Consider the following 144,179-nt stretch of genomic DNA (forward strand, 5'->3'; position numbering starts at 1 on the left):
ACAGGTGCTTTTATTATCACTACGGGAACTTAATGACACTTATTTACTGTGTCACACATTTTACGCAGCACTGCATAGCTATAGTAAGGTTTTAAGAATAGTAGTCCACAATTATTTTGTATGTGGCTGCTAAGATAATAGAATGGGTATTCTTGCAATGGCAATTTTATAGGAGAAAAAATATATATTCAAAACTGGATAATGTTAATTTTATGAGACCATATGCAATATGGACAAATGTATTGGGACACCAGCTCATTCCCTGTTTCTTCTAAGGTCAAGGGTATTTAAGTCAAGGGTATGCTTTTATGTTGCATGGAAGCTTTAGGGAAAGTTCTACTAAGAGACTCTAATGCTACATCACCTTTACCTCGACCAATCACCAGCCACCTGTCTTTAAAAGACCTCTACTTACACACCTCTTTGCTGATTTCAGTTGCTTGGTCCCACCTGGTTGTCCAGGGGATTGGCTCTGCCCCTGCTTTCCCTGTACTGCTGGATAATCACTGCCCCACCTTATCCCTAACTCCCCAACTAATCGGAAAAGTATTGGATTGAAGCACCCATCATTCCAGAGAACATGGTTCCACTGCATCACAGCTCAGTGCTGGGGGGCTTAATACCCCCTTAACCCCAGTTGCATACTACACACTTATATTAAACATTATTTACATTAATCGTAATAGTACAGGTTTGGTAGGCCAGTACACAAAATATTAATTAACTAAACAGGAAGTTATAAATCATTGATATGCCCACATGTGAGTGTTTTACAGTTCTCTAGATGTTTATTTTATTATTATGATTTAATTTTATGTTCTTGACATGAGTAGCCCCTTTCTTTCCATTTGGCATTGCGTTGTGGGATAATAGTGCCCTGAGCATGCATCTTGAATATTTAAGAAAACTCACCCTTTACTCACACTAATTAGTAGTCCACTGGGACATGCCTATTATCTATAGGTGCTTGGTTACATTGCTAGCTACATTGTTTCTTGCGATGGTTTCATATTAATCTCAAAAATCATGTTGGACAGTAAAATGTAGTTATAAAGCTAAACATGTGTGAGACAGCTCATATGTCAAAATTAATAAAGCTAATTTCCTTAGCTGCTCAAGGCAGGCCGTTTTATCAGTCTCCAGTTTCTAGCAAAAAATAAATAAATGAACTAAGTGAAAAGCTTTCGATATGAAAGCAGTTATATATTTGGAAGTGCTGTAATACCATTTCAATTCTCTTTAAGGCAACAAGTCAGGAGATTTAAAAATAGTTGAACGTTCATGTACATGATGGAAAAAATATCTTTCCCTTTTATCTATACCCTCAGTTTTATCTATGATATGTATCTAAATGAGATATATAATAGAGAATAAAGTAAGATAAAGTACTATTGTGCCTACTGTGAATCACACAGCCAGCGGTGGTGGGTAGATGATCTTTGGGAGAGATTGCATGTTGCTGTAAATTGCCTGCATGGTTAGCACCCAACGTTCAGCCATAGTGACTTCATGGAAAATGTAATATAGGCAAGGCTGTAATTTTAGAAAACTGCAATCTTGTTAAAAAACATTAAACACAATTGTTTCTAGAATGGAAGAAAGCAGGTTTTATTGCATCACCCACCATCAACAACGGTAGCTGAAAATGAGAGCCATCAGAGTGAGAGAGAGCAGATTTAATGTCATATAGAAGCACAGGGGGCAGAGAAAAGGACTGGACTTGAAATAATAATCACGACCAAGCAGCCTGTGACCTATGACTCATCATGATTCAGCTGTCCGTCTGATTTGCTCGCTGAGATAGCTTCGTTTGATGGTTTTGCATTACCAAGCAGGCTCCACTGTCTTAAAATAAACACGGCAAAATAGGTCCCTTGAAAAAGGGCCATAGGGCAATCAATTTGGTTCTCTAAAGAACCTTTAGAAGTCTGCTGAAAATGAGCTAAAGGGACTCATTATTACACACATGGACAAAATTGTTGGCACCCCTCGGTTAATAAAAAAAAACACACAATGGTCACAGAAATAACTTGAATCTGACAAAATCTGAGTAATAAATAAAAATGAAAGTCAGACATTGCTTTTCAACCATGCTTCAACAGAATTATTTTAAAAAATGAACTCATGAAACAGTCTTGGACAGAAATGATGGTACCCTTAACTTAATATTTTGTTGACAATCACTGCAATCAAACGATTCCTGTAACTGTCAATGAGACTTCTGCACCTCTCAGCAGGTATTTTGGCTCATCATGAGCAAACTGCTCCAGTTGTCTCAGGTTTGAAGGGTGCCTTTCCCAGACGGCATGTTTCAGCTCCTTCCAAAGATGCTCAATAGGATTTATGTCAGGGTTCATAGAAGGCAACTTTAGAATAGTTCAATGTTTTCCTCCTAGCCATTCTTGGGTGTTTTTAGCTGTGTGTTTTGGGTCATTATCCTGTTGCAAGACCCATGACCTGCGACTGAGACCAAGCTTTCTGGCACTGGGCAGCACATTTCTCTCTAGAATTCCTTGATAGTCTTGAGATTTCATTGTACCCTGCACAGATTCAAGACACCCTGTGTCAGATGCAGCAAAGCAGCCCAAGAACATAACAGAGCCTCCTCCATGTTTCACAGTAGAGACAGTGTTCCTTTCTTGATATGCTTTATTTTTCTATCTGTGAACATAGAGCTGATGTGCCTTAACAAAAAGTTCTATTTTTCTCTCTTCTGTCCATAGGACATTCTCCCAGAAACTTTGGGGCTTGTGAACATGTAGTTTGGCAAATACCAGTCTGGCTTTTTTATTATTTGTTTTTAACAATGGTGTCCTCCTTGGTTGTCTCCCATGAAGTCCACTTTGGCTCAAACAATGACGGATGGTGCGATCTAACACTGATGTTTCTTGAGCTTGAAGTTCACCTTTAATCTCTTTAGAAGTTTTTCTGGGCTCTTTTGTTACCATTCGTATTATGCGTCTCTTTGATTTGTCATCAATTTTCCTCCTGTGGCCACGTCCAGGGAGGTTGGCTACAGTCCTATGGATCTTAAATTTCTGAATAATATGTGCAACTGTAGTCACAGCAACATCAAGCTGCTTGGAGATGGTCTTATAACCTTTACCTTTAACATGCTATAATTTTCTTTCTAATCTCCTGACACAACTCTTTCCTTCACTTCTTCTTGGTCCATGTTGAGTGTGGTACACACCATGTCACCAAACAGCACAGTGACTTCCTGTAGCCCTATATATAGGCCCACTGATTGATTACAAGACACCTGTGATGCTAATTAGTGGACACACCTTGATTTAACATGTCCCTTTGGTCACATTATTTTCAGGGGTACCATAATTTCTGCCCAGGCCTGTTTCATGAGTTTTTTTTTTTTTTATTTGTTGAAGCATGGTTCAAAACCAAGACATTTTTATTTATTATTACTTTTGTCAGATGCAAATTATTTCTGTGACCATTGTGGGTTTTTCTTTTGTTAACCGAGGAGTACCAACAATTTTGTCATTTGTATGTGAGTAATACATTCATGATGCATCCTATATAATACTGAATAAAGCATATAATTAATTAATGATAATTTATTAACAATAATTGATCAGATGGTCAAATAAACCTTCCAGCTATAAAGAAATATATATATAAATAATAATTCATCAATAATGTTCTGTCTTTAAAGTGTTTAAGAACATCTAATAATGGTAAGCATGTAAGATTCTACACCAACTAACATGTTTACATCTTCTACATCAAGAACCATTTAGAGACTTTTATTTTAAAGAGTGTAGATTTTTCACAAAGAATTAAACGTGTTTGGACTGTGTGTGAAAAGATGTAGTTATGCTGAAAAACTATTGAATGAAGGGAGGTCAGCAAAGGGTCTGCCGCTTTCTTTAGTCTTTAGGTGTATTATGTTCTACCCAGGGATTTTCACAAAGCAGAAGCACAGGCCAGCATCAAAATGCAATCTTTTGAAAAACTGATGTACAAGCTTCAGCCAACAGATTTTCCATCCAGGACACAGTATCTATGCTTCCTTTATTCCTTTATTCCAATACAATTCAATTCAGTTCAATCCAAATGATGTGTATAGTGAGTTTTACAATGTGTGTTCTCACGAAGCAAAGCAAGGAATACATAGAATACACTGGGCAAAGCTCATCTTCACAATGCCATGACTAATGCCATAACTCAGTTGTCCTTCTTCAGTCACAGTACCATGTCTAGTGTCAGGGTAGAGCTGCAGTATTCAGATTACAGTTGTTTCTTGGATTTAAGTACCTAGAAAACACAGAAAGATTGAAACTGCTAAAGTCTGAGTAGACTGATAAACCACTATGCTGATCAGTTATTTATCTCAGTGTTACTGAGCTCTACTAAAGCCTGAGTAGACTGATAAACCACTGGGCTGATCAGTTATTTATCTCAGTGTTACTGAGCTCTACTAAAGCCTGAGCAGACTGATAAATCACTGTGCTGATCAGGTATTTATCTCAGTGTTACTGAGCTCTACTAAAGCCTGAGTAGACTGATAAATCACTGTGCTGATCGGTTATTTATCTCAGTGTTACTGAGCTCTGTTAAAGCCTGAGTAGACTGATAAATCACTGTGCTGATCAGTTATTTATCTCAGTGTTACTGAGCTCTGCTAAAGCATGAGTAGACTGATAAATCACATTGCTCTTCAGTTATTTATTCATCCCAGTGTAACAGAGCTTTTTTGAGGAATGATTGATCTCCTCAGTGGTCAACATGTTTATAGGTGAATGGGCTTACGCTTGCATTTGTGAGGCTTAAAACACAAAATACATGTCCATTGGTGCATTTGCTACAAAATGTCCTACTTTTGCTTGGGGGAATGTGGAGTGAATTTGTCACGTAATAATTTAACATTGAGTAACTAAGTAAAAATTACAAACAATATCTTATGAGCCTTATCAAGACATGTACAATTCTTCACTGTAACAAATTGATGTAGTTTTGTAAACTTTGTACTGTGGAACCTGAATACAACATGTTGCCGTATATCTGAACAATAATCCATCTTTGATAATGGTATATTTTCCATTATTTCCACATCGGATAATGCTTTTTATTGTCATGCAGACAGAAGGCTGTCTTTATATCTATGTTAGATGATCTGTAGCTAAAATGTTCACGAAGCTATTAATAGTAAATAAATAAACATACATATTTTTTATCATGTTTTACAGTGTTAAAATGAATGCAGTAGTGTATTTAATATAGTCTAATATTCACTATGATCCAACTGTGATAGAAATTATTATTGCTGTAACAGTACTGTGCTTAATACTGAAATAAAATGATTATTTAATAGGTACTAAGATTAAGTGCACAGTATGTACACTGCAACTTCCTAGCTAGCAAGTTACAATACATTTTACCGTGTTCCTTTTACAGTGTATATATTGACTAATCAAAATGTTTTCTCAATATGTCACTTTTTTTTTTTTGTGACAATTTACACTAATCAGTCATAATATTAACATCACTGACAGGTGTAGTGAAAACATTAATTATCTACAGTGGCATCTATCAAGGGGTGGATATATTATGGAGCCAAGTGAACACTTAGTTCTTGAAGGTGTCAAGAACAGGAAAAATGGGCAAACAGAAGGATCTGAGGCATTTTGACAAGAACCAAGCAGTAAAAACTAGACGACTGGGTCAGAACATCCCCAAAACATCAGGCAGCTTTTATGGTATGCAGTGGTCAGTATCTGCCAAAAGTGGTTAATTGGTGGATAATTGGTGAAAGGGTCATGGGCTCCTGAGGCTCATTGATGGAAGGACGATTTCAGAGGTCTTGTGGAGTTCATGCCACGAAAGCACAGATATGTTGCGGCGGTACAAGGGGGGCCTACTCAACATACAAGGCAGGTAGTGTTAATGTTATGGCTGATCTGTGTATATTACTGAATACATTTAAAACAATGTATGCAATTTCTAGCAATCATTATCTGTCTACTATGTGCAACATTAAACATTTAATTAAAGGGGCACCAAGACATTCCAGTAAAAATAACAGGCCTGATTACTATTTTAGCTACAGATCATCTAACTTAACTCACCTAACTGTAGCATTCTGAGTTTGTAAACAGTTACAGAGGATATAAAGACAGCCTTCTGTCTGCATGACAATAAAAAGCATTATCTGATGTGGAAATAATGAATGTTTTCTGAAATTCTAAAATAAGAGGCAACAAATTCACAGCTAAAGCTCAGAAATCATGAAGAGAGAATGAGAAAAAGATTTCTGTACAAAAGATTTCTGAAAACTTAGCATAAAGACATATGAAAAAAAAATAGGACACCCTGTGAATATATATTATTAATAAATTTATATATTTTTCATATATTTATCCATATGGACATTTGATCTTTAATTAAACAATAATGGGAGATGGAGGTTATATAACTGTGCATAACTAAATATATAACACTATGTAACATAAAACTGAAGAAAAGCAATACAAAAATCATTTGTAAAATGTAATTAATAGAAATGCAATTTTCTTCTAAGGAAAAATTTAGGACACCTCACACCCTAATAGGTGGTATTTCCCCCTGGCTGAAACAACTGACCTGGCCATGTTGGCAGTTATTGCACTGATAAAGTTATTTAGCAGACAGTGAAAAAGGGCTGATTTCTAATTATTCTGAGATCTTTTTAAATCCCTAAAGGCCTCAGAAAGCTCTTCGGATCTCACCATGATGATAACACTTGCTTGACCAATCAATAGCAAACCAAACTAAATGCTCCCCCAAAATCCCCTCTGATGATGTTCTAAGCCCTTCTTTAGTTGTAAAGATGTAGCAATAAATTTGGGAGTGTCCTAAGTCTCCTCACAGAGAAGTAGTATTTAAAAATGTTTTTAAAAAGACATTTCTTCAGTTGAATGTGTTTAGTTATATTACCTTTATCGCTTAGTAGAAGTGAAAATTAAATGGCCATATGTTTAAATATACGAAAAAAGACAAAGGTTTCCACTGGGTGGGTTCATGAAATATTTCACATGACTATATATGTCACGCCTGCCCCTCTCCATGTCCTCTCAGTCCTAGCCCCGCCTGTTCATCAGTGTCCCCACCTGTGCCTCCTCATTACCCACGCCCCCTTGTTAGTCCCAGGTGTTCCTCGCGTGTCCCTGTGTATAAGTACCCCTTTGTTTCAACCTTCCCTTGCCTGGTCTTGTGCATGATCGTTTGTTTACCTGCTCATGTCTGTTTATGGTATGTTAGCTTGGTCTGTTTGGTTGTGTCTTTAGTTAAGTTTCAGTGTTTGTTTTTCTTTGTACCCTGTTTACTTTCTTTGTTAGTTTTAGTACTCTGTGTGTTTGTTGCACAGGTTGTTCTGTTTCCTTAGTTTGTTAGTTTTAGTATTTGTTTATTTTCCCAGCCTGTGTTCCTTTTGTAGTCTGTTAACTTTGTTTTGATTTTCTTTTAATAAAACCCCTGTATGTATGGAGTATGTCAGTCTCTGCCTCCAAGCTCCACTACCATGACAGTATATATGCAAAGCAAACTTGTAGTATAACTATAGGATACTCTCATGTATCCACCCCCCCCATCATTCCAATGTGAAACAGCAACACTTTTGTTTTCTTCCCTGCATAGTTTTTTGTGTTTGTTTTTTTTTTTTTTTTTTTTTTTTACAGACACCGCACAGTGCTCTCTGAAGAACCTTACTTATTTATGCATGCTTGATTCTCACTGCCTTCACCAGTAGGCGATGCTTTAGTAATACCTCAGTAGGTCTCAGCACACATTTTATTATGCTGGCAAAGGCAGTTAAACTTCACTTTGAAACTCGACTCTAGAACTTCAATATGTTGAACAATTCTCTCAGTAGATTCTGAGTTAACCTTGAATCCATGGATTAATGGATCTATAGCTGTTCATCGATCATCATATAAAAACTGCTATTTTGGTGTTAGCATTTTCTAGCATTAGTGTTTGGGTGTTATCATTTTCTAATTCTGCATCCGACTTCATCTTTTGGAATAGCACTTCCAGTGTTTTAAAGAGTGTCTTATACAGACTGATAGGAGGTCAGTGTAAACACAGGCAAGTGAGTTTTTGATGTTGATGCTATTGCTAAAATATATTATTTAGTCTGTTATGTTCTATGTATGTCACAGAATGTTTTAATTAATAAGAACAGAAAGCACAAATTATTTATGCATCCTTAAAACAAGATCTACTAGATAGAAAAAAACCCACAAAGTGTAGCAGACCACAAAATTAACAATGGCATCATTATTGATCTCACTCACAAAACCAATTGTTCTTAAATGCTGTTCTTCCTCTGTCTTCTTTGCAAGGTCAAGGTTTGGTGTTGCTAATGATGAATAAAGTGCATGTCAAATCCACCCTTTCCCACATTGTGCACACTCATATTCTTCTCAGTATAGTCTTCTAGGTCTTTTTCCTGAGAAAGTTCTTGTTGGTATGAAAGGGCATTCGCGTGCATGCTAAATGAATTCATGTTTGAACCACGTATTTTTTAAAACATGAATAGCTGACCAAACTTCTGATGACTGTTGTGTCAAGGCCAAAGAAGGGTCAGGCATGTTCTCAAAGACACATGGCCACTTTCTTACTCTCACGTATCAAAATGATGTCACACATGCTCATACAATTGCATTGCAACCATGGTAACCACTATCAAAGAATATTAGCAATGTGGGCGAATCTGTCAGGCAAAGACAGGCAAAGGCCAGAGCACATCACATCAAGGCCTTCAGTGGTTTTATTATAGACGCCTTATTGTGCTGAGGATACAGCTATGCAGTGAAGACCCTTCAGACACATAGTTCATGTGTATATTGCTTGCTAGCACTTAGCAGTGGACTGACATTTCACATTAAGCCTAAATCTGTTCTTAAGGTTTTTTTGTTTGTTTTGTTAGTTTTTTTTTTTTTTTGTACTGGTTGTAAGGTCTTGACAGCAGTGTTCATAATGGGCTGTGTCAATGCAATCAGCTATGCTCGTCAGTATTTTTCTTGCCACATTCTTTGCGAATGATGAATTCTTAATACTAGATTTTCTGCACTTTAAAATCCGAACAGAGCTTGCACTTTTGTCCGAAGCATGCACTTTTGTCCGAAGACCAGCCTGATCTTCTAGTGAAAACGTGCACATTGGTCGCTGCATTGACTCATTGCTATATTCAGAGCAAACACTACCTCTTTGCACATTAAAAAAGCTACAGACGACTCTCACAACTGAGAATCAACTCACAACTGAGTGTCGACTCTTTAAACCCAACATACAAAATGTACCTAACCTTAACCTACACCTTAATCTACACTTAAACCTAACCTTTACCTGCACCTTAGTCAATACACAAACTTAACCTAAACCTAACCTTAATCCACACCTAACCTTAATCTATACCTAAACCCAATCTTAACCTACACCTTAATTTGTACCTAAATCCAGTCTTAACCTACACCTTAATCTACACCAGGGTTGTTCAATCCTGGTCCTGGAGATCTACCACCCTGCAGAGTTTAGCTCCACCCGGAATCTAACACAGCACTGCCAGTGAACAGGTGGAAAACTAGGTTGTATTTTTGGACAGGGACAATGGACCTATATGAATGTTTGCTGGCTCACTGATCCTGTGCCTGCCTGACCCTGTTTTTAACCCCTTAAAAAGCCTATGGACAGCTGGTGGGCTGAAAATGTTGTCACAAAAATTCTATTACAAGAGAATAGCCACACCAGTTTGTAAGCAGTCCCTGTAGTTACTGAATAATACACCTTAGTGTGTAATAAGCATTTCTGTGCTAAGGGGTAAAAAAGGTGCATGCAAGGAAAGGTTTCATAATATAAAACCCTGCAATGGACTGGTGCCCTATTCAGGGGGGGATTCTTGCCTTGCTCCCAATGATTACAGGTAGGCTCTGGTCCCACTGTAGATAAGAAGACGCTATCTATGCACATTTGTCCCTACATATCAGACTTCTTTTACAACAGCCAAATACACCTCAATAACAACAGTGACATTCCCATACATCACTCCATGGAAACCTCAGTGATGTACTACAGTGATCATTTGAAGCCCTTTAGAATATCGTACTGCAGTTCCAGTAGTGTAATAAAGATTAACAACTGATGTTGCGCATCCTTTCAGAAATAATTACCTTGCGTTTGCCAGTATTCTGAATCATGAAGCTCATCAGGCACCCTGATAATGAAGTCCATCTCTCTGTGCCCACATTCCCACTCCTCGCTAATTGGCGCTTTTTGCAGCTGGCCTTCCATCATGGTCCGAGTTAACTCTCAGAGGAGAAGGTTGGTCTCTCTATAAGCCCCCACCTCCCCCTAACTGTGCAAAATATCACAATCCTGTCTTTCAGCCCGATGTCATCACTTCATAGGATTTTGTTTAATTAGGCAGCAGTCAAAAATAGCTCTGGTACGGCGGGACGAACCGCAAAAAGATGAAATGGGATAAAAGACAGAAAGCTCTTATCCTGCCCCTCCCTACACCCATTTCCCTCTCCATTTGCAGCTCCGACATGGCATTTCATTGCTCTCTAACTAACGTCCCACTAAAGTCACAGATGTGCATTGTTGGGGAGGCCATGAGAATAGGCCCACTTCAGTGCTGAAGTAGACGCCATTTATTCTCACATCTGGACACTGTATGGAAACAACCTAAACGTGAAAGGAGCGAGGTCCTCCCAGACCAAGGTTGGGTACCACTGTACTATCCTACAGTGCTGGTACATGGAACAGTGAGAGGCAATGTAATAATGAGCTGTTGGTAAGTGCCAGGGAGGCATTACGCCCAGCCAGTGACACCTCTGTTATCCTCCAGGCATCTGTGATTCTGTCCAGGACTAGAACAGCCCGTACCAACCTATCCAGCCAGTTATTACAACTCAGGCTTCAGGGTCTATAGCCACTGAAGATGACATGGTATAGCAGAAACAAACAAAGGAAATCGAATGAAAAGAAAAGCAGTCGCATTTGCTCTTCTCATCAACCCACAGCAGAAGACCCAGCCTTGGAAGTGGCCAGAGAAAGTGAGACTATGGAGGGAATATTTCCCCAGGGGGTCTTTTATGTGCACCAAATAGAATGTGGCACTGCTTTCTGTTAAAGCCAGGGTGTCCACACAGGGTGTTACACAGGTTTTGAACTTTGGCCAACTAACACCACTCTGAACGGGAATCAAACGAAATACACACATGGGCATGAAGCCATTACCACCCCCCCCCCCCCTCCCCCCCCCCACACACACACATACACATGTACACATACACAATGGCATCATATTCTATGGCCTAGGTGTATCACAGCAAAACAGTCCCGGTGAGAAATGTGCTTCTTTACTGATACAGATAACAAAACCAGACAAGTTTTTTTGATCTAGGCCACATGTGACGAGCAAAGGTACTGTTACAAAGCCAAAAGGCCAAGAAGGAACATCTCACCACAGACTGGAAACACTGACCTTGTAAAAAAAAAAAAGAAAAAGGAAAAAAGGCAGGCAGACGATTGCATAGTGGCTGACTGAGGCTGGAAGTTAAAAGCTCTCTTTGTTGTGTTAAGGTTGAAATGTATTTGGCTTTGGTCTTTGGGGGGAGAAAGGACAGCAAATTCTCAGTTATTGGTCTCCGACCGAATGCCTTTAACACACACAGTGTTTCACCCATTTCTAAAAACGATTGAAGGACAAGGAACTGTATTGAATTAATGTGCCTTATTGCTGCTGCTGCTCTGTCACCCAGATGTTCAGCAAGTTCCTGCACCTCCAACAATGGCTATTGATCGCAAGCAATATACCAGCAGCATGCTGCAACGTAACTTTGCTGCTCCTTCCACAACATTGCTGCCCATCAATTATTTAATCTCTATTCAGTGTCTCTGAGAAGTAACCCGGTGCTTCCCTGTCCCGTTCTCCAGTCTTTCTTCAGTGTGTCAAGTAAAGAAGATGTCAGCTAGTTCAAATGCTGCTACAGCACCGTGCCTAGCTGCCAAGTTCTATCAATGGGTGTGCAGGGAGCGAGCGTGTATCAATCGAGGCAGAGCATCCAGTTTCATCCCTTTGTCCCCCTGCGCACTTTATGCACCCAGGTTTAATTAGAATCCATTTTAAATATTCATGGCTGTTGTCTCTACTGTAATCCTGGGAGGAAACCAGATAACCGGGTGGAAGGAAACCCGATGACACCAAAACATACCCGCTGACAGCTCCAAGCTGCTTAGCAATTAATTAATTACCCTTTCCCAGCGGGAGATTATAACGTATAAATATTCGGCCGATCATGGCGGCAGTGAACTGTAGAGATGAGAGAGTAAGTGGATAGGGCAGGTGAAAGACCCTGGTGTTAATGCAGCCACATGGTGCGGAGCAGGTTGGGGTGTATGAATATGCATGGGATCAGTGTCAGAGATGTGGAGGTTACAGAGGCTCAGCCTCCGTAACTTTGCACACATCACATAGCCCATTTCATCCCCGTGAATGGAGGCAGCGGCGTGTGGGTCCGCAGGCCCAAGGCAGCACCATGGGGCTGAGCAATGATAACTTTTCTCCGGGTTGAACAAAGGGTGACAGGGCGAAGATGGCCGCAACTCAATCCCACTGGCTCAGTCTTTAGCACACTTGCTGCGATGACTCCAGGGATAACCTGGCTTGCACAAGCCCACTGCCAGATGGAAACCAGTTAAGCTATTCTATATCAAGACATCAAGACCTGTCGCTTAAAGGCTCCAGGAAATGATAACAGAGAGGAGAGGGAGATGGAAATGTATTTATAGGTGCATGTTAAAGTGGTCCACTCCAAGAAGCCCCACTTTGTGACTTTTTTTTTTATCAAGTAGATGTTCAATTGCAAAGCCACTGTAGCAGAATGTCAAAGTGTTTTTCTACAGATTCGAGGTATCATTGCATTATTACAGTGTATTGTGCCTCAGGCCGAGATCTGGTAGGCGGTAAGAAACTTGCTGATTGACACCTTTTCACCTGATACTTTTGCTTCAGAGAACTGCTGCTGAACTTCGCCACTTAAGCCAAAAATGGCTAGCAAAGGGACTCTCTTCATGAGCAGTCACGTATTGTAAGGGGGTTGGGGGGGGGGGGGGGGGGGGGGCTTGGCTTAGACCGGCTTAGACTAAAATTGCAGTGGTTAGTCACAATCAGGGGAAGTATGCCATGTAGCCTGTAGGCAACGTGGCACTGTCTGATATATTAAGGAATTAGAAAAAGGTGAGCCTGTAAATGGTTGAAATAGCTGAAATGTACCAATCACTGGGTCACAATAATAAAATTCTCTTGCAATGGAAAACTTTGCTTTGCTGTTTGATTGATCATGTTGTTAGATTAACACAGACATTAATACATCAACAAATGCAATGATATAAAGCTATGATTAAGGGGACCCTAGAATGCCATGGACCTGTCTTAACTTGTTATATTTACATCCCAATATTTACATAAACCACACCCACTAGCAAATGCTCTAGTCAACGCTGGCTAAAGAGTACAATGTGACAGCAACTTTGGAGAAATATGGTGTTGTTTATACTGGAGAGCAGCGTATCATCACCAGACTCTAGTTGTGCTAGATATGGGAATATGGGTTGCTTCAAGAACTAGGCCTCACATAAGCGGTTTTCCTGCACCAGTGCTTGCAGAAGGGAGCTCGGGCTTGGCACATGAATAAGAAAAAACTAAGGGGTGAAAAAAAGATTCTGCACTTGGCTAAAAGCTAACGCTGACTGATGCTAACCTTTAACTAATTAGACTACTTCAGCTGACTACCGAATTGGAGATCAACACACATAAGAAGGGAAAGCACTGGCTTACTTTTTACTAAGAATCCCAAACCATGGGGTAGCAAATGGGGGCAAGGCTAACAGATAACTGTCTACAATCTCTTCAGCTCACACTGAAATAAAACAATGAGAGAATTGCTGGTATAACTAGGGAATAATAATACCAGAATTGCAAAAAACAGCCAATAAAAGCATAGCTTGTCAAGTTTGTGCTTTTTTCACAAGCTCTCTGTAAAAGGAAAATCAGTATGTGTCTTTCAGAGGCTAAATAACAGGGTTGTAAATATGCTATTTTTTAAATGGTGGGGCAAAATGTAAAAAAAATGTTTTAGAAAATATATGTGTATAAAATATTGGAATGAGGTCACTAGCCAATCTATAATCAAGATGATTGGGCAACTTCAGTCCATAAAAATGAGTCATAAAGCAATTGACTAACAATTCTCTGAGTGGACTGGAGCAGGGTGAGATTGCAGGGCGACCTTGTTCTTTGCTTTATCGTTTGTCTCCATTCAGTCCGACAGAGGCTGTGCAATCTACCTCCTGGACCCCTGACTTATAGGCCCCTGCTTCATTTCTCTTTCCGCTGCGCTAACGTGTGTAGGACGAGATTAATCTTTTAATATCAAGTGCAGAGTTAATCATAGCTGCAGCTGAACTACAGAAACGTATTGGAGTGTCATGACCGGGTGACACAGGAAATGAACCGCGACCGAATAGAGTTGGATGCAGGTCCCCTGTTGGGCTCCGGTGCGTGATAACCATGCAGACACAGCCATTCTTTCAGCAAATTGTGCGGCACGACAGGAGCAGAGGCTGCGCCGAGTCAATCTGAGGAAAGGAACATCGATGCACTTTTCTATTTACCCTGCAGACAATAGGGGAACCAATCGTGCTCGTCATTAGATTATGTCAATGTGGAAAACCTCTGGTTTCCAGCATTAGTGCTGCTTGGATTCAAACAATGTTAGCTTTTCAGCTGGTATACAGGCCTGTCATTACTGTACAGTCTGTTTCTCATTACAGAGGGACTCTAGGGCAATGGATTTAAAGGAAACACTAGCTATAAGATTAATGGAAATAATGTCAGAGAGACAATAAGAAAATTCATGGATAATTGTTCGAGAGATATTATAGTAATAGGCCTTTATATGAATATAAATAATTTATCCAACCCAATCTAACCAATCTTTTTCAGTGTTAAATGTAAGTAAATAAACATATTTATACATTTAAAAATACAGTAAATAAGCAAAAAGGTCCTTTACAATCAGTGATGACCAAAAGTGTATGATCAGCTGACCAATATATATGACCAATGGCTATTTAGTGATGCTCTATTGAGTCCATACTGCAGCCATTGTCAGCTGACATGTTTGGACGTTTTAGCAATACGGTTCAACTAAAATAGTCAAAGGTATCATGGAGTGCATTTATTCAGTATTTAAAGGCTGAGTTATCATGTATTTCTATTTTGGGAGATGGACCACACCCTAACTCCTCCCCCTCAGCTCCATATATGCTGTACCTTTCTCTTACATTACCAACCCATCACCTTCCACCACCCCGTCACCTCCCTTCTTCTTATCTGCTGTCTTTAGCAAGGTGGGCTCCACCCTTCCATCTCTAGCCACCCAAAACTCCAGCCCAAGCTCTACCCCATCCTGCCCCAAGGCCATAGTCCATACTCGCAAAGTGTTCTTTGGTTTATAAATAGAAACAAGTTTTTTTGGGGGGCCGGCAAATGTTCAGGTGCAATTTTACAACCCCTATATTTTGAGTAGGATTCAGTGTTTTTTTATGGTATGCCTAAGGAAGAAAGTCACATAGCATAGTATAGCATAGCCTAGCAAAGGCTAGCACTTTAACAAGACCAAATATTTTTTGTAACTATTCCTGAGTCTCACCAGATAGCAATATTGCCCTCTCAGCAGCTTCTGGGCACGGCGTGTGGTCGGCTAACTTGTAGCCAATTGGCTGAGTTAGATTTTAGCCTAGAATTTGCCTAGAACTTGCTTGCTCTCCTGGCTTTACTGGCCTCCGGCTTTACTGGCCTCCGGTCTTCTCTGGTTGGCCTAGGGTACGCTTTTAGCCTTTTTAGCCCCATTTCTTTTTTTTCTTTAAGTAGCCATTGCTTTTACCCTCAAAATCATTTCACAACATGGCTGGGTGTATGTACATTTTTAGAATTGGCAAGTTTTACTGCTCTGTTTGAGCTTCACGGTATGTCACTTTTCCATTCTAGGGCACCTTGAAGTACTTGGCCCTGAACAGCTCCATTGGGTTTGTTAGTTTTTTAACACTGTCCCGCTACAAAGTGAAATTTCAAAGCCTTTAGTCTAACTGTGTACTCGTCTGACTTTTTCTTGCTCGAACCGCCTCAACAAAACACCAGCATCCATATGTGAGCGTGTCACCGTGTTTCACAGATGAGGTGGTATGCTTTGGATCGTGACCAGTTCCTTTTTCCCCTCCATGCATACATTATGCATGGTGGAAATTGGCGATGGACTCCAGTTGAGGCCCAGAGAGTGCTGACGAGGAGCCCGCCCATTGACGAGAACAATAGCCTCCCGAATGGAAGGGGTGTACTCTTAAGCATGTCATGACTCCTGTCTTTGGATTAAGCTTCAGGTGAAAAGGAGAGCATGTATATTTATCTCACCTCCAAGTGTACCATGCCTAGTGAACATACAATATGTAAGCTAAGCTCAGCCATCCCTTCTTTCACCCCTACAGGTCCGGGACACATGCTACTTAAATAATTCAGCCTTAAACCCCATGTTAAACTTTAATTAGGCATTGGAAGTTTGCTTTTTTTACTGAGGCATTTAGGAGAAAAGGCGGAACCACTAGATGAACAGTGATGACATCAAATAGCAGCATATTTTTTTTGTTTTTTATTTTTTTTGATGGATTCATGATAAGCTTGATGAATTTTCAAAACATTAGCAAACAGAACAAAGGCTGTGCCATCTGCGAGCCCTAAAATCAATTGTGTGTAAAATTTTAATCTGCTTGGCAATGTTTTGTTATGCAAGATTAAAGATGTAAAAGTTGAATATATATTCAGGCCTACTTTTTAAACCAGTTTTGATGAAATGATGGACATAAAGTCACGTAATGTGAAGGCATATTATGCTGTCAGTTCAGGAGTCTCTGTTTTAAAGCAATGATGTCAAGATCTTGCATTTAAGAAAGTGTGTCTAGCATACAATGATAAATATGGCCCTTCATGGAGACTTCTAACTCCAGTCGAGTCTCACCTTCCATCATCACTAAATGCCTCGGAGCTAACTCGCTACCTCCTGCTATCTCCTGTCAGACAACACTGTCTGCATCTTATTCACAAGCTTATGGGCTGCTAGAAATCCACATGGGATATTTTTTTAATGTAATAGTATTAAGAATGAGTGATGCTATGAGACAAGTAGTTCGTGGTCTTCTCATAAAAATGTAGATTGTCTTCTCACTGGCTTTCCTCTGTCTGAGCCACTGGATTCATATGGTCTTATAGATATATGAAAATGTTCATCTCTACGCACAGAAACAAATCTTTTCCTCAACGTTATCGCATCCATCACACCTGCAATCTGCAATCTGTACGTACATATGTGTAAAATATAAGTGCCAAAAAGGGTTCTTTGAAGCTGTGCCATACAAGAACTACTATTAGCTCCTTAAAGAATCTTTCAGTGTTGTTTCAAATCTGTAAATCTGTTTCAATCTGAGGTTCTAATCAGCTCTAATGCTGTTTAAATGTGAAAAGCAACCTTTTAAACACTCCCTATGCAATGGAAAGATAATATACTGTACCAATTCAAGTCTATTTTGACAGACATTTTCTGATATTATTTTTTCTGAGATTTTTACATGTTTTTGATTAAACAATGACCCAAAATGTTTTGATCAATTTGTTCCTGTTTTTTTTTTTACATTACTTACAAAATTACCTTAAAATTACTGGCTTATTTTATTTAAATAATGACTTTCTTTTATTACTGAGATGTATTTTCTTTTTTTGTACATATTTTGATGAAATAATGACTATTTTGCCAATATTATGAGTAAATTCAAAACCAATTAAACTTATTTACTAATTTTTTCTAGATAATGAAATGTTTTTATTTTATATTTTGTCAATTTGCAAACAGCACGGAAAGGCACAAGTGAAATGGATGCTGTATTTAAGAGAGAAAGAGCTTATTACAACCAGCATGTGGCAAATAGATAAAAATAGTTTTTCTTATTATTTATTAGTATTTGTTATTATAATATTCTGGTATCCTTGTTAGTTTACTCCAGGTTTTACTTTCATAGGAGTTTAGTTTTTTTAGCTTGCTGTGCTTAGCACCACATCGTTTCTTTAAAACCATTTATGTATTCATTTTTGTATGTTTTTTTTAACATCTAAATCTTAACATCTAAACTAAATAAATGAGAATATGCTTTATTTTTATTTATATTTTTTATTCCAATGTTTCATACCATATTGTGATGCTTGTACGTTGATCCATATCATGTCATGAAACACTCAGTCCTACATACGTCCAAGCCAAGAACCACTTAGGATCCTTTATTTTTAGAAGTGTTCCATGTCTAGACTAGGCTGAATCAACTGGGGGAAGTGTAGAGTCAAAACGGCCTCAATAATTGAACAATAAGTGGCGGGGAGAGGTGGAAATGATGCAGTCTCGTCTTAAGGGTTCAAGACTTCCTGCTTGTTCGTGGAAACAAGCGGAGGTGCCTGAGGTGCAAGTTAGGTGTAAACAGCCCTGGTATCTCTTTGCTCTCTGAAGGCTCACGCCCCATTACAATTTGTCACATCAATTTGTACGAGGGGAGAGTGAAATCCCAGCGCGGTGCTTTGGGAGTGGACATAAAAAGAGCAGGGTAAACCCTTCCCCTCGGGCGGCCCGAGCATGTTTCTGCGCCGACCATAAATAATGCCCCTGCAGAGAGACCGGAGAGAGCTCCGCGGTGGTGGGTAATTCCTGTGGCCTGGTGGCATCTTACATGACTGGCTGTGGAAGAGGAAGAGAGAGGGATGTTCTGTTGGCGGGGTTTATATTGATGTACTGTGTACTGATTTAGAGGCAGATAACTCTTGTCAGTGTAATAGGACACATGTTAACCCCTTGTCCCATATGTGGGCTCACTCTACAATCCTCCCTACGCATGTTGTGTATTACTTTGGCAGACATTACCCCTACCAGAGTTTTAGAGATTATTCTAGAGTTTATGGGGAGATTATAGGGCTATTTTGGTCTGATCAATCATTTTAGTCATTTCCAATTCCCACCCACTAGCCAGGAATCCCTCTAACACACAATACAAACAGTGCTGGGTGGGTAAAGACTAGAATTGGCTTCCTCTGAGTCATATTAAATGATAAACAATACAGTATTTTCTGAGATCTGAGAATTCTTAAAATATATTTATTCTCAAAATCAGCTTTTCTCTGTATTCAGAACCAAAACTCTCAGTGAATACCATCAGAATTTATATAAAAATAAACAGACTAAAGCCCAAATCAGACAGGATGGTGGGGGTTGGAGTAATAGCATTTTCCTACAAGACGCCTGTAAAATTTCTGACCAATTCGGACAAGATATGAAATGACTGAGATGTGAGTGGCAATATAAGAACAGCCATCACCCTCCAAAAATATGAAGACAATCTTATAACCCACTTAATGAAACTATAGTACCTAATAAAAATTCGCTACATGTTAGGCTACGCTACGACCTACCTAACACCATCAGAAGTGTTGCACCTCTGGGGAGTCTGGGTTGGTCTTCTGGATTTGACTGAGGTTTCCCACAAAGTTGAACAACCCAAGGTATCAGTGCCATGCATGATGAGACTGAATGCCTCATCAAGTGGCTTCATACTGGAGAAAAGCTGTGAAATGTTTGACTTAATATTTACACACATGTTGATTTGCACAGGATTAATTAGCCTGAGGTTCTTTTTATGGTTCTTTAACAGAAGGTAATGCAGGGGTGCACAGTCCATAAAAATGACAGAGATGGCTCATTCGTATGGGACCGAAATCACTAAAGTATCAGAAGGTATCACCTCTCCATGTAAAACGTACCCTGTCTGATTAGAGGTAAGACTGTGAAATCTATTGTTTAAAAAATACCCTACTTACGATCTACACCACATTTGTGTTTATCAGTAGAAGAGAAGACACTTTAATAGAACTTGAATTTCATAAGTTGTTGTTTCGTAAGTATTGTTGTGCAGAAAGGAGAAAAACAGCACATGTACATCACTCAGCATGGGGAATCTGAGCACGTCCTCACCTCCTCAGTGTCGCTGAGTGGCTGATGTGTATTGGCTTTGAACCACCTCCACAAATCTATACAAATTTGGTATCAAACACTGAAAAATCTCTCCAAGTTATCAATATTGAACGGGTTTTCCATTCACCAAACGAAGTTATGAAAATGAACATGGCCCTGCGTTCAGTAAACCAGTTTAAAATAACATGAAAACACTTCACTAAAGGATTCAGTTCACATTCAGGCCTTGCTTCGCTCATTTTAAAGCTAATTTCAGATCATCACTGCTGTCTTAGTGAGCAGAAATCCAGTCAGGATCCTCCGCCTCTGTCTGAATGCGATAAACAGCAGCAGGTCTGAACACTGTTTTGAATGCTTTCAGTGAGACTCAGCCTCGGTGGGTATTGATCGTAAAAGGGGATGTATAAAATGTGTAAAAACAGAAACATCTAAAACACAACTTGTGCTGGAGATTGTTGTAATGATTGTGTGTTTTGGCCAGAATTCACCTCAGTAAATTATAGCTGGCCCTGGCCATTTCAGTGAAATGCAGCAGGTAGAATAGCCATTGGCAGACGCTGAGCGTTCAATAGTGGGGGTTGCTCAGTCATAGACTTGGGAACCTTACTTCTAAGGAGAAGTAGTAGAGTGGGGCAGTAGATATATAGCGTAGGCCCAAGGTCTGGGGGTAGGTAATTTGGGTGGCCTTATTTTTGCTAGAAACTTCAATGAGGTCTATCACATGACTTACATCAGCTAGCAGATGACTGTGCTGGCTAGCATTGTGCTGAGTGATGGGGAGGATGAGGGCTATCCCTCAGAGAGAGTGAAGCCAGGTATGATCTTTGGGACTCCTGGCTACGGATGGCTGTGGCATCACTAGGGAAAGATCTGGTGACCTTTCGATGATGGGGCCATGCTTAGACAGCTGCACCACTTTGTGCAATCTGTTCTGGAACAGGTTATGAACCGCTCCAATCAGGGACAGCATTCGGACTCAGCCAAGTTTCAAGTGATTTGCTGTTTGCTGTTGAGTATCTTAGGTATCTTAATAAGGTTTACAAGAGAAAGTTGTTCACCACTGTTGCAAAAATGGGTTACCCACACAAAAAGCTTGTCAGTTCAACTTCCTTTGTGAGTTGTGAGACGGGTCTCTGTTCAGCCTCTTTCACTGTTATAATGATAAACAATTGGTTGTGACCTGAAGGGACCCCTTGAAAATGATGAATCTGGTTGTTCTGAGGTGTAATTACACAGACTCGTGGAAATATACATGTGATGTGGGGAGAGAGAGCCATCTACCCACCCATACAGTGCAAGACCAGTTGTGCTTTCTCAGGCTCCAGCTGCTGATGGCAGGCAGAACCTCCATTCATCTTCTAATCTGATTCTTCTTGGTCAGGGACACCCTAACACACCCATTCACTTAAAATCTAGCATAGCCAGTTCACTTACCATGTGTTTTTGGGACCCACACCTACACAGGGCCCTGGAGCTGTGCGCCATATGCAGCACATACGTGTGAAACTAACGCTGAACCTGTCATTTCTACAAACTACTGATTTTAGATTGATTGCCTTAATTCTGAGATCTGCTAACTTACAGCATCCAGTAACACCCCCCCAAAAAGCTGCTGTAAATTAGATTCAACACTGAAGGACGTTTCAGGAACAAACCCATCTGAATTGGATTTACGCTTCCAGTGTTTATAGTTAGACAAAGTGCCCTACTTAGACAATATACAAACAGTGTGGTGTGAAATTCAGGGATTTAGCTTGTGCAGGGATCTAATAATGCAGAGAATCGTGGGGTTGGTGCTGCCAAGATGGGCTTTTACTGCACAGTGGCATTTTGCCTATGATTACACTATCATGGGAGGCACAGCGAAGTGTTATGTGCACAAATTTTGGAAGGACAGAAACTAGAATGCAGTGTTATGTAATGCTCACATTTTAAGCAGAGGTAAATCTTGGTGTTGGTGTGTGTAGGGGGGTAGTGCTTTGGGTATATGTGTCACTGTGGAAAATTTTCGACTTTCAGTGAATCACTGCTGCACTACTTTACAGGTAATGGACGTCATTTTCAACCACCATGGACGTGGAGCACCCACCTGGGTGATGCAACGGTAGCCGGCGCGGACCAGTACGCTTATAGCAGATCAGTTATTTAATGCAGGAAGGAATTATGCAGTGTGTTTACAGGAGATGATTAGGAGGTTGTGTCGGTAGAGGCCATAATAGGGAAATTCAGGCCAGAAAGCTGGTCTGTAGGAGGTGAGTAAACATTCAAACAATGCCGATAGCCGCCAGAGTCAGTTGTAGGCGGCATTTTGTGAATTGTTTAGCAAAATACATGGAAATTAAGCATCGTAAGGTTGAGAATGATGACAGCCTTGGTAATGCACCAGCTTAATACAAGGTAATGCATCTATTTCATGACATTCAATGGCGACAGTGGCAGTGTGCAGTGACTCATGCTCGAAATGAAGTGGCTTTCTGTGTGTTTAGAGGCGTCTAATGTACTATTAATCATATTCATTGTGGAGTGTGTATGTACAGAACGGTGGGAAATGCAGGCCTGTTTTTTTGGGGGGAGTGGAATCATTATGTGAGTGCAATATGAACAAATGTGTCCATTCAAACGTTCAGCTGCAAGTTATTGTTGAACTTCTACATCCTATTCAGATGGGATTAGTTTCACATTGGGAGGTGTGGCGAGATAATTGTTTCCAGAGTATTTCTGTGCCATCCGAATCCATGATGTCGGTATCTGTAAAGACATCTTTTACCTATTACAAAATGAGCTGTAGAAATAGCCTCGGGTTATATCAATCCTATGACAACTTACAGATTGCCAAATATTACATCATACTCTGTTGGAAATAAGTTTTTCCTAAGTACAGAGGCAACTGATGAGGTTATTGTTGTATGTGTTATATATTCCCTGCAGCCCAAAGCAAGTCAATCTGATCTGGCCAGACTTAACAATGACTACTCCCCATTATGTTCACTGACTACTCCCCATTATGTTCATTAAAGACTAGGGAAATTTATTTATTATTTTTGCTTTTAAAGCTCATTATAGGCCGACCTTTGCGTATCCATAACTAATACAGCCCCACAATTTAGCTAGATGTGCTAATCCACAATAGTAAACACCAGTAAAGTCATCAATTTTAGTACCAGTTTCTGTAATCAGACTAATTTCTAATCAGCGACTGTTTTAAACCTTATAGTTTAAATAGTCCAATCTGACTGACCTACCTGACCATTCAGCTCCTAGTTCCTTTAGCTACAATACTGCAGTCAGATCACTTGTGCTAGTGTGTGTGCATTAGCATTAACCTCCTCCTCAGTTCCGAATGGGCCAATCAGAGCTGGTTTAGAGCCAAAGATGTGTTTTGTTTTACTGCAGCATGGTTTTAATTGGGTAAAGACTATCACTGCTGGGCTGGATTTATGTAAATTTGGAGATGTTAATAACATCAGCCAATACTGTTACCTAATATTCTTGGGGTGTTGGGGGGTGTCCTGTTTTAGTTATGCTAGATTTTGTTTACAATTAGTGACAGCAGTGTTTGAGCTTTACGGTACACTTTATGGACCAAAGTATTGGGACACCTGCTCATTCACTGTTTCTTCCAAAATCATGAATATTAAAAAAGGGAGTAACTGTCTCTACTGTGCAAGAAAGACTTTCTACTCGCAGCATTGCTGTGAGGATTTGATTGTGACAGCCTTAGTGAGGTCGGGATGTTTAATGATTACCGCCCCACCTCATCCCCAACTCTCCAAGATCGTTCCTTGGAATCATCTGTCGTTCCAAGGAACACAGTTCCACTGCTCCACAGCTCACTGCTGGGGGCTTTACACCCCTCTAGCCCACACCTGGCACGACGCATGCTGCCGATAGGTTCATGTATATCTGCTCCAGAGAGTCCTATTATATTGGCAATACTTCTTTACAAGGACTAGAAACATTGTTGTAGCTATGGGTACAACTTATTAGCTGAATTAATTCATTAGGAGGGGTGTCCACAAACATTTGGACATAAAGGTTTGTCAGCTACATGTACTGAACTGTCATTATTCAACTAGGCTCACTCCCATTCTAAGGCACCACTAAAATCATCTGAATTCTCCACTGCTGTCCAAAGACCTCATATTGTGACTTGGCTTTTCTCCTCCACACATTTTCAGGCACAATCTCACAAGATCCCAATGAGGTATAAATCTGGTGAGTGTGTTGTCATGGCCTCAGCTGATCATCTTCCATCCTTAAGCCAGTCTATCACTTGACGAGCATTGTGGCATGTTGAGCCTGTTGACATTGCAAGCCATTTGTGGTTTCTTCACCAAAAATAACATTTCAAGCACATACAAAACTGCATGTTTTGTTAAGCAGCAGTTTCGCAATGCCAGATGCAAGCTTTTTGGCTGTGCAGTATCCAGTGCTCTTGATCCCTTTTATTATTATGATATCAGCCTGCTCTCTAAGAATTACTTCACAGATGTCCTACTATTCCAAAACCAGCAGCTTCAATCCAGCTTGCAATATGTCGGGATGACAAATGCTGCACTTACCGGACATCTCTTTTACATATATATATATATATATATATATATATATATATATATATATATATATATGCTTGACTCTTCGGGGGCCCAGGAGCTGGTTATAAATGATTCCTCTGCCCTTCTGTCTATCCTTCATGTCTGACTCATCTGCCAATAGAAGAGGATGCTTTTCTGCTGATTGAAGCATTATAGAGGGCTTCTCCCTCATCAGTTAATGCAGGAAGACTTCTTATTTTACTGGTTGCCCGCAGAAGCAAACTTCAGATCAAAACCCCCATGCCGTCCCTCCCTTTCAATCTGTTCAATAATACATCAATACAAGGGTGTTGAGGAATTGATTAAAAAGATAGAAAATTGGTATTTCGTCTTCGCTGTCACGATGCAGTATGTGTGTGTTTAAGAGAGAGAAAGAGAGAAAGAGAGAGAGAGAGAGAGAGAGAGAGAGAGGTCTTGAAAGACAGGTTTTGAGAATTACTATTTGATCCCTGTGGTTAGGGAAGCAATTAGTGAAGTGATGCTAAAGAGACTTGGCATAGGCGGGTATCGCGGGAGCACATCCATACTGTCAGTTAAAGGCTTGACGACGACTATGTGATCTAATTAAATGTAAAAATAAGTCTCAATGAGCTTTAAAGTGCCATCAAAATTTCTCCACTTTAATTGAATGTCACTCCCTCGGGAATAGCTGCTAAAGGGGTGTTCTATGAACTTAATTCAAACCAATAGATTGATGAGTGGAAGCTCTTATTCCCTTTAACAATTTGGCACAGAGTCAGACCAAGCCCCTAATGACACTATCTGTTTAAGAAAGTTTGAGAAAAGCTTGACAAAACAGACAAAAAGCATTGCAACACTCTGTTATATAATATAAATGGTGCTGCAATTTGTTTTGAGCAATCTAAAGAAAAATGGTTGGACATCAGATGTTACCACATCAAGGTTGAAGGGTTCTTCACACTCACACATCTCTATTACAAACATGCAGAGATGTCAAGTAACAAAGTACAAATACTTTGTTACCTTACTTAAGTAGACATTTAGGTTATCTGTACTTTACTGGAATAATGATAATAATAATAATAATAATTTATATTTTTTAATATTTTACTTCTACTCCTTTCATTTTCATGCAGTTATCTGTACTTTCTACTCCTTACATTTTAGAAATAGTCTCATTATTCTTATTTCATTCCATTTGGATAAATCGCGCCACCCGAAAAGTAAGACATAGCAGACGTATGTAGTCTAGTATGAAGATGTCTGTGGAATCAGGTGAACAGGGGGGCCATGTCATCATTTACTGGCCAGCCAGGCTGTGGAGTATTTGGATGCATGTGATGGAGCATTGTCCTGCATGAAAATCATGTTTTTCTTTCTGTACCACTGCTTGAAGAAGCTGTCTTCCAGAAACTGGCAGTAGGTCTGGGAGTTGAGCTTCACTCCATCCTCAACCCGAAAAGGTCCCACAAGTTCATCTTTGATGATACCAGCCCATACCAGTACCCCACCTCCCCCTGCTGGCGTCTGAGTCGGAGTGGAGCTCTCTGCCCTTTACTGATGCAGCCTCGGGCCCATCCATCTGGCCCATCAAGAGTCACTCGCATTTCATCAGTCCATAAAACCTTAGAAAAATCAGTCTTAAGATATTTCTTGGCCCAGTCTTGACGTTTTATCTTATGTTTCTTGTTCAAAGGTGGTCGTTTTTCAGCCTTCCTTACCTTGGCCATGTCCCTGAGTATCGCACACCTTGTGCTTTTTGATACTCCAGTAACGTTGCAGCTCTGAAATATGGCAAAACTGGTGGCAAATGGCATCTTGGCAGCTTCATGGGCAGTTATTTTGCGCCTTTTTTCAACACGTTTCTTGCGACCCTGTTGGCTATTTGCCATGAAACGCTTGATTGTTCAGTGATCACGCTTCAAAAGTTTCTTCTGCAAGACATCTCACAATTTTTGACTTTTCAGAGTCCGTCAAATCTCTCTTCTGACCCATTTTGCCAAAGGAAAGGAAGTTGCCTAATAATTAAGCACACCTTACATAGGGTGTTGATGTCATTAGACAACACTACTTCTCATTGCAGAGATGCACATCACCTGATTTACTTGATTGGTAGTTGGCTTTCAAGCCTATAGAGCTTGGAGTAGAACAACATGTATAAAAAAATGATGTGATCAAAATACTCATTTGCCTAATAATTCTGCACACAGTGTACACTAAAGTACACTTACAAATATACTGCTAATGCATTGATATCAGTGTGCTTACTATATAAAGTATACTTTCTCATAAGGAGCACCTTTGTAGCACCTTTACTATTAAAAGTGGACACTCACTGCTCACTGTTCACCAACACGCCATGATCACCTTGGCAAACATTCACAAGCATTCCTATGTGCCAGACCGGAATCAGTTTGAACTTAGCGAAGACAGTACATGCCACAGTACACAGGAGAGCATCCAGGCGGTTAAGATCTGACAAACATTTAGGTCTGAGGCAAGCTTTCAAAGTCCTGTCCAAAAAGCCACAGGTGAATTGAGCGAAACCGGAGACAGCTCTCACTCGGTGACTCCCTCTCGCATGAGGGCATTGAACCACCATTCTTGAGTGATTTGCTTCCTCTGATGAAGGTGCAGGGTTTGACAGCAGTACGGCGAAGAGTGTTTGGTGGATATCGTCCTAAATGTACGATATAAAATCTGATGTGTGGCTTTAATTTACATCATTTCGATGTTAAATACAGTACTGTACAGAGTCTGAGTGAATAGGCAAATCAGAATTAAACTATGGCAGAGAAGAGAACCGAAGAGATCCGAACTACAAAAATGGTGTGCGCATGCTCTTTGTCGTCCTTTAGCCCTTTCTTAGGTGGACTTTGTTGGTAACAGCACCACCACTGGCTGGTTATTTTTAGAAGGCAGGCTCTTCTCAACTCTTCTCAACTGCTCTTCTCAACTGTGCATTCAATTGCATTGGAACTCATTTATCTCATTTATCAGTGCTAGTAATGATTAATTTGGCCAATATTAGTGAACGAAAACTGTTTTTATTATACTAAAAATGTAGATTTAAAAACAACTACATTTTGGTCATTGCCTTAACCTTGTCTGGATTACTGCATAACAACACATGCAGGGTTAAACTGATTTTGCGTTAAATGAATAAATCAATTGGGTGACTAAAGCTTTTTTTATCAGTTAGCAGATCAGAAAAATGTTTATTATAGCATTGCTTTGGCCTTAAAATAAAACTAAGTGGTAAAATTTATAGTTTATGGAAGAGCCATGTCTGATGCGTAGCTGTTCGACCAATTCTGTTCTTACCAAAGTCCAAAAAAACAATGTTCATTATCACTGAAAACTACCCCATTGGCTAGGTTGGTGCTATTTCAATCCCAATGTCATAATAAAATCACATGAATCTTGCTAGCGTTGCAGCTCACTTCCGTCATCTCGATCCTTTGGTCTTTCTAACCCTAATTCTAACCCTAACCCTAACCTAACCTAACCCTAACCCTAACCCTAAACCTTACCTAACCTAACCTAACCTAACCCTAACCCTAACCCTAAACCTTACCTAACCTAACCTAACCTAACCTAACCCTAACCCTAACCTAACCCTAACCCTAAACCTTACCTAACCTAACCCTAACCCTAAACCTTACCTAACCTAACCCTAATCTAACCTAACCTAACCTAACCACCTAACAGTTAACTGTTAGCTGTCTTCTTCTTCTTCTTCCTACTCCATTGGTTAAACAGTTTCTCTTCTCTGACATTTCCACCAGGAGCATGATGGGAGATTCTAGCTGTAGTCTCACAAATAGTCCCAGTTCTTCAATGTTCCCAGTCTTTGCAAAATCATCTGTAAACAATGACAAACTGTCTAGATTGTGAGAGAGTGTAAGTGCTCAAGTGTGTGGTTAGCATTAGTCAGTACACCAGCAGCTGGACTACCTAGCAGCTGGATTACCCATTGATGGACAGAGTTGATGGCTAATGAATCTGGATGGACTGGATGGTGAGTGTTAACATACAAAGGGCACCTATATAGTAAATGGTCAAATGGCCAATGATTACAGGCCCAGGGCTACCTAATGACAGTACATCAGTGTACATGACAGTATTGGTATTGCCTCTGTATGACGTAACAATTCTCAGAAATACACCCTATCCCAGACATATCCAAGGCCACTAGGCTGTCTACCTAAGGGACTTGAGCCTTTAGCCACAATATGGTAAGCTCACAATACACCCAGTTCGAAGAAACCGAGCCTGGCTACCAGTGAAACCACATCAGAGGAGGTTGCTTACATGTGCAGACAGCCTCCATACATTAAACATTTCACCCTTAGCGCTCGGCCGCTGTAAACCAAAGTTGATAGTATCTGAGCAGGGTGGAAGAGGTCTATGTAAGTGAAGGGAATGGAAAACAGGAGAGCCGTACAAAAATAGCCCGTATTCTCGCTCGTCCTCACCAGGGTTCACGACAGTACTCAAGCTTTGACACACGAACTGCGCGGTTTTGAAAAGGGCCCAAAGATAACTCTCTGTTAAGGCACGCATGTAATGACTGATGACTCTTGCATGTGAAGCGGGGGTGCATTTAAACCACAGGCTTTGATGTGAAGTTAAAGGGATGTTGTGTGAGATCCTGCTGAAGTCAGCAAACATTTTCTTTCATTATTTTCACCTCAAATGCTGCTTCACTGTTCCATGCCAGCCTGGGAGCATTTAAAGTACATATATTTCCCTGCAGCATACATGATGTATTACACTTTTAACCCTCTTAGGTTCTTTATGGCTTACCCCACAAAGCATCTTCTCAAATTTTGTTAATTTCTTTCTTGCCCATTAAACTTAACAGGGAAATATATTATGACTCTTGGGGGCCCTAGTGGTCCAGCGGAATAAGGCGCTGTCACTCTGACCATAGGACTGCTAGTTTGAATCCCAGACAAGCTGCTAACCATCATTAGCAGGGGCCCAGAGAGAGCACAATTGGCCTTACAGTGCTGGCCGGCACTGGCATCTGCTGGTTGAAGCATCAGAGCCGGGTACAAGAGGCTTTCCTCCGAGCACGTTGGTTGTCTGGAAATTCTGAAAAAGAGGTGATGGCTGGCTCTTTTTACATGTAGTAGGGGAAGAATACTGTATGTATGGGTTGTGTAATTGGTGATCATCTATTTTGCCCTCTTCAGGTCACTAACAGCTGGCAACACAGCTGGTTGTTGAGTAGAGTATACATATACACCTCAGTCTGTCTCTAAATTGGAATGAATTCAGATTCATTCCAATTGGAGAAAATCTTTGTATGTAAACACAGCCAATGATTTGTAGGCCTGTGCAAATTTGCCATGTACAAAATTGAAAATAACAAAAGCTAAGACTCAGACCTGTCAATAGAGATGAAACACAAACATGGAAGCAATTAATTACATGACTAACTATGCAATTAAGTCATGTAAGTCATTGGGGGGGGGTGATTATACTGCAGTATTACACTAATAACACTAATAACTACAGTCTCCTAAGAGTTGGTGGTGCACAGTGCCCCTGTTGTAAGTGTTTTCTTTGCTGATCTTTAATGTATTAACCCATTTGAAAGCTGTTCCAGTATATATTGCCTGTTTGCCAGACTGCTTCATCAGTAGCCAATAAAAGAGACTATGATGCTAAATGGAGTCATGCTAATGCATTATTCATATGTTTTTCATATCCAGCATCCCTCATGTGTCTGATCACATCATGAGCCATGACACTGACACAGTGTCTCAGCCTATGGCATCACGGCATCTTCTGGATTTGAAAAAGAGAAATAAGGAGATTAAATGGTCTTTGAGGCTCCGAAAGAAAACGTCTTTGCATAAATTCTCAAGTTGCCCCCATGACAAGCAATACTGTCTCTCGCTCACTTCTGCCCATTTTCCTTTTATTTTTTTCATTATTCTAATTTTTTTTATTAGTTTTTTCCAGACCATACGTATTGCATGGTGAAGCAAAAAAGCACTGGGCGGTATTTAGAGGAGCTGAGAACTGAATCCTCTAAATGCTAGTGTATGCAGATCCCATCTGTGACGGATGAGGGAAATGTACTTGGGAAAAGTTTCCCGCTGTATTTCCAAAGAGATTTGCCTGAGCGACTCTGGTGTATTTACATAAATCAGTGTAACAGAGCAATACAATAATACTAATATGTAGCAGGAGTCAATCAAATGTCAGCAAATCCCACAAATGACAAGCTAACTATAATGTAAATGAAGTGCTGTGCTTACTTAGGCCATGAAATGCTAATTATCCATTATTACAGTTTTAATAGAAGAAAAGAAAGACCTTTACTGCAATAACTATTATACCATATTTATGATTAGCAGTTGCCCTTGGATCAGCCTATACCAACCCTGCTTGCAAGTGACTATAGCAGTGTATAAGCATGCAGTCTGTGTGCCAGTGATACCGATGAGCTTCGCAGTGGGTGTAACATAAAATGATCAGCACGCTCCAGACTTCAAGGTCACTTCGTAAATGTTTTGGTTGTGCTCCGAGGCGTCCCTCTCTCACTCAGCTGTCAAAACTCCACTTAGCAGTCCCATCCTGCTCGTTTTGTTTGCCTAAATTTGTCATGCTTCATCTCTCCTCTTTCTGGGAGGGAAGAGAGAGAAAAAAAAACTCTTCAAAACCCCGACACATGTTTTCTCCGTAGGGAAAATCAATAGCGGGAGAGAGCAGAAGCGACATTTCTCCAGCACACTGCTGTTGTATTGACTTTGCATGTGTATCTCATGTGTCTTTGTGCTCTACAGGTCTGTGTTTAAGGGTAACAAAGATTACTGAGTATTTTAGATTGTTCCTGGATCTATAAATAGTACGTATGTGACTTTGATTGGGCTGAAAAATGCTCAGATGCCATTTAAAAAGCCTATTTACCACCCTGTTATTTTGCCTGAGAATGAAATACGCCGATTTTCCTTTTATGGACCGACAAGCTCAGCTTTTATTGGCTGGTTTACGACACCATCGAAAGCTCGATAGTCTTGCCGTTCTTACATTCTGTCCTCTCAGCTTGATGTGTTACTAGCAAGCTGAAGAAATTGTAACCGGATTAGCTTTTCGCCTAGGCCGCAATCACTTCCATTGGTTTTCTCGCTTTCTCTGGTCTTAAAATAAAAAAAAAACAGGTACTTTCCTTTCTAATGTGTGTTTAGCTTCAGTTTGGCTCAGCTAAGGTAGTCCAGTTCATTATCAAGGGAGTGGCTAGGTCTCCTTCTGCAGACACTGCAAAAGGAAAACCTGCAGTCCTGAGACCTGGTTGGCATACACCCGTATTACCATAAGTAGCAGAATCTGGAGGTAATGTGCTGTTCTCCAGTATCCACGACCCCATATTCGCCGTGCCACTTTTGACAAGGGCTTTCGCTAGTGGGCTAGATTTATGTTCATTGTGGAGGCTGAAAAATAAAGAGTCAAGACTGTTAGAAAATGCTTTTGGAGCTTTGGAATTGATCTGTTTTCCATTCTAGGACCGTTTTAAGGTTTCCTGTATCCACCCTGTTGATAAAAGAGGGTTCTGTACTGTATCCAGTAATGACTTGTGACAATAGCCCAACTCTTTTGATCGAGTTTCAAGCTTCAAGTTTCTTTGTCACATACCAGAAATATACGCTGCAAATGACTAGTAGCGAAACGCTTAGTGACAAGTTCCCCACTGTGCAACATTAAAAGCGACAAGGGTGAAATAGCAAAACGCAAGTTCAAAATACACAGATGAGAGCCTAAACACAATCAGAGCAGTATCACAACGACAGTATAACACACTGTAGACAATCTTCAAACTTCAAAAAGAGATAAAATGGCTATTCATAGAAAATTATATATAAAGCTATGTTTGAGCTTCTAAGGAAACGTCAGTCTGCATGTTTTTTTTTTTTTCAGGTAGGATTGCCACTCTACTTATGGTTTAATTTTGGTTGTCTCTCCAGAATATCCTGGACACGAAATGCCCCGTAAGATCCCCTAGCACTAGCAAAGCTCCCAATAGTAGGAGGGTAAGGGCCACCACCGCTTTTCGAACTGCCAAGGAAAGCGTCAGGTCCTCAGCTCCGCTGCGCCAGCTAACTGACAACCGTGCCGACTTTAGTCGTGAGTTGTGAGTGGAGAGAGCACCATCTTCTCGTCCGGACAGAATCTCTCAGGCTCCAACCACTGATGGCAAAGCACATGGCTCAGGATTTGAACTCACTGGTCACTGGGCCATAGACCACTGGCAGTCCATTAGACCACTGAGCCACTCTGAAGTTTAAACCGCCTCTCTTTGTTTAGTAAAACCAGCTAAATACACAAGTATTTATGTGAAGTTTGACCGATTCACGTATAGGGGCAGTTTTATCAGAAAAGAGCATTGTTGGTGATTACACTGATCTGCCATAACATTAAAACCTCCTGGTAGGTTCCCCTCATGCCAACAAAACAGCTCTGACCTATCAAGGCATTGTCCAACCTTTTTTAGCATTTTGTGCTGCTGTAGCTCTTCTGTGGGATTGGACCAGACGGGCTAGCCTTTACTCCCCACATGCATCAGTGAGCCTTGGGCACTCATGACCCTGTTCACTGGTTCAGCGGTTGTCCTTCCTTGGAGCATTAGTGGTAGGAACTGACCACTGCATACCGGGGACACCCCACAAGACCTGCTGTTTTTAGAGATGTTCTGACCCAGTCGTCACAGTTCGGGACTTGTCAAAGCAGCTTAGATTCTTACACTCGCCCATTTTTTCTGCTTTTAACACATCAACTTCAAAAACTGACTGTTCACTTGCTGAGTAGTAAGTAAATCCCACCCCCGGACAAGTGTCATTGTAATAAGGTAGTCAATATTATTCACTTTACCCTTTACAACAGTTGCTATGAAGCACTATAATGTGATTACTTAGAAGATTGAGGACTGAGAAGTCTTAACATCTATCTACTTTAGACTGCATCATGTGTATAACCCATTCTCTGAATTTATGCAATTATCAGTGTCCAAAAACTTATCAGGGCTTAGACGACAACCCTAGTCTCAGTTCTTAGTGTCATTAGACCAGTGTATGGATTGTGGAGAAAAGCTCTTCCTGAGCTGCTCTGTTTTTGCTCCCATGATGCTGAAGTGTTAGTCTGAGAAAAATCTATTGTGTGGGTGGCTAGAATCTCCAGTGATCCGTTCTGCCCTTTTTTTGCACCGATGGATGTAAATGCACTGCAAGCTGAGAAGAGCTGCACCTATAATGCATTCAGCTGAAAGCACCACGGTCTCTTCTCAATGTCTTGTGTTTTTTTCTTAGTACAATCCTTAATCAACCAGTGATGTCTGTGGTGAAAGTATAAGAATGTGAAAAGGTGCAAGATGGTGTTTCAATGCTATAGTGAATGCAATTTGTAGCAATTGAAGCAAATTTGTGATATTGACCTTATTGATGTCTTTATACAAGCAGGTCATATTCTAATAATTTAGTAGTGGTCTTTTAATAGTGGTCTCAAAAGTTTGTACGCTATTAAATATTAGAGGTTCTCTATTATGGAGATACTACTATTAAAAATAACTACTAATAATAAATATCTCAGGGTCCAAGCACCATTACTCCAGCAAAAGCTATGTCTCATGTCTTATGTGTAGCTTGTGCACATTTAGCATTTAAAACTCTGGTCCTGGTTCGTAAACAGCCAGCATGGAGTTGGTGGAGCAGGAGGGGGTAGCTTCTCAGTAGGGGACCTTATGGGCTGCAGAACTGTGAGGTTGGAGGATGGATGGACCTATGGATGGACCCATTGGTACATTATATGTCCAAATATTTGTGGACACCTCTTCTAATGAATGCATTCAGCTACTTTAAGTTACACCCATTGCTGACACAGATGTGCAAATGCACACACACACACACACACACACACACACACAGCTTGCCTAGTCCCTGTAGAAAAGTACTGCCAATAGAATATGACTCTCTGGAGCAGATCAATTTAAAACTATTGGCACCGTGCCTAATGCCAGTCATAGGCTAGAGGGGTGTAAAGCCCCCCAGTACTGAGCTGTGGATCATCGGAATTGTGTTTGAAGAAGAAGAAGTTAGAAGAAGAAGAACCAGAGAGCCAGGGTGGAGCAGAAGCTGGAATGGGCCAATCCTCATGTAGCCTCCCCAGAAGCAACCGTAGTTTAAGTAGAATGACACACATGAAAACAAACCCTTTCATTTATGTATTCAAATGATTCATAGGTTTGTTTTGGTGCTATATAACTTTATCGTTTTTTTTAAGAACCCCTGAAGAAGTGTTTTTTTTTTTCGGTATAGATTTTTGGATAAGCCAGTGCTGTGTGAGTCAGAGTAAGCTGTGATATAAATACTATCAGTCAGATCAGGAACTGCAACTACTGTTGGCATCCTTTCATTGGTGGACAAAAAATTGAGCAGCATATGGGCATATGGACATGACAAAATAATATTTAGCAGCTTTGACAGATTTTATAACTTCCTTTTCTAAAACCAACACTTAATAAAGGTTCTTATTAGAGGCATGAAGATCTGAGCGAACTAAGACACTGAGAAGATTTGACTGTATTCTGAAGCTATACATTGCTTCCTTCAACACGTTTCAGTAATGGTTGCAGGGCTATGCAGTTATAACGGCCATCTGCTCTATGCGGCCAAATCAAAAATGCATGAGTCTCCCTGTTTGGACGATTTTGCCTGCTGGATCTGAAGGTAGTTAAATGTATCAGATGCTTCAGCAGATCTGTCAGTGATCCAAATGAATATCATCCGCCGTCTAGTAACGAGGGAGACAAACACTTGCTTGTCATCTGGCTTACTCTCAAGTTCCCATTTCCATTTTTTTTTAATACAAGTATCTCAGAGGACAGGTAAAGAACTCTAATCAGCGGTGATCAGTAGTGAGCTGCCGTCTGAGGGACTGGCCAGAAAGGCTTATTGCATAAACACCCTGGCAGGGGAGACGTGAGCAATGCTGTTGCTACAGATCACAGCAGGCCATTGATGTAGTATAAAGCTTTTAAAAACCTAAAAATCAGTGGTGGCGAAGCTATTTTACCCACAACCCATAGTGAAATCTGATCTGACTTTTAATGGTCTTTAGGTACAGTAAAACAGGCAAATATAACCAGTAATGTTACCAACCATGACCAAAGCTAGCTTCATAAACTAAAATCTGTGGCTAGGTATGGTTGGAAAAGCAGTGAATGAAGGAAATTATGGTTTACTTTGTTAAGACAAATGCTTCAAGCTACATAAACACAGCTTCACACACTGTTATCTCCATACAATTCACAATGTATGACTAGCTCAACCTGCATTTTGCATTCTAGCAGCAAGACAAGCTATTGTTATATCCAATCCTGGCCAAGCTATCATGTACTGGGGAGTTGGGGGTGAGGTTGTTGTGGTTGAATGTGATCTAATTCTCACAGCAACGCCCTATAGCACCCATTTAAACCACCAAAGTAATGTGAATTCTGAAAGTAAGCAGTAAACTAGCTGGTCAGCAAGTCAGTTCAGTTATCTGGCAGGTAAGCAACATAATGTATGTGGCTTCTATGGATTTACTGCAACAGAGAAGGTGACAAGCTTGGACATGCTAGTCGACCAGTTTGGTCAAGCTCGGTCATACTGTTTTTTTTTATAGCTTGGTCAGGTTGATCATGCTTGTAGACCAGCTTAACCATTAAACTCAAACAAAAAACATACCAAAGGCTGGTCAAGAGTTTAGCGAGGCAACCAGCCTAACCAGCTTAAACAGCTTGATCTGTCCAATCTGTTGTTTTCAGCAGAGTTATCTGATATCCAGCTAAATTTAGACCAAAAATTAATAAACCCATCACCCTCCACAAACATTACTAAATTACCAAATGTTAGCGAGCTTACCCTAGTCCAGTGAATTTCAGAAAGATATGGTTAATTCCTCTGATATAGCACAAAATAATGAATTATTATAATTATTAACTAATAACTAAATAAAGATTAGAAACATCTTTACTTGTTACATGTAATAGAACACAGTTTAAGGAATGCTTACTCACTTACCAGTGGCTAAGACTACCCAGAGTTTTGGAGATGCCCCAACAAATTGACCCAATAGGCTCCAGTCATGGTTGCAATGCACTGAGCATGCATTGTCATCTGCATTTGCAGTTGGGTTTGTTTCTGGCCTTCAGGTTTGGTTCTATTTAACACCAAAAATTGTTCTTTGAAAAGAAGGCTCCTCCATATGTCCTTTCCTTCGTTGTACTTTTAGAGATATTTTCACTGACACTAATTACCAATGGCAATGGTGTTCCAGCTTAGGGCTACACGATAAGTTATCAGTTGTTGAATTAAAGGTACTAATGCAACAATTCAATAAAAGCCAAAAAGGTAATTACAGAGTGACACTGCAAATGTGGAATGCCTGACAGACCTAGTGCTTTATTTAACCAAACATGTCAGATTTAAGTACAAAATTGCATATAATTTGTTTGGGTGTCATTAATCTGCTTTTGTTTTTTCACGTTTTTCCACTACAGTGCTATTCTCCACGACCACCCACGGCCTGATGTAAGGGGGTCACTGCGACACTACCCTTCGGTAAACATTCAAATACATCTAAATACCAAACACTAAACACAGTGCTGGTAAACAAATCTCTTGACCCAAGCTTCCGGAGGCTTACCGCACCGCAAATGCAAATACTCCACACCTTCTGGCTGCATTGGAAAATATCAGTCCATCAGTGGAAACGCTGTTCCTGAGCTGTATGAGATGTTGTTTATTTACTGCCTTTTGACATTAAGACAAGAGACTATAAATTATAAGCTGGTGGAGAGGGAGGAGGGCGGTGGTGGAGGGGGGCTAGCGGCATGCTGTTGGAGGAAAGGCAATTTCCTAATAAGGCATGGCACCATAACAGAGGTATTCTTTTTAGTGGCCACCTACGCAAACAGATGGTGCAGTCAATGACTCTGCTGACTCCTTTATCTTCGGAGACCTGACTGCGAAAGCCAAGGCGCATTAAATAAAACACTTCATCTCGCCTCTCATTTCCTTATTGAAGCCGATTGATTGGAATCTGAATTATGCCGTTCCTTCAGCTGTACAGCTGGAGACCTTGAGCTGAGAGAATGCGAGGGGTCGGGTGGCGTGGGGGTGCATTAAAGGTATGAAGGTCTTTCCTACAATGTGACGGGGTTGTAGGGCTGAATTGCCCAGAGCTGTTTGTGAATTCCTCCCAGTAATGGAAGCCACACAGCAACCTGCAACTCTCTTAGAGTGCAGTGCAGTTGGTGGTTCCTATAGAGACACTCCGAAATGATCACATCTGGGCTGTAGTGCTGTGACGGATTGTACAAACAAGATAGGCTAATAAAAAATTTAGCATGTTTATGAAATGCCCTGAGTAAGGGAACTGTTTCCAGAGCTCACCTTGTGAATAAGGGTGGAGAATGTTCTGCTTGGATATGTACCCCCAAAGCACAAATGAGACGTTGCCTTCACAGTATTTACTCCAGCATGCATTCCATTGCTCAGAACCCAATAAAATGAACTTATGAAAGTTTTAATGAGAGAACTCCACGCCGAAGGCGAATGCCAGGCAAGAGTACATATACATTTAGAACGCCTGTGAAAAGCTCTGTTCTGTAGTTTAACAAAGCAACCAATAAGGCTCCTTTGAGTCCCATAAAACACGTTCATGGTATTCCCAGTAATCAGCGGCCTTTCAGTAAAACAAATGAGGAAACGGCGGTAATGAAAAAAGGAACATTTTTGGGGGAAAAAAGTACGAAGTGAGCACTTCTCTCATGTTCATTGTTACCTCAGGAATTGCCAGTGGACATGTAGGGCCTTTTAACTGCCAGTAAACAGAGTCAACAGTTGTTTCTACACGTTTTCCTTTTTCTTTGGCTTCTGTCAACTTTTGTGGGTGAAGTAAAGCTAAACCAGTGAAACTGCAGTGAAAAACAGCACTGCAAAAACTGACACCACGCTTTGCATGGTGAGGAAGTAGCATCAATTTTTAACTTTGTCGCTCCGAAATCAGCGGCTTGTTTGTTTGCCGTCCTAAAAAAAACTGCCTATACAGGCAGAAAAAAACAGCAGCATCCGTAACCATTGTGTGCACAAATAACAAATTAGCACCGTGCTAAGCCTATTAATTCTGGGGTCTGCTCGACAAACTCTGGCTGTGTTGTGTTCTGCTGGGACTCGTCCTGTTGATATGCTGAGTGATACTAAACCACAGTCAGTCACCCTTCCTCGCTCGCTGTGCCTGCTTGGCTTACCTAAGCAGAAGTGAAGAACAAAAGCGGCACGCTGCCTGTTTCTTTTTTTTCCCTTTTTTTTTTTTTTTTTTTTTTGGACTCGCTTCAGATAGTGCCAACCAATCAAGTGGAAAAGCCGGGGAGCAGCGATCCTGACTCGACAGCCGTGGCATGTCGACGCGCGGATGCTATTTTTAGCTCGCTCAAATGTAACGTTGCACTCTCAAGGCACTGTCGCATGACACCCTCCTTTCCCTGCTCTAAGTGCTTCCTCAACTTCCTGCTCAAATTGGATAGAAGATGCTGGCACAGACCCCCGGTTCGGCTGTGTTCTGCCCTCTACTGCTTCTGCCTGCGTTTTCTTTCCGTTCCTAATTCTGGTTTAGGTTTCGAGTTTGCTACACTAGACAGCTGACTGTGGATCGATATAGTTATTTAGTTAATTAAGTTTAGTTATTAAGTGTTTTCCAGTTCATGTATTGGGGGCTGGTTTTAGCAGAATTCTGCAGCCAGGAGAAGGAGGGTGGGGTCAGTTTCTTGGCTCCACTCTGGCCTAATACAGTATACTTATGGGAGAGGTCACAGCTCAAAATGTGCTTTGATGCTAATATTCCTAACACTAATATTACTAATATGCTTCATTTATCCTACCATTGGTTAAACGTTTTAGAACACCCACAATGTATGTCAGTAGTCCACTGGTAGTGCTGCATGGTCCAGACAAGCCTGCTTTTCTCATTTTGTCATCTTTGCAATGGCTTTCTTGTCTTCACAGCTGAAACTGAGACCCCAGTGTTGAGCTTTGCGACAAGGTGTTGTCATGTGGGCCGTTTGTCAGACAGGCTGACTCTCCGAGAATTGCTTTCTGATGCTGTTGTGGATTTGAGTCAGTCAAACCTCTTTGTGGACAATTTTCTCTATCTTCCAAGATTTCAAGAGCCTTTTAAAGGTGTAGGAAGCTGTGGACACTCAGGACACTCTGGTTCTTTGTTTAGCAGCTTTAATACAGACCAATGGTTTTTGTAAGTAATCAGTAAAAGTTTGGACATCTGAATTGTTTGCATCACATTTCAACACTTAATTACTTCAATGGCTATAAAGCATCTGTAAGTTGTTAACCAAAGACTTGTTCCCTGAAAAAGGGGAACCTTTATTTTATCCATTCCAGGTTATTAACTAGACTTTTAAGTGATTGAATGTCAATTTAATGTAAAAAAACTGGAAACACGGAAGTGTTCTAAAACTTTTGACCTGTAGTGTATATAGTGCCTTTCTCAAACCTAAGAATGCTTTACATTAGGAACCAAAAGAACAAAGTTCAAAGTTACTTAGCTGGCCCAAAAAGAGTCCTACTATCTCAATCTCCTCCGACACAAGTGAAGACAACAAACTGCCTATGATGCTGCTCAGAGGAAAGGGTCGCTCCCCAGCTGTGATACAACAGCTAACAGATGCCTGTGCTAACCAACATCACACAAGGAGTGGTGTGGAGAGGAAGCGACATCAGTGCTAGCAGCATGGCCCAGGATTCGAGCCAGCGATCCTCAGATCATAATGGCAACACCAAAGTGTCTAGTTGGAAACATAATTGTGTCCAAGTATTAATCATCTTGCTGATGGTTCGAGGCTTTGCTGAGAAATTCTGAAAAATACCTTCTTCTACATCATTCCATCCACTTTGTGCTATATGTCAGATCCACTGGCAGCAAAACAGGCCCAGATCATATGGCTACCACCACCATGTTTAACAGTTGGTGCAGTGCTCTTGGAATAAAATGCCTCACCTTTACTCCTCCAAACATCTTTGTCTATGGCCTTCAGCATCACTGAACTAATAATCTAAGTGGGTGGATGTATATTCTTGGCCTTGCAGTTATAAATGAAAATTTATAGAAATACTATATATAGAAATTTAGTCAAGTGAACAGAATACTGAATGCATTCTGCTACATTTCCAATGTCTCCACCCATTTGGTTTCCACTCACCCACATTCTGTATGCATATGTATGAGGCAGGAAATGCATTTTGCTTATAGGGCTTATAAATTGTGCATTTACGCTAGTGTCCCAGTTTGGTGCATAACATATGTGCTTTTCTGGGCATAATGCATCCAATTTGTACGTAAAAGCAGGTGCAAAAGGCTTGGTAAATATGGCCCTCAGTGTTTAGTCCTCATCCTCATGCCACCGTCCCCCTCAGCTTGCTAATTAGGGGCTTGAACCGAGATTTGTGCTCTGCAATACTGCTTCATGACAACATCTGTTGTAAAAAGTTCCATCTAAACAACACTGAAATGAACTGAATTGGGTTGAATGGAGGTGAAACTTGGGCTTGCTGTGCAGTGGCATACAAAGTCCACTCCTTCTCAATGCAGCTGCTTTTTATTTTTCAGTCCATGTCGCTGGTCTTCTCGCTACTGTACGCCCCATCCCAAATGCATTAACACATCCCTACAGTAACACGCTTGCAGAGAGTCATAATTTTGTGGGCAATGGAGTCGCCAGACAGGTGCTGCCGTAACGTTGCATGGGTCAGAAGGGGGGAGTCAAAGGCAGAGTGCCTCTTGTCGTAGTTAAAAAGCACGTTGTTAGAAACGACTTGGAAGGGCCCGCGTGACAGATGGGCCGACAAGCAGAGAAAAGAGAGCAGCGGCACTGTGAAAGCGGGTGTTGAGAGATTAACCGAGACATGAGAGCATGGAAGACAAACGTGACACGAGTTTTCCGTTTCTAGTCCTTGATGTGGGCTTGTGATGCACGATGCATGCACGAGTGGAGAGGAACGTGGAGGGACCCTTCGTGCTTGTTCCTCATTGCCCCGGCAAGCGCTCATGGCAGCCGCAAAGCCTAAATGCAGGATGTCAAGTTCACTATCTGGAGACGAGCCATGTGGTTATACGGTGGCTCAATTAAATTAGGCCGCTCCGTATATATGCACTCATAAAGTGTTCAAGAACCATAAAGCATTCAGGCTAACAGAGCTTGCTTGGTAAGAAAAAAGAGAAGTAAAAAAAAGGAAAGAAAGGATTGTTTAAGGATCCCTGCAGTGCCTGCATTTGTGAAACTTAAATAGGCCTTTAAATGTGCACTTGCTACAATTTGCATAGAGTATTCCAGTCAATTAATCAGCTTGAAGCAGATTCTTTCAGTTCCTCTGCAAGTGAACGACATGTTGGGGTACATTGGGCACCGTATATGGTGCAGATCAAAAAGCAGGGCCTGGGAAATTCAATTCAACTCAATTCAGTGTAACTTTTTGTTAGGTATGTAGTTATATTTTACATAGTGGTTAGCTTCCTGGCCTTAATGTTGAAGGCCATAAGAGCAAGTAAGCTTAGTTAGGATTTTAGATGGGGTTTACAGCGTACAGGTCCACAATATTGCCATCTCATTCAACACCCCGGTATAGTTATTGAAGACTATTTGGTGTAGTTATTTTTCTTGACCCATGCTGCAAATCTGACTAGGTCACACTTATGTCCAGTCTTTTCTTACATACTTGACATGTACAGAAAAAAAAACAAACAAAAAAAAACAAAAACATTCATCCCTTAAAAAGCCTATGGCCTTCCGGTGGGCCAAAAGTGTTATTACCAGCTTCTATTACCAAAGAATAGCCCCACCAGTTTGTACAGAGGTCCCTGCAGTTACTGCAGAGTAATATGCCTTAGTATGTAATAAGTAATAAGAGTGCTAAAGGGTTAATCCATCTGAACACACACTCACAGTGGTGATCATGGCAGTACCAGGTACCTCAGCACCCAGGAAGCAGCTTTCAGATGCTACTCATGAGGTTTGAACCAGCAATCTTCTAGTCCCAAGCCCACGTCACTAACCTTAAGGCCATGGTTGTCCCGAATATTGAGAAAAACTGCAGTATACTGCAGTATACAAAAACTCTAAATCTCTAGCTGCAATAAAGAAGAATATTTATTGAGTACAATTCTGAGGCGAGAGCTTCTTTAGTGTTCATTGCTGCCCCAGGAATTGTCAATGGACACATCAGGTCTTTTAACTGTAGGTAAACAGTGTCAATTCCTCTGCTTCTGTTGTTTTTTATAGGTAGTCAGAGTGGGCCAAACCCTGAATAGGCCTTCAAATGTGCACTCGTGCATAACTGGATGATGCTGGGATGAACAGCTCTGCACACGGTGCAGATGATTTTTGGCGTAGCGTCTTTCCTAGATCACCCACAGGAAAATAAAATAGCGTAAAAAATCTCAGACGCTTGTAATGAAATGGAAATTCTCACTCTTGCAAATGTGTTGACAGAAAATGCATCAGGGAGTCGACCTGATCTCTCCAACACATTTTACAGGCTGGAGGAAAATGCTGAAATTTGGAATGTGGGTGTACAAACACATTTAGAAAGGATGTGATGGCCCTGTTCTGACATTTTATAAAGACAACAGTGTGAATCCTTAAAGTCATTTAAAACCGTGGTTCGTAAAGTGACCACCACTCTGGGGGTGCATGAAGTACAGCCAGGTGGTGTATGATTTTTTTTCCTTTCTGAGCTTTGTGAATTTGGACCAAGTCTTTAGTATATGATAATGTAACTGTAAAAGAGGGGTAAGAATTGACCTGGTGACCTGGAGTTCAGGTGGCTTCTGTTTTGAGCTAGAAGGTAATACCACACTCTGATATGTGGAGCTAGGACTGAGAGATATTACTATACATGTTAAAGGGAGGAGACAGGGGTGGTGGTGAGGTCCAAGATGGAATTTATGACATTAGATTGGTAAGAGGAGGGGTGTAAGGCATGTTCCTCCTCCCAAAATTATTTGACATTAAAAGAAAAAATGATATAGTCCCTACACTCCTCATTTGGAAGCTCTAACCTGCAGATGGAAATAGATAATAATCAAACTGAAGGGGAGGAACCTGAGACTGGAAATCTTACAGAAAAATGTAAGCAGTTTTAGCTGCAACGTAAGGTGTTTCAACAAGGTTCATCAGTCATTAAACCAGTCAGTAAGTGAAATTGCCTTTTCTAGGAAAGTTAGAGGAACTTTAGAGGAACTTAAAAAAAACTTAACTTAAAAAAAAAAAACCTATAATCAATTACTTCAATCCAACTTCCAGTGTGGAGCAAACCAGTGAAATGGACTGCCTTGCACACTGTTTTCATCCACACAGTGTTACCTAGACCATCTTCAGGAAAATAGAATTGTGCAAAACTGCTGACACTTGTAGCGAAATGAAAAATTCTCACTCTAGCAAATGTGTTGACAGAAAATTGCATCAGGGAATGAACCTCAGCTCTCTGAACCAACACGTTTCACAGACTGGAGGAAAATGCTCGTCTCTCAGAGCATTAAATGGCATTCAGTTGAAGATTTACTGGGAGACTGAATAAGGCTGAGTTCAAAAACCTCTCATATCCTGTGCTTTAAAATACGTCTCTTCAATCAAAAATGAGCAGCCTGTTGAGTACAACTAACTGATGAGAACGTCAGCAGAAGATGAACCTTTGGTCCTTCTGAGTGGCATCCTGTAAATTGTTTATCGGCTATTTGAATAGCAGATAGCGACGGCCACGTACTTGCGAGACTATTGAAACTACTACTGCGCAACCGTTATCGCCGATGGACTCTAAATCATCATGAATTGTTTCGAGGGCTTAAAAATAGCCCACCAGATTTTTCAGTTGTTACCGAGTGGGCTTTTAATCTGGCACTTGAACACTTTGACACGAGGGAAAAATGTGAAGCGCTCTGTTCAAGTTGAATTGCTGGGGGCTTCTGTAGCAGCGCCAAAAATAATTCTGTATTGCGGTAAATTTATCTTTTCTGCTTCTTCTTCTTCTCCCTTTTTCCTTGTTCAGTCCCTGAACTTATCATATCAGACCCATCACAGTCCTGCAAGACATTGAGAGAACTACAAAACATTGAACTGGGACCTAAACATATACGTGGCTGATGGTGGCTCTCAGCAGCTTGAGAAGATAGACCCCTCATGAGGCTTCAAATTAATACACTCTTCAAAATTAAGGTCTTATAAAGGTTCCTTGAGCAATGACCTAAAAGAACTACCTAAAAAGATGAGTGTGAAGAACCTTAACATTAACTTTTTAAACCTAAACAAAGGTTCTTTACCCACATCTCTTTCACAAAAAATGTCCAATAGTTGTTCTTCTATGGCAAAGATTCAAACAGCACCTTTAATTTTAAGAGTGTACTGATCTCACTGAAGCTACTCTGTGACTTCTCTTATCTGCCATTACCTGGATTGTCATTATGCCATAAGCTTCTGAGCTTTGCTGTTAATGAACATCTCGATGTATGTCATTCTAAAGCTGCATTTTCAGCAACACTCAATTGAGCAAGGCGGCAACCTCCTTTCCAATTGATAGCACATGGATATTCCATAATCACAGCCTTTAATTATTCTTGTACACTATTCTAACGTGCTGTGCATGAGTGGAGAAGTAAATGGTGCTTTCTCTCTTCCCGTCTCTCTCTCTCCAGCTGTCTCTCTATTTTCTATCTCTCTCATCCAGCTCTTTTCTGGCTCTCTTTCTAGCTCTTCCCTTATCCGATTTTTATTTCCTCCAATTGTGTTCTTTCTTTCTTTGTGTCTCTTTCTGTCTATCCCATCTCAATCTCTCCATCTCTCCTCTCTTTTCAAGCTCCCTTGCTCCAGTTCTCCCTCGACTGCTCCAGTTCTCTCCAGCCGTTCCCTCCAAATCTGTCATTAATGCCTTCTCTCTTCTTTCTCCAGCTCTCTCTCTCTATCTTCTGCACCAGCATTTTAATTAGTCTTTTTCTCCAGTTTTGTACCAGTTCTCTCTTAATGTAGTACACTGCTATCAAATGTAGTAGACTGCTATGTAATGAGGTAGATTTATGTAGTAGACTGCTATTTAATGTAGTTGATGAATGTGGTAGACTGTGATTTAATGAGGTATATTAAGGTAGTTGACTGGTATTTAATGTAGTAGACTGTGATTAAATGAAGTAGATTAAGGTAGTTGACTGGTATTTAATGTAGTTGACTGGTATTTAATGTAGTAGACTGTGATTTAATGAGGAATATTAAGGTAGTTGACTGGTATTTAATGTAGTTGACTAGTATTTAATGTAGTTGACTGGTATTTAATATAGTAGACCGCTGTTTTATGTATTAGACTGCTATTTAATGTAGCAGACTGCTATTTAATGTGGTAGATTAATGTAGTAGACTGGTATTTGATTTAGCAGACTGCTATATAATGTAGTAGACTGCTATTTAATGTACTAGACTGTGGTTTAATGTGGTAGATTAATGTAGTAGACTGCTGCTCGTAAATATAGTAGACTGCTGTTTAATGTAGTAGACTGATATTTAATATAGTAGACCGCTGTTTAATGTAGTGGACTGCTATTTAATGTAGTAGACTGTAATTTAATGTGGTAGATTAATGTAGTAGACTGCTGCTCGTTAATGTAGTAGACTGCTGTTTAATGTAGTAGACTGCTATTTAATGTAGTAGACTGTGGTTTAATGTGGTAGATTAATGTAGTAGACTGCTGCTCGTTAATATAGTAGACTGCTGTTTAATGTAGTAGACTGCTATTTAATGTACTAGACTGTGGTTTAATGTGGTAGATTAATGTAGTAGACTGCTGCTCGTTAATATAGTAGACTGCTGTTTAATGTAGTAGACTGATATTTAATATAGTAGACCGCTGTTTAATGTAGTGGACTGCTATTTAATGTAGTAGACTGTAATTTAATGTGGTAGATTAATGTAGTAGACTGCTGCTCGTTAATGTAGTAGACTGCTATTTAAGGAGGTAGATTAAAGTAGTTGACTGGTATTTAATGTAGTAGACTGCTGCTCGTTAATGTAGTAGACTGCTGTTTAATGTAGTAGACTGATATTTAATGTAGTAGACTGCTGTTTAATGTAGTAGACTCGTATTTAATGTAGTAGACTGCTGTTTAATTTAGTAGACTGCTGTTTGTTTATGTAGTAGACTGCTGCTTGTTAATGTAGTAGACTGTTGTTTAATGTAATAGATTGTGATTTAATGAGGTAGATTAATGTAGTAGACTGCTGCTCATTAATGTAGTAGACTGCTATTTAAGGAGGTAGATTAATGTAGTTGACTGGTATTTAACCCCTTAGGCTCTGTGACTTTTATTAAACCTAAGTTTTACTAATCAGCAACTACATTCAAAGCAATGCAAGTTGGCTGAAATGTTCCTAAGTTACAGTAGTGAAGAAACAAAGCCAACAACCATCAGTGGTTTCACAGCATTTAAGTGGTTAAAGTTGTGGATGAAAAAGGTTCTTCACCACTTTTAAGATTCCTTCACACTCACATCTCTCTTTTACACAAATGGTTCTTTATGGAACCAAAATATTCTACTATGGCATCGCCCCTAGAACCCTTTGTAGCACCTTTTTCCCATCTCAATCTCTTCAATTCTCTCTCTACCCCTCTCTCTGTTTCTGTCTTTCTCAGTTTCCACCTCCCTTCAGTTCTCTCTCAACTGCTCCAGTTCTCTCCTGCCATTCCCTCCAAATCTGTCATTAATGTACTCTCTCTCTCTCCTTCCCTTCTCTCACTCACTCATGCAAAGCTGTCCAGATGGTGATGTGCTGGCTTTCGGCTGCTGGCAGACAGTGTGTGTAAGGCGGCCGAATGCCTGTCCCGCCACAGATCGGACAGGACAAAAACAGTGGACTGATACATGGAGCAAGTGACAGGAAGAGAAGGGTGGCATGCAGAACGAATGGCTGACCCCTCAAAGAGAACACACAGCTGGCATAGAATCAAGCAACCAATGGTGGAAAGCGGTGGGACATCGCTGCAGGCTGTACGCACATCAGCACAGGGCTGCCTTCACAGAGGCTTTTCTTCCTTAATCTCCTCATCTGCCCAACAAGCTCATCTCTTTGTCTGTATTTAGATTGAAAGTTCACCCCCCACACACACACACACACATTTTTATTCTTTCTGTGTGTGTGTGTAGAGATTCAGTCCCTCCTGGTCAGATTTGACCTTTGTATTAACCCCTTAAAAAAACCTATAGACCGCTGATGGGACAAAAATGTTATTACAAATCTATTGTATTACCAAAGAATAGCCCCAACAGTTTACACAGAAGTCCCTGTTAAAATAACTTCAATGTGCTATGAGGTTTCTGACTCTTTAAACCCTGCGCTAACACTTAACAACCATGGTTCCCTCCAAGCAAATGACTGAATGTCTGATAATAAATAATTGAGGTCTACAAAGCAGGCAATAAAAAGATTTCCAAGCACTGACAATTTCCACTGTCCAAAACATCATGAAGAAAGGGAAGTTAAGTGGACCTGTGGAAGTCATGCTGCTCCTATGCTGGCCAGAAAGGCAAAGCAAACCCCATGTGGCAGCAAAGGACCTGCAGCAAGACATAGGTGACACAGGAGTGGTGGTGATATCCTCACAATATATATATATAGGAGGTGTCAGATGTTTTCCTTCCATCTGACACCTTTACCATACAGATAATGTTTGCATAAGCAAGTCTGCACAGTGCACCATCCCATTGGTTTTACTCAAACCTTCCTGCAGGTCCAGAAGTTAGCATATTCACACTAATATCTGGTATAAACAGTCTGTTTACTGTATTTGTTCAATGGCTTTTGAATCTTTCAGGCAGTATTCAATGCTCTGCTATGTGGAACAATGTTTACAGAGGACAAAGTAAGAAATCCTAATACTCTAAGTTCAGCAGTAGGTTGTGCCACGGCACCTGTAGAGATGGATCTTGATCTTTCTCTGTCTTTTTCAATAAGGTTCAGGGGCAAAGGGTCATTTCTGAGGTGCTTTACCTTTAAGCTCCTCGGGGGCTCAAGGAAAATGTAAGCTTTTGGACTTCATACACTAGCATACTGTACTTGCCAGACGATTGATCTTTATATTTTCTAAATTCTAGTCTTTTTGCTAATTCAGACATTTGGGACATTCCCTTGCTAATGTAATTGTGCATGCTTCTCTCTCAGTGCAATATGGCAGGCTTGCTCTGGTTGCAAAAGCAAATTACACCTCAGGAAAAAAGCATCACTTTACACAATATTGCTGTAAGATAGCTATTACATCATTTGCGGTCTGCAAATGTGCATCATTACCTATGTAATTATTTTTTTTTTTTTTTAAGTTGTTTCTTTAGTCTGGTTCCAAAACGTCTGGCACTTGTAATTATTTGCCATTCTCTTATGTCCACTTGCACAACTGGTTTTAGCTGTTTTTTTTCTATCCCCATCACACAGTGGGAACTTCCAGATATCAGAATATCAGTACGACACACACTGCCACCGGGTGTGCAGATGCTTATATACACAACACAACGCCACACATGCAATGCTAATCTCAAGTAATGACTACTGGGCCTCTAGTCATTGCACTATGCAGGTGTTGGCTCACAACACACCCACACACACACACACACTCGTACACATACACACCCACAAATCACCTCTGGACTTACCAGGTTCCGAACAGCTGTGAAGGAAACATGGATTTTCAGTGTTTTTTGGGGGATTTTATTTTGCATGATTTATGGAAGCGCCAAATAAACTAGCGACACAAAACCAACTGACAGATTGCTTCTTCACCCTCAACACAGCAAGCAAGTGTCAAAACAAAACATTTACATGCCTCCATACAACCTTCTGTCACATTATTGTTCTCTTGGAGAAAGACTAAGAAGAAAAAAGGGGAGAGGAATTCTCCTACCAAAGGCAATTATTAATCCCACTTGGGATATGATCATCAGCTTGAGGAGACAAGATCAAAAGAACGTCTTTGACAAGATTCTTGCAGTTTCTTAAATGATTGATGGCCTATTGTCCTTCATTGCCATTCACTCTATCCACATATTCAAAGTGTTGAAGAATTAATGTTAAAAAGTAAGAAATCCTAATACTCTAAGTTCAGCAGTAGGTTGTGCAACCAAATGGCTCTCAGTACCTTTAGCTTTATGACCTGACTGGGATTTAAATAATCAAACTCATTAGGTTCATGGGCAAAGGGTCATTTCTGAGGTGCTTTCTCCTTGAAAACACCCCCAGGGGCTCCAATTCAATTGTCTGGGGAGTTCATGAAAACTGCATTAAGGGGTCCTGGGTGTTGGTCTTGTTTTTGTTCTGTACACATTTGGCTCTATTTATTCTCTTTCCTGCTGTTTGTGAGTTTGTGAAACAGACAAACCATTTTTATTGTTATATGTACTGTGCACTAAATACACACAACCATACAGTGTGATGGTATCCTTCTTGGTGATCTACTCAACACAGTAACATTGTAATCAGCAATAGATTTAAATTTCTTAGCTGGAAAGTATGCCTTACATAGAATAGTAGGTAACAAGGAAAAAGTACAACAGCCACTGCAAGAAAATGTGGCTTTTCTGATATTGATTGCAGACTCTCAGTTTTCCGAGACAGGCCACCACCAGATTCAGTTGCTGTGGCTGTGGCTTTGCTTGTTTCAGTATCCACAGAAGGTATCCAAAAACATAAGATCTAGTGGGTGCTAGGCTAAAAGCTAAACATCTTGCTAAGCTAGGCTCAGCTCATGGAGGCGCCAAGAAACCTGGGAAATGCACAGTTCGGAAAAGCTCAGTTGTGGAAAGTACACCTCAGTGAAGCACAGCTGACAGCAATAGTTAGTTAATATGTTAACTAATATGTTAAGTTTAAGTTAGGTTTAGTTTAGGTTTAGGTTTATGTTTAGGTGTAGGTTTTGGCAATAAAATTACACTTGTTGCTCTGTAACATTCGTTTAATATAAGTTTGTCTGGGTCGCATCAGTAATTAGTTATTATGTATGAGGGCCCAACTATATTCTGCTATCTGCACGAATTCCTCTTGAGACCAGGCTGTACATGCATCCTAAATGCACAGCACTTATAACCATACTTTACTCTCCATGTTACCCTGAGTTTACTGTCAAGGCCCTGGGGGTTGTGTGTAATCGCTATATCATAGCCATGGAGCCCTTGTTTTGCATTGGTTACAGTGGTTAATAGGTAAAACCACCACATTTTTGTTCTTTAATCTTTCATCATTTTGTAGGTTGTTCTCTGTAATTACACAACTACGCCATTTATACACCAAACAGAAAAAATCCAGACCCAGCTTTGCAAAAATGCTTACTTTAACTATGTCACTTTTCATGTTCTACCTTGTATACCCTCCTCTGAACCACATTAACTGTATCCTCCTTAAACAGCAGCACAACGCAGAAATCTGAAGCAAATCAGTGTCTCAGTATCACAAATCATCACGAAGGCCACTGTGCCTGAAACAAGACACAGGAATTATTACATGTTCCAGCAACTTCTTGAGCAAAGAGGTACTTTCTGGACTTTCTGGACTGGAAATTGTGTGATGTCAGATGGGACAGAAATGTAACCTTTTGGGTCATCCACATCCACCACATCAAGATGGCAGGAAAAGAAGACTGTATACAAAGAAAAGCACCTGATGCAGCCACATATGGTTATATATCTTTGCTTTGAGGCTGTTTTGCTGCTAGTGGTTCAGGAGTGCCTGTGAAAATCAATGGCATAATGAATTTCACTAAATACCCAGAGATTTTAGCCCAAAATCTGTCTGCTTCCATCAGATGGCTGAAACTTGCCCGTGAGTGGGCCTTTCAGATAGATAACGATCCGAAACACACCCAAAAATCACACAGAATCAAAGTTTTGCGTTGGCTTTTTTAGCCTACAGATATGAACCCAATTAAAAACTGTGGTTTGGACTGATGTGGGCAGTCCTCAAGGGGAGACACAATAATATCCAAGAATTGGGAATGTATATAGTCAAATTGGAACTGTTAGACCTTTAGTTTTCTTGTTGAGAAATCACCTGATAATGACAAAAACAGCTGTTTGATAATGCTAATTTCTGCTAGACACCCCTATATGATTCTAACAATATGCTATCTCTAAGCTAACCCAATGCATGCAAAACATGGACTAAAATTTGTGAAGGACATTTCTGGGCAGTGTTCTCCAAAAACTCCAAAACTTACTGAATACTGGTCACACTGCACAGTGACCAATCTAGGACTTTCAAGTCCAGAGTGGTGTTTCCCTACATATTGGCAATTTGAAAATGATTGGTTGATTCCTGTGTTGGTGGTTGAACTGAAGCATTGGGCCAGCTCATTCAGCTGTATGTACCCAGATAATACTGAGAATTAAAATCCTGATCGTGAAGACCTAAAGAAAACCTACATTGAGAAGAAAGATATTACAAAAATCTCTTCAGTTCCTTAAATGATTGATGGCCTATTGCACTACAACACTGCTACCTCTGTCCATGTCTGTAAAGTCTCCTAGAATGAACATAAAAGCCTACAGTATTAAGTATAAGTTCAGTATTAGCTTGTACTGAAGCCACCATATGGGTTGCGGTGCCTGTAGCGTTACCTCCTGATTTCTTTTTTTTTTTTCAGCCGAATTTGTTCTGAAGCTAATTGGAACATCAACAAACAGACGCACCCTTCTCCAGCTAGATGGAGCGACTGTGGCTCACTCGCTGTCTTCTCCAATTTCAGCCTTTTTAATCAAATGTGGAGGAGAGAGCAGGGGGGGGGGATGCGATGATTGCGGATCCTTTCTAGTTTGTGTTATTGAGGTGGTGAACGCTTTCAAAAGGAACGATAAGCAGGTATAATGAAAACCTCACCCTCTGAAACGATTGTACGGGCAGGGTCTGCTTCACATAGAATACAGCATGAAACCAGCAGAGATATTCAATTATCCGGGATTTGCGAGTTATTTACCAGATTATGATGCACTGTTGACTGTTTTCCCAACTGATTATCTCGATGTACCATATAATTATGTGCTTCAAATAGGGGCATTTTAAAACTCAGGGTGAGTACCTCCTGCTCCCAAACTCCTGACTTTGGAGGGCTGTGGCAGTCTCAGGATTTAAACTAATGAACACTTCATGGCAGTTTGGCAGTTGCACCACCCCAGAGCTGTGAAGCCATGTGCAATTCTGTGTCCAACAGAGAACAAAAAGGTACATTTACTACAGAACAAGGCTTTTATATGTTGTAATGTGCATATCTGAGTGGCACAACTGTCTAACTGACTGCACAAGAAACAGCATATTTAGATTTACATATTCACCTATTTAGCCTAGCAGTTCAGCCACGCCTGCTTTCAAAAGCACTGTAACCAAAACAGCCATGTGTGTTCTGTGCATGAATTAAATTGACATGGATTAAAATACTTTTTTATGTACCAAGATAGATGATTGGCTTGGCTTATTTTCCCAGCTCCTACATTCTTCTGCTATGCTATGCTTTGTTTACAGTGACCAAAACAACAGGCCTTCTTCTTAGCTTACAGCATCCACATCCCCGACACTTCCAGAGGTGTTCACTTTCCACCGGCCTGCCAACTACGGCAACCAGCTCCCTTTTCACTTCAAGTGTGTTTTTTTTTTTGTTTACTTAAACTAATTATGCCACTGCCAATGGCCATAACGAGCCCTATGATTAAAATAACTGCATGAAGAATAATGTATGACTGGCAAATGGAGGAAAGCAATGGGTGTGTTTCCTTTAATAAAGGCCTATAATTAGCTGTCATTCGCTTCTGTCCAAATGACAATGACCTTTACCAAAAGAGCCACTCGTGACGGTGGAAATGCGACGGCGAACCGCAGGAATAGACGAAAAAGGACGTGGAGAGGCAGAAGATGGAAAGATAAAAGGGACATTGGTTGATGCAAAAAAAGAGAAAAAGCATGCAGGAAATGACAATCGCAATTTTTTGTTTTAATGGATGAAGCTCCTGAGTGCTGTTGGCATGCATCCATGGCAAAGGCTTAGGCTGCAGCATTCAGCAAAATCTCCAGACTTCCAAGTTTCCAGCTCAAAACAAGTATTTATACATTTGAAATATATCGGATTCCTTTCCATAAAGTTTTAATGATCCCGAAGATGCATTTCTTGAAATCTCGACATTTTTTCTCGGAAGCTAAGCATATCCACTTAAGCTCATTCATCAAGCTGGCAGCGATGTCTCCAAGTACTGGGTGTCACTCACTAGCCAAGCGCCTGAGTGGTCTCCTGATGGTTTAAATAGCCAGAGAAGAGAGATCATCCACCATCAGCCCGAGACCATGAATAAGTAAACAGGGCTCCTCCCCGGCCTGCTCACCTTCATGTTCTGTCATTGCGAGCAATTTACACTCAAATGTTAAATTGGACCTGACAACTGCAGCATCAAACTTTTAAGGCCTTGTAAGCGATCTTCCCGTACACAAGCTCAGTTTTTATTGAGAGGATTAAAATTGCATGGCTCGTGCTGAAATATGGGCCTCACTGAAACAGGCCCCTGATATAACCCCACCCCACCGAAACCACCACCACCTCACTCTGCACACATGACCTCATTGTCTGTGTGATGCATGCACTTGCCTGGTACAATCAAATAGTCTATTTGTTTGATCGGCCTCTGTCTCGCTCTGAAACATGAGTGCCATTTGTTGGGCCTATGCGCTCTGAGAATGCAGGCCATCAATTATGGAAGCAGATGTAAATGAAGCTCAGCTCTACAGTCCTATAGGACAACAAACACCTGCTACTTTATTTTATTTAGCTGATGTGCTGAAATGCATGGGGACAATCTAAATAAATAAACAAACAAACAAATAAGCAAAATCTTTTATTTTTTCATTTTGATTTGTTTTGTCGATGTCTGGGAGGGAAAGCAAAAAGCCTAAGCTTTCAAATGCTTTCAATGGTGCTGGAACTGTAAGAAGTTTCTGCTAAAGCTATTAGATTATTAGCCCTAGCTATGATGCTGAAGCTCTTGAAATATTAGCATTAGCCATGGTGCTGAAGTTTGTGGAATATTAGTCTTAGCCACGGTGCTGAAGCTCTTAAAATATTAGCATTAGTCATGTTGCTGAAGCTCTTGAGATATTATTCTTAGCCACGGTGCTGAAGCTCTTAAAATATTAGCATTAGCCATGTTGCTGAAGCTCTTGAGATATTATTCTTAGCCACGGTGCTGAAGCTCTTAAAATATTAGCATTAGCCATGTTGCTGAAGCTCTTGAGATATTATTCTTAGCCACGGTGCTGAAGCTCTTAAAATATTAGCATTAGCCATGTTGCTGAAGCTCTTGAGATATTATTCTTAGCCATGTTGCTGAAGCTCTTGAGATATTATTCTTAGTCATGTTGCTGAAGCTCTTGAGATATTATTCTTAGCCATGTTGCTGAAGCTCTTGAGATATTATTCTTAGCCATGGTGCTGAAGCTCTTGAGATATTATTCTTAGCCATGGTGCTGAAGCTCTTGAGATATTATTCTTAGCCATGGTGCTGAAGCTCTTAAAATATTGGCATTAGCCATGTTGCTGAAGCTCTTGAAATATTATTCTTAGCCACGGTGCTGAAGCTCTTAAAATATTAGCATTAGCCATGTTGCTGAAGCTCTTGAGATATTATTCTTAGCCATGGTGCTGAAGCTCTTAAAATATTAGCATTAGTCATGTTGCTGAAGCTCTTGAGATATTATTCTTAGCCATGGTGCTGAAGCTCTTGAGATATTATTCTTAGCCATGGTGCTGAAGCTCTTAAAATATTGGCATTAGCCATGTTGCTGAAGCTCTTGAAATATATTAGCCTTAGCCATGGTGCTAAAGCGTGTGTAATATAAGCCTTAGCCATGGTGCTGAAGTGGAGGATTCTGCTGAAGCTTTGAATGATAGAAGGAATAAATGAATGAAAATAAATAAAACAATAAATATACAATTGCTTTTATATTACTGATATATTGAGATCCAGATGTGGAAATTCCGAAAATATATAATTAAGTAAACTTCTCTTTTTTGGATTATTTGTTTAGCTGATCTGTTAAGCTATATGAGGGAAAACAATAAATTAATGAATTAAGTAATAAATATATAAACAAAGAAAGAAATATACAATAATTTAATTATCTTCTTAGCTGTCTCTTTCTGGTCAGGGTCAAGGTCAACTGGGAATCATAGGGCACAACACAGGAATACGCCTTGGACAGTGCACCAGTCCATCACAGAATGAATGAACAAATATGTTATATGAAATAAATATGTTTGTATTAGCAATTTTTATTTTTGTTTTGCTGACAATCATAACTAAATAAATAAATATTATAACAACTAAATATTATTTATTAATTTTGACCACTTCACCTAAATGTATTCTGCATTGTTTTATTTTGCTGTAGAGTTAAAATAAATTCAGTTAAGGTAAACAAGCAACCAAAAAATAAACACTCCTTTAACATAACGTATATCATCATCATGCTAATGGTCTTAATATTAGCCTTAGCCATGGTGCTGATGCTACTGGAAGCTTATTCTGAAGGCTTTGGGATATTAGACTTAGCCATAGTGCTAAACTTTTTGATTTCTGAGATGCACACACTCTCTCACACTTACTCTCTTTCTCCCTCTTACTTCATCACATACAACCACAAACAAACACACACACACACACACACACACACATACACTCCTAATAAAATGACAACAACTGAACCATGCTAGCTGAGTTCCAATTTAAATGAGGAAAAGCCCTTCACTGATGTTAATGTGTTCAGGTTTTCTTACCCGTGTCTTCTTCAGCTAACAAAACATGTTTAACTAATTTGTCAGGCATAACTCTGAAACGAGCAGTGACAGGAGCACTAGGCAGTATTACATTTGTTTAGCCCTGCCTGGGTAGATTCACAGAGGGAAACGGAGCAGAGGAAGTGAGCAGGGGGTAATTTTTCTTCAGGCTGGAATGGGGCCAGTGACTGACAGACAAAAAAAAAAGAACAGTAGGGGAGAGAGAGAGTAGTAGGTAAAGGAGTAAGAGAGAGAGAGGGTGAGAGAGAGAGAGAGAGAGAGAGAGAGAGAGAGAGAGAGAGAGGGATATACTTAAAAGTATGGTTCTTGAAGGGTTCTGTGAGCTCCATTTTTTAATCAAGGTACAAACACATTGACTTGGCTCAGAGTGGATGTCACTGTCGATTGGAATGCACTGTGTTAGACTCAACAACAAAAAAACAACAACAAAAAAACAAATAAATAAAGAAATAAAAGTGCAATACATTTTTACAATGTTTTTATTTATTTATTTATTTTTGTGTGGGTACGTTTGCCAGCAGGAATTCAGTGTTTATTTCTTTGTCTGCTGCCTTCTTTAGAAAAACCTTTCCTTTTGTTGACCGGTCCTTATGTTGTTCCTGAGATGCCACATACTCACAGACTAATTGTTACATGGGAACATAATAAAGTACAAACACACACACACACACACACACACACACACACAAAAACAAACACACACAACAAAGAAAACAGTTTGGTTTGCAGAGCTGCCGGCTGGAGCTGTTTGAGGAGCGTAAAAAAAAAGACGTGACATTTTGTTAATATATTCCTTGTAGACTTCAGTAATATTTTGTATGTCTCTTGATTTTTTTTTATTGCTCTTATTTAGTTGATGTGTTGAGAAGCAAAAGGAAAACATAAGTAAATCGGTAAGGAAGTAAACAAATGAACACTTTTTGATGAAAAATAAATAAATAATAATGTGAATTAAAAATGATTTTAAAACTTTGGCGAAAAAGATAATAACAAGTTTTATTTATGTAATAATATAATGTTTTTCTGTCTGTTTATGTGTTTTTCTGTTTCATCCGACTAGACACAGATCTGCTTACCTTAATATCAGCCTTAGCCATGGTGCTGAAGCTTCTGAACTTTCAGCCTTAGCTATGGTGCTGAAGCTTCTGAAATATCAGCCTTAGCCATGGTGCTGAAGCTTCTGAAATGTTAGTATTAGCCATGGTGCTGAAGCTTCTGAAATGTTAGTATTAGCCATGGTGCAGAAGCTTTCAGAATATTAGCTGTAGCCATGATGCTGAAGCTTTTGAAGTATTAGCCTTGTCCATCGTTCTGAGGCTTTTGGAAAATTCTGCTGAAGCTTTCAAAGTATTAGCCTTGTCCGTGGTGCTGAAGCTTTCAGAATATTGGCCTTGGCCGTGGTGCTGAAACTTTTGGAAGATTCTGCTGAAGCTTTTGGAATATTAGCCTTAGCCTCAGTACTGAAGCATTTGCTTTCTGAGATACACACACACACCGTCTTTCTTTCTGTCTTTCTCTCTTTTAGAAAGATATACAAACAAACAAATAAACAAACAAATAAATGCACAATACATTTTCAGCATGCATTCAGTTTATTTGATGTTTTTTCTTAGTTTTCTTACAAAACTGCTCTATTTATTGACTAGCCCTAATGTTCTTTAGACACCAAACACTTGCAGACTAATTGCTACTTGGGAAAATAACGAAAAAAAAGGAAAGCACAATAAATAAATAAATAAATAAAAACATTTTGTCTTGCAGAGCTGAAGCTGTTTTTCTTTGAGAAGCATTGGGACAAGTGACATTTTGTTAATACTATATATTCCTCAGAAAGCTGCAAAATATTCTGTATATCTTACTTGCAAATTTGCTTAGCTTTGACCTGAGAATGAGAAGCTGAAAACTGTTGTGACCATAATAGGGTGTTTGCAGGAGATGTGCATGGCTGAAAGTGCGGTGGGCAGGATTTCATATTCACTGGTTTGAAGTATCATCAAATGGAAAGAGAACATTTTTGGAGGAAGCGCGTCCATAAGCGTAAATTACCTCAGCCTGTGAGCAACATTTGGCAAAGCTTGAAGTGCCTCTTCAATGTTTTTCTATCAGAACTGCCATCGAATATCACAGAAACAACAGCAGCCACTGGTTACTGGAGTATCTGCAAAGACATTGACTGTAATTGCGAATAATGCAGATGTTCAGCTCTGGGACAATGCTTAGATTATGAACTTATATGAAGATCAAACAGTGTTCAAATACTGTAAATACAGGTACTGTACTGGGCTACAGGATTTTGTTCAGTTTTGTTCATGCTTGCAAGTGCATATGATTATAACTATAACTCCACTAATCAGGGATGTCCTGATACAATCCAGTGGTTTGGGTGTGAGGAGAAGGGACTAGGGTAATATAGCTACCTATCGAGATCACATTCCTTATCCAGTTGCAAGGCAAAATAAGCAAACCCTTTGAAAGTACCTGGATTTCTATACTGATTACTGAGTCAGAATTAAAGACACACAATCTAACTAAAGTATTTTAGTTAAACATTGAGTAAACATCCAAAAAGCAGACTAGTAAAAGTAAGTAACTCTTGGCATGAATATCCTCAATTCCCCTTTAGCAGCATTAAAAAGCTTCCTGTAGGCTTTTCGACCAATCATCTGTGCAACTGTACTTCAGTTCATCAGTATTTCTGGGATGCTTTGCATGCACAGCCCACTTTAGGTCATACCACAGCATCTCAGGAGGGTTAAGGTCACGGCTCTTTTCAGCCAATTTATTTGTGTGCTTGTGTGAGGTGATGTTGGGTAAAAGAGCACAAAGGCCAGCAGCTTAAATATCTTTTTAAAACCTCAATGCTAAATAAGCCTGTTGCTATTACGCAGTATACAAAGCTAGTTATACTTTGCATACCACAGAGCATAAAATATCAACAGCACAAATTAGACGAGCATAATTTGAACCAGAAGTGCCAACAAAGCAGGACGTTTCCACTGTGCTTCGTTGTGTCAGTAATACGAGCAAAAGCAAGAGAATAGACAGCAAATTCCACCAGTGGGAACCAGTTAAAACCATCTTTACCCTCCATCCTAACCCCTACTGCCCTATGAGCCTCTTTATTGTTAGACTTCCATTGGCAATTCTCCAAAATAGACTAACAGCAATTAGAATGGCTCTAAACCCCACAGCCTCTTGTCTGATGACATTCTTCGCTTCCTCTGTGAAATCTCTAAATCTGTGCTTAATGCATTATTCTCTGATTATGGCTAATTATCGGGCTGCAAAGTGAAAAGGAGGAAATCTATTCTGAAGTCCAAGGGTAAAACATACCTCAATAACTTTGGCCTTAAGATTCCTATTACCCACACCTAGGAGGCCTTCTTACTGAGGTATTAAAATGAAGCCACTGTTTACTAAAGATGAGGAAGGCAAATATTTGTCACGTCCTTTGTGATTGAACCAGATTTAGCAGACGGGGCTATCTCTGACGGTGAATATTGATCCATAAAATGAATGCCCCCTGCTCTGCCTCACTCTGCCTCTCTCTCTCTTTCTTTCTCTCTCAGTAATTAATTTCAAACTTTTTATCTTCCTTTGAATCACTATTCAGTGGGAGGAGTGTGGTTGGTCAGTCTAATTCATAGTTATTCATTGTTTAACATGCTTTAATAGAAATGCTATAACAACACCAATACACCAAGACAAGAGGTTATAGTGGTGAAGTGGTTAGGCTTTGACTACTGGTTTGGTCAATATCACCATTCACACAAATTCCTTTTGAGACCTTGAGGCTGTTCAGACATGCACAGTAACGCAGAAGTTGAACCAGACATTATCTGGATAAAGTCTGAGTATAATCCGAGTTAGCCCAGAATAGAGTGTGAATAGAATGGGTAATGTTCTGGAGAATTGACTATGGGTCATGCCGTGCCTCTTGCTAATGCTACACAGCCTTGCCTAAAACACCCTGAACATTTCCTTTAGTGAGAGCGTGTCTGACATGGAAAATCTCTGGTTATACACTACATATGTCCAAATCTGATTCTCCAGACATTTCCCTGGAGTTCATATGCAAAACAGCTCAGAAAGCTAAAGCAAACTACAGCCAGCTAAACATTATGAATGATGTTGTACTTTAGTAATTTCATAATATAGGTAATTCTTGTTGAAACACCTCCTGTTACAATCAAAGGCCTTGTTGGAAAACAGCAGTTCATACTGTTTAGATCTAGTACATGAATGCTATCATCTAAGAGAAAGTATGCAATTACAACTAACAAGATAAACTGTCCCTAAATTCAGCCATGTCACTCCACTGCTGCGTTCTCTTTACTGGCTTCCTGTAGCTGCTGCTCGCATCAGATTTAAAACCCTGACGCTGGCCTACAAAGCCAAGACTGGACCAGCCCCTTCATACTTGATGGCAATGGTCAAAAGCCGATCCGCACCAAGAGCCCCTGGACACTTCCCCTGGGTGTCCGAACAGCAGAGTCGCTCGCTGTCTTCAAACACAGACTGAAGACCCACCTCTTCTGAGAGGACTTGGACGAATAGCAGAGTACTATGGTCACCTTATTGACTTGTACTTAGTAATGTCTAAAGCTTAAAGGTATCTTTGAACTATTAGTCTATTCTAACTAGCTGAGGTTTTCTTGGGTAAATAGCAAAGCACTTTGTAAGTCGCTCTGGATAAGAGTGTCTGCTAAATGTCTTAAATGTAAATGTAAACTTGTGTAATTACATGAGTCAAGACTGAAGTGGGTATACAGACCATGTGTATTTACATAAGATTTACTACTGTAATCAATCTGTAAATATGAGTAAACACATCACCAATGAGTGAATACATCACCAGCATTTACGTTGCTGTACCATGAATTGTTAGTGTTTAATTGCACTGTAATTAGAGACACATAATATAAAGTGGGGCCCAAGCTGCAGTATTTTCAGAATATATTCAAGATGAATTATTAAAACATTAAAACATAGGACATGCAGCCAGTATCACAACACAGCACACAACTTCAGCAGCACTGAAGAGATACAACCAGAGGATCATGCCTTCACTCACTCACTCACTTGTTTTTTGTTGAGCCAGCCAATAACTTCAGCTTCAAAGGCCAGTGACCAAAACAACAGTGACCATCAAAACAAGGGGAGAGATTGAGTTTGACCGCAAATAAAGTGAAAACCGGGGGAGGATGCAGACAGCTCAACTGATGAGGAAACAGACAGCGAAAGCAAAACGAGAGGCAGCAAGCCCACCAATAATAATGACGGAGACAGAAATGACCGCACCAGTGGACCCTCACTTATCAGCACTGATAAGCAGTAAGTTTGCTGCTATCTCAGCAGTGTTTATTTGTTATTTATAGGTCAGTATAGGGCCCACTAAATAGGTATGTCCCCACATATAAGGGCATAGTGTATTCCCCCACCACTGACAAAGACTCTAACCATGGCCTATGCAGTCAGATTTTCCTAACACACATCTATGGTACAGTACATCCCTGAGCGCACAGAAGCCTGTTGGATCCCGAAGGGTGAAGTAAACATGTTCTAACACAACATGAAGAGCACACATTTGTAGCTTTCATTAACCTGCACTGAACCTCATTACAAAGTGTAATTAGCAATTACAATAGCTGCTTTTCATTAATACCACTAATAACACGTGCGGTGGTGCTTCCAATAGCCTGGACACATTTACCATTTAGTCCCAAATAGGTAATGAGCCCTGAGGAGGGGCGGGCTATTATGATTTCCAGCACATTCGGCTGATGTTGTAAGCGATTGCTCACTTAAAAAGCACAGGATAAAAGACTTATTCTGTATTTTTTACTTTGAGTAGCGACTTACATGCTTGCTTACAGTGCTTTCGCTGATATTTAGTCTCATAGAGTGCATGGAAAGCATTCTAAAGCCATTAGGGCCTCATAGGCACTATACCACAATGAGAAGAATATTGTAGACACCAAGTTAATGCACTGTAGCTCATGCCCTGCGAGTTCCCCTAGCCTACTTAATGAGCTTGGAGAAGCTTATACGTGAAATCTGCAATTTTATAGTGCATTAAAGTCCATGAACATACTTTTAGTTGAACAAACCCATTGTTTTTTTGTTTTTGTTTTTTTTGTCATTGGCCTTGAAATAAAAGGCTTTCTAACACTATACACACACCCAGCAACGCGCAAAGCATGGTGCACGATCTCAGCAGGCTTTAGATGAGGTGTGAAGTGTGCTAATTTCAAATTATCCATCAATACATAACAGCTTTCACTGAACTGCATGGGCTTTTTACAGGGTTCAACAGAGCCAGTCATGACTAACTGGTGATTCACAATGAGATGTACCACCACTCACTACTTTCTCTATCTAGTGGTGGATCATTTATAATCTACATTTCAAACATAGAGAGTGGAAAAGATTACCAGGCCCTGACCAAACTTGATGAAGAGATGAATCATTAATTGGAATATTTGAACTCACAGTCCGAGTAACCTTTGCCATGTGAAACCTCTCTCATTCATACCACACATAGAAAAAGTCACCAGATACAGATAGCACATCAAGCTTATGGGTTGGTGCCATACAACTTCATTGCTGGTGACAGCCTGACAACCTGACAACGTCAGTCAGTCAAGTTTGACTTGATTAATTTCAACTGTCACTGCTTCTGACTGTCATTTCATTGAGACCATTTCATTGATTTTAAGACCCTATATACACAGTCATATCAGAATATTATGACCACCCACCTGACAGTGGGAATAACCACTCTTGGCTAGGATGATACTAGTAAAACATTGTGGCATGGACTGTATTAGGTGACCTCAACGATAGTGTGCCGATTGCTCGCTACCACTCACGGGAGTCGTCATTCCCCTCTTGCATCAGTGGCTTGTGGGCCACCTTCACTACAGCGGCTCTAGAGCATCCCACAAAGTTAGTGATTCTTACTAACTTTGCCTGGTACTCTATTATCAGACCATTCTGGACATGTAATATGCCTGCGACAGTGGTCGAAGGGTGTTAGCTCTCAGAAACTGCCAAGTTCTAAAGCCTAGACACCTTCATTCACCCATTACAGTCCATGCCACGATGTCTTGTTGGTGTCATCCAAGCAGAGGGTGGTTATTCCCACCCTTGCTCGGTGCTCATAATATTTTAATATTCTCATATGACTGTGTGTATGTGTGTGTGTGTGTGTGTGTGTTTGTGTGTGTGTGTGTGTGTGTGTGAAATTTTCTTGTGAGGAAAATGTTAGGACATCTTATGCCTTATGCTGGCATTTCCTCCATTGACTTCAGTTAGATGTTTCCTATTATAATCTACTAGTCTCTGACATCGACTAGAAGAAGTATTTTTTTCAGCTTGTTTCAATTTGTTTCAACTTCGGTGTTTACACAAATGGCCTCACAGTTTCCTCAAGCATCTTCTGATTAAATAATTCATAGTGGATTCTATGATGGGGAGCCTGCCAAGCCCACATTATGACATTTCCACCTCCATGCCTTACAATTGGTTTGGGTTCATGTGCTCAAGCACTGTGTTTAGTTTGCCCCAAACTTGTCCTCTGTTACTGTGCCCAATTGGAATTATCTGTCCAAAGCACAAGTCCTAGTCTTTGTCTAATCTAGCAACACAGGAGGTTTGGTTCGACAGCAAGGGTTTCCTCCTTGCACACCTCCCATGGAAATCAAACAATCAAATGAATAGCAGAGTACTATGGTCATCTTATTGATTTGTGCTTAGTAATGTCTAAAGCTTAGAGGTATCTTTGAACTATTAGTCTATTCTAACTAGCTGAGGTTTTTCTTGGGTAAATAGCAAAGCACTTTTTTAAGTCACTCTGGATAAGAGCGTCTGCTAAATGCCTTAAATGTAAATGTAAATGTAAACATGTGTAGTCTCTTTCTGATGGTAGATGCTGTCCTTTGACATCAATCATGACAAGAGCTACCTGTAGGGGCTATTGGAGACTTCTTTAAGGCTTGGGTAGTGTTCTTGTAGGCTGCGCTTGGGCTGAACTTGCCAGGACAGTCGGACCTTGCCATGCTGGCAGTTGTTTTAAATGTAAATTGTTAATTATTTTGCGGACATTAGAACTGCTCATTTCTTACTGTTCTAAGTTCTTAATCTCTTTACAGACTAACACATCTACAGCCTACCTTTTTAAGGTCCCATAGAGCCTGATCAGCCTGAAAATATATATTCATCTTCGGTTACACATGTGTCAAAACAAAGCTGATGTGATTTGTGTGTGGTTTCTTTAATCATTAAGGCATTTGAGTAAAAAGAAAACTCCAAGTGCTGTGGTGTTAATCTTAATCTAATTCAGCTCTACGGAGGTTTATTTGACTGGGGTTTAAATTAACACTGCTGATTTACCGCATACAAATGAAAACACAAATCCATTTGATGTCTCATTTGGTCTCATTCTTTCAGTTAGTTCAAACTGTTAGTTTGAAGAGCTTTGTGGGCTCGAACTAAGCAGATGAAAACTCTTACCACTTATACACCAGATGTACACCAGCACACGGCCTTATCAGGCAAAGTTTCATAAAGGAGGAGAGAATCATTCAGAATTACCAAATGTTCTTTCAGCGACTGTGGGATCACAACCCATAAAAAGCCTGCCAATAATACATCGCAGACTGCATTTATGATTCATCTCAATATCAAAGGCTCATATTTGAGCCCTCATTCTGTTTCCTCCATTCTAACCCATCTATAGCACACTCCAGACTCCATACAGAAAACTTGCTTTGAGAGGGTAGCATCATTCTCGTCATGTTTGAGCATAAGGCCCAAACCAACTGAGACACAATTTCCCTTTCTATTTTCTACCCTCTTCACTGTACTCGGCTGAACTTTGCTTTGGGTTAAGGCATTTAAAACACTTTTACCAAAAACATTTAATTGGACTGTTTTCGCCATTTAATTTCTATATATGTACTGTATGATTATTCATGATTTGGGCTCATTATAAAATATTTTTTAACCACTCAATTAACTCCTTAGACCCCTGCTTGTAGGTCCACAAATGCAGTTATTTACTCTGACAACTTAATTAGTGTCATAATTAACAGTTTCATAGGCCCTAAAATAGAACCCTGTGGGACTCAATATGCTGGAGCAAACATTTTCCAAATAATTCACATTATTTTCTGATTTCTGATTAATAACTGTTTAATAAACCTAGAATGGGTTAAACTACTAGAACTATTTTACATTTACATTTTGGAAAAAAACAAAAGTAACGGTGGCATCAAAGAAGGTTCATGAGACAAAAGGCAGCATGTCAAGGTCTTTCTGGGGCTTGTGTCCTGTGGTTTTAAGCAGACAACATAATTGTGGATTCCACCCATGCCAGCGGGATCCCTCTTATCCCCTCTTCTGTGATTACTGTTGTGAATATTTTAAGAATCCAAAGAATCCATTTTGAATTCATCAATTTTATAAGAAAAGGGTTTTATTTGGGGTCTGTTTAGCTGGCTAGCAGGACATACTGCACCGGCTGCCGCAGCTGATATAGAGTGGATGACGTAAAACTTATGCAGAAAGGAACTGGGACACTTTTCATCCTGTAGACTTGAATAGGCATGAGCCCTCTTGGTGTAGCTTAAATATGGTTTTGGTAGCATGCGGCGATTCACCTACTGTTTTCTACTTCACAACATCAGAAAAATACAACCTTTTCTGACAGCACAGGCTGCTCAACTTCTTGTACAAGCTCTAGTCATCTTCAGACTTGACTTTTGCCATTCCTTTCTTGCAAGTCTTTCATCTTATGTTTTTTGGCCTCCACAGAGCATTAAAAATGCTGCTGCTTGTCTGGTTCATAACCTCCCACTTCACTGGCTTTCTATCCTGTTGAAGCAAGAATCAGATACAAAGCTCTGGTTATCACATTCCAGGCTTCAAAAGGGTCAGCACCTCTCTTGGTTTATCACTCCAACTTGGTTTGTAGTTTAACTATAGTCTAGCATGCCAGCTTCGATCTTCTACTCATAGGGTCCTGACATGTAATTTTCATCAGAATCTAAACTTGCCCTTAAAGTTAAGTCTTACTGGTTTGGAGTCCATGCCCCTCAATGGTGGATAATGTCTATCAATTGAATCTATCAGTTCCTTCTGTCAAGGTCTGGAGACACCTATGTTTGGCTCCAGGTACTTTCCAGATAACATGCCCATGTGGGGTCTGTATGGTTAGCCCAACTGGGTACCAGAAATGTTGGTCCATGGGTTCCATGTTGGCCTATTTATGGATGCCCATCATAGTCAGTGCTGATACCAGGAGGGGTTAAACATAGGCCCCATCTGCATTGTACACTGCATATGGGGCTTAGAAGGGATGTGTGAGATTAAGGTGGGCTGTAGCAGTGGGGGCCTTTTGGGAATCTCAACTGGGCCCCAGTAACAACACATGAACAAACCCACTCAGAGCCCATGCCCACCTGGAACCCACCTAGACCATGTTCAACCCATTAGAGCCCTACATAAGCATGTTGGCTGGGTTGATATTGGTTTGGCTTCCACTGCTTGCATGCTTTTGCAAGTCGCATAAGTAAGTTAGGAGCTAAATGACTAAAAGTAAAGGTATCGAGTGCAGAAACTTTGTGAGTGCTTTCACACACAGCTCGGATGTCTGTAACCCAGTTTGAGCAGCTTTTGGAGATGCAACACCACACGTTGGGAAGCAGAGAACAAAGTAATTCTCTTGACGGTTGTCAAAAAGTTCAGGTTGCTGGGATACAATTGTACAGTCACCTCGGTTGTTGCTATGCCAGTGGCAGAGGGAGCAGTGCCTAGTTGAACGAGTTCATCTGTCTGCAGAGGGCAAATTAAATAATGTTGTATGGCATCAGTACCAGATAGTGTAGTCAGAAACGCTGTTGCTATCTGTACGGCACACTGGGTTTTGTTCCTCGGCCTGCGCAAGCAAACCACAGTGTACCAAGACGAGTCCTTGAGGCTATTTCTGTACAATGACTGACTAGTACGTTTCTCTGGACAACGTAAAATCTAAAGGATTGCATTCATGTGCTTAACTTAATTTACTGACATCCAGATTAATTGTAATAATGAAGCAATGATAGCAGATCAGCTTTTTCAGGCCATCTGGAAGATACCTCCTCTTTTCATACCAGCTTCACTCCGTTCCTCCATCCACAGGTAAAGAGGTGAATCTATGGTAGGTATTACAGACAGATCCGTCAATGGTGTGTTTTCCTGATGGAGCTGCATTGTCTTTCATCCGTCCTCTATTGGCCCTGTCTGGTCTCTACCGTAAATATGCAGCACTTGCGTGCAAAGCAGAGCATTGATCACAGCCGACTAATGCATGGCCCTGCTCATATTCAGACAGGCATTTCATAATTCACGACACCGTTGCCGCTGTCAACACTGTTGTCGGAGGCAGAAAGAGGGGGCAGCGCACGCAGGCCAACGTTTTCCGCCTCGATGTTGAAGAGGCTCGAGGAGACTGCTTAATCAGAGGTGGCGTGCAGATTATCACACGATAAATGCGTCTCACGGGGGTGGGCCCGGCATCTCTCAGCACTCCTCCACTGACAGAGTGACTCCCGGCTCTGTGACTGAAGACGTCAGGCAAGTGGCTGTCAGAGCCACAAGAGCCTCCTCTGTAACTCTTCCAGCCGTCCGTTAAGAAGAGGCGTTTGCACAGGCAATTTGCTGTGTTTTGCTTGCGTCGGTACGAGGGCCCTGGAGTGCTTTGAATTCATCTGCCCGTGCACCTTAGTAATGTGGAAGCATAGAGCATCCTCTGAATTCATTTGTCAGGGTTAGGGTCCTATATGTTGCTGCTTGGAACGTCGCTCAAGGCAAATTGAGTCTACCTGTACACACCCATACAGAAACCTAATATATGGCCATATATGCACATATATGCACAAAATATTCTTTTATTTTATATTCTTTTTTTTTTTTCATTAGACATGGTGCTAGTCTACAGGATAGTCAGAATCAATGTGCTGTTTAATTCCACAGCACTTATTCTAGCCAAGCCTTTAGTGGGTTGATAATATTTCAAGGTCTCCTGGCTTGCTAACTAAGGGCAGTCATAGATAACTGTCATTCATTTCACGTAATTTAATTTTACTTACTTATTTGTTATTTTCTCTGCTGCGATTCAACACCTACTCATTAGTCATGGACAACAGAGGACTCACCTTTACTGCTCCACTTTAACAAATAAATAAATAAATGAAATTCAAATATGGACTCAATCTGTTTCTCATGGAGTAAGGGCAGTATATGTCCCCTGGGTTAAAAATTGTTTTTCTAGATGAAGCACTTTGGAGCTGAGCTCCATAACTAAGATACTCAGGAGGAACTGCACACCCAGCTGTCGCAAGTTACCAGGTCAAGGATAATCGCACTGGCAAGATCGAGACAACAATGAGAGAACATGATATTCTGCCAAACTGCTTTGAAACACAAAGAGATGGGAAGTGAGAGAATGACGACTCTAAACCGCTGACTGTAATGACTGTATCTGTGTACAGTATATACTGTAGGTGGGTTCCAGGTGGGCATGGGCTCTAAGTGTGTTGTTACTGGGACCCAGTTGGACTTCCCAAATGGGCCCCATCATTACAGCCCACCTTAGTCTCACATGGGTCCCATCTAGGCCCCATGTGCAGTGTACAGCCCAGATAGGGTGCATGTTTAACCCATCCTGGGCCCCTCACTGATGGGCATCTGTACATGGGGTCAACATGGAACCCATGGACAAACATGTCTGGTTTCCAGTTGGGATAACCTTACAGGCCTAGCCCAGTATTAGCTTACAGGCCTGCTCTGTTGCCCCCTTAGGCCGTACCAATGCCCTCTATATGGCCGTTCTTAAAGATTCATTTAAGTGAGGCTCACCTCAGCTTCACCTTGGGGATTGAGCTAGTGTCTCGAGGCTCAAGTTCCATGAGCTTTGTCACTCTTTGGGTGATAATACCTGTGGTAATACTGCCAGCTGACCGCCTGCATTTACAATTTGTATCAGTGACTGTTCACATACTAAACCGCCGACTGTAATGACTGTATCTGTGTACAGTATACAGTATTTACACAGTCTGACAGTTCCAGATTTGAATATTTATGATTGTGCAGGTTTACTAAAAGAGCATTTCCCCAGCCAACATGCTCATGAGGCGCTCACATGGGTCAAACATGGGCTAGGTGGGTTCCAGGTGGGCATTGGCTATGAATGTGCTTACACATGTGTTGTTACTGGCACCCAGTTGGGCTTCCCAAATAGGCCCCATCATTACAGCCCACCTTAGTCTCACATGGGTCCCAACTAGGCCCCATGTGCAGTGTACAGCCTAGATGGGGTGCATAATTAACCCATCCTGGTCCCTTCAATGATGGGCATCCGTACATGGGGCCAACATGGAACCCATGGACAAAAATGTCTGTTTCCAGTTGGGCTAACCATACAGGCCTATCCCAGTATATAGTACATGCACAAATTGCTGACATAACCTAGACATGCAGAAATCAAATGATTGAATAGACAAGAAACCAGTGAAATTTTATTCCCTGAACCTGAGACCTAATCTTAATCTACTACACCTAAACCTAATTTTAACCTAAATGTTGGCTAAAGTTGACCTGACCCTTAATATAACCCTGACCTTAAGCATAACCTAAACTAAACCTAACCCTCACCCAAAACATAATCATAGTAGAATGTGAAGTTCTAACCTTTTTTTTTTGCTTGAGTCTCTGTCAAATAATTATTTTTAAATTAGACTGGGTTGTATGTATTTGTCAAAACAGTGCCACCAGTGGACAGGAGCTCCTTGCTATGTTTAATATCGTGCAAATGTATTTTTTGTTTGTTTTTTTGTTTTTTTTTGAGAACTTGATGATTTATTACAGGTCTGGACTCGCATCCCATGACTTGTGAACTTAAAAATAACCTACAACTTCCCAGCACTGTCCAATGTCTCTAAACACCACAGTAGACCACTTAGCATTATGCTCCTACTGCATTAAATTATACCTAAAAGGAGAGCACAAAAAATCAATAGTAGTGACATGACTTAAGATTTACATCCAGAAAGACCATCAATCTAAAGCTGTTAAGATAGACATTTGCTAATCATCTATTTTCACCTCAGCTAACAGCACCAGGCTAGTGACATTTCACCAGCTTTTTTAGCTTGAAGACAGTGAGCTTGTGAAAAACTAATCTCATACCTAATCTCATACCACACTGGACAAATTCACAAAGTTATATTGAAAGATGTTTATTGCTGAACTCGCTGTGATGCTTCTGATGTGGTATCACTATGCTTAGCCATGCAACAGTTTGCCCTTTTGACGTAAAGACTGAAAAAGACTTAAGACCCCACAGAGTGAAAATGCCTGCTCCATTGCTCCCTTAGGCCATACCAATGCCCTCTATATGACCATTCTTAAAGATCCATTTAAGTGAGGCTCACCTCAGCTTAACCTTGAGGATTGAGCTAGTGACTCGAGGCTCAAGTTCCATGAGCTTTGTCACTCTATGGGTGACAATACCTGTGGTAATACCGACCTGCATAAGCTGACCACCTGCATTTACTATTTGTATCAGTGTCAGAGTTTTATCTAACTGCTCTATAAAGCATCCACAAATGGAGTGAGGGCTGGTCAAATATAGTCTGGTCAAAAATAGTCAAAACATGGAGCTGTTGTTTGGTTTATTTATGATTTATTGTGCCTTAGCAGCTAACTGTTAGCTTATGTATGTCTCCTGTGAGACTCATGTGCCTAAGTTGGAAGAAAACGACAACTCACTTAAAAAGAAAAATCATTCATGTGAAGTTCTTTTGTATATAAATAGTATGTTACTTTGGTTGGGGTGAAAAATGCTCAGATGTCATTTAACAAGCCATTTTACCACCCTGTTATTTTGCCTCAGATCTTTCTTTAAAGAAGGGCTTGTGGAAATAAATGCCTAATAAGCTTTGCCTTAATTGGCTGATTTATGGCTCTAGTGAAAGCTCTCAGAAGTCAGATTTTGTAGCATGGTCTCATTGTATAGTGTTACTGTCCTCTTGTGGTGCCTTCACTGCTGAAGCTGAAGATAATGTAGCCTTACTCACCTTACTCCTCTGGTTTGGCTTTCTCAAGGCTTACAGATAAATTTCAGACGTGTGTTTAGCTCCAGTTTGGTTCAGCTGAAGTAGTCCATGTTGTTTTTGAGGGAGAGGATTTTAGCCTTTACCTTAGCATAAATCTCTGTTGTTCCCATTTAGCTTTTCCTTCGTTCCATGCTAAATTTTCAGCTCCACTTCTATGGACACTGGCTCAGGAAAAGCCATATATATATATAACCACTGTTATGTCTTCTCTTTATGGATATGGAACTAAAAGAATATCTTCTATTCTATTCTATAGAGCTCTTCCTCCTCATCACACCTGTGTGGGGTAATCCGCTATATCCCTGAGTGCCTCTCATCTGCCTTAATGCAATATCACAGGTTTGCAAACAGGTACGAATGTGCTAATATCAAATTTCCCTACTGTTCAGATGGGAAAAGTGACTGTTGATTATAATCAGGTTTGTCTCCCCTTTGCTGAGGTGTGAATTATCCAGCTGGCTAATGCCGTTACTGTAGAGCAAAGTGGGCAAGGGGATGTTGTGAGAAAAGTAATGCTCGAGCAAACAGAAAAAAAAACCTCTAGCCACAAGATAATATGAAAGGAACCTGCAAATGGTTGTGATGGGAGCAAATGTGGCCAGGCTTTTGCAGTATCGAAGGCATTTATTAAGCCAGGTACGAGCTTGAGGCAATAATAAACCCTGCCTGCTTCTTCTGGGCCTTTGCCAAAGCCGCTGTAATAAGGATGTAAATGAATACAAATGCATAATTGAGTATCGATATGAACAGGTGGTGCACTATTCGTTTTGCTAACTGTGCAGATCCCTCTGAACGTTTTAATCTGTATGAAACAATCTGCAACTTTCCTACATAAGCCACTTGTGTGCGTGCATCTGCCACTTGCCTGTACTTTTGTCTTTTACCAGGCTTTAATATTCTGAACTCCATTACCCCTAATTCTATGTGAACTGTGTGGAAGCCTATTCTTGCCATTAAATAAATACCCTAAGATCCAGCAGTTGTTTTCCATTATTACATAAATTGCTACGTCATTATTTGGAAATGCTAAGTCATTATTTTGCTTCCTCAATACTTTGAGATGATTACTCATTGTAAGATACCTGATATTGTAAGATAATTTCTCATTATTTTGAGATCATTTCTCGCTAGATTGAGAAACTTTTTTATGATCAGAGACTTTTATTACCAACAGTTCAACAGTTTCCACACCCATTTACATCCATGTGAATGTGCCAAAGTTAGCTAGAAAGCTCATTTAAATCTGTAGTCCCTGAGCAGGTTAGTACAGACTAGCCCACTAAGGGACTAATGCCATCAGCTCAATAAGTGCTACAAAAAATATATATATATACAAATGAAAATAGTATGATCAGTGTTCGATTCCTGGTCTGGGTGACTATACAGCGCTACACCAATAGTCCTTGGGCAAGACTCCTAACCCTACACTGGTCCACCTCTGTAAAATAAGTAACCTTGTAAGTCGCTCTGGGTAAGAGCGTCAGCTAAATGTCATAAATGTGAATGTTAGTGAGTGCAAATTTGGTTTGCTTTAAGCCACGTCTTAAGTTTATAGTCTGGTAATAAGTGCTCTCTCTTAGTTCCATTCCAGTAATGGTGACTGTTTGGTCAAATCTACCAGATCTATATAGTGCAACACAACTTTCTCATTATTTTGAGATGCTTTCTCATTATTTTTAAGATCTTTTCTTAAAAGAAAAAAAAAACAGATATTATTTTATTTGCTGTGTCAGGAGCGGGCTTTCATAGAACCTAATCAAAATTCATGCAGTAAATGACCTGTAAAATAGGTAATATTGGTTTTATTTATACAACAACCCTTTCATGCATTCACTCTTGAAGAAATATGCCTTATTGACTGTTGAATTGACTTGGATTTCAGGTTAGGTAAACCTTTATTTGAACACTACCTATTGTACAGACTTTATAACACATACATAACACAAGATGTTTACAAAGTACTAGAGATTTTTCATGGTTTGATTCGTTGTTCTCCTTAGACAGTCAGCCAGTGGGCCAAAAGTGTTATTGCAATTTTCTAATTCAAAAGAAAAGCTCCACCAGTTTGTACAGAAGTCCCTGTAGTTACTGAGTAATACAACTTAGCGTGTAATAAGCCTTGCTGCATGAAGGTGTTAACTAGGCCTCTGCCTTATAAGCTCCATTACATAAATATGATCCCTCTTAACAGTCAATTTTCAATCCTACCACATAAATACTGACATACTGTCATAAATACTTGTGTTGCTGTTCCCAATACATCATTCAATACTATCTCATGTGCCATGAAGACCCTACATAGGGTCTTTAAAAAGAGTGTATCTAACTTTGCAGACTTTCTCACGATCACTGCACAGCAGAGCAACTCCAGCCATATAGCCTTCACCCTGGTCAGTTCTAGCTCAAAGCCGAATACAGATTCCAGTATTTTTAGCACTAAACAGATACAGATACAGTGTGCTTGACTTACACTCTAAATCTGCAAAGGGGGCTGGTTTCGCTGATGCCCTTAGGTCAACGTCTGTTCCTAATCTCGTAGGTCAGCGATGCCGGTCACATCGAGTGCAGGCTGTCAGGCTGGCTGGGCTGGCTGGGCACAAGCCCCCGCATATGTGACTTGAGTGACGAGCAGGCCACAAACCCATTCGTCGAAGTGATGTCACCCTAACTCATGCAGGGCCTCACGCCTGGAGCGCATCCCGTCTGAACTGAGTGTGGGCTGGGGGACGGTCGACACAGCAACAGTCATCTGCATGAATCCGCACCATTGCAGGTTAGCGCAGTGGAGCTGCTTCATATTTGCAAACAGAGAAAGAAGCAGTTTGGTGAGGGGGTGTAATTATCTTCTCATGGTAATTTTCCCTGACCTTTCTCTGCTCCATTAGCAGTGCAGCACACTGTTTTGTTTCACAGTGAGAGTAATAACCTTTAGTTAGTAAACAAATGCTAGTACCCAATGTGCCTTCGGTATCACAAATGAGGAACCACCAAAGCCTGATTGGGCTCGCCGGCCTATCACTTAAATTAAGCAGGATGTACTTGCCCAATGTGATACATCAAAGATTGAATATGGGTGCATTGCACAGAAACATTAGCTTATAGTTATCAATACCACATACACTACATGTCCAAATGTTTGTGGACACCCCTTTTATTGAATACATTCCACACACTTTAAATTGCACCCATTGCGGGAAATTGCACACCCACACACACATGCACAGTTGGTCTGGTCTCTGTAGAGAAGTATTGGCAATAGAAACGCACTCCCTGGAGCAGATAAACATGAACCTGTTGGCACCATGCCAATACTAATGCCAGACGTGGGCTAGTGGTGTATAAAGCCCGCCAGCTCAATAGCTGTGGAGCATTGGGACTATTACTGTGTTCTCTGAAACAATGGATGATGATCCGTCCAATACTTCTGAGATGAGTTGGGGAGTTGGAGGGGTGGATGAGGCGGGGCAAATGTCCAGAACGCTCTTGGCGCTGAGTGCAGTCAGATCCTCACAGCAATGCTCCAACATTTAGAAGAAAGCCTTCTTCCCTGGACAGTAGAGGATACGCTTTTATTTTTAATCCCCTTGATTTCGGAAGAAACATTGAACAGGCGTCCCTGTACTTTTGTCCATATAGTGCACAAGGATATTACGGCTAGGAAATGTCTATAGATTAATTAGTGAGAGCCTTTCTTCTCTGTGAGTCTGCACAACTTGACGTCTTCGCTTTGTGATTTGCAGCATCATATTGTGAAATGCAGCATTTTATACATTGCTTGAGGAAAACCACACGCACCGAACAGATGGTTGCTCCATGACAGATGCTCCTCAATGTTAAAAAGTCTCAATTGCTGTCACTTACCATCGTAGACAGCAGTTCGAGGGTGGAACAGTGCACGCCACATAATCCATATTTCATAAGCCTCAGATGATACAGAGCTTTGCCTCACCAAGCACTAAGAGTGGGCACTGATATGTTTATGATAAATAGAAGTTTGAGTTGTTTACCAAGGTTTACCTCAAGAAACCTTTCAAAAGTGTATGCTGCCTCATTCGCTACAGTCAGAGAAAGATAACTTCACAGATAGTTTTGAAGTTCTAGGGGCTATTTTCTCATTATGTTTTGTTCTCATTACGTCTTTTTCTGTGTTCCCATGAAGCCACAAAATTGGACTTACTTATTTTCACCAGGATTCATTTCCTGCATCGATATGTCAGGACTATATTAGCATGTGGCAGTTACAAGCATTAGCATAAACTCACTGACATTATTTCAGTGCTGTCATGGATCCACAGCCAGATATAAAGTTCATGGTTAGTTTTGGGTATTGGTGTGGCGCAACAGATAACACCATTGCCACACCGTGTGGGAGACTGGGCTTCAATTCCTGGTCTGGGTGACTGTGCTGTACTACACCAATAAGTCCTTGGGCAAGACTTCTCCATTTGTAATACGAATAACTTTGTAAGTCGCTCTGGAGAAGAGCATCAGCTAAATGCCGTAAATGTAAATGGGTGTAACTTGTGTTCGTATGTTAATAAGTTTATTTGGAGTGAAGATCCTTAGAGCACTGAGAAACCATGACAGTAAGGTCTTCAATGTCAGAACTCTTCAGTAACAATGCTAGTTTCTGGTAGCGCTTTTTAAATAACTCTGTTAGCTGTGGTGGCCGGACGTCCTCTTTTCCCCAGACATGTCCTCTTTTCAGAATGTGAAAAATGCATTCGATCAGGATTTCTAAATAGTGTCTACATCAACCACTGGTCAAACTGCTTTAGCTCCACCTTCTCACCACTATTGGTCTAAATGTACCTGCATCTATGCCAATCATTGGTCAAACTGCTTCAGATCGCAGCAGACTGGCCACAGCCTAAAACACCTGAATGGAAATTTTAATAAACACAAATCAGTCTGACTTTTTTATTTCATTTTTGTATTTGTTAAGATTTTTTACATTGGAAAGGAAATAAAAATTGAAATGTAACAGGGTGGTAAAAGTAAAACTGATTTGGCCAAAACTACAACAACAATTCAAGTATTATTTCACTCCCAGAAATGATTAGATCTTCTGTAAAGCTCCTTGAAAGTCCTTGAAGGTTCCACCTATGCATTTCTGAGCCGAGGGGTCCATTTGTCCCTTGGTCTTTTGCTTAAGCATGCAACATAGTAATCAATCTGAATTGATGAGACCTTCCAGCTGAAGTGGTCAAACGTTGGTGACCCTTGCACCACGAAGCTCCTAGGAGGGAGAGCATAGCTCTTGGAGGAAAAGCACATACGATTACAGCAGACTAGGCCATCTCCATAACTAGACACGGTTTCAAGGAAGTACGAGCTCACTCGCTAATCAGGCTAGTGACAAACATGATGGATCACTCACAGCATGCATGCTGTAAACCAATACATCATCACCATTACAACAATGGCTCAAGCAATCTGTTACAAAGCACTATGAGCAGGGATTGGTGGGGCTGCACATTTCTCAGACGTCTGGAGCCGTGCAATTAAGAGAATGGTCTTCTTCGGTTGGTCTCTCTAGTGGTAGGTGTGCTAGCGTAAATGTTTAGAGGCCCAAACACTCCCAGAGGCTCCTGGGGCATTTAGCGTTCTCATGTTCATCCGTCTTCATTTTCAAATCCACTGGTGAAGGAGAAATAATTCAAAGTGCCAGCATTTCCATTTAACAAGCATGAGTGCTTAGTTTTGATTTAGGGAAGGTGACCAGTATTATGGACGTGACATATGAGATATGTCAGCCGTTTAATAAATGCTTGATCCTAAGTATCGAATTGTCGTTTTTCTTTGGGAAGGACAATTAAGCATGGTGCAAGTGACTTGTTGATGTGCAGGAGAATGGCCTCGGTTGGGATGTTGAATTTGTACTCGAGGACCCTTTTATTTTGCAGAGTCACAGGCGATGCATTCTTTTTACATGACGACATGCTTGCTGTGATATTGTGTACTCCAAGCTGCTCATATATGGACATTAAATAAACACTGGGGTGAAGAAAGAGAACACTTGTCATGTGACTAGTGGCATAACAATATATCACCATTACTGACAACTGTCATGACAGCCAGTGGCCTAAACTAACAGAAACTTATGGAAACGTATGACTATCTTCCATGATCTGTTGATAACATTGCTATGTCAGTGGTACAGTATGTGTAGCAGGGTTCGAACCAAAAAGGTTAGCTTATAGTCTCACTTTTCTACTGATGTGTATCATTTCAGACTGGTGTCAAGAGTAGATCATACCTATGTGACCTAAAAGACCATTCGTACAATGTGTACAAAAATATAGTTCAAATTACTGACACAACCCAGACACACCGCAACCTAAACTAAACCTAAACATAGGCTACATCTACACTCACCTAAACTTAACCCCTTAACACAGAAATGCTTATTACACACTAATTGCGTATTCCTCAGTAACTACAGGGACTTATGTACAAACAGGTGAGGCTATTTTTTTGGTAATAGAAGCTTACCATAAGGTCATAGGTTTTTTAAGGGGTTAACCTAAACCTTAACCTTACCCTAACCCTAACTTCAACCATAGTAGATGTAAAATTCTTACCATTTTAGAACATAAGCGTTGCTCATACCATGTTTAATGTTTTAGCTTTTCTCCATTATGTTTAATTATGCAAATAAATTGTATTATTGTGCTAATATATGCAGATGTCTGTAGAGAATGTGAACTTTTACTAGTGGTGTCCAAACTTTTGCATAAGACCATCCATATTGTGGTAGAAAACATTTAAGCTCTTTATTAAAAAGGACAACAGCTTTGCCCACAATAGGTAGAGCTATAGAGCATGACAGGACCCCCTTTTTTGGGTTGTGGAATGGCCACAACTGCAGGAAGGCTACCAATAACAGGTGTGGTCTGATTCCTGGTAATCAGACCCACGCACACACTACCTCTCCTTACACCACAGTACATGTTTGCTTCAACAACACACATAACCCTTAGCAATGCTCGTCTAACCAGCTACTTACAGAGTCCCAGCATGCTCTATGCCGCATTCATGCAAATCCAAGTCATCCCATTGGTGGTCACCTACTCAAAGCACACTGGCGTCACGCTTGGTGCTGCAAGTCTGGGCGAGCTGGCCGCTCGCATTAATATATATATATATATATATATATATATATATATATATATATATATATATATATGGAAAACTAGCAGCAAGGGTGAACTTACATTATGAAAGTGAAGTGTTGATTCCACCTCATAAGAGGACGGAATGACAGGGGCTGACATGATGGATAGGAAACATATATATACCATACAAGCCACTAAAACCAGCAGTCAGATCAGTGCTCAAATTACAGGGAGCAAAGAAGAGCTTGCCTCTGACACAAGACACTGGAGCTCCCTTGAAAACAATAATGCTTGCAGTTTAGGGGGTTGCGGAGACTGAAAATGAACCATTGTCTTGTTTTTAACAATATATTGCCGCTCTGGCTCTCCCACAACAAGGCGCCAGTGTCATTTAATGGACGTGAAATTAAGGTATGTGTGATTTTGCTGTCCCACGTGAGGCATACATCAGCTCCTCTCGTGCTGGTGTTTGTACGGCTTGGTACATTATATTGTTTGTTATTTCTCAATGGTCAGTCATATTGCCAAAATTGGGTCATAGCTTTTCTATTTCATTGTAAATCTCTTATGGGATTCTGCAAATGCATCCTGTAAAGCAACTCACTATTTGAGTCTCTCTTCACTGGATACCGTCTTAGTCTTACTCCAACAATTGATTCAGTGACTGCTTTGACTTCTGCTTGAGCAGTTAGTAATTTTACAGTGCTCAATTTCTGAACGCTCTACCCACCTCTACTGGAAACTAAGTATTTGTACAGTTACAGTGCGAATTATGGTTTTGTTCAGCTGAGTGCATCTATACACAGGACAGGGCAAGCTTTGAGAATCAGGATTGTGTTAGAAACACAATATGTGTCTGTAAATTTGTGGACACCCCTTCTAATGAATGCATTTAGCAACTTAACAACAATATTAGTTTAAATTGCACCAATTTGCTGAACACAGACGTGCAAATGCACACACAGCTTGTCTAGTCCCTGTAGAATAGTGTTGTCAATAGAACAGGACTCTCTAGAGCAGAGTGAACCTATTGGCACCATGCTTAATGCCAATGCATGAGCTAGAGGGGTATAAAGCAAGCCTCCAGCGTTGAGCTGTGAGGCAGTGGAACTGTGTTCTCTGGAATCATGGTGCTCCATCCAACACTTTTTTGGATGAGTTGGGGATGAGGTGAGTTGGTGGTCATCCAGCATCCTGAACTCGCTAGCACATTTGTCACGGAATGCAATCAAATCCTTACAGTTGTTCTAGTAGAAATTTAGTATAAAGCCTACTTCCCTGGACAGTAGAGACAGTTATTTCATCGGAGTCTCTCTCCCCTCCGTCATGGACATTTACACCACCCGCTGCATCCGCAAAGCAACCAGCATTGTGGATGACTCCACCCACCCTTCACACAGTCTGTTCTCCCTCCTGCCATCAGGAAGAAGGTACCGCAGCATCCGGTCCAACACGACCAGACTCTGCAATAGCTTCTTCCCCCAAGCCATCAGACTCCTCAACACAACTCAACTTCTGAACTGATATCTTACACTCTCCCTCTCTCTCTCTTTCCAACCATTTATCCCAGATAACATGGGAAGCATTTTTTGCACAAGCATTTGCACTGATAACTTTACTACCTCACTGGACTCTATTTATCGCACATTGCACAACTTGCACACTACAGTCATTATTTATTATCCTCTGTCTGTACTGTGTTGTCTGTCCGCACTTGTTTGTTTGTGTTGCACTTGTGTCTTGTATGCACTGTCTGTGTTGCACCATGGTCCGAGAGGAACGTTGTTTCGTTTCACTGTGTACTCTGTATGTAATTGAAATGACAATAAACCCACTTGACTTGACTTGACTTGACTTCAACACAATCAGATTCCCAAAATCGATGAATGAGCAGGTGTCCCAGTGTCTATATAGGTGATAGTCACCAGTAATGTTAATGTAACACTGTTACCTTACTGTACATCAACTGTTATGACATAACTCATGTTATGACACCTTATGACATATTCCATGATCTGTTGATGACATTGATATGTCAATGGTACAGTGTGTAGCAGGGTCCAAACCAAAATGGTTACCCTATAGTCTCACTTTTCTACTGATGCATTGCTTGGACAGTAGAGAGAATTACTCCAACAAAAGCTGGATAACCTTGATTTTGGAAAAAATCATAACTGAGCAGGTGTCCCAATACACCATACAATGCATTGTAAAAATTTGGTCTATTATTTTAATAGGGCATTGAAATCATTCCTTATTTGAGTTTGCAAATGACTATTTTGCTTTTTGATAATTTAATTAACAATAATTTGATTTTTGGATATATTTGTTCAGGTTTTTGTATGTGCTGTGGCACTGCTGCCGAAATCTCATCATGTATGTTGATGAGGGAAGCCAGAGTACCTGGAGGAAACCTGGAAGACACAGGGAGAACTCCTCAGAGACCAGAGACCTGTGGTGTCTGTGCAGCCTATTCTCTATACTCATTTCTTTTCTAAGATATTAATTAGAAGTAATAATTTGCTCATATTCTCCACCCCTTTGGTGCCAATGTGAGGAGCACCGTCATTTATTCAGTGCCCACTCGGGGTCTCCTACATCTAAGATCATCCCCCCTTGATCAATCAGCACTGTACCCACATAGCCATTAAAGTGCCTCACTGATGGACAGATACATCTCATTTCCAGAAGCTTCCCTCCACCTCCCCTTTCATACTCTCTCTCTCTCTATCTCTCTCTCCTTCTCTCTCTCTCACTCTCTTTCTCTCTCTTTGTTTTCAACTTCTCAGACATGTCAGGCGAGATTAGCATTTGTCTCACGTCTGGCCGGAATGAGGTTTCTCCAGGACAAATAGCAGTCTGTGAGATGACAAAGGCCATTAGCCGAGACTTCAGAGAGGCTTCCCATCAAGCTTTACATTTCACACGGCAAAAAAAAAGATGTTAATGAAATATACTGTGGAGGAATATATAGTGGATTTCCATCCTTTCAGATAGCTTAGAAATTGTGTGGGCATGTGTAGCAAGTTACTTTATCAGAGAATGATGGATGAAAAGTTAAATGAGGTGTGGCACTGCTAAAGAAAGCTTCAGTTACAACAGAGGGTGTGTAAGCATACATGATGACATGCTTGCTGTGATCATTTGTACTTCTAATGAGTAAGAGCTTATGCTAAATGTACACACTGAAAAATACAGATGGAGGATTTGGATCCTCATTTGGAGGATTCCTATAGAAGATCTTTTCAGTGGCTGGTTCTTCAGAGAAGTTCTCCAGCATTTTTTCCAGTAAGCCTCTGTCAAAACAAATTTATTTGTATGACGTCACAAAGCAGCTTTACAGAAATCCAGTAATGAAACAAAAGATCAACAACACATAGAAACCCTGGTGAGCAAGCCAAAGGTGTCAGTGAAGACACATTGAGAGGAATTAGGACTCACAAGTGGGGTGGGGGGCAGGGAGAAATCCTCCTCTAGTCAAAACCACTTTTAATAAGGTCACTGATGATCATATAAGTCTTATTTTTATGCTCAGATGTACTGTTAGTCATAGTAGTGACAGTACATATAATGAAGGTAAAAATTATAATGGTAGAAAAAAAAATAATAATAACAGCAGGTAGCTTCCATGTAAACTTCAATGTGGCAACTCGTCCGAACCAGGTAGCAGTAGCTGGAAGGTGGGCAGCTGGTCTGAGGCAGGTAGCAGTAGAGCCTGACAGTTAAACTTCCATTGGGTGCAGGAGACGCCGACGGTTTCATGAGTGTGGACAGGTGGGAAAAGAGATGCAATTAGTTCTGTTTGGAATTATGGAGAACAGAAAATGTGAACATTCTTAGAGTTTTGCTGATGACTCTGGCAGATCTGACTCTAACAACCTGACTAAAAGGTGAGAGCCAGAAGGTAACACAGACACGGGAGCACCCATTTTACCACAATACCCTGTGTCTATGAACCCTAAAGGGAAACATTAATTACCAAAACAGTACCACCTCTCACTACAGACAATAATTTCAGGGCTTTTCCTCTATTCTAAGTAAAAATAACAAAGTATGTGTATTTAATTTTCATGCAAATATTTTATTATATGTAAATGAAAGCTTTGTAAATCTTTTATTGTTAAGTTTAGGTTGCAAACAGCAAAGAGGTTAAAATCAAATTTTGAATACATTTACTTTAATTTCCTGAACCCTTAACCATAAATCTAGACCTAACCATAACTTTAATCTCAATTTGAAAATCAAAACCTAACACTAGGACAATTTTAGAAAAATGAGAAACCATGAAGACTTGTGAATGTTTTAAAGACACTTGTTGTTGCTCCTAAGAGTCTAACAGTGTCTACAGAGGCTATTAAAGAAATGGGTTTAGAGAAAGCAGTGGCTATTAGAAAGACTACACAGAGGTTTGTCTCATGGTTTGTACCAGAGCAGTACAACCAGCTCCTTACTAGAAGAGTGTTTGTTCAGCATGTTAATTAACCGTTAGCACTTACCGTACCATATTTACCCTAATAGTGCGTACTATGTATTCTCTGTGTGACTGCATCCCACCGAATTGTGGGAACTGTACTGTGACAGCTCACACATATATTATTCAGAGTTCTAAAGTTTTAACACTACGACACCCTGCTGGGAGAACATAAATGCTGAGCCCTATACTCTGATGTCCATCTAGCCATTGCAGGCAGTGGGGCAGGAATGTTGAATGCAGGTGAGATTCACTCAAATTTACACAATTTACTGACTGTTGAGGAAAGAAATGGTGAGGGTGGAAGAGGAGTAGATCACGCATAGAGGCAACCCACAGTCCACACATTCAAGCTGGTCCCAGTGCTCTGGCCTCCTAGAGTATTCAATGTCACTTCACAGTAAGATTTAACGGCTTGGGTATAATCCGTTTGGAAAAAAAAATGAAAAAACTCCAGTCTGCCCTGTTACACCCCCCCACACACACACCCTACCCCTCTTCTCTGGCATGTGTCCGAGGGAACCTTTCAATTCTGAGCACGATCATTGTAGTCCTTCAAGGACAGTCTGCCTGCAAAGTGTAAATATAGCCTTTATAGTCCCAACCCTCTCTAAAGTAGCAAGGTACACTGACAAGAGGAGTCCTCACAAAAGACTGAATTCATTTTTCAAGGAAATGCATTGCTTGAACAACCTTCTAGTTGAAGAACGAAATTTACCTCAAGAGGGTAAAGATTGTTTGGTACGGTAAACATCATCATTGTCAGGGCCCATTTTTCAACAGGATTACACTTTGACATGCAGCAGAAATCTCAGCATTCCAAAGTTTTTTCTAAAATTAGAGCCACATGGGAATCTTGAGCTCACACACGGTTTTATGATCATGAGTAGAGCACACTACTGTATATCAGTTGTGGATAAAATACACATATATTGTGAAAAACAGTGAAGTACAACCTATTATATTGTCACTGTCAGACAAAAACCTTGTATCTCAGTTTTTTGACGTTTTTTATTTTGGTATAATATGAATCTGTCAGTTTTTTTTTTAGGTTTTTTTTATATTGTTTCCACATGTCACGTTGAACAGACCAATAGAAATGCTCCAAAATTACCTGGAATACTCATTTCACCTTAACTTCCATTGAAAGTTCAACAGGTTTTTTCATGTTCTGTAAATTTGCCATAATATAATACAAAGTACTATATTATGTATAAAATGTAAAAAAAAAACCCTGAAATAAACACTATATTTACATATTTGTGATATATATATATATATATATATATATATATATATATATATATATATATATATATATATATATACAGATTTGGTTTCAAGAACTTTTGAAGATTTCAGATGAAAGTGATGTGGTGTGATTGGTCTAAATAGGGGTGTGAGTACCTTTCATTTTTAAAATTTTCAATATTTAAAAAAACATTACATAAGCACAGCAAGGTTGTGTGCACAGCATTCACCTTATTATTATTATACATTATACTTCATTTGTAAATTGGGCATTAAATTTAAATATCAATCAAAAATGGTTCACGTCTGTGTTCAGTGCAGGTTTATTATTTTTAAAGCTCAAAAAAAGTTTCAGTAACAATACAGGGTGTCTAAGCATACATGAGGAATTTGAGAATTTTCAATCCATCCCTTCAAATTATGCATTAAAGTAATGATATTTATATCCATCATGGTATGAACGTCAAAGTTCAGTGCATGCAGTCGTATGGAATATAAAGAGTAAGCTATGGACGAAGCATCCAAGCAGGGGACAAATATTCATGAATGCAGCTGGTGGCAAGTGAAGTTTGGTTTTGCAAGGTATTGTGGGAATTGTAGTGAATTTGGGTATATAGTTATAACAACTACAGTCTATAATTATGGTAACTGAACTGTGACACCCCTAGTTCCTACTTACCTCATGCAGGATTGACTTTAAGTTACTTGTTTGTGGCTAGTTTTACCAGGTACTGTTCAAGTTTGGTAAACTGATGCAAACACAATTAATTCAATATAATTTATGTTCTATAAGATTCCATGAACCAAAAGCCCTAGATGAATGAAATAACAGGCTTTGGCCTACCCTGTCAGCTGACAATCAAAAAACTAATTATGTAAACTCATAGACCAAACACAGACCAGTGGCATCTCATTTAATTGTTGTGTATCTGAATGGCAGGGCGCTAAACTGGGTCTTGCACTTACCTAAAGAAATGGGTAGTGGCTTCCCTGGTCAAATTAGTCCATGGGGACCCCAAGACAGTCAACATGAATGGTCCAGTGACATCCTAGGGGTCCGTGAGGACTTGTGATTTCAGAAACATCGCTGAACTGAGTTTTTACAGCATGTACCATTTTAAACTTAAAACAGAAATACACTTACATGTAATATCATTAAATAAAACTCTCCCTTAATGCAGCTACTCTGTTCTCCCTGCAGTAGTTAATCAGTGGAGCGCCTCACCCTAAAACCTGCCTTTGGCGCTGTATTAGAGCTAGGTGGCATCCAGCTTGACACTAACATTGCAGCCTATTGTCTGGAGTTTTGGGCTTTAATTAATCAGTTAGCAGTAGCAAGAGCCCCTCTGATACCTTCTAAAGTGTCTAACAGCAGTACATTGTCACCGTTTTTATGTTTAATTAGTGACCACATCCATTCATAATAGTGCCTCAAAGGCAGCTTGTCATGAAACTACAGCTTCAGTAATTACAAAAGAATAATGATATGAATCCTGCAGGTTTTTTTTTAACATCTCTACTGAATGTCAATGATATCCCTTGAATAAATGATAGGTTAATAAGGAACCCCTGCCTTACTTCCTCCTCACGAGTACACAGGGAATCTTTCAAATGAAAACGCTCTAATGTCCATTTATATTAACTTCACTTTACCCATGTATGGGACCACATAAAAGAAAATAGCTTCCCACACCATATAATAATGCAGTTATAAGATTAAAGTAAAAAGAAATGCTCGTAATGCTTAGCCATGGTGCTGTGTGATATGCTGTGTTATTTAATAGACCCAGTTTTTTCATGTCCTAAGCCAAGTACTTAAGATCAATGAGCCCAACAGGAAAGCTCTATGAGTTACATACTTACTCAGGATAGAGCTGAAAGAGAACAAAGCTTCCCATCACAAAACAATATCAGACTGTTGCTTTTTGGTGATATATTTTTTTTGCATGATATTTATTTATAATATAGGGTGATTACAATATACTGCTGTAATACTTAAATAGTAGTTGAATACAGTTAAAACATAGAGTAATATTTTGATATTCCTGTAGTACTGCTATTATTATTTAGTAGTCTATTGTACTTGTGGAGTTTCCTATAGGAAATCTCATGCAAAATCCTATTTTCCCCCTTTTTCTGCCAAATCGGTACTGACCCAAATCAGTACACCCATTTTTAGCACGCCCTAGCACTAGTTTTAGCTCCCAGTGCTTAGAGACTTAACACATGTCTCCTCCGATACATGTGTCGACCAGTGAATATTGAAAAGAGCACGGGCAGTTATGCTCTCTTGGCCTCCCGTTGCTAATGGCAAGCAAATTTGTGACCCCCCGGCCATAGCGGAACCGCAATAAACTGTGGAGCCATTCAGAGCTCCAGTGTGTATATATATATATATATATATATATATATATATATATATGTCCACTTTAGTAAACAGTAAATAAGTAAATACATTTTAAGAGCATAGCATAAAACATAAAATGCATTACATTAAAAGAAACTTAACAAATGTATCTAATACGTTCTTTTATGACAGCTTCCTTTTCTTTTTTTTCGAGCTTCTGCAGGGTTATTTTTTTCAACATCTCCAAAGTTCAGTCTTAGACATTAGACATTGGATCATTGCTTTTCACCACCCTAGTCATTTAATACACATTCAGTGATGTTGAGGTCTAAATTAGACCAGCATGACTAATGTTTATTGTTCAGATAATAACTGTGCTAATGTTTATCTGCTTATTTTCCACTTTTATATTCCCACTAACGTTCACTGTGGGTTTTTAGATGGTAAAGGATGGTAAATATACATGGATATACATTCGAAGCATGACGATGACCATTGTATCACTGTTCTACGGTATCTCATTTAAAAAATGAACCATCCCATTCTCAGCGGGTCCTACCTGAACAAATGTAATGAGTTTGTGGTTAAATACACCTCCAGCAAGTCCCAACATTTGCAGTATGACTTGTTCTGGAGCAATCCAATAACTGCATGTATTGGCACAGACCAGGCATCCTTTCTGACATGTGATTTTTAGGTCAGGAATTGTTATGCTTGTGAAAGCTTTCCAGCATTGAAAGATAAGTGGCCAGCAGGCATATATTATGTCGACTTCAGCACCTTGCATTAGCTTCACTCCCCTGCCGCCATATTACTTTAGGAGGACGGGGAAGCTAATGGACATCTAGTGTCAGGACGGGACAGATGTGGAGCCAGGGCTCAGGGCAGGCGAATTAAATGCCCATCTCATGAAAGAGTGTCAGCAATTTACAGCCGAGGCAGCTCCTCTGTTACTCAGCAACTCACGACGACTCATCCTGTAGAGGCGGACGAAAGATATCTTGCGTCTGGACTTACCATATTTACTCAGTGAGGCAGACAGAACTTCTTTGCTCCTGTCAGACTGGGGCTAAGGACTGCTGTGTCATTCTGTCAAGAGACACATTGCCACCACAGTGAGTGAGATGACACTAGGATACTAGGATTAATAATTCGAAGTGGTCGTTAAAAAGTGAACATTACCAATTATTTGGCATACAGTAACCATTATATCATAATCTGGAATAGAATCAAAAATTTTAAGACCCCTTATTAATTATATATATTGAAATTTCAATTATATATTTCAATAATTTTATACTGAAAAAGACTGCTAGCATGTCTAACTAGTAACCTGTTAGCAATGTGATAGCTAGCTAAGATTCACAGTGTTCTAGGAGTGGTTTGAGAGCTACATGCTGATATTGATGTCAGTTATTATTTATTTAGAAAGGCCCTGTAAAATGGACTATCACCGATTTTGTGTCAAAAGTATCATTATAAACAATTAGGGTATTAAATTTCATGCTGTTTAGTTCTTTGTGTGACAGTAGCCAAATAAATGTACTCATCATGAATCACTTCATGCAAGCGGTGGAGTTTTGAGTCTTTAGGACATAATTGTGTATAAAATTGGGTTAAACATGGCTTCAAATAATAAGCCTTTCATTATAGAAAAAAGCATTTGTCTGAAATAAACAAAGCTAGGTTTTTTTTTATTCTTTTTTTTTTTTTTTTACAAAAGTCAGTTTTCCGAGCTACAAAACTTTAGCTACTTTTACTATTGCACTAGCTAGCATAATAATTGAATCAGTTTTGTTCATTTATTTTCCACTTACTAAAATGGTCCTAAAGCAATGTTATGTAGCAGTTTTACCTTAAAATAACAGCTTCAAAATAATTTGATTGCTCCACTTACTATCATAGAGAGAAAAGGCTCTCTATCTTTGCTACTCCGGGCTCTGCACACTGGCAACTACACTATGTTATACAGGTCATTGCTTGTGAGAACTGCATATTGCTTAATTATATTCATGCATTTTTTTTTATTACCCAACATATGACACCATTTGAGGATTATTTCACTTTTAGTGATAGTTTTGTATCTCTCAGCTTGTCCAGAAATGCATGCGTAAAGCATAACTCACAGCGCAAATTACATCAACTTACTGTAGGGGAGCTAAAGGGAAAAAATGCCACTTCTCACATAACACTGCTTTAAGCACTAATCTCAGTGAAGCTTATTATACAATAGGTTGTATAATTCAGTAACTACAGGGAGTTCTGTACAAACCGGTGAGGCTGCTGGTGAGGCTACTGGTGAGGTTTTGGTAATAGGAGTTTGTAATGACACTCTCGAGGTTTCTTGGGGACAAATGCAAGAAATTTCCTGTAAGGGCACTACAACCTTCAAAAGAACACTTCATTTGGATGAAATTCCAATGGAGACAGCAATAATGTACTAATGTAGCTAAAGGTGGCATTAGCAAAGTGCTGCTAAGCCAATCATTTGTTCTTTTTTCACTAGAATTACTAACATACAATTCAAAGCTGACTACTGAATGATTGCACAGTGCATTATTACTATAGAGGTAAAGCAAAGCTCTTATGCAAGCTTTTCATTGTAGCAAATGATCTCTTTGTGGCATTAAACCATGTGAAAATGAAGCTGATTCATAACTGTAATGCATTATTCTCCGCTCTCATAGTGATTTGTAATTACCAGCATTCACTAAATGATCCTCCCATCATTAGGGGTGCCGAGCAGGACTTAATGAAGCTAATCAGTCCAGTTTCACCTCAGGAGGCTGAGGGAGCCTCGGCGGCCTGCCCAGTTGTGCCCCAGCTTCGCGAATATATCCGCAGAAACGCGAGGGGAGGTTTTGATGGACGCACTCCTATTTACATCGCCAACTTTTCTCTGTCACCGAGAAATGATGATGGCTCTGAAAGACTTCAGTACCACTCATCCATGTCAAAACCTTCCCGCAGCATAATATATATCAAAAGATGGGCTAGATAGCCCTCTCTTGATAGCAAACTAACTTCCACACTGACTCATTTTCATATAAAGTGGCCTCGGGGGGTGGGGGGTGGTATATTTTATGGGACAGATATGTCTAAACGTCTGAGTTCCATCACTGATGATATTGCAGAGAGCTTTGTGTTATTGAGAGTGGCATTCAAATTTTGAGCCTTCGAATGCATTTCTTGCCTGTGTGCACAAGGCTTCCCATGGAACATATGTAAAGTGTAATGCCAGTGCTGAAAAAAAAGGAAAGGAAAAAAAATATTTGGACCAGTGTACCCAGTGTCACTTTAAAATACATTACAATAGAAATCAATTAAACTGGTCCAAGAATATTAGACTGTACTTTCTCTGGCATAGTGGAATAATGAGAGTTTACGACATGGAACCACAAACCTCACTGTTGTTTCTTCATTAAAATCAAATCCAGCTTAACCAAAAACAGGGCTGGAAAACAGAACAAACCCCAAAACCATTATATAACAGTCTTGACTTGTTATATCTACACCCATAAAACTTACATACACCCATCCCACTAATGAAAACCCTAGTCAAAGCTGGTGAAACTGTGAAATGTGACGGCCACTTCAGGAGAATATGATGTTGTTAATACTAGAGAGCAGCACATCACCTCCAGACTCTGCACATCACCTCTTCCACTACAGCTGACTACCAATCTGGAGATAAATGCATAGCAGAAGAGAAAGCACTAGCTTACTTTATCCCAGTAAGATTTGAGTAAGCCAAACCCGGGCAAGCAGGTAAGAGCAAGGCTAAAAGCTAACCCTTTATCTCCTCAGCTTGCTAACAGCACATTGCGCTGAGAGGACACAACAAGAGGACAGAAACACTACAGTTTTTACAGTGTTTTTGTTACAGTGTTGAAACTGTGCCATAATATGGTGATTCTGTGATCTTTCTTTAAACCAGACAATGAAAATGGAGCAGTTTTCCCCCCACAACCCTCAGGAGAAGGACAATCATTAAGTTTCATTTTCTGGTTAAATAGCAGGGTTGTAAATAGGCCTGTAAAACCGGATTTGGACATTTATCACTCCAACCAAAGTCACATACTTACTACTTATACATCATAGAACAACTTAAAATACTCAGTAAATGCACTTTTTGGCTCCTTTAAATCTGGTCGGTGAGATTTTCAGAGTGAGATCATGCTGGAACAGATAAAATGTACCAGAATTTAACCCCTTAACACTACAAGGCACTCAGTAACTACAGGGACTTTTGTACAAACAGGCGGGGCTATTCTCTGGTAATAGAAGTTTGAAATACTTGCAGCCCACTGGAGATCCATAGGGGCTAACAATGGTGAATGAAAAGCTGATTTCTGTAATATGTATATATATATATATATATATATATATATATATATATATATATATATATATATATATTAGAAAGAATGAGAAAATACTGACTGATATCTTTTATTCTACATCCAACATAGTAAGCAACACAATACTTTGATTCAGTATTGATTTGTAGCAAATGAATCTTACAACACTGACTGCTGTGATGAATGTGCTGAATTTTTCATTTCTCTCCAAAACCAGATATGTCTTGTCTTTTTAAAATGGGTCAATGTGGCCTATAGTGAGGGTGGCTGTGAAAATCAATTTAACATCTCCACCAATGTCCTACACTGCTAACAGAAAATCAACACACGCGAGCACACATGCACACACACACACACACACACATACACATAATCGACTCTTTCAGCTCTGTTTTTCTATCTACTGCTTGTCCTTCAGAAACAAACAGATCTGCTAGACTGGTATTCATGGGAACAGGTCAGGACAGTGCTGCACGGAGCTGACATCTCAGAGAGGTCAGGGCTGATAAATACAGCCAAAAAAGGAAAAAAATAACAACCTTTCAGAATGAAGACGGTTGTTATTCAAACAGTGTCGAAGATGATTCATCATTGCCCATCGCCCAGTATCCTCCGAAAGTCCTATAAAGCAGACATGACAGCATGAATTGAGCTTTATTCAATTAATCCACCAATAATAATTGCTCTATCCACAGTAGATTATTTAACGTATTATTTTCTGCAAAATCCTCTCACTTCGACCCTGCCGTAGAGCAGTGGTTTTCTAGTGGGTCACAGTGTGGGGACAAGTGGGTCACTAGGAAGCCCCATCAATGCATGTTATTTTTAGAGCCCAATGGAGCTCACTTTAGATCAGAGGGCCGAACCAATCACTTCTACGTCTTACCACTGCCACTTCTAATGGCGTGTCATGTATTAACCTCATAGCCTTTCACATGGGCACATGTAGCAAGCACCATCAACTGCAGGAGGTGCCGTAACTGAAGCTATATCCACACGTATCGGGATATGTTTTTGAAAATGCGTCTCCAGCAGCGTTTCTGAAAATCCCTCCGTCCACACTACAAGGCAAACACAGCCTTAAAATGCTCTGGTGAGCCCAGTAGGGAGCGCCAACCCACGTTTGATGTCATATTCCTCAAACAGCAAGTGTAATTGCCAAAACAGACCTAAATACAGCACAACAACAAAGATTTTCAATGTGTTTTGAATGAAGAACGAAATTATTAATACGTTCAGACTGAAAGCAAGAGCTGAATGCATCACATGTAGATACAAAATAAGTGATGTCATTATTTACTTTCTTTTCTAATTAATTTTTATTTATAATCTTATTAAAGCCAGTATAGACCTAATGTAGGTTTCACACTTTTTACACAACATGCTCTTGAACAATGAGACTGACCTTCTTGAGTTTAGGTTTATATCTTATTTAACTCCACAGGATATTTGGTTGTTCAGAAAAGGAGAACTGTATCTATAAAAAGGGTCTTTGCTGCCATGGTAGGCTGAGTTTCCTGGATGTCATGTCACTGAAGACTTCTCCACCTGAAGCTAAGAAAAGTATCCTTCGTTTCTCAGAAATCATAGCACAGGCTCCACAGTGCTAGAAAGGTCTCTCCTCCCTCAGCTGCAGCCTTCACTTTGAGACTAACAAAAACGCAGCAAAGAAATAATAGAAGATATATCGCCCCCTGCCCTTCCTATTGTGTACTGCAGTCTGTCAGAATGACCATGTGCCATTACATGAAGGTCATGGATAATGGAGTGTATCTGAGCTGTATCTACACTGGTTGGCCATTCTGCATTCAAGGTATGTACTTTTTGTATTTAGTGCGTTCTACTACTTTAGAGTGCCCTAGATGCTGACACACGTCTTCCATAGAAAAGCATTGCCAAGAGAATGGACCTTTGAGATGAGTTGTGGTACAGTGTGGTATTTGTGACCCAGAACTAACCATTCCAACATTAGCACCTGACCTTACTAAGTCCCTATAGCAGTCTTCCCAGAAGAGTGGAAGCTCTTACTGCAGCAAAGTACACGTATATAGTGTATGTACACTTTATACATGTACTGCCCAATGCCCTCTACCAAGGGACCACCATGTATCCAACATCATGTTAACACCATGTCAGAATAATGTCAGATTGAGCCAGCCAATCCTGTGCATTTGGTAGACTCGAGCAATGCCCAATGAGTTTAATAGGTACAATAGGTACAAGGTGCAATAGATGTACCTAATTGAACCTGATTTAATTAAATGACATTTCAACGCTATAGTCTGAGCAGTTGTAGACAACTCATAAACTTTGTCAACTAATCACAAGTTTAGACATTGATCCAGGTAGCCCTTTTGTACTCATCCAAAAGCCGCACACATCGGCCGTGTCCTCTTCCATGGTTACCCGCTGAGACATCCTGGGTGACAGAGCAGGTTTCAAAACAGCTCTCACGCTCCTGCTGGCAGCAGCGCCTGGTGAAGCCTCCGCCGCACTGTTTTTCCTCCACACCGAGGCTTCATCCAGTGATCCATGGTGCCAGGGTCCTGAGGGCATCCACCCACGCCTCTCCAGCAGTGGGAATTCATCAGCAGGCCTGCAGCTGTGGGTGGCAGAGATGTCTTAGAAAAAGGCTCTGTTCCAAACGACTCTTACTTAGAAACCTAGAGAACTTTGCACTCTGCATTTAACTCACTCCGAAACACAAGAGTGATATTTTTGGTATTTTGAGAGCACTGGCGAGATCATGCTCCTCTTTCTATAGTGTGGAAGAACTGCACTTTTGTGCTCACGAGAAGCTGCAATCCAGTTAATTGATAAAAATAAAGAAATCTACTGTTTGTGTTTTTTATCTTTAAATATCCAGTACTGTTTGGTGGTTAGAAAGCTGGGTTACTGATCACAGGGATGTGGGTTCCATGCCCACATTCACCAAGTTTCCCCTGTTAGGCCTATAAGCCTCTCTGATCACCACTGCATGGCTGACCCTGCACCCTGAGCCCAGCTTTCCAAGCGGTCATATACTGTACTGTAGAAGTGTATACATATCATGACAATTAAAGGTATTTTACTTACTTACTCACTGAAGGATTTGTGAAGGCTGATTGACTGATTGCTTGCTTAACTGATTGCTTGTCTGCTGACCGAATAATAATAAATCACAAAGGCAAAGTTATCTACATGTGAATCTTTTAATAAAACAAACTAATCATCAATACTCGATGCCTGAAAGATGCCCCTTTCAGCCCAGGGCTGCACCACTAGTTATATTATTACTCATATTATTACTAACATATTAATAGTAATATTAATAATATTAACTTAGGTAGGCAGTGGGGTGCAGCTGTGCCCCTGTAAATTCTATGTGCAAAATATTATAAATTATATGTGGAAACCAAAGGTAATATTACTCATTTGAGTAGGAAGTGAAATGAAATTGAAAACTTTTTGAAGTACCAGGTTGTTATGTGGGGTAGAAATGCACCACTAAGACCCTTGAACACTTGAATTCTATATAGTATGTACATGGCTATTAGTCTAGTCTAGCACCTGTCCTTACTAATGCTTTTGTGGCTGAATGCGAACAAGTCCCTATAGCAGTCTTTCCAGAGGAGTGGAAGCTTTTACTGCAGCAAAGTACAAGTATATAGTGTATGTACATTTTTATACACATACTGTCCAGTGCCCTCTACCAATGGACCATCATGTATCCAGCATCATGTTAACACCATATCAGAATCATGTCAGATTGAGCCAGGCATTTGCTATGATCCTGTGCATTTGGTAGACTCGAGCAATACCCAATGAGTTTAATAGGTACATTAGGAATAAGGTGCAATAGATGTTAATATGTGTTATGTGTTATAAGTTGTTATGTGGGGTAAAAATGCACCACTAAGACCCTTGAACACTTGAATTCTATATAGTATATACATGGCTATTAGTCTAGTCTAGTGGCTAGTTTTTAGTTAGATTTTACTGGTGCCTGTATATTTATGTAGACATTCTGACTTACGATTCTACTTACACTTGTGAAATGCTGGGCCCAGAGTTGTCCAACGGACAATAAATTACAAAGGTAAAGTTCTCCACATGTAAATCTTTCAGTAATACAAAGTGATCTAATGTACATCAATACTCGATGCCTGAACAACGTCTAAAAAAAACACTTTTGGTTTCATCCTTTTTGGTGTTTGTTTATCAATTCCAATGCTCTCCTAGTGAAAGGCTGGTGTTATATTTATCATTCAATGCCTGGTACAGCTTACCAATGCTTTATAACTTAAGCTTAAAGTGGCCACAAAGGGTACTTTGAGTTATGCCATAGAAAAACACTTTTGGTTCCATGAGGAATCATTTTTACATCAAATAAATATAACAAAATATAATAATCAGAAGACAAACACTATGCTATACAAAATACTAGTGGACATCTCTCAACATATTATACTTGTACAATTCACATACAGCAGAGGTAGGTAGGTAGGAAGGTAGGTGAGTGGGCAGGTAAGTAAGTGGATAAGTACTCCACAAACCTGCACCAGTGATGCCACTAGGAATTTTTCAATTAGGTAGAATTATGTAATGCAATATGTACATACATTGACATCATTACATAAAGAAAAATATACATAAAACACCTGCCAGGATAAACGTATTATACAATAATATGCATATGGTTGCTGTCACATAATAATCTGCAAAACAACAGCTTTACAGGAGAAGGAAAACCCCTTCTTAACTTTAATGGAAGTCATTTTTTAAAAGATTCTATGTAAAGTCATTATGAAGCATTTCTATTAATCAATTCATTGTGAAACTGAATTCACATTATGTCAAAAAGTGAAAAACAGCAAAAATAAAGATTTAAGGTTTTGCATGAAACAGGCAATATGTTGCCACAATATGTTCATTACAGTAGCTCTATATTTTGAATGATGTCACCATTTTTGTTTTCCCACCTATTGGCTCTGATAGCCGCCGTTGTCTTGTGGTGAGATTGGCGGATGTTTAAATTGCCTTCTGCTGTCCAAACTGAAATTATACAGTGCAGAGTCATGTATTAATACCGGGACGTGGAATGGCTCGGATAAAGCTACAGTACGTCTATTTTTAGATCAAACGAGCTCTCAGATGTATTCGGGACCCTGCCTTTATACCACTATGAAAAGTGAAATCCTTAACTGTGCAGGGAAAAGACAGGCTCTCCCGAAATGGCTGGAAAAAGAACCCTATTGCTGAGCAGGCTGTGATGTTTTGATAGGGGATTTCATGAGTACATATGACTTTTCACTTTGTCATCTGATGCTCTTGCCTGAAGTGATGACATTAGCTAGCTGGGGGGACGGTCTCCCTGGAGCCACTTGGGGTTAAGAGAATTGCTCAAAGGCAAAAGGACAGTGGGTTCAAATCTATGGCCCCTTGACCCTGACTGTCCATCAACCACCAGGACAGAGGCAGCCTCGGTACAATGACTCTTGGGGTACTTGGTTCAGTATTTTTATATAAACAAATATATATTTTTTTAAAGCCAAGGCAGAAAGTGATTATTTCAGCTTTGTGATCTACACATTTCTTTTTACGCTAACTTCATAGTTTCTAATTGCTGTGAGATGTATTTTGACATGTGATATGAATCTACTTGACAATTTAGTTATTATTATTATTATTATTATTATATTATTTTATTAGAAAACGTCTTCTGGGTGTAGGGGCATTCAAAACTAGTACAGTGCATCCAACAATAAAGGCGGAATGGTGCTTTGTTATGTTGATAGTTACAGTACTGTACACTACATAAATACTGATACAGTTTTATTATGCAAACAGTGGACATGCGTCCATTGCAACTGCTGAAATGCTAAATAGAGAGAGACTGGACACGGTGAGCACAAGGACTGAGCTGCCAGAGACTATTTAAAAAACTGTTCACATGTGTTGAGCTGTCGTTTGGGTGTGGTGGAGGGTAAGCACAATAAAGGTTTGTGAGTCACTTGAGTCCTGTGTTTGTGTTATCTCTGAGCCTTGCTGCCCATTGGGTCATGGCAGCTACGCCCCTTTTCTCATGGCTGCCCCACTCTAGTTATATTATTACTAACAGTATTATTAATATATTGTCAATAGTAATATTAATCATATTGACTTAGAATATTATGAGGTAAGCAGAGGGGTGCTGCTGTGTGTAAAATATATCTAAGAAATGGCTCATTATTTGGTGGAACATGAGTAATATTATGCGTTTAAGCAGGAAGTGAAATCAGAGGATCGCTGGTTCGAATTCTGGCCAGGGGGCTGTGCTGGTCCTCCTTCACTGGTGACCACTCGTGACACATACATTGCGTACTAGGCATATATATATATATATATATATATATATATATATATATATATATGCTGATCCACACCTAGAGCCCTTTGAGCTTCAAGTACGGCTTGGCTCGACTCACTATCCCTCAAAATCCAGGGAAGACAAGCGTCCAGGCTTTTTTCTGTCCTGGCACCAAAGTGGTGGAACGAACTTCACCTGGGTGTCCGAATGGCCGAGTCGCTCACTGTCTTCAATCACAGACTGAAGACCCACCTCTTCTGAGAGGACTTGGGCGAATAGCAGAGTACTATGGTCACCTTATTGACTTGTGTTTAGTAATGTCTAAAGCTTAGAGGTATCTTTGAACTATTAGTCTATTCTAACTAGCTGAGGTTTTTCTTGGGTAAATAACAAAGTACTTTTGTAAGTCGCTCTGGATAAGAGCGTCTGCTGAATGCCATAAATGTAAATATAAAAAAAAAACTTGTTCAAATCTGTTAAATTATGGGTCTGTTGGTACTGAAAACCTTGTTTCTCCAATCTGGTAAGTTTCCCCTACTTTCATTTCCTGCTCCATGATTCATTATTTCTGTATGTTTGCATTTACATTTCTCCACATTAGTGTTTCTCAATCCTGGTCCTGGAGGCACCCTACCCTGCACATTTTACTGCTTTCCCTCCATGAAACACAGCTGATTCAACTAATCATCTCATAAACAAGCCCTTTCAAAATTGCAGAGGCTGTTTTAAAGCAGGGTGTCCACTAAAATGTGTAAAGCAGGGTGCCTCCAGGACCAGGGTTTAGAAACCGCAATGCTATTTTTTATTACTATGTAGAGTTAAACTGAAGCTGGCTAAAGCAATCCAAAGCCTGGAACACTGCTGCACTGTCAGCATCACCACACTTAGAATTCTATTTAGTCACTGAACCATCTGAAAATGCCATTAGTGACAGATACACAGAGTATCTAATGGATTTTGATGTACGTAGAGATATAGGATAGATGTATAGAACATCTGTGGAGGCTTCCACAATGATATTCCACAGTTTAGCCGAGACCTGTTGATACCTTTTTATTTATTTATTTATTTTAATCAATAATGCTTCTTGTCACCTGCTGAAAAAAAAAAAATCCATTGGGCATGTTAAACGATTGGAGCCCTAAAAAAGGCCAAAATCATTTTACTGATTATCTTTATCAGCTACTGCACAACACACAGTGTTATGCTTAACCACACCTCCCATTTGATCTATCTCTCTTTCTCTCAGTATGTTGTTTTTCAACGTTGCTTTCTTATATCTTGACAAGCTTTGAAAACCTTTTTTTAATCTACTTTTAAAAAATCGGAATGATAGGTTATAAAACAGCTGGTCGTGATACTTCACATTTGTTTCTAAGAGATACATACTGGGTTTGTTCATGTATTTACAAATGTAAATGATACAGATTATCCTCATTATCTCACAGATTGACCCTTCAGACCTGAGGATAATGGACTTTTCTCACATTTAATTCTGGGTGGGTGTAATGTTAAATCACTTTCCACTTTAAACAACTACAGCAGAATAGTGTAGTAGTAGTTATAATCGTGTGCCACAGCACTCTACTCAATCTAAAAATCCCGTCACACAGCCCAAAGGTATTTATAGCTTGATCATCCTTGTGCAGCGCCATCTGCATGAGCGTGAAGTTGCTACAACCTCAACCTTAAATGCAAGGTTACTCATTTTTGTCCAGGGAGCTTATATTGCAAACCATCAGAAATCAGCTTCCTCATTTCCTGCAGGCTGCACTACCTTTTCGAACAATGATTTAATCTCGCTCTCAGGGAAACATATGAATGTTACTATGAACACAGAATGTACAAGAACAGAGTCATTCTTAAGCCCCTGTTAAAGAGACGTGGCAAATCATGGACATAGACCAGCTCCTTTTGCTGAAAACCAAGAGGACATTAAATTTACATGGATACCTACAGCTCCATTACAGTTTAATATTGAAATAAATGTCTAAATCTATAAGCATATAAAGCAAGCTCAATTATATAGCGCGTTTAAGATTAATCACTCTACATTATGCAATAAAGTGGACAAGGTGCTTTAGCAAGTACAAGTACCATACCTCGCTGTACCTCTCTTGAAGACACTTTCTTTCAGCCTGTATATAAGAGCTCTTGACCTTTTGACCCACAAGTGTCTATTTGTTTAATTGCTTGCACAGATCTGCAAAAGTGTAGAGCTGTCATTTCAAATGAGTGACATTGAGAATGCACTCTTTATCTTTTTTATTCATTCGGAAACAAACAGGCCTATTATGGAATTATACAGCAGCATTGTCACGAGTTTGAGTGAAGAAAAAAGGATTGCAGTCAAATCCTTTATTTGTTCCTCCTCACTGAGAAGCCTTTATATATGTATCTGTAGGTTTGTTGTTATACAGTGTGATGGTTGGTGTGGCACAACAGATAACACTGCTACCTGCCGCTGAGCTACCACACCATGTGGGAGACTGGGGTTTGATTCCCAGTCTGGGTGACTGTGCTGTGCTACACCAATAAGAGTCCTTGGGCAAGACTCCTAACTCTACCTTGGCCTACTTCTGTAACACGAGTAACCTTGTAAGTCGCTCTGGATAAGAGCGTCAGCTAAATGCCATAAATGTAAATGTAATGGTGTTAGTACACAGGATCCTGTGCTGTGAATATACAGTAGGCCTACTGTATAAATGTTTTAGGCTTCAAAAAGTGTGTTTTTCCTTGAAAGAACGCTGGAATTTCATTAGAAGTTAAAGGAAGATAAAGAGAAACAAGTACAATTTTGTATTAAAAAAAAATAGTTCAGCTAGATGCCCTCGACCATTGCTTGGATTTGTTAAATTCCATCGCTGGCTCTATCTATCTTACACCCCGCCAACAGTCTATTTTCACACTTGTCATTTAAATAGCGACGCTGCTTGCGAATATATCTACGGTGGGCGCGGTGGTCTCGATATGAGGTGTGTTCAGGTAAATCTCTGGCATATTTCTGGCGTATATCTTGGCAATGGAAAACACAGGAGCTCCACTGACTGAAGACAACCTAGGCAGACGTCAACAGTCAGACATTCAATGCTATCCTGGCAGTGAATTGTTAATGGAGGTGCGTACAGGCCAAAGCACATACACCCCTGCTCTGCGCCATCAAAATAGCAATCCACCAAAGTCAGACTGCACCTGGCTCTCAAATAAAATGGCAAGTGACACTCTGATTGGTTTATTGCATGTTATGCCCAAAACACACTCGTGATTAGTTAAAGACGTACATGCCTTTTGCACATTTCGAGTCGTGCAAGGCGACGCGTGGTTGACAGCTAAAATAGGGCCCTTAAAAATATATAGGTGTGTCAAAGGGCTTTTTGAGTGATGCCATAGAAGAATGTTTTCTTAATAATTTCACTTACTAAGACTCTGACCCTAACCCTAACCCTTATAACTAGCAATGCTCCTAACACTAGACGAGTGAGGACAAGCACATGCATCCTCCGATACATTTGAAGTCAGCCAACGGCTCTTTTCGATCCCCAGCCCCAGCCTGTGCCACCCAGCATCACAATAGGAGTGATGAGGGGCATGTACCCACCCAGAGAGAGCATGGCCAGCAGCATGACTTTTTAACATTTTAAAGGTCTAAGGCACCCAATTTTCTCTTCAATTTAGCTGAGCCAAGTAACCCACCACACTCACTAGAACTCCCACTATCACTAGCAATACACCCGACTCTGACACAGAAGAGCATAAGAGAGAGTAGTGCCATCTACCGACCCATAGGAAGCATTTCCAATTGTGCTCTCTTAGGCTTTGGCTGCTGATAGCGAATGAATTGCATGAATTTACTAATCTTTACAAGTTCTGTACCAATAAAGGTTCTTACACTCACACACGTCTGTTATAAACATGGCTCTTTATGGAACCAATAGTGGGTTTCTTCTATGGCATGTCTGGTTGCAACTTAGCATCAGTTAGCCAAACCTAGCCTTGTCTTGAAAGGTGCTTCAGAAAATATGTTATTGTTAGTAGTCTGCTATTGTTTTAAATGCTGTATTTAAACAAGTACTGAAGTATTGGAGTAGGTGTATTATTTAGGCCTAACCCTAAACCTGTGCCTAAGCCTTACATAGACTAGCCCCATTTTTTTCTGGTTTTCCTACTAAATTCATAAAACCAATGAAAACCCAAGCTGATCAGAAACACATGTACACACATGCATTTGATCAGTCTGTACTAGAGCAGTGGCTTCTTCCCAGTTCTCTCACTTTCCTCCATCAGTTGTCGGCCTTCTTTTTTAAAGACCTGCGGAGGCTTACTTGGCTGATTGAAGCTTTTTTTCCATCAGCCAGACAAGACTTTGCTTTTATCAGGCCACCATCTTAATTCCTCTTCACTTGCTAAACACAGGTGTGCTGGTAAGGGAGTGTGGGGATTTCTCCCACCCCCCCCCCACCCTTCACCCATTTCCAATGACCTGTCGGAAGAGCCAAAAAGCCAACTACCACCTTGAAGATGGACTTGGAGGTCAAGCATCCATTAGCGTTGCACCGGCCCTTCATCTGGGCAGCCGCGGAGGGGCGGGAGGTTGATGAGGGATGTTGCTAATTTCTGGCTCAGCGGGTTCTGTCAAAGGCCTCAGGACAGGCCAGCGTGACATGCGCCACCCCCCCCCCCCACCCAGCAGGGTGCAGACAGGGAACTGGCTCTAAAGCAGCAATAAGAAGCTGACATGCACCTGGAGGTGTCACACCCCACCGCCCTCCGGCTAAAAGTCATTAGATGGGCCACTTACACAAGAGCTGGAGGAGGCCGAAAACAGTACATGAGCTGAATGTGAGAGCTACATCCTCCAGGTCACCTTAGGCAGAGATGCTTTTTGAAACTTTGGCCATTGGTGAATGGTTTGAACAGAGCAGTCGATATTAATGATTTTCTTTTTCAGTAATTTCTCAAATGAAATATGATATTCTACCAATTAGCATTAGCGTTGGCCAAATTACCACAGGTAGTCTGGTTTGAAACATCATAGCCTGGATGTATGCAATAACATGATCCCCACAGAGTAGGCCCACAGCAAAACTGAACATTCAAGGCATGGACTCCACCTGGCCTGTGGTATCTGGCAACACATTAGCAGTAGATTCTTGTAGAAGTCCTGTATGGTTTTAGGTGGGGCTTCCATGGATCACATCAATGAGCCTTAAGTGGATATGATTCTCTGGTTGACCTTTCTTGGACCACTTTTGGCAGGTACTGACCACTACATACTAGAAAAAAACCCACAAGACCTGTCTGATGTTTTGGAAATGTGGAGATGGCCCAGTCTTCTATCCATCAAAATCATTTTTCTTGTTTTTAACACTTTGCCTTCAAGAACTGATTGTTCACAATAGCCACCCCTTAACAGATGCCACTGTAAATGAAGATAATCAGTGTTTTTCACTGATTTAATGTTATGGCTGAGTGGGGTTTATACCATATAGTTTTTTCAATACATCTCAAACAGAGCTTTCGGCAATAAAGACCTGGAGAGGATTTCCAGACCCAAAATAAGCCTCAACTGTGATTTATCATCAGAATTGCAATTTAGTCCAGAAATATACATAATTCTTGTCCAGGAATCTGGCCCTTTACGAACCTGCCTACACCAGCCTTCCTGTTGCTAATGGCCACAGCACTTGTGAGTGTTCTGAAGCTTGAACACCATTAGGCATGGGCATAAAAAGGCAGTTATGTTCCCACGTCAGCCGAGTTTTGCTAAGTAACTGCGGCAGTCGTACCAGTTCTATCCAAGCGCCATGCTTCATTAGGGCACCGTAAATGTCTCACATATGCTTTTGAACTCAGAGCACTCAGCACTCTCTCGCTGTCCCCATTCACCCCATGACAAAGGAATCTGCTGTTTTCTGGCTCGCTCCGATCCTGCGGGCCCTAGAGACTGCTATCATCTTCATCCAGGCTTGATAGCAACCTGGTTTCACCAGGTGCTGGATGCTCATCCTGAACCAGAAATGAGTTTGTGTGATCCCCTTTCCTCTGAGATGTTTTCAATTTGTCCACTGGAGGTAATGGTTCAAAACTCTGGCACCATGCCTGCTTTTCAGTGTGTGGACCTCCTGTCCATCATCCTATGAGTGGAGTCATGTCATGTCCTGTGCGGGAGAGGTGTGAGCTGGGCAGCCGCACATGGGCTCGCCACATGAAGCTTCTCTTTCGTAGTGGTCTTGCCCTATACCAGACGGGGCCAGGCTGGACTAGCATTCATGCTACAATCTCGACTGAGCCCCAAGTGCGAGCCGGCAGGCCAGACAAACTGGGCCATATGGAGGCTCAGCGCACAAACTTGCTGTACATGTTTATAGGCTGGCGCCACTTGTCGGGAGCAGGAGAGCTGTGCCAGAATACTGTCTCATCCGTCGATGTCATACAGACTGTGAAATTTATTAATGGATTTGTTTCTGTACAGTGAACCAGCATGCAGAGGTAATAAACTGGAATGAGGGGAAAACGGTGAGATCTGAAATATTATGTACAATTCCCGACAAGCAAGATCATGAAAATTCAGCTCGAAAACATTTTGCCCATGATTTGATAAAGAGACACAAATCATATTACAGCAGATATAAACAACAACAGACTTCACAGACATAAATCCGCCGTTCTTGCTCGGATTTCATTTCATGTTATTAGCTTTGTGAAATAGATTTAGACTTCGGAAGGTTGATGTGCCATTTACAGAATGACCTACTATGCTATTACATTTACAAATACTACTACTATACGTTCAAAAGTTTGTGGACACCCCTTCTAAATGAATGCATTCAGCTTCAACCTTACGTTGCACCCATTGCTAAGACTGCTGTAGTTTTGCATATAGAATCCACCCCTCCCTTCAGCTGGACATAAGCATTTTCACCATGCCAGCTTACATGCTGCCCCACGAAGTCACTCTGTATATCTTCTTCAGTCCTGCCTGTTTCTGTATGCAGCCACCTGTCTCCTTTATGGTTCGAGGCTGTTTGACGTGATCGAGAGCTCAACGTCCAGAAAAATCCCCTCGCTCTACCCTGGCAAGACCTCGTCAAATGCCTGCCAGCTATTTCCCCGGTGATCTTTATGGAATTGTTTTAGAGGACATGAATCTAACTGTCAGGTGCTGTCTTTAATATATGACTACCTAGACTGCAACACCAGGGGCTGTTGGGAAGCCTGGTCATCTCGCTGTGTGTGGGATGGAAATACTCATCACTCTGTGATTGACAGCGATGACAGCCAATGGCTCTCTCTGAGCGTGTTCTCCTGTCCTGACCTTCACAGTGAAATAACACTAAATTTCCCCTCACTGTAAGCAACGGAATGGCATTCGAAACAGTCTCAATCTCAACGAGGGAACGGCCAAAGTGCCGGCATGATCTCCAGGCACCGCTTAACTCCCGTATTAGAGGATAACAACTCTCGGGGCCCCGTTGCATAATAGTGAGAATTATTATGCATGCGCCATGATGCTTCCATCTTTTTTCAAACATCCAATTTCTGCTTGGTAATCAGATTTAGCTTGTCATAAAGTCCGGGTGACGCATCTCTCAGAGAAGACCAAGGTTATACACAGCTAATCGTATCATTAAAGAAGAAACTAAGCAAGTTCACAGAGGCTTGCTTGACTCTGTACAGTTGACAGTAACATCACCTTGATGTTTAGCAGACATGGCTGCAGAAAGTTCTCCTGCATTGCATCTTTCTTGAGTGTGTCAGAAAAATGTGTTGACAAAAGTGTTATGAAAATGAAGAGGCACTCTCTGAGGCATGGTGTGAGTAAATCCCATCAGAGGGAGAGGGAGGATAATATTGGCAGAAGGGAATAAGTGGCCTAAGTGCCTCTTGAACCAGTTGTGCATGGTTATCAGTTCACACCTGAGACAAAACCTTATCAACACACCGAATTGCTCTTCTCCTACCCCCCCCCCCCCGTTTTATAGCCAATTCTATTGTTAGCAAATATGCTAAACCATCTTTTACCTAATCAAACAGTCTGTAGTTTAGCAGTTATGCTAACAGCCTTGTAAATGTGAAAGACAACATTTGCTAAACAAACACATTTGACACATGGAAAGAATCTGGAGCTTGCATTCATATTTTAATGTGACTGTATAAATATTTGATCACAATCTGTGCTTTGCTTATTGAGTCTCGCTCTCATCATCTTTTCTTTCCCTTTCAGTTTTGGCTCTTCTCTGAAGCCTAAGGTGTGTCATTCTTGATCAGCCTTATGTTCTTGACTTAATTAGCGCAGAGGCTTTCTTGGTCGCTCAGTTTCAAATCTCAATTATAATACAATTAGGTCCGTTTATACAGCAAACATTACAATTGTTATTAGCTAGAGGAGACATCTGCTCTACAAGGCGTAGGGGATGGGGGGCTTCCATAAAAAGTTTGGTTTGCTCGCAGGTTGACAAAGTGAACACTGCACAGTTTTCAATCAATAAATATGTTGCAATGTTAAACCATCAATCTGACCATTATAAAGTTTAACTGCATTAAAACAGGAGAGCTGGTTAGCACTGGCTTAGTTAGCAGTATAACAGTCTGCTCACCACAGAACAAACTCAAGACTGGCTAACAGAAATCCCACCTATAAACGTTTAGATGAGAAAGACTTGAGCAACTGCTGATTATTCCAAGTATCAGACAGCCCAGTGCACTGCTTTTAAACAACTGCTGAGCTATCGACACAAGCGTTGACCATAAAAATCTCATGTCTGAGAGAGCAAGGTCATGCGACTGGTGTTGGAAGTCACAGAAAGGCAGAAACGAGAGACCTAGCTACCAATACCTGGCTATTGAGACTTTGCTAGCTGGCCAACCCCCACAACACAGACCAGTGTTCCAGCTAACTAGGGCTAAAATCATACAGCTTTAGAGGATAGAGCTGCATATCTGAGAACACAAAGTCGAGTGAATGGTCTTAGGAGTGTTTTCGACTGTTGAAGACTGGTTCATCCATGATCTATCTTTAAATCAGTCTCTGTAAACCTAAAACTACAGTGGGCTTGTTTTATTCCCCACCTGTTTTGAAAGCATGACTTCAACAATCAGTGAGCACCCACAGGACCCCCACCCTATGGCTTTCTTAAATACACATGGGGGAATAAGCTTATTTGGCCATGCACTGGATAGACACAGTACAGAAATCTGACACACTAGACATGTCTTAATTTGGAAATACTGTCCTCATTTTAAAAGACCCTCATAATTTTGAATTTTCTATACAATATTACCATCATACCCCCCAAGCCGAGTTCACAATAATAATAAAAGATCATTGGTACAATACACATTTATAGACTATAGATTTTCTGTGCTGTTTTATGTTTGATTCATTAGTAATAATTCGTTTTTTTCTATAGGTATGCAGGTGCATTCCCTGAAACAGAATATGACCACAGTACTCTGAGAGACACCTAAAGCTTTCTCGAAGGTAAGAACTACTTTGTGAGTCAAGGCACTGAGGCAAGAGGCTATGTTAGATGGACATAAAAGGACAAATTGAGCTTCTGCCCCTGTCTGGCTGTGGAATAAAAATGTGCCCTCAGCTGCCAGTTGTGTGTCCACGACACATTTGGATTTGGAAAGCTGAAGGCCAAGTGAAACACGATGTAGCAATAATATGAAATCACCTTTGAGGCAACATGTCCAACAAAACCACTGCAACCATTTCAAACACTCTGGTTGCCAAGTTTCACCAGTGGTAAGAAAAGCATGGTGTTAATCAGTATTCACTGAAAGCCCAAATTATGCCTTTTAGGCTTTTTTCAGACTGGCAGCTCACTTCTGTTTTAGCATATTTAATTTGAGAAAGTGAAATTTTCTGCAGCATTAACAGCAAAATGGGATATAAAGGGATCCAAACCACATTTGCAGCACATTTAGGCTTCCGGACTTGCATAAAGGGACGTGCCTGGGTACTGGAGTTGAGAGGTCAAGACCAAGAGATTTCAAGTGATTTCATGTTTTGACCATTTTATTCAGGCTGCTAAATGTGACTGTTTTGCTCATATCTAAGATTAAGTACATATATTAAATTACACCTTAGTACGCTACTGAAACATAGGTGGCAATGTGAGTATGTTGCCAAGGATGCCTCATTAATGTGACTGATAAGACAGAGATAATGAGGATGTGACTATTCTAGATTAGGTGAGCTAGATGCTATCTACTCAAGTTGATGTTAAATAGGTTAAATAGCTTGGAAACAGTGAAAATATATTTCTCTGACATACTAACATTTTGGCACCGGCTAGAAAACACCTTGTGTGACTTCTCATTACCATTCAACACTGCAGGTTAGCTGTAATGTCAGCTCATTAGCAAACTAGTTTTTCCCTCAGCATTTCTGCTACCACATGGTTTTGCTTCTTAACATCAGTCATATTTCTTACAGCTTTACATTAATTTCCTCTTTTTCTGTGTTTTTGTCTTTTGTATTGCTTTGTCTGTGGCTAACCAAGTATGTTTCCATAACTCTTGTTACCTGAATGTCAAATTTTGAAAGATTGCTTACCAATATAGATATGTGAGCAAATATGACTATACTCTAACCATACAGATCAGGTTTTGTCGCTTTTAACTTTTAAAAATCTGAACAATTGCAATAACATCTCTCCATATACCACTAAAGTGCAGTCCAAGACATTGTAACATTTGCAGAAGCTCCCATCTGATATTTTGTAAATATTTTACAATTCACAAGGAGCTCCCATCTACTGGTGGCTCTGTTCTGCCAAATCCACACAACCCAGCCTGTCATGTACGAAGAAGAATTGAGAAAACAGTGGTGTCACTCTATTCTCCATTATGGAGATCATACCTCTGATCATACGTCTGCAGAAATGGCAAGAATTCCGCATTCTAATATGATTATGTTAGTAGTGCAGTAGTGCATTTATGTTGGAATTAGGTTTAGGTGTAGTAGGTTGAGATTAGTTTTAGCTTGAGGTGTAATTTAAGTTACGTTTAGGTTAGGTTAAGGTTAGAATTAGGTTTAGGTGTAGGCTGACATGTTGGTTTAGGTTTAGGTGTAGTAGGTTAAGTTTAGGTTAGGTTATGGTTAAAATTAGGTTTAGGTGTAGGGGTTCAGTTTAGGTTTAGAGTAAGGTTAGAATTACGTTTAGGTGCAATAGGTTAAGTTTATGTGTAGGTTGAGGTGTAGGTTTAGGTAAAGTAGGTTAAGTTTAGGTTTAGAGTAAGGTTAGAATTACGTTTAAGTGCAGTGGGTTAAGTTTATGTGTAGGTTGAAGTGTAGGTTTAGGTATAGTAGGTTACGTTTAGGTTTAGAGTAAGGTTAGAATTACGTTTTAGGTGCAGTAGGTTAAGTTTATGTGTAGGTTGAGGTGTAGGTTCAGATAAAATTTCACTTGTTGCTTTGTCACATATTCTGTTGAACTTGTTTGATTTCTGAGTATATGGGTTGCATTAGAAAATATTTGCATATGCACAATTCCTCAATTCATGGATATACATTGTGCAGGGTTTCATAATGTTAAGACAGGCAATCGGCTTGGAAAAACCTACATGTCATACTAATCATACATGTAATCATCACAACACAAAGGTCAAACATACAGTACAGTGAAAACAAATCAGAGACAACCTTTCAGTTACTGAATTTCCAGTCATAGCAGCCATTGGATACAATGTATTAATGTATCACTGTTATGACAAAAAGCATACAAAATATAACCAATTTAAAACTACAAAGAATATTAAATAAATCTTAAACATTTTACCTCAATGCACTTTCCATTAATTTCAGGAATTTAAAAAACATTTAAAAACTCTATCCATAAAGACTTTCTAATCGAATGAAACTGCTGAAGCTGTTGGTGTTCTCAAAACAATGGTTTTACCTCAACAGCCCAGACCTCAACATCATTGAATTAGGATAGAATATTTGCATAGGCACAACAGCCCAACTATATTTAGTACACATTGTACAAATCCAGAAAACATATTTTAGTTACATATATATAAATTCCTTTTGACACCGGCTGTCAATCAGCCTAATAATCTAATTTTTAATAATTTGAGTTTGATAAAATTCATAATTTCAGCTTTTCATTTTTCCACATTTCTTGATATTGAACAAATTGAGTTTAAATTGAATGTAAAGGACATCTGCCTAGCTATTGAATACATTTATATTCATGTTCCTATATTCCAGTAGTGTAAGACAAAATATAATAACTGTCTACTGTGGATAATTTAGCATGCTATATGCTTTATTTCACTGATTAATTTGAGAATTGTATGAATTACATTAACTACACAAGGCCTCATAGACTTTCTGTCCTCAGTCTGAGACCTGGGTGGGCAAACTGAACTGTGCCTCATCAGCCTGCTGCTGCTGCCATAGATAACTCATGAAAATAGATCTGTCAAAACCATGAAATCAAGTAGTAGTAGGAGTAAATAAAAAAACAATCAGCACAAAACACTCGTCAGCTGTTCTCTACCTTTACTGTCCTTCAAATGGCCACTGATTTAGATTATACCGATCACTTCAGATCTGTCTCACCTGTTATCAGGATTGTGCTTGGATTTCTAAACAGCATGAAGTTTTGAGCTGCATGATTGCATGCCCTTTCATTTTACCACTTCCCCCACTATCCCCACCACCACACACATTTACCCAAACGTACACCCATGAACCCTCGTGCTACATGTCACCATGAGGTTCCATGATATTTTTTGCATGACCCTTTGGAGATAGCTTCTCACTTCTTATTAGCTTCATCCTTTGGTGCACCTTGAGGTCCACTGGTGCTTTTGCGTTAGTTCACATGTACTGTAAGTGCTTATGCAAAGTGGCGCGAGCTCAAAGCCTCTTACGGGTTTGAGGGTTAGCCAACAGCTAAAAGCAGGGGAAAGTGTCATATCAAGTAAACACAAGCATACCCAGAAGGCCACACAAATGAGTATATTATCAAGCATGGCTGTTGTGCAGGACAGGAAAGAGAACACCACAATACAGCACTGTGAATGTGCAAAGTGGCCTATTCCTCAATTCGTGGATGCATTTAAAATGTGGGATTTCATAATGTTAAGAAATGACAACCAGCTCCCAGCATGTGATTCTGTACTCAGCAGCCATTAATCATCATAGCACAAAGGTCAAACGTACAGTACAGGGAAAAAAATCAGAGACAACCTTTCAGTTATTGAATTTCCAGTCAAAGCAGACATTAGGTACAACTTATTCATTTATCATTGTTATAACAAAAAGCATTCAAAATCTTTAAAAACATTAAATTACAAAGAATATTAATTTTACAGCTAAATCTGGAACCTTTTACATTATTGCTGTTTTCATTCTGTTTTTAGGAATTAAAAAAATTAAATTATGTAATAATAATAATAATAATAATAATAATAATAAATACATAAATAAAATCTAAACTAAAGAGATAACAACTTTTAATCAAAATAAATAAATAAATGTGCCTCAAGCGGTTCTTTGGACAATAACTTTGACAAATAACTTCTGGGTCCATAAAGAACTACTGATTGAAACGTTCTTACTGATAGAAGGAAATCATCAAAAAAGAAGAACATTTAATCAAATTAAACCACTGAAGCTATTGATGTTCTTCGAACAATGGCCTGACCTCTACAGTTCAGGACTCGACATCGTTGAGAAGCCGAAAATACTCCAGATTCTAAGACCAAACCCTTTGAGGCACCAGCATTTCTAGGAGTGTACAGGGAAGTTTCTTCACACCTTCAAAGTTCAGTCTTAGAAGCTGAAGCATTTTTGGCTTCTCAACATCCAGGTCAGCCCAAACACATTCAATGATGTCGAGGCCTGGGCTGTTCAGATCAGGTCATTGTTCCGAGAGCACCATCAGCTTTGATTAAATGTTCTCAGTATCTAAAAATTCTCAGTATCTAAAAACATTTGTTGAAAAAAAAAGTTTTAGAAAAGTGTTTTTTATTTATCTTTCTTATGGAGTTGGGCATGTAATATCTAATATATCCTCAGAAATATCACCTGAAAAATTAATGGCATTTACTTAATGACCTTTTAACTGGAAAGGAAATAAATGAAGGATAGTCTCTGACATTTGCACAGCACCATATACCTCAGAAATGAGCACGAGTCCTACTCTCTGTTTAGTCGAAAGACATTTGGAGTTACTTCTCCTCACAAATTCAAAGCATATGTGGCACTACTGTACGGGTATTCCTGGAATGTAGTGCTTGAAAAAAAAGATGCATTTTAAGTCAGTTGTCAGGGATGATGGCCACTCTGCAGGCAGGCACACACCATCTGGGAGTGTGCTGTGGCCTATCTGCTGATCTAACAGCCAGCAATTTGAAGTTTGTCAACACACTTATTGATTTGACATGACCTTTGATAATGTCATCGTGTCTCTTAATGTCCCCCCAGCAGATTGCCACTGCATGCATCTAACACAGCCTTTTCCTGACTGCAAGGATGAAACCTGTCTATGTGTCTGAGTGTGTCTGTGTGTGAGGTTTTCTTAGTGACATGTTCAGTTCATCAAAGACACAAATCTGCTCTCTGTGAAGGTAGGTTGAATTACACAGTGTAGCGTACCAAAATAAATTGCAATGTGGAGTCGTTCCACAGAAAAGTTGTTTACATCTGGCATCAATGAGCTTTTTGGTGACCAGATTTCAGAGTTGGATCATCCCAGCTTAATTGTTTTTACTTTCAAATTAGGCCAAATAAGCCATTTTAACACGATAGATTACATCACAGGGTTTTTTTTTTGTTTTGTTTTTTACTCTGGCAGAAGGTACAAGAGCATCCGTGCGGTCACTGCACTGTTCTGCAATAGCTTTGTCCCACAAGCAGTCAGACTTCTAAACAACAGAGGCTGAACTAACCCCCACCACCACCCCCATGACCCAATGCATTTTACCCTGTCTGCATCCTATTTATCTTATTTATACATTCCACACTTTACTACCTGAGTTTCATGTTCCATATTTCATGTGTGTTGTATCCTGTCTGCATATAACTTCACATCATGTTACATTTCTATACACCTAATTACCAATACCTACCCGTTAAATATCTCAACACCTTACACTCAATATCTCTACTCAGAATTGAGTTGTATTTATTGTATTTATTGTACTGTCTTGCACGTTGCATTTTCTGCAGTCTGTCCTGCACTGTATTGCTTTTGTTCTTGTTTTGTTCCATGTGGCACAAAAAAAAAACAACAACAACAAAACAAAACATAATTTTATTTGTGTAGAAATCACTATAAAAGCCACTTGACACTTAGTTTAGTCAAAATTTCTCACATTTCTCACATTTTAGTTCTGTAGCTCAGTTTGGTCAACAGTACATTAAGTTGAGTTTTAAAAACATTAGTAATGATGTCTATTGATGTTTTCATTGGAATTCCATGGGACTCTTTCATATTGAGTTGCTGACCAATTTACGCTACTAGATTATGCTAATTAGACATGTTTGATATGCTCTGACTGCTCTAAAACATGACCAGGAGGCCAAAAATCATCTACACCTTCACACACTACTAGAATTTTCTCTCCACCTGCAGACTGGAGCCAACCAGAACTGACTTAGCAAGACTAAAATCTGGGTAAAAATCACGTAGTGTAAAGTCTGCTTAAAGACAATCACAGAAAGGATGAGGAGGAGCTTCTTCTCACAAGCCATTTAGGCTCTCATCCAGGACTGCAACTAGTACTACCTCAGACATCACACACAGGACTTTTCACTGAACATGAATCACTTCCTGTTCAGTTGCTTAGCATTACGACAGCATTACTTTGCAATTTACACTCAACAAAGCTTATTTCTATATTGCACACTACTATTAAATTCTTCATTTTTTGTGTTGTGAAAATGTAAAATTGCTCTCGTTCATGTATGTTTTTAGTTATATTATTATCTATATAAATCTGTATTATTTTAATGTTTACTGGATGTCTTTGCTTTATTTTACATATTCTATCTTTATATCTTATTGTTTCAAGCAGGTAGATATCAAAGCTTTTCATTCTTGGGGTTCTGGAGTTTGGGATCACTCTGGTTGACGCTACTGGTTAGTGTATAAAATGATATACCTCTTTACAAAATAGTATTTAATATTTGGCAAACTGTAAAATGCGTTGGGCCTCTCGCTCTCTTACCCTCTATTATTATAAATAGCTTAAAATTGAGAAAGCAAAAAAACTGAATAGTATTAAAAGCTTCTTCTTCTTATCTAACCTCCAATAGCCATTTCAAAGACGTACCTGCCACATCAGTGTCCACACTAATCTTAAATGGACTGTACATTATTTTTTGTATTGGCCCAATTGCTCTGATCCTATACAATTGCTATAGTGATAATGTAAAGAGAGCGTTCACTTTTTGTGTTCAGCCTTTCATTTTGCTAAACTTAATGCCTCATTTGTGATTCAAGCACAGATTTCAGAAGTACTTCATTATAAACGGTTTCATTAATGTTCCTTTCTTCTCCGTCTTGCACACAACACCGAATCAATATGGCTGCCGATTAATGCAGTGGCGGTGATGTACTTATGAAAAGCTTTCATGGCTCAGTGGACGGTGAAATCACCTCCGGAGCTGGAGATGGTACAATGGGGCAGCTTGGATGCTGGCCAGCTGCTTAGGGCCGAGCTGTGGCAAAATACCAGTGGCAACAAACGGCAGAGCGACCGCCCATGCAAATGCACCTTTCAGCGCTTGTGCCATCACAGAGCACTGTGTAGGTCGCTCAACGTCTGACTTCTAAGGAGTCTTTAGTGATTGTGGCAGTCCAACAACATGTGGTCAAAAATAATGCCATCAGACATTGATTGGTCCGCTGCAAGCCAAGGTCATTCCCAGCAAAACTGGGCTTCTGCTTGAGTGATTCCAGACAGGACGTTTGCTTCCCAGACATAATTGTGATCTCTCCTTTGAGGTTTAATAGACCAAGTGCATATCAAAATCTCTTTATCCAACTAAATGGCCTAATTACACAATATGGCACATTTTTAATGTAGCTCGCTCCTACCTTTCACAATCTGAAAGCGATAATGATGGCAATTGAAATTGATTGTCAATCATTGTGGCCTGGATAAGTGACAACAGGCTGAATTCTTGGAAATGCAGTGTTTCAAAGTTTTATTGACCTACAATACCATTTCCAACAAAGGTCATTCAGTTGCACATGGACAGAACTTCTAGCATGTTAGACCTGTGTGTCTTCACAGGTTTCAAATATATCCAGAAAGCTGGGAATCTGAAACTTATGAAAATACAAAAGGAGAAATTGAAAAATGACATTATTAGAAAATTAATATTGAGATTCCCTCACGTTTTAAAACTGGTTATAAAATCTTAAGGCAGGAAACCAAGGCAGCATCTTCTTGAAAAGTGAGTACCACAAGGTTTCTGAAACCCAGCATATGCTGATTTTGCTGGTAGCCAGCATACCTGTGTGCAATACACAACAAATCATCACTGTTATACAAAAACCTTTTTCAAAAATAGCAGCTTTACAGAAATCTTTTTAATTTTCCATTTACAGAGAATGTCAAGATTTTTAAGTCAGTTTGGAGCATTTTTATAGGTCTATTCATCATGAAATTTTGACACAATGAAAAAAAATATTTACTCACATTTTACTCACATTACTCTTAGCCTCCCAAATGAAGACCTTTGTAACTGAACAAATCTAACTGAGAAAAAGTCTTTTAAACATTATTGGTAAAATATAATAATCTACTTAGGAAAATGTTAGGATACCCTATGCCATAATAGCTGGTATTCCCCCCTTTGGCTGAAACAACCTCAATTCAACATCTCCTATATCTGTCTATTAGTCCCTGACATTGACTAAAACAAAGATTTCCCACTCTTTCATGCAGTATTCTTTCAGCTGTGTTAGGTTTCAGCTTCTGTTTTATACAGATGGTCTCACATGTTCCTCAAACACACTCTTGATACAATGAAGAATTCCTGGTGGATTCTATGATGAAGAGCTTGCCAGGCCCTGCTGCAGCGAAGCAGCCTCAAACCGTTACATCTCTGATCAGCTGACATGAGGTTCTTATGCTCAAATGCTATTTGGTTTATGTGCAAATTATTCAACATCCTTTGTCCAAAGTACATTTCTTCAGAAGTCTACTGTTTGTTTTCTTGCTCAGATCTTGCTTTCCAAATCACAATGCATTTGCAAATACAGTAGTGCAAAATCCCCAGGCAAAATCCCCAGACCACATGTGCTGCATACTCCAGTACACGGATATACAGGCTTGACCTCTACAGTAATAAAGTCCCGGTTCCTCTGGTAGAGCTGGTAAGGTGTTGCTGGTATGGTTTGGTTCAATTTGCCACCCTACAGGGAAGAATCACTGCACATAAATACAAACATATTGTAATTAATTTCCTTACTAATTATATTTTACTTTTATATCCTAATGGATGTGGTCAACTTTAGAATGACAGTGCTCCCATCCAAGTGAGGCAATAACATTGTAACCACTGGTGATGTATTTACTGGTACAGATGTGACAGTATATATAAATGTAATTACTGTCTTATTACACATGTATAACCACGTGTTTACATTACTGGAATCCATCTTTAACATTAAATTCATAACCAGTCATTACAGTGCTGTTGCCGGTGTTAATTAAATTTAATTATTACTAGCAACAATATTAATTATCTAAATCATATGCTATGGCTTTTACAGTCACCAGATCTCAAACCAGATGGATACACAGATGTACATTAATCAGGTAGGCCGGTATTTAAAGATATCCAATATGTAACCTCCTCACTCCCCATCCCCAACAAACCACCACCACCACCCCCCCCCCACCTGCCCATTAGTTTTGCTGCGCTTGCTGCCTAATGTACTGCCAACTTACCATTTCATGGGCTGCATTTTAGGCATATCAGGCCCATAGCATTTTCTTATCAATCATTGGCTCACAGTTCCAAGGCTGCATGCATCCAGGGCTGCTGCAGAAGCCTGCGAGGCAGAGGCACTGGCAGCTTGATTGACCTTGTGCTGAGTCTCAAGGCACATGGCTCCTCAGCCAATCCTGGCAGCTGGACAAAATCCTCACAACCCCACCACTGCTTCCCCTGGTCCAGCATTCAGGAGGCTTAGGGATCGCTAAAGGATTAAAGGAACCCATAGAAAGCTGTGGAGAAGGTCAGAAATATAGACGTCAAACAGGACGAGCTTGTAGCTTATTAGAGAACATGATTTAGGTTTGAAATGGAGTGAGTCATGTTGCAAATTGTCACAGATGAAGAGAAAATGTGATTGCTGCAAGAGTTTTAGTAAAGTACAGAACTTTAGCACAGTAGTTTCTTACACTTCTACAAGAAAGCTGTGTCTAAAAGAAACATATTTGTAATACCTTATTATGCTTTAACAAGGTATTATAAAAATGTCTATAAACATGAATGTATTGATTTTCTTTTGTCACATTTGTTTTTTTAATTAGAATTAGACATACAAAATAAAATAAAATAAAAATATACATTTTTGGCTTGAATGAATCACATTTATGCATTTATTTTTAAATTGTTTGTTGAATTTTCCCTTTTTCTCCAAATTGCCAATTTTCCTAGCTGTACTGCCATTATTAGGAGGATAAGGACTTAATACACCTCTTTTAGAACTGCAGCTGAGTTATGAATGCATTATAACATGTTATGAATGTCTTAATTGATATGACATAGATATAATGTGTCTTTGCTGAGTCACAAATGCATTATAACATGTTTTGGATGTGTTTGTGCACATGTCATAAATTGAAATTGTCCCGGCTGAGTTACAAAAGCATTATAACATGTCATGAATGTATTCATACACATGTCAAAGAGTGATTGTCCCAGCTGAGTTATAAATGCATTCTAACATGTTATGAATGTATTTCTAAACATGGCGATGTTCAAAAGTGTCCCAGCTGAGTTACAAGTTAATCATAATAAGTCATAAATGTATTATAACAAGTTATGGATGTGTTCATGCACATGTCATAGATCGAAAGTGTCACAGCTGAGTTACAAATGCATTATAACGTGCTATGAGTTTGTTCATAGACATATCATAGAGAGTGTTAGAATAGCTGAATAGCAGAAATGCTTTCTGACAGGTTAGGAATGTGTTCATAAACGCCATTGACTGAAAGTGTTTTCACTTCGTGTGTGGCATGATGTGTCTCTCCACAGTCTCTACACTAGCTCTTTTGTTCTTCCTATGGTTGCATCTTGAGTTATATATGGAAAGACATGCTGGTTGGCTATTGAATAAGACTTTTCATGAACATGGACTGATTATATGCCCTGTGATTAGTGTAACATACAAGTAATTCAAGTGCATGTAAAAAATTCCAAACTAATGTTGATTGCACATTGACAATTAGCATAATAATAGCTTCATATCAGTGTCACACAACTGTTCAGATCCACGTAAAGCCACCGCTACAGCTACGAGCGTGCGAATTGTTGTGCTGCGCTAAGATTGCGTTTGCCTCCCATTACCGTTCACTTAAATGTGTAATTTGTTTACACCATCAAAACTAATTCAAGTGTAACTCTGGACTATTAACAGCTAATCACGGTGTATCAACACAGCCTGCCAGGCCCATTGTGCAGGGAGGGAAAGAAGTCTAGCCTGAAAAGTCATATTTCCTATTAATCTGTGGCACAATTGGAGCGCTAACTATTTGCTGCTCCCAGATGCTTTAGTTGCCCGCTGGATTGTGATGGGACATCACGCATTCACTCTAGCGTCATCTCATTAATGATGCCGTCGCTGATGGTGAGATAACCGACTGAAATGTCTGCAGAAAGTGCCGTGCACTGCATAAGATTAGCCTTCACTTGCACAGGATGTCAGGCACGCACTACTGAGACACATAGAACACACCGAATAATGCAATGATAGCAGTGCAAGTTGTGTCTGTCAGTCTGAATAATGACTTTGTGTAATATGGCGCTGATGTAACACTCCTGGCCTTGCGTGCCCACTCATATAGCACTGGAGTAGTCTTAATGTGTAACAATGCACTGGTATGGTCCTTCGTAGCAGCTCGAAGCAAATATATACAGAACATCCTCTACCAAAGTAAGCTCTCCTCAGGCATGACATTTACTTTTGAAAATGAAATGAAAAGAAATGAAATGAAAAGAAAATCTATGGAATTTTACTTTTCTACATTTTCTTGAGAAAATCAGCAACAATAAAAAGCTTCTAACATACACTATTAAACATGAAGTATCTCAATGTATTAAAGTATATGTATTATGTAGTATTTAAGTATATAATTTTCAGACGAACACATCTCTCTACTACTCTGTTAAAGAAATGGTTCCTCTACCAAAGTAAGCTCTCCTCAACCCCTTAGACCCTGTATTTAAGCCCATGTTTCGGCACTCTTATAGTGACATTACTGTTAGAGTTAAGAACAGTTTTATAGACCCCAAAATAGAACCCTGTGGGATTCCACAAGATATAGTCAATCAAATGATTTCTAAATAACTCACAATACTTAATACTATAAAGGCTGGAGTAGAATGACACAGGTGAAACTAGTTCCAATTACAGGATGACGGGATGTGATCAGCAGATGCATTCTGGGAGTTGTAATATTAAGTAGGTGCTTGCTTTCCTTAACCCCTTAGACCCTGTATTTAAGCCCACACTTTGTCGTTCTATTATTAACAGCAGTTTTTTAAAGCCCAAAATAGAACCCTGTGGAATTCTGCAAGATATGCTAAACCCAATGATTTTCAAATAACTTACAGTACTTTTTGGATTACGATTATTAACTGAAAAGGAGTAAAGGAATAATTCCAGTTGCAATCATTTGTGGTTATTTGTGTCAAAAACAGCAGTTCTATTGTTTTCTTTAATGTAATGTCATAGACTGGAGTCAGACAGTCGTGGTACAAAATAAAAGATGCTTTAATATGCAAATAACATAGTCCAGGCGTAGGTCAAAGCCTGCAAAGAAGTCAAAAACAAGAAAAAGGGTGAAACACAGATGGTAGTAAACACAGAAAGGACGCTCGGTATGGTGCTGGGAAACAGTGACAATACTTATCTTAGTTAGAATGTTGTGCTGTGATTGGTTGAGTCTGGGTCCATGTGATCGGCAGATGCAGATTCTGGGAGTTGTAGTGTTGAGTAGGTGCTTGTCCTTTCACTTAGTGAGGGAAGTTTGACTTTTGGACTGCAAACTCAAAAAAATCTATGGCATTTTGGCAGCTTTTCTACATTTTCTTTAGAAAAGCAGCAACCACAAAAAGCTTCTAACGTACACTATTAAAAATGAAGTATTTCAATGTATTACAGAAATCTATCACAAAAATGGTTCTTAAGGAAACCAAAAGTGGTTCTTCTATGGTATCGGTCCAAGATCCTTTTATAGCACCTTTAATTTAATAACCTTTACTAAGAGCGTAGGTTGAGAAGCTTTTATGATTAATGACTATTTTCTTAAGAAAATGTTATGGATAATTTCTATAGATATTTTTATAGTTATATTTCAACATATTTGTTGCCAATGTGTGGACCACCAACACGTAAAACTGCACGCCCCTCGTTCAGAGAACTGAGCATTAGAAGAAGCAAGGTTCTAAAGGCAGCGGGACAATAAATCTGATGAATCGGGAATGAAACATCCGTATGTGTCAGGATGCGGAGGATGCATTGTTGATATTGTTGATATTGTTATGGCTGCTATATTTAAGCTGTTTGAATAGTTTATTATTGCAAAATTCTAATACATATGTATATGACATGACAAGAACACGAGCTGCTGAATCAGTAGCTCATAATGTGAAACTGTGGTAATATTTTACTATAATATCAACGCTATAACAGCGCTTCCTCTTTTACCTGTAACGGATATGATTTCAGCAACCCTGTCCCAAGTTTCACCCCAATCTTACTTATTATTGCAAAGTTTATTATCAGTTGATTTTTGTTGCCACACACTAATAAATAATTTTATGCCTTAATTAAAACACAAATGTTCTTAAGCAGCGCAATTACTAATGAAGTGACTTCTTAAACTCTACTCTGTCAGTTCCGTTGACGAAACTTGGCTCTCGTCAGCAGGGGGGCTGTCGATGTCAGGGATAGATTAAGTGCTTGAAAAGCACTGAGCTGTGTGGAAACTAAAAGTGATCAGATTCAGTTCCTTATCGCCTGTCAATTTTGATGTCAAAATGAGGTTTTAGTGTATTGACTGAGAAAGAAGTCGCCTTGTATACTATAATGCTTCTATGCCACTAGGTTGCTCTGGACAATAAATAAATGCTAAGAGCTCGTTTTCCAGTCTGAGCTGGTTGAGACTGTAATATAAGGGGTGACACAGTGACTCGGCTGCAGAAATAAAGTACTCCCTCTCAATTTGGGCAGCGCTACTTGCAGTGAGACTCTTTATAGGCTTATGAAAATCCATGAAGTGTAGTGTCATCCTCCTTTCTGAGGTCATGGGGAAAAAATGACATTGGCAATATGCATCGTGTTGCAAAAAGAGGGACTGAGATATTGAGGTAACACTTTAGTTCATATCAGAGCTCATGGGTCGACATAGGACCATATTAAATAGACCTCCAAGATACTGCTGCTGAATTGTTAAAGACTTGGGTCCAGTGAGTTAATAGACCATATCAAATCCGTCAAAAGTGACAGTCTCCAAATATCTAATATTGCCAGTGTTCATCTGATGTACAGTTTTAAGGAAAAGTGCTGGTTTTAATGGTTTCAGTGTAAATACTTGTGAATAGATCATCTAAAGAAAACGGGCCTACATGTAAAAAAAAAAAAATGTCTAGAGGTTTACAGGTTTTAGAGCATATTTATTTATTATCATATTTATATTTATATTTATTATATGAATTCAGCACATGCAAAAATAACACAATAACAAAATAACAAAATAAAACATATGTTAAATTAAGTTGTTAAATGAATTAAATTAAAGAACCTGCAAATGAAACTGCAAAATGACCTTTAGTAGTGGTGCACTCTTCTACTGTGCAGAGACACTCCACCACAAATGTAGGGTCAGTTTTAGATTTCTGTGGTCTAATGATATAAAAATGTAACTTTTTGGATGTGATGAGAAAATATATGGCACCATATCTTTGCTGTCTTCAAACGCAGACTCAAGACCCACCCCATCCAAGAGTACTGAGGCAAAGTGTAGAGTATGGTGAGCACTGTGGTATCTGTATCCGTACTGACTTTTGTAAATAGCAGCATCTAGCTTCGGGTACCTTTTGGATTCAAGCCTATACAAACCAGCTCAGGAGTAAACAGTGAGACATTTTTTGTGAGTTACTCTGGAAAAAGTGTCTGCTAAATGCCTTCAATGTAAATTTAAATATGTTTGAGAAATAAAGGTGCGTGAGGAATATTTCCCTGGTAGAGTGACATGGCTTCAATCAAATGCCAGCAAATTCTGGAAGTCCACATCACACTGTATGTAAAATAGCTGAAGATGAAAAGTGGATGACCTCTACAGCTGAATAATGATTGTAAATGCACCTTAAATTTTAAACCTAAGCATATTTTTTTCTTCTTAGATCTGTCAGGTTTTCCTACAATGTTTTTATTTATATTTATTCATTTTATGTCTCACAATTGAAATTGTTTTTACATTTGGTAGGCATATTTCAAAAAAGCAATGAAGGTTTATAATTTTACCTTTTTTATTATCATTATAAATTCTGAAAGTTTTCTTTACCATGTTTAAATAAATGCTACAAACAACAAAAATGTTTAATGACACATTCATTAAATATTACATCTCAGTGAGACTATGTATCTGTTGTATCAGTGTTTTAATGTATTGTTGTTTATATTTTGTGTTTTTAATTTTTAAAAGTAACTTTTTACTTTTACAAATGTTCATTTTTATCTGGAAACTGGAAATGTGTAAGAAACTCACTTTTCATGTTTTTAGAACAATCCCGGAACATTATTTCTTAATAAACACAGACAAACCTTCCTAGGACCTCTTCAAAACTTTGCTGAGCATTCCTATAACATTCTCAGCTGGCTGTGAATCTGTGAACAGATAAAGATCTGGCCCAAAGATCTTGCGGAACTAGAAGCCTTTTGCAAAGAGAAAATCCCCCAAACAAGAACTGAATGATTCCTCTGCTACAAAAAGTGTTTACAAGCTGTGCCTACTTGCCAGTGGGGGGGGGGGGGGGGGGTTAAGTACTGACCATGCTTCAGGCTTTATTTCATCTGTGATATCTGAAAATGAGATAAGTAAGATAAGTAATCTCGCCTAAAATATGGGAGAAATTGCATGCAACTATAGCTGTGACCCACGATCCAGGACAGACTTTGACGTTTTGCTTCACCTCATAATGGCGACTTCTCCGATATCTTTAGAATGACAAACTAATTAAAAGCACACAGATAAGCAAACATTCAGATGTCAATATCTTTAATAACTAATGGCTCTGGAAGTGGAATACTTAGTGATACCACAATGTTAAATCTGATGGCACAGTAGGTCACACTGATGTTTTAATACCGCTGAATACCATCCTCATGCAGCATTGTGCCACACAATGTTCACATTTCTGGGCAAGTCGTTTACCATTGTATAGAACGCAGAAAAGCACCATTCAGTTTTCGCTCAAGGGCATCAGGAAAATAAGTGATGCATTGAATTTACTCCATTCAAACATGTACCTCATTTCAACATCACATCAACTCAAACCTGTCCTTGGGTTTACAACAAGTGTGCTGAGGTCACATGTTTCACTTATGTGCAAATGATGTCTAGCTATAAAGCTAGCAAATTCAATGCATCGCTTTCCTTCCTGAGTGCATATTAGTGTAAGATTATTTATATCCCACTCCCCCGACCCCACCATATTTCATCAAGGTGTTTTTATGAGCCCTCTTTCTAGCTTTGCAGACGTCCGCAGGAGTCTTGCTGGGCTGCAGCTGTCACTAAAGGTCTAGAGGTTAACCAGGTACAAGACAGGAGGTGTGCTTGCTGGCATATGCTAAATATGCTAAGTATATAAAGCATCTGGTTATACTTCCTTTGGGTCTAAACTTTGACTCAAGACATGTGGCCCTCTAAGAGTTTTGGCATTAAAAGTACTTTATCTCTCTCTCTCTCTCTCTCTCTCTCTCTCTCGCTCTCTCTCTCTCTCTCTCTCTCTCTCTCTCTCCCCCTCTCCCCTCTCCCCTCTCCGAATTCAGAAAAGCCTGTGATTGCTCAATTTGCAGAGTGCACTCTTTCCTCTCCTCTAATTAAACCAGTAACACGGCACTTTTGCCAAAGGAACCATTTAGATATCAACTCCCTTGGGCTTTCCCGTGTTCTGTGCCCCTAAAACACTGGCTTAAAAAAAAAAAAATCAGAAAAAGAAAAAAGCTTTTTATAACAGTAATTCCTGCAATTCATGATAGTCTGGAGCTTTGCAGCACATCTAATGAGAAGTGCCTGACGTTTCTCCACTTCACAAAACAGGAAGCATCCTTTTAACCAGAGGATAGAGGTGGAGTGAAGCTGTCTTGTTGTGTATCTCACTTCGTAAAAGACATCCAAATACATTTCCTTAGGCAAGTGTCAAAGAAAAAAAAAAGGTCTGCAACTCAACACGTTGAAGACAACTGCTTGCTACTTCCTTGTTTAACATGTATGTGCCGAATGTGTGTATGTATGTCTGACGATGGGTCCTGTCTTACACCCAGTGCAAGGTGCGTCCCGATGCTGGTTGCTATCTTACACCCCACCAACAGTATTTTCATGCCTTCAGCCTGTGTCATTTAACCTTCCTCTAGTGTTAACTTTCTGTTACTCTTTCGTATGTTAACAGGTCACCCTTCAGATACCCTAAAGACAATTATTTTTCCTACAATTTGTTACCTTAGTTACCTTGTTAGGCTTCCTCATCCATGAAATGATTGGTTTAAATATTTTTTGTTGTGGCCCTCTGGGCCTTTCTTTTGAGAGAATACCCCTCATTTTTTTAAATATAAAAATATAGTCAAATACTCGAGAGAATAATATAAATAAAAAAAAGGTTGCTGACTATTACTGAAGGGCATTAGAATTATTAACTATAGTAACATCTATGGTGTTACGGGTCAATTTTGACCCATATATAATTACTTAAAAAAAGGCAAAAAACAGGATATTTTATTTAAATTGAACTTTAATACAAATACAAAGTGAAAAGCACCAGTAATAAACAATAAATAACTAGTATTAAATAATAACAAATGATAATACTACTACTACTACTACTACTACTAATAATAATAATAATAATAATAATAATAATAAAAATAATAATAATATGTAGATTTTCAATGTCAAACAAACAACAGCCAATCAAGCAAATCAAACCCTCCAAAACCAAGTACTAGTTTTATAAATAATCTGTGTGCAAGAACATGCATGTGTACTAGTGCAATATTAGATGCATGTGTGGCAAAAAGTGACACTTTGCAGAGATATTTTTTGCAGGTGAAGCACAATGTGTTTGTCTTTCTGTCTTTATTGCTAGGGCAGACCTGACACCTCTTTCTTTTAGAATCAGATGGTCTCACTGGGGTTGTGGCTGTTGTGGTTGATGTTGAGGCAGGGCTGGTTGAGGAGGATGCTGGTGCTGATGCTATTTGTGTTGCTGTGGGTATGGATGGAGTGCTTGGTGAGCTCTGCAGCTGTCTGACCAAGGCTGCAGCGGCTGGGTCTCGGGGCACCCGTTCCCTTTGCTCAATGTGTGCCTTGACAAGGGATCTTCCTAGCTCCTCAAGAAACATCCTTCGCTTGTTTTTTTCCACCCTTGGTGAATTTGGTTCCACAACACAAATGCATTGTATGCAGACACATCGAGGATGTTGTAAAATACAACCATTGGCCATCTCCTGGTCATTCGCTGGCAAATGTAGGTGGCAGTCAGCTTGGCAATGGAAAACACAGGAGGAGCTCCACTGACCAAAAACAACCTAGGCAGACGTCAACAGTCAGACGCTTGTTGCTATCTTGGCAGTGAATTGTCAACACAGGCGTGTGCAGCTCAACGCACATACACACCTGCTTTGCGCCATTAAAATAGCAATCCGCCAAAGACCGCACCTGCCTCTTAATGGGAATGGCAAGTTACACACTGATTGGTTTATTGAATGTTATGCCCAAAATACACCCATGATTATTTAGAAACTTAGTACATGCCTTTTGCGTGTTTTGAGCGGTGCAAGGCGAACTTTTTTCGTCGTTGCAAAAGCAAAGACATTTACATTTACATTTAAGGCATTTAGCAGACGCTCTTACAAAAGTGCTCAAGAAAAACCTCAGCTAGTTTGAATAGACTAATAATTCAAAGATACCTCTAAGTTTAGACACTACTAAGCACAAGTCAATAAGGTGACCGCTCTGCTATTCACCCAAGTATTCTCGGAAGAGGTGGGTCTTCAGTCTGCATTTGAAGACAGCGAACGACTCTGACGTTCAGACACCCAGGGGAAGCTCGTTCGGCTCGTTCGGCTCGTGCGGTTGACGGCTCACCTAAGATCACTAAAATAGGGCCCGATGTGTTTTACACCTGGAAATGATGACATCTTAATTACAAAATATGAAGAGAAAGAAATGTGGTTTCCTTCGGCCTGTCCCCAAAAACACTTTCTGGAGAAGCAGGAACAACTTAATTTAAGGGTAAAATGCAACACATGCTTTTAATGTACTTAAAAGGTTCTGTTTTCCCATGTTTTTAATCAGAAGTCTTGATTACTGAGCCCATAATAGTGCCAATAAGAGTCCTCCATAAAAGTAAAATCAGCGTGTTTCATTCTGAGGTAAAATAACAGGGTTGTAAATAGCTCTGTTCGTTTGAACAACTTAAAATACCCATTTAATGCATAATGTTTTCACAAAAATTTTTTAAAGTTTTCAAAAAAAATTAGCTCCGCCAAGTTCCCAGGAATGGTAATGAAGCATTTAAACAGCAAGTGCTTTTATCTTTTTTGCATTTTCTAATGAACCCATGAACCGAATACAGTTGCCTGTCATTGCATAAAGCAAAATGTGCAATCATTAGTCCTCTGACCTTCAAATGGTTCCATCTGCAATCTCTCAACTTCGTCAAAATAGCATTAGTCATTTTTTGAGGGACACACTCTGCCATTTCCGTTAAGTATGCAGGTGGGCACTCAGGCCTACACTTGTTTGGTCTCTGTGCGAATGAACAGGCTTGCATGACAGGCTGGACATGACAGTGTGAGTCTGTGTGGTGCATGGCCCATGACCACACGTGTATGTGTGTGCGTCTGTGTTGCGTAAGGGGGCTAGCCCCCAGGCCCAGGCGTTGAAGGGCAGAGGGACCTGATCCGCGTCGCCTGCTTCTGGAACACAATCAGCGGGTTAAGCATCTGCCAGCGGATGATGCATGGGCCCTGCGTGCCACATCGCTCATGCTGTCATTTGGCGATGTACGCAAAGGCCAGACGCAACACTGTAGTCCAAATCAACTCGACAATAACCCCCTCCCCATCTCCACTCAGGCTCGACTGGAGACTAAATATAGGCAGCTGGAGCAGGTGCTCCCCCATCACCTCCCATAGCCTGCCCCAGGACAGCGTGTTAATCAAACACAGACATCAGGCCTTCTGCATGAGCTCCAACAAGCATGTGGGTACGATTCTGGGTTGGGACCGGTGTGATAAGATGAGCCAAAGGCCCTCTGGTCAGTTTGGGGTTTATGAAGTGAAGATGTAGATCGTAATCAAACTTATTCATATCCCATTGTGAATCGTTAGAGGCTTGCGCTGATATGGGCCATGTCTGACTGGAATAAATATGGGCCAAGGAGATATGAGACAGGGTTCTTTTTATCACCCACTGCGCTGTGAATTAGCCCACATAAAAAGATAATAAGCTCACTTTTACTACTTTTTAGGTTGCATAATTTTATTAAAAACTGCTCTCAACACTTTTGTTTACTGGTCTGTCGATAGATTCTCACTTTGTCTATAACTTCCTACTCTGAATATATACTAAATCCAACTTTCCCATCAGCTTAAAGCCTACTTGTGTCACTATACTCAAAAGCATAGGAGATGTAGTCAGGAAATGTAATAATTCTTTATTTGAAGTGGTTTTGTGTTTTATTTTAATACTCAATGGGCTATCTACACGAAAGCTTTCCTAGGAAAAGATTTGAAATCTGAAATGTCTTCTATAGGAACTCCACAAAAACATTCATAACAATGTTCTTGAATGCAGTTCTCCAACAAATCCTGAGAAGTTCTGAGGAAAGTCTTAATTAATTTTATTAGACTATCTTAAGATACATTTCATTGTTTTCTTATGTAGGCCATTTTTAATGACGTTTTCAATGACAAAGTTAAGGAAAAGATGACAATATGCTTAAGGTCTTTTTAGTCTAAAGTAAAAATTTAAAGTATGAATTTAAGAAAAAAAGTACATCTGGGGATGTATTTATTAACCTTTTGGGGTCCATAAATGCACCAGTGTGTCAAATTTTATGTTTCTTGATGTTTCTTTTAATATCTATATGATAATACAGCAGAAATGCAGTTCAAACTTTTCCTAAATCTGTAAAGTCTGCCCTTTCTCATAACAAGAGAAAGAACATGACTCACATTCAGAGTTACAAGGCTATGAAGATGGGTCTAGATACTCGTCTCGGCCTTCAGCAACTGGTGGATTTGTGTCTTTGTCCGTCATCTGCCTCTCATCAGTAATTGCTGAATTTCTGCATCTTTCTATGTGAAACTGTTTTGTGTGAAACTGACCAGTGGAAACTGAGATGTTTACATATACTATTTTATTCAGACATTCCACTGCTAAGACTCTGGTAAAACCATTTCAAGCATCAAAACAATGTGTCCACATCAGCAAAGGTATAATTTACCTCAATGTTTGAGGTTTAGGACCAGATTATCTGGTCACACTGAGCTCTAGGTCACATAGGGTCTCATTAAAGAGAGAGCTGAGACTGTTCTGAACATGTTGAAACAAAACATGTCTTATATGCAAGTGCCTTTAAAGGTGAATTTAAGAAGATATGAAAAAATCAAGAAAATTCCCTCTAGATTCTAAAGGGATAAGACCTTTTTTATGTACCTGTCCCCAAGTCCAGCACAGCCGTAACATGTCCCCATTCCAAAATCCCCAAACTCTTATGTAACAGTCCAAACTTATTTTATCTACACCCCTAAAATGTACATTTACCCATCCAGTTAGCGAAAGCCTAAAGGTAAATGCAATTGCTACTTCAAGAGAATGTGGAAGTGAAGCTAAAAAGGTAACATATAAACATGTGAGCATTATATTATATTATAATATAAGTGCCTAAAGGCTAATTATAGGTTAATTTAAGAAGATACGCATAAATTTGACTCTGGAGGGTTAGGAGATTTGTATAGCTGTCCCTGTGCTTTTTATTTATTTATTTAATGTAGTTCCTGATGCAAAGGACCATGTTGTGCAATGAGTACCTTTCTAATCCTTATAACTTGTGAGACAAAAATGCACCAGATAAGTAGCCTTCATTTCAGAAAGTAATATCCTGACTCTGTTGTAATCAACTTTCAATAGATTATGAATAGCTCATACCAGTTTAAGCATTTTTAGATAAGCTATGCTGAATAATTAGCTATAAATTGCAGTTTTATTGGTCTTAAAAAGTTATTGTATTGTATTGTATTGTGTAATATTTTAATATTTTATTCTATTTTCATTCGTTTAGTTCTTTGTTTTAGTATAAAAGCACATTTATAGTTGCAGTTTATTTAACTTTAGGTCAAGTTTGTTAGTTTGTTTTCTGACTTTCCTTGGTTTAGTTTTCAGCTAGTTTCAGTTTTTGCGTTATGATGAAAGCTCATAGGTAAGTGCATCATTACTCTTTAAACTACTGTTAGTGAGATTTATTACAACTCCGAGCACTACTGTCTGTTTCACACTGCGTTTTGACAAGAAATTAATACATCAAAGCAGTAGACTCAGACACTTGTCTTGTTGACATCCTCTTTCCTTATGAACAAATGAACCTGAACTCTTGTGACATTCAGATATAGCTATTCACACATCTTTGCCAGTGAGTCATTGAAAGCTCCAAGGCTCAGTTTGCAGCATGTCACAGTGTGGATGTCATTATTCCATTTTAGCATTACTTTTAGCATTGCCCCATTCCCTTTTAGCATTGCTGCCAACAGGTACACGCTGGCTGAGCCAGAAACTGGCTCGCACTCAAAGTAATTCCAAATTGGACTACAGTTTCATTCAGATGAGGTCTGCTGTATTAGCAATGCTAAATTAGTCAAGCAGTAGGCTGTGCTTGGCTAGGCCAGAAGCTTTCCTTAAGGACAGCCAGAGACACAGGAGGGATTCACTTCTAAGCTATTTTTCATGCATTGAAAATATGAGAACTTCAGTTCCATTTGGTTTCCATGTAGTATTTGTATTTCTTAAATGTATGCATTTTTAAATTATAATTTTATTTTATATAATTATTTTTTTACTCATTGGCTTTTTTTAATCCAATGGACATCGCTGTTTGTCCCTGTACTCTAAAGTTTTGCTCTCGCCGCTTCAAATTTCTGCCAGCAGTTTTTACTGCAGCCATGTTGGCAGTCTCATAAAGCTTCACAACCAATTTTGAACTAACCATTATGAGCATCATACCCAAGGAAACAATGTCGGTAAGTACAGTAGAAAGGCAGTAACTCTCTGATTTTGCTTACACCTGCCTCAAGTGCTCATGGACTGTCCAGAGCTGTGTTTCAGTGGTTTAAAATGAGCTATATTTTCTAAGTTTGCCTAGACGTCTGGCTGCTGGCTGCTGAGAGGTCTAGACGTCTGGCTGCTGTGCTTCTACTACAGTAATATTACAGTAAAATATAGATTCACATGCAAACTAGTTCTGTTAATGTTATCAACAATAAAAACCAGATAAATGTGAAAAGTTGCCCACTAGTTACAGCATAACCCCAAGGTAGCATTGCCATATGTATAACAACAGTCTGCAAGAAACACCATGTCATTCCAAGCTGCTACTGTAGAGTTCCATTACATTTTGCAAGCAAATGTGTAGCAAAGGGCATAGTGGTTAGCCCAAGATCAGTTGACATATGGCATAATAACTGGTAGAGGTTGGCGGTATGGCCATAAACGTACATCATAAAACAATAAAAACAGATTAAATTGCAATAAACTGTATTGGAACATTTAAATTATTTTAGATGCGTTCAGGTGCCCTAAAATAGAAAACTGTATTTACCTTGGAATAGTTGAATAATGAAAAGAGCAATACATGAAAGAGACATACTGTGAACCTTGTAATTACCTTCATTGAAAAGACAATCCAGCAAAATAATAATAAAAAAAAAAAAACAAGGCTGTAAAATGACCCAATACCCAAATCCCAAAAACTGTTACATAATAGTCTAAACTAATTTTATTTACACCCCTAACAGGTACGTAAACCCAGCTAGCTTTTGCTAATTGGTCAACGTAATGGCTATTTCAGAATAATGTGGAAGTGGAAAAAGTTAAAGATAGGACGGCCTTAGAAGGAAGCAAAAAAGAGGAAGCCTATAAGGGGAATGGATATTAGGCTGGTGCAAGGCTAAATGCTAACCCATCCGATTGGCATATATACATAGTCTTTTTCTTTTTTAAACAAGCCCATCATACAAAGAAAATCAGCACCACTTTTCTTAGGCCAAAGTCACATACTTAATACTTATGCATCAAAGACACATCAGACCAAAGGTTAGTCTTCAGCCAACTGGCCTAACCTTACCTCAGACAACACAATGAGAGGTGAGGGCCACTGTATTTTCAACTGATACATCCCAGACTCTATTAGCCATTCAACTAAATCAGCTAGTCTTCCCACACAAACAGTACCCAGAACACTATTTGCGCTTATTTGTGGTATACCAGTATAAAACAGTATGCTGGCTGGACCAGTACATCCCCCACAGATGTTCTTCACATCATTAAAATGTAGAAATTGTGATTGGTTTCTAATTCAATCCACTGTGTCTCAATTTCTTCCTATTTTTCTAATTCCTTTTACGCTGTCTCCAAAAATTGTGTTAGTCATGGACACGAAGAACGTCCATGTTTGCATCTGCATTCACAGAGAGAAGGATTCGTGACTTTCAACTGTGACTAAAAACATATTTCCTGGAGCTTTAAATATTCATAATTTTCATGACACAAATACAGTCTGACTAAATTCTAGACTAACTTTCCCCATCTCCTTTCACACATCACTGAATGTAACAAGAACATGTTTCCAAATGATCAAGGTTGGATGGATTCACTGCTTGTCAAATAGCATAGACAACCAAGGACAGGTCTACAGTAACATGAAAGATGCGGGGTAAGAATCTTAATAAGAAGTGAATGGATCATGTCAGGAATTACATTAATACACATGCACACATCCAAATATCTGTATACTTGAAGGTGCCAAAGAAAGCATTTAGTATTTCAGTATTTTAAGTTGTCTTTTGATTTAGTACTTACGTACTGACTTGGTTGGGACAGAAAATGTGCAGATGTGATTATACAAGCCTGTTTACAACCCTGTTATTTTTGCCTAGAGATAAAATATGTTGCTTTTCCCTTTAATTGACTGGTTTACGGTGTTACTTCTGGCCCACAGAAGCCAGTTATTATACCATACTTTTTATTTACTGCAATAAAAACACTGCAATTATTCATTATTATACCCAGAGTCTTACCAAATAGCGCTGCTGTCCTCCTAAAAAGATTGTAGCCTATTAGCATTTAGCTTTCCTTTCCCTTACTCACTTCTCTAGTTTAGCAGTAAAAAAGTAGCCCTTCTGATGGGAGTTTAGCTCCAGTGTGGTTCAGCTGAGGTAGTCTGTTTTTGAGGGGGATATTGTAAGCCAAGTATTAGCTTTTAGCCTAGTGCACAATCCCCTTTCGCCCTCCATGGCTTTCGCTTAGTCTGAGCTGAGATTAGGCACACCTCCTGCGGACAATGGCACAGGAAAAGCTGAGGTCTCAAGGCCTGTGTTAATGTAGCTTTAGAGTGTTCCCAAAGCTAGCATCTAGAGTCTGGAGGTGCTGCTCTCCAGAATTAACAATCCTTCTCTTAAAATTACTGTTGATTTTTGCCAGCTTTGGCTGGGTGTGTTGTAAAAATTAGAGAGTATAAATACAATGAGTAAAGTCTTGGGTCCGTTTTTTTAGCCCTATTTCGGTTGTGGTATGACAGTTCCATGTACTGAACTTTTATTCTTTAACTATACAAAGTAAATCCAGTTTGACATTCTAGGGTCCTTTTAAAACTTTGTTTACAAGGAGCGAAATCCCTGACATTAATTATAAAGAATAGTGCAGTGTATCATATGTATCAAATGTTGGCATATGATCTTACAGTGAGATATATATATATATATATATGTATATATATATATATATATATATATATATATATATATATGTACCATCTGATCCAGACACTCATACACTCTCAAAATATGCTCGGCCCAAACCCCCTTGCAATATTTAGAGCAAATGCAAATCATAATGAATTCTTAATGGAATGCACATAACCTCAATGAGCACTTCTGTTCCACTGCAGTTTTAGCCTAACATGTAGTGTTATGATCTCAAAGCTTTCTCAGAAATGGACATACTTTGTGCTCTGCATCTCCACTAAAGGCCTAGCTAAGTTTCACCACATTAAATCCTCTGAAAGGGGGGGATTCATCTCCTGAAGAAAAAAAAAAGATGAAAGAGGGAGGTGCACAGACCCTTTCAAATTCTAGTTCTTCATTTCTTCATGGCCAATCAAAGCTTCTTTATATCTTCTCATTTGCGGCAAGTAAATATGCATTAATCAAAGCCACTGGAGTACTTTGTTAATTAGTTATGATAATGAAGCATGGTAAGTGTTTCACACAGAAAATGTGCAGATATGATATAGCTAAATGCACATGCTAAAAAAAAAAGCTTCAGACAAAAGCGTTTCATGTTCTCTACATAAAATAAAGAATAAAGGAGAGCCGTTTGCTAGGATGTCCCTAAGCACATTCTTAGATGGTTAAACTGTCAAACTAATTACTAAAATTAATTTCTAAAACACAATTGCTTTAAAAATTAAATATTAATTTCTAAGAACTTTCACAAAACATTTAAGATGCACATAAAAGACCTAAACACATCAAGACTAAAGGAGAAGCTGAACATTAACATTAAGGGAGCAGCCTGGCCTTCATATATACATATACAAATATATATATATATATATATATATATATATATATCATTCATATATACGTGACTAAAAGATCATTTCTGAATTCAGGTACTAATGTAATGTTTTAAACAGAGAAGCTTAAACCCTAAAGATAACCTAAAGGTCATCTAACCCTTACCATTACCCTAACCATAACCTAAAAGTAACCTTACCCTTACCTAAACCATAACCTAAATTTAACCTAACCCTTACACTTACCTTAACCTAAATGTAACCTAACCCTTACCTAAACCATAACTTTAACTTAAACTAACCCTTATTCTAGCCACAACCTTATACACAACCTAATGTAACTCTTACCCTAACCTTAACTTAACCTAATCCTTACCCCAGCCTTTACCATAACCTTACCTAACCCTTTACCTACCCCCACCTTAACCATGACCTTAATTTAACCTAACCCTTTACCTACCCCCACCTTAACCATGACCTTAATTTAACCTAACCCTTTACCTACCCCCACCTTAACCATGACCCTAACTTAACCTAACCCTTTACCTACCCCCACCTTAACCATGACCTTAATTTAACCTAACTCTTTACCTACCCCCACCTTAACCATGACCCTAACTTAACCTAACCCTTACACTGACCATCATCCTAACCCTTACCCTAACCTTTACCATAACCTAAATTTAACCAATCCCCAACTCTAATAATAAACTTAACCCTAATCCTGACCCCTATCCTAACCATAACCCTGCACATAACCTAAACCTAACCAAACCCTTACAGAAAGATGTGGCACCACTGTTTTCTCAGTTGTTCATTGAGGACATGACAGATTGGGTTTTGTATATTTAACAAAACAGCGCCACCAGTGGTGCCAAATGTCCCATTTTTCTTGAAGTGTCAGTGGTATTTGTATAATATTATGAGATCTTGTTGCTTTTGTATGCATCTTTTTTCAGATTCTTGTCCTTGTTCTTTCTCCTATTCTTCATCATGCACTTCCTCTACTACTTCCACTACTCTTAGTCACCAAATGGAACAACACAGACATGGTTTACTGCTTGTTCTTCTTCCTTCTCCTCTTTCTCCTCCTCTTCTTCATATTCCTCTCCTTGAGTTTCTTATTTTTCCTTCCTACCATTCCTGATCATGTTTTTCCTCTACTGTTTCTACTTCTATGGCTACTTCTACTACTAACAAGACAAATAGGTGTTCCTCTTCCTCTGACCCTGACCTGGTAGGGTCAAAAGCTTATCTTAAAAAATTACCTAAATCTTGAGACAATTTTGTGTTCTTACTCTGGCCTTTTTTTCCAAAACACTTTAAAAGACATATTGCTTGGTTGAATCTGATTGAGTGGTCTTCATCTGTCTCCTGGGAGGACAAACCGCTTCTTTATTTCTTGTCCAAAAAAAGTCCAGCCCTTTGATTTAACTTCTTGACATCGTTTGTCCGGGGAAAGTAACGTGAGGGTGTACGCCACTGTCCAGCTTGATGGGGGTAGCAGTGAGGTCAAAATGGCGAATGTGTCTATTAATCTAGAATGACAGCTAACCTCCATCCGTCCTCGGGGCAACGCAGTGTCGACTCCGGGTCTGCATACAGGCAGCAGCAATGAGCGGCCGGGCCCACTGATTGGAATGCGAAAAGAGGCCGAGGCAGGGGGTTGATTTATGCGACAGTGCGACAGCAGCCTGCGCCGTTCCTCAGCACACTGTCATCTCTGACGTCCCCCAAGCTAAAGGGCCCTCCTCCTCTTCCTCCCCTCGCTGTTCTTGCTGGCGGTCTAGATTAGTAGCTTAAAGTCTTAACTGTTGCGTCTCTTCACTGTGGTCTGAATCCCCCAAAGAGGAGTATAGGAGGAGGAGAGAGGAGGAGGGGGAAAAAAAACTTTATAGGCAAGATGACAAGTCAGAGCATTAGCTTGTGCTGACAGCACCATATGCCTGGGAGGTACACGAGGGGTACGTTTGCCATGAAATCCAGTTCCTTGGGGGAGACTGGTGCCAAATAGGTGGCCTGACAGTTTTGATACCTAGTGAAAAAGTCCAACCCATTTTCCTGTCACTTATGAAGCAGGACCTGGTAAATTTCGTACGCCAGAGACTAGTGGTGAGTTTTGCGAACCACTTGAGAGGAAGATGTGTCTACAAACAGCCCAGACTCACTTCCTTGTTCTTCTCCGCCTGGCTGCTTGGGTGTGTGCTGGATTGAAAAAATTCATAGCTGCTTATGTATGTCTGAGACGACAGAGCAAGCACTTAGCTGTGAATGGCACCAAGTGTGAATGGCACTGTGCACCAAGCATGCTTATATGCTGCAAGACCATTAAGAAGAGGCATTGGTCATCACAAGAGGTCAAAATTGATCTTTTATTACCAGACAGCTTTTATCAGACAACTTATAATTGGATCTTTGCCAGCAAACTCATCCCAACTGTATTGGTAGCCCAACCAGGGTGTTTTGTTCCACCAAGATCTGTGATGGGACCAGGAGGGGTTAAACATGGGCCCCATCTGGGTTGTACACTGCCAAAGCGGCCTAGAAGGGACCCAAACGAGATTACGGTTGACTGGAACGATGAGGCCCACTTGGGAACCCCCACTCAGAGCCCACTTAGCACTTAGCAACACCATAGCAACCATCTAGCAACACAATAGTAATTGTAATTGTCACTGTAGTCTGTTACCATGCACAATCTGTGATAGTTTCTGACCACACTGTAGCCCTTCATAGCTGGATATTTTCTGGTGGCCCTCTCTCAACACTAGCAGTGACACTGATCTGTGTAAAAACCTCAGCCATGCTGCTGTGCCTGACATACTTGCAGCCAGGTCAGACCGACTAACAACACTACAATGTCAACAGCACTGCTGGGTTATCATATCTGGTCAATGGACCCCGAGGTAGAATTCACAGTATTTGTCCTCACCTTACAGGACCCAAATGACAACTCCTAAATATGTGTCCTATGGTCATGTCAGGTTCAGATTTCATGTTGAGGTTCTCGCAGCCTGCCTCCCTCCTTTAACAGGTTTTACAAAGCGATTCCCCCTGCTTTAGCTTTTCTCCTTACTTTGTGCTTCACAGGCTTGTTGGCGTTGGAGTCACTGGTGCTGTTGACAGAATTTAGCATTGAGTTCCACCAGGCTAATGCTGAGAAAATAGATGTGTGAGAATTAAATTAGTGTTCAGCTTAGTGCAGCCAAAGGGATGTTCTATTTAATATGTCTGGCCAAAAACAACTGTTCATTTTATCATGGCAAATCAAATCAGAACTTATTTGTCAAATACAGTCATACATGGTGCAACTAGCAGTGAAATGCTTTGAAGACAAGATAAAAGCCATAATATTAGCACCACTGCTAATTGAAGTAAAAATCATTAGCTTTGTCCGAAACTGTGCCCTATTCACTATCCCCTAGTGAGCAATTTCAGACACGTTGTTATGGGAGCTCACTGCTGTGTGACATGTCACATGTCACCAAACAATCCCTCGGATTATAGGTATTCCATGTCTATATAGTGTACATCGTTTGTACACTACATACACCACTTAGCCCTTAGCAACACCATAGCAACCATCTAGCAACACAATAGTAATTATAATTGCAACTGTAGTCTGTTGCCATGCACAATTGGCCCCTGCGGTTGCACCAAACAATCCCTCAGATTATGGGTATTCCATGTCCATATAGTGTACATAATTTTTACACTGCTCATTACAGTGTATTATGGGATTGTTATTGTGCATTACAAATTCGACACTACATATTAGCAGTGATGGCTTCGCTAAAATATAAATTTTACAGAAAAATTTGTGATTTTACTGATTCCCAGATTGATTTTGACCTTCACTGACCTTCCCCCCCAAAAAACCCTGATGGTCTTTTGATGAACCTTTAATGGCAGTTACTCTTCCATGCTAACCTGGAAGTATTCCCAGAGATTTTCAAGCAGCTTTTCCAAGCGGACTGAATCCTCCCACCATATCTCTTGTCCAACCCACATCCATATCCACAGTCCAACATTCAGAATCAACAAAGCACAGACAGGAATGAAAGACAGATGGCAGAGCACAATTCTGTATTTTTTTTTTTTTCTTGCCAGGAAGAGCTACAGTAATGTGGCTTTAATTATTAATTGCCAATAAGAGTTTGACACATGGTGATTGATCTGAAAAAACGAATGTGCCCCTTGCAAAAGCTGGGCATATTAATCATTCACTTAAAATGCATTAATTATGACAGGCCCAGAGCCAGTGCTGCATTGCGGCTGGAAGAGGCAGAGACACTCGATTGCCGGTGAAGATACCCAGTGGTCCGTTGTTTTACTGTGCCACACCGACAGTCCTGTGTTCTTTTTTTCTATTTTCATGAAGCATGAAGTGCACAGCAGAAGGGCCGCGGAGACATCTGCTGAACGATGTAAACAAAAATCCAGCGGTTCTTTCTGTGCACGTTGAAAGCATCCATTATTTAGTGGGGATATAAGAAGGACTAAAAAGGGTTTGAAGTAATGGAATGCGCTATGGCTCAAGACACAGGGTCAAGCGATATCGGAGGAGTGCCTTCGTGGTAGGATATAAAGGAGAGTTTAAAGTTTAAAGGAGCATTAGTTGATTTTCTCTCCATTTTACTACTATTTAAAAACCGTGAAATATGTTAAAAAGGCTAAAAAATTATGATTATTATGATATAGCAATGGCATCAGTGATTTAGTGCCTGAGAAACTCAGACCACCAGAAAAAAACAGACCATGGCAAGTCAGTGTCTTTCTACACTGATCTCCCGTCAGTCTGTATGAGTCTCAATGCCCCATTACAACACCCCATCTTCTCAATGTGTTACTCCACTGCATGTCCTCAATGCTCAATTACACCACTCCATCTCCTCAATGTCCCGTTACTCCACTGCATGTCCTCAATGCCCAATTACACTACCCCATCTTCTCAATGTCCCGTTACTCCACTGCATCTCCTTAACGCCCCATTACAACACCCCATCTTCTCAATGCCCTGTTACACCTGGGCATATTCTCAAAACTCAATTACACCACCTCATCTTCTCAACACCCCATTACACCATCCCATTTTCTCAATGCCCCGTTACTCTACCACCTCTCCTTAATTCCCCATTACAACACCCCATCTTCTCAATTCCCCGTTACACTACTGCATCTCCTCAATGCTCAATTACAACAACCCATCTTCTCAATGCCCCGTTACTCTACCACATCTCCTCAACGCCCCAGTACAACACCCCATCTTCTCAATGCCCCGTTACTCCACTGCATGTCCTCAATGCCCAATTACACCACCCCATCTTCTCAATGCCCCATTACTCCACTGCATCTCCTCAATGTCCTATTACAACACCCCATCTTCTCAATGTCCTGTTACTCCACTGCATGTCCTCATTGCCCAATTACACCACCCCATCTTCTCAATGTCCCGTTACTACACTGCATCTCCTTAACGCTCCATTACAACACCCCATCTTCTCAATGCCCCGTTACTCCACCACATATCCTCAAGACTTCTTAAAAGATTATCTCACCCCTACAAATGGCTCTTTGCATAGAAGAACCAATTTTGGCATTATGAAGGACCTCCTCACTCAAGCGTCACCGATTTACCAAGGAGAATATGTAGAGTACGTGAAGAGCGTGATTACACTAGATAATCTTCTCTGAAAAAAAGAAATTCTAGAGATGTGCTTTATGATAATAGTCAGAAATAAAAGGCGGATCTAAAGGCAAAACATTGCCCCGGTGTTGTTGTGTGTGAACCACTGAAGGTCATGTTGTGCTCATTTAAAGTCATTAAATCAGACCTAAACCCAAAATGTTACAAATGTAATGTGTTGGTAAAGAGCCACCTTGAAATAGGTGTAAATCAAGATAAATGATCATAAACAAAACCAAAACAAAAAAACAACCTGTGTTTATAAATCAGAGTAAATGAGAAGAGATTAAAAGCAACTCATTTTTCATCAAATTATCATTCCACTTTACTCTGAGCAGCAGGGGTATGTTCAAACATGGAAAGTTCAGGATCTGAACTATTCCTGCACTTGTAGAAATCATTTTGTTTACCACTGCTGCCAGCAATCGAGGTTTTTAATGTATAGCCTATTGGCCTTGTATTGATATAGGAAATTTTACAGAACTGTATGACTTTCTCTAATTCATCAATAAAAAGAAGTCATCATTGGGCCAACACCAACCAGATATTATGTGTGTCAGGATTAGCTGCTTTGCTAGGACGTTTTAAGAATCGTACACATTTGGTGCCCACTTTTTCCTGGGTGGTAACCTTATTGGTACACCTCAAATAGAGAATATAGTGCTTCTTCTTCCCTGAACATTTATGTTATGCTTTCTCTACACTTCATTTAAGGGGTTCATTCAAGCAATTCTTTTGAAGGAACCGTTCTTTATGACAGTTCCTTCCTTTATCTTTATGATAAGGAAGCATGTTTGTGTGTAAAGAACCTTTAAATTCATATTAAGTAATGGCTCTTTAAACCTTTGTTGCACTTACACATCTCTATTACAAACATAGCTTTTTATGGAACCACAAGTATCCAGGGCATCACTCAAATAACCTTCTGTAGCACCTTTATTTTTAAGCGTTTAGCATTTCATTAGTGGTCAGAAGGTGGCTGACAAATTATGCATAGTGACAGCTAATTGTTTAACTACAAAGTGTGGACCCATATTCCAATAAACTGGCAACTCAGTGTAGCCCATGCTTGATCTACAAACCATTCAATGTAATGACCTGTATTGTGTATTACAGTAAATTCCTCATTAGTTCCCACAGAAATATCAGAATCTCATGGTCCAGACATAGACCCTTTCATTACCATGACCAATTTACCTCCAGTAGTACCCTTTCCTACAAACACAGGGTCTTATTCATCAGCCGTTTTGTTAAACCCCACATATGCAATTTTAATTCTGCCATTCGCTAATGTTTTCTTCTTTGGGATTTGTTCAGTTTATGAAAACAGTGGAATCCACCATTATAGCAGAGCAGAGCTGTGGAATTTAGGAAAATGTGTTGGAAGATATTGGTGAATGAGGCCCAATGATCACTTTATAGTTAACAGCAGGGGTCTCCCAATCATTTTCTATCAGATTTAATCAATGAAAACAATTTTATATATTTCTATATGGAGCCGAGCTGGCAAGAGAATGGTTCAAAAGGAAATGCTGAAATGTAAATGCATTTCATAAATAAATACATAAGTAAAAGCATATTTCTTTGGAGAATTCAGATCGGTTTATATAGAGAAATGGTTTTGCTTGGGAGTTTAGAAAAACTCAGAAATCAGAAGTGACTTAGCTCAGGCTTCGGAGCTAAACACCAACAGCACTGAGGATACTGCTGATCGAAAGGATTTTCAGTTGAATAGATTTGCTTTCCTTAATTTAACCTGATCTGAATGTCAGTCAGCTCTGCTAAGATTGTACAATATAGCTCTGCTAATTTATGCAATACAGTTTAATAAACAATTCGGGCATAATATTTATCTGAAATTTATTTCCATATTCCATCTTTCGATCCTAGACTTTTCTAGGGCATGGCAGTCAATAATGGCAGTCATCCTGTAATGCAGAAAGGCTTGTTACACACTAAGGCACATTATTCAGTTACTACAGCTACTCCCATACAAACTGGTGGGGCTATTCTTTGCTAAAAGACATTTGTAATGACACTTTCAGACTGTTGGTTGTCTATAGGCTGTTTATAAGGCTGGTTAAATGATACCTTTTAAATACCAACCCTGTGTAAAAAAGTTTTAAGTTTCAAGTGCCCAAACCTTCCTAATGCCATTAAATTTAAGCTTCAAATACTGAACTGATACATCTGAGGATGGCCTGCAGCGCTACCTAGCTAAAGCTAGTCTGGCAAATAGCTATAGGCTAAGTGTAACTGTAATTTTCTCTTAAATATATTGTCCAAGTTGACTCTTTGGTATTCATCTCACCCCATATCTTGATAACGTTTTCGCCACACTGGAAGGCATGCCACATCTCTCTACGTCTTTCTACCTCTCTACTTTAGCTGCTAACAACTACTAATGTCTACCCAACTTTGGGTATACTTTAGATCTGAATATATAGTGTTGAACTTGTATAAAATATTCTGGATATTCTCCAGAGAAGACGTTTTAGATGCCTTTACTGAACTGTGCATTTACTTGGCCTGTCAAGCACCTCCCGCTAATGTTGTTTTTCTCCAATGAACTTTCCCATGAAATGCTATGCCATTTCTTTCTTTGATGCCAGCTGTGAGCAGCAAGCACAACCAAACACATCTTGTTGTCACAACGCTGCATATTAAGGCGCACAAGGCCATCCAATTACAACGTACATTTAAGCATCTCCGTAGCTCACATGTAGCCTTTTTTTCCTTAGGGAGTTCTGCTGTCAGGCTTAGGTGGTCTCAGCCATGAAACCGGTTTCCTTCTGCACAACAAATTAAGTCTGACATATTCAGGCGAGTACTGACGAACACTCGCCGCTTCTTAACAGTGTAGCATCGTTGAAGAAGAGAGCTCTGCTTTGATTGTAAAGTGAATGCGTGCTTTAAAAGGGAACAATTCATCCCGTCAATCTCTATAACTCTCTTTCTTCCTCTCGTTGAAGTGTTTGCTTTGAGAAGGCCAGGAAACCAATAGGCTACTATATGTCTCAATCCACTTATAGCCTTTCCAATTTGATTATGCCATTCCTCTTGTTTTTCTATCAACCTAAGGGTTCCTGGAAGTTTCATACTCTCCTCGTAAAAATGTACTGTGGGTTTACGATTTCGATATGCAGTTTTAGAAGATGATTAAGCTAATGCAGTTTTAATTGTTGGAGTGGTTGCCAATGAGGCAAGCATTTTTCGCCCATGGATATTGTCAGTGAAGGGTTCTGAATGATTGGCACCTCATTGTATTGTATGTTGCCAGCACTGCTCAGGTAGTTACAAAGCTTGGATTATTTAACAGTAGAGTCCTGCCTATGTGTGTGTGTGTGGCAGAATGGCATAGCGTTTGACAGGTTTGCAGATTCATAAGTGATTGCACTGGGAGTGACTTCCCCACCGAAGAATGAACGCAGAGCTGCTTGGAGGACATATTTACTGTGCTGCATTGAACATGATGAATAACTGCTGTGAGAGGAGAAGTCCTGGGCTTAAGAGCCATATCCAGATCCAGCTTATCACACAGGCACTCCATTTTTCAAGTCAAAATGTCCCTCCGTGTCGTCAGTAACTCAGTATTGCTAAGCAAATAATGTCTGCCAGGCCTAAGTAGAAGTGGTGGTTCAAATATACAGCAACAGAGACAGGAGTGAGAACATGGAGGCATGTTGTACCAGAGCAACCAGTTCTTTAACAAATATGACTGACACTGACATGCCCATAAAGAACCGGGTTTGTAGTTTTGTTTTAGTTATGTGGGTGTAAAGAACATTTACATCAACTGAAGCTTCTTTAGAGCTTTAAAAGGTTGGTGGTTCTTTATAGAACCAAATCTGTGGTTCATCTGTGGCATCACTTAAATAACCATGAAAGCATTTTTGTTTTAAAGAGTGTACATTTGCTGCCTGCCATCAACAGCCAGAGCCTGAGAGAGCACAGTTGGCCTTGCTCTCTCTGGGTGGGTAGATGAATCGGTTTCCTCACGTCACTTAAAGGTAAAAAGGTAAAAAAAGGTGCACGTATTTGTCACTGTACAGCGAAATGTGTCCTCCGCATTTAACCAATCTGTGGTCATGAACACACACACACTAGTGAACTAGGGGCAGTGAGTACACACACACCCAGAGCGGTGGGCAGTCAACTCCAGCGCCCGGGGAGCAGAGAGGGTAAAAGGCCTTGCTCAAGGGCCCAACAGTGGCAGCTTGCCGAGCCCGGGTATCGAACCCACAATCTTGTTATCAACAGCCCGGCGCTGTAACCGCTGAGCCACCACTGTCCCTTTAGTGTGATGCTGGCCGGCATGGGCATCATCTGTCCTTTTCATTAGAGCTGGGTCACCGGCATTGGTGGCCTGGTGATGGTATTACGGCTGTTGTTCAAAAAAGGCGATGAATGGTTGTGCATGTGCTGGAGAAGGCATATGTCAGTCCTCACCCTCTCAGGGTGGGGGGTATAAAAAACATACAGAAAAGACAGATGGAGTAGTTTTCTGGTGCAATTGATCTATTTGTCTGGTTCAGGTTAAAAAAAACATTGCGATTGGTCAGGTGAAAACATTACGATTGGAACCC

Source organism: Salminus brasiliensis, chromosome 19, assembly GCF_030463535.1.
Source record: "Salminus brasiliensis chromosome 19, fSalBra1.hap2, whole genome shotgun sequence".
In the NCBI taxonomy this organism is placed as follows: Eukaryota; Metazoa; Chordata; class Actinopteri; order Characiformes; family Bryconidae; genus Salminus; species Salminus brasiliensis.